General features: G+C 44.2%; 4 protein-coding genes across 19 annotated transcripts; 3 read left to right on the forward strand and 1 right to left on the reverse strand.

Annotated features, from left to right (window-relative positions):
* The first annotated feature begins 1,110 nt into the window (after nucleotides 1-1,110).
* MAP4K5 (mitogen-activated protein kinase kinase kinase kinase 5) lies at nucleotides 1,111-72,175 on the forward strand. Of its 5 annotated transcripts, none has more exons than XM_072866233.1 (33): nucleotides 1,111-1,325; nucleotides 1,623-1,890; nucleotides 22,326-22,383; nucleotides 35,937-36,027; nucleotides 37,208-37,272; nucleotides 38,452-38,507; nucleotides 39,734-39,781; nucleotides 39,876-39,918; nucleotides 41,650-41,722; nucleotides 42,664-42,795; nucleotides 43,307-43,369; nucleotides 44,697-44,778; nucleotides 45,417-45,533; nucleotides 45,894-45,972; nucleotides 47,033-47,091; nucleotides 48,130-48,194; nucleotides 50,993-51,037; nucleotides 51,724-51,793; nucleotides 52,257-52,467; nucleotides 53,241-53,338; nucleotides 53,441-53,482; nucleotides 54,093-54,177; nucleotides 54,268-54,347; nucleotides 58,118-58,178; nucleotides 59,226-59,340; nucleotides 59,475-59,533; nucleotides 60,900-61,003; nucleotides 61,392-61,569; nucleotides 62,554-62,622; nucleotides 63,334-63,426; nucleotides 65,520-65,590; nucleotides 66,332-66,387; nucleotides 68,879-72,175. In XM_072866233.1, the coding sequence occupies exons 2-33, from the start codon at nucleotides 1,783-1,785 to the stop codon at nucleotides 68,964-68,966; spliced, it is 2,664 nt and encodes an 887-aa protein (XP_072722334.1). In that variant the 5' UTR covers nucleotides 1,111-1,325; nucleotides 1,623-1,782; the 3' UTR covers nucleotides 68,967-72,175. The 5 variants fall into 5 exon arrangements, with proteins under 5 accessions (XP_072722334.1, XP_072722333.1, XP_072722335.1 ...); XM_072866232.1 differs by having other exon boundaries at nucleotides 1,678-1,890; XM_072866234.1 differs by having other exon boundaries at nucleotides 1,678-1,890; nucleotides 51,751-51,793.
* A 1,429-nt stretch (nucleotides 72,176-73,604) lies between these two features.
* On the forward strand, nucleotides 73,605-92,462 carry CDKL1 (cyclin dependent kinase like 1). Of its 3 annotated transcripts, none has more exons than XM_072865341.1 (9): nucleotides 73,605-73,922; nucleotides 80,371-80,492; nucleotides 82,887-82,959; nucleotides 85,251-85,341; nucleotides 86,090-86,290; nucleotides 88,942-89,024; nucleotides 89,550-89,606; nucleotides 90,259-90,414; nucleotides 91,358-92,462. In XM_072865341.1, exons 1-9 carry the CDS (start codon nucleotides 73,755-73,757, stop codon nucleotides 91,463-91,465), a joined length of 1,059 nt encoding a protein of 352 aa, XP_072721442.1. In that variant the 5' UTR covers nucleotides 73,605-73,754; the 3' UTR covers nucleotides 91,466-92,462. The 3 variants fall into 3 exon arrangements, with proteins under 3 accessions (XP_072721442.1, XP_072721444.1, XP_072721445.1); XM_072865343.1 differs by having other exon boundaries at nucleotides 91,806-92,462; XM_072865344.1 differs by having other exon boundaries at nucleotides 88,942-88,997.
* On the reverse strand, nucleotides 90,793-98,407 carry DMAC2L (distal membrane arm assembly component 2 like). Of its 9 annotated transcripts, none has more exons than XR_012043092.1 (6): nucleotides 97,999-98,278; nucleotides 97,565-97,674; nucleotides 96,243-96,451; nucleotides 95,217-95,388; nucleotides 92,794-93,985; nucleotides 90,793-91,172 (listed from the first exon to the last, which is right to left on the reverse strand). XR_012043092.1 is itself a non-coding variant. In XM_072865354.1 (6 exons), the coding sequence occupies exons 2-5, from the start codon at nucleotides 97,669-97,671 to the stop codon at nucleotides 93,871-93,873; spliced, it is 603 nt and encodes a 200-aa protein (XP_072721455.1). In that variant the 5' UTR covers nucleotides 97,672-97,674; nucleotides 97,999-98,278; the 3' UTR covers nucleotides 90,798-91,172; nucleotides 93,859-93,870. The 9 variants fall into 9 exon arrangements, 8 of the variants coding, with proteins under 8 accessions (XP_072721455.1, XP_072721454.1, XP_072721456.1 ...); XM_072865354.1 differs by having other exon boundaries at nucleotides 90,798-91,172; nucleotides 93,859-93,985; XM_072865353.1 differs by lacking the exon at nucleotides 90,793-91,172 and having other exon boundaries at nucleotides 92,479-93,005; nucleotides 93,859-93,985.
* Nucleotides 98,021-114,890, forward strand: L2HGDH (L-2-hydroxyglutarate dehydrogenase). Of its 2 annotated transcripts, XM_072865340.1 has the most exons (11): nucleotides 98,021-98,141; nucleotides 98,411-98,526; nucleotides 100,396-100,547; nucleotides 103,069-103,200; nucleotides 105,442-105,604; nucleotides 106,319-106,353; nucleotides 107,910-108,077; nucleotides 109,966-110,123; nucleotides 111,353-111,484; nucleotides 112,164-112,255; nucleotides 112,460-112,613. In XM_072865340.1, the coding sequence occupies exons 1-11, from the start codon at nucleotides 98,059-98,061 to the stop codon at nucleotides 112,474-112,476; spliced, it is 1,248 nt and encodes a 415-aa protein (XP_072721441.1). In that variant the 5' UTR covers nucleotides 98,021-98,058; the 3' UTR covers nucleotides 112,477-112,613. The 2 variants fall into 2 exon arrangements, with proteins under 2 accessions (XP_072721441.1, XP_072721440.1); XM_072865339.1 differs by lacking the exon at nucleotides 112,164-112,255 and having other exon boundaries at nucleotides 98,023-98,141; nucleotides 112,460-114,890.
* The last annotated feature ends 1,202 nt before the right edge of the window (nucleotides 114,891-116,092 follow it).

The following is a 116,092-nucleotide window of genomic DNA, read 5'->3' on the forward strand; positions in this document are numbered from 1 at the left end:
GCTGTGATAACCCCTACCAGGATGTACACGAAGGAACAGCTTTGGTGTCAAAGATGGAAAGCTCAAGCTGGTGTTTGGCAGAAGCATACATATGGATATAAATATATCTAATATATAGGTGGTGTAGGCAAGCTGGGAGCTTTCCTCCTGCCTCAAACCAAGGGGCACAGGCCAAAATCCATGCCTGCCCCCACGCTTGTCTCTCCACAGGAAAGACATGGAGCTGTTGGAGCGGGTCCAGAGGCGGCCACAAAAATGATCCGAGGGCTGGAGCACCTCTGCTGTGAGGCCAGGCTGAGAGTTGGGGCTGTTCAGGCTGGAGAAGAGAAGGCTGCGGGGAGACCTTACAGCAGCCTGCCAGGACTTAAAGGGGGCTCATAAGAAAGATGGGGACGGACTTCAGCAGGGCCTGTAGGGATAGGCCAAGGGGTAATGGTTTTAAACTAAAAGAGGGGAGATTCAGACTAGATTTAAGGAAGACATTGTTTATGCTGAGGGTGGTGAGGCGCTGGCCCAGGTTGCCCAGCGAGGTGGGAGATGCCCCATCCCTGGAAACATTCCAGGTCCGGCTGGACGGGGCTCTGAGCGACCTGATCTGGTTGAAGATGTCCCTGCTCATGGCAGGGGCTTGGACTTGGTGACCTGTAAAGGTCCCTTCCGACCCAAACCATTCTGTGATTCTATGAGCTCCGTGACGTGGCGGCCCAGGCTCACCCCTGCTAGCGGAGGGTCACGGTGGGCACCTCCAGGGCAGGCAGTGGGGCTTCGGCCCCGCCAGGGCCACCGGAACCCCGGCTCTGCCTCACCGGGCACAGCGAACCCCGCCGCGGGGAGCACCCGCGCCACCTCCCCGCTCAGCCCGGCCCGGCGGGCAGAGCCGCGGGGCCCCTGGCGCCCGGGCCGCGCGGCCTTGGGGCCCGGCCCGGGCCGCCGCCGGCTGAGGGCCGCCGGGAGGGCGGCGGAAGGCCGCGGGCGGCGCAGCCCCCCGGCAGCAGCCATCATGACACAGGTTTTACTCAGGCCGAGGGGCGGCCCGGGCCCGCGGCCGGCGCGGGGCGGGGGGAGGAAGGCGGGCAGGAGGGAGGGGAGGGAAGGGGAGGGAAGGGCCGGGCCGCGGCGGTGCCGTCGGCCGCGCCGTGGCGCTGCGGCGTCGCGGAGGCCCGCTGCCGTCCCGTCCCGACCCGACCCGTCCCGGCTCGGCTCGGCCGGGCGGTGCGTGCGTGGGGGCCGGGGCTGCGGCGGGCAGCGGGGCCGCGGCGAGAGGAGGAGGAGGAGGCGGCGGCGGCGCTCCCTCTCCGGCAGGACAAAGGGCTGTGGGCGCGCAGGTAGGAGCCGGCCCGGCCTTGCTGCGGGCCTGGCTGCGGGCGGGCTGGCGGCTGCCCCGGCCGGCGGCGGGCGGGCCGCGGCGCCTCCTCAGCGCCGGCGGGACTGGACCTCCCTTCCCTTCCCTCCGCTCCCTCCCTCCCCGCAGCGGCCGGGGCGGTTGCTGCCCGCCGGGTTCGGCGCTTCCCCGTTGCCCCGGGGAGCCCCGGGCGCTGCCGCGGGCTGCGGAGGGCGCTGCCCCCGCCGCCGGGCCGCCAACGGCCGCGGCAACCGCCGGCTGCCTGCCTTTGTCTCGGCAGCCGCGGCCCAGAGCCCGCCCCGGGAGCCCCCCTCAGCAGGCGCTTTCCGCCGCAGGAGCCATGGGCCGGCTGCCGCGCTAGGAGCATCCCCGGCCGGAGGGGCGAGGAGGAAGGCGGCCGCTGCTCCCCTTCCCCCGGCGGGGGCCGCGCGGGGCTGGAGATGGAGCCGGCGGCGCGGCCGAGCGGGGATATCCTGAGGCGGAACCCGCAGCAGGACTACGAGCTGATCCAGCGGGTGGGCAGCGGCACCTACGGCGATGTCTACAAGGTGAGCGGCGTGGGGGGCCGCGGCGGGCTCTGCTGCGGGGCTTCTCCTCACGGCGCGGCCGGGCTGAGGGCGTCAAGGGGCCGGCTGGGACGGAGCGGCTCCTGAAAAACCTGCGGGCTCGGGGCACCTCTGGCAAAGCGTGAGGTTTCCCTCCCCGTCTAACGCTTTGGTTTAAAAGGGTTGACTTCTGCTTGCAGCGTTGGAGAAGGGTCCGCCTTAACGGGCCCCTCACTGATTTCTTAGAGGTTTGAATGGGTGAACATCCATTCAAACGCGGGCGATACTTTCCGCGTTACTGCTAAAGAAGGTAGAGGATACCTAGTTGCTGTACCTGTTTCCAGAACGCATCAGTTAAAGCACCTGATTAAAAGGGTGCAAGTTTATCCCTGAGGTTAATAATAGCACGCAAAAGGCAGAAGCAGATTAAAGCTTTTCAGAAGCTGGGACGGAGTTATGGCTTGCCGTAGAGTTAGCGCTGCAAATCCAGCAGATGCTCTTGAAACGGTGCGTATCGATGCTCACATCGCCAGAACCACGGCCATGGGAAACAGAAGGCGTAGGCATGGCACGTTCTTCGCTGTGTGCTTCTCTGGGAGATACGAGCCCCTTCCCCAAACGTCAGGGATGCTCAGCAGCTTTAAGGGTTGGGTTGCTTATAAAGAAAGCCTTAAAGTTTTTGGCCTGTCTTTGGCAATCTGCATTTTCAGCTGCATGGGAAGAGTGGCTGTAATGTTTTACTTTGTAATGCTGTTGAGTGTCTTTAAAATAGACCTGACACAACCAACCGAACAAGAAAAGGTGTGTTACTCTGCCACATGAAAGGCAGCGGTAATTGCTCGTGCTGGGGGAGGGCTAATGTTCAAATTGAAGTTTTATAGATGGATCTTGTTCCCACCACCTCTTTGAAACGGTTACTTATGGCCTCTGGGAGTTATTTTTAAAAGTTTTCATGGTGCATATTTACCTTCCTTTTTTCTTTTTTTTTCTTTTTTTTTCTCCTAGAGTGCTGTGCACAGATCAGTCAACTTCTTTGCTAGGGAATCGAGCACTAAATCCTTTAAAAGGACATTTCAGGTTTCATAAATCTGAAACTCAGCATACCTTGAGCTGGTTTGTTCGGGTATGCCTGCATAGTACAGGGCAGCATGGCGAGAAATAACTAGTTGTGTGGCAGAGAAGTACTTTTGTGTCATCTCTTTGCTCCTTGTGGAAAAAAAAATATTCTGCTTCTCATTATCCTGGTAATTAGTGGAGAGCTGTGCTGACATGTCATACAGCTTCCGGTTCCGGAGCTGATTTGAATGCATGGCTCTGCTCTGTGCCATGTAAACATATCCCCTTTAAATAAAAAACCCACAACCCTCCCCCCCACCCCATTCTTTGGGTTATGAAAAATGTGCCTTCGATTCCTGAAACAGTTCCAGATAGGAATAAACCCAAACCTTCTCATAGTGCAACCTGGCAAATTTAAATCAAAGTCTTTGGCAGTATTTTTAGACGTTGTTATGAGTCTAAAACAAGTGTAAAGAGTTTAAAGTAGTTCGAGAGCCTACATTTGTTTCTAGGTCATTGGTTTGCTCTTGGCTTTTATAAAGCCCTGTGACAGGGAGGAACCGTATCAAGGGAACGCTGAATCAGATGGCACTGGCTGTTACGACAAATATGCAAAGCAAACTTATTTTTTAAAGTCATTGATGTTGCATTAATTTTAAAAGTAACTTAAGGTAAACCTTTTTTCTTGAAAGGACTTAACATATAAACATTGTACTTTTATTTTCCTTAGTCCATGGTAAGTGTCCTTTTAGGACAGATGGCACATCTTGTGCTTGCTGAGGGCTGTCAGTAGTGTTTATAAAATGCATTTCTTGGTGAATATCTGATTGTTGTTCTGTTGCAGAGCTCGGGCAAGGCTTGCTAGAGAGCGCTCTTAAATTAAAATGGAATTTTCCTCTCACCTCTTCAAGTGGTTTCTCTGCTCCATCACTACTAATGAGTCACCAGCCTCGCCAGCACAGTTGTTTTTAGGATGTCTAAATGAGACAGCCTTTCTGGTTGTGGGAGATCTGCTTCTTCCTCAGATGCTTTTCGGTGGTGGTGGTTCATGCCTCGAATTCTTCTTGGGGCATTTGGTAGCTTTTAGAGTAATTAGTTCTTTTTTGGATGTTGAAGGCAGAGGTTAAACAAATATTTGTGTTCACTATTAGGTTACAGAAGAATATTTAAGACCTTTCTAAAAATCTCCTACCCACTTTGCTTTTCATTACCACTATGGAAGCTTAAAACTGAAATGTGTTTTCTTAGTGTTGGTGGGGTTTTTTTCTCTTGTCTGTCACATGGCACACAATGGTTGATTGTAGAGTTGCTCATAAGTACTGGATTGTTGATGTTGGTTTAATATTTTTTTTTTTCCCCAAAATGCATTTCAGTGTGGGGGAGAAACCGTCCGTAAATAAACTATTTTCTTATCTATTCACAGCGTGTGTAAGTAGATCCAAGTTTGGGTCTACCAGTCTTGGAAGTACGCTTTCCATTACAATCCTAATGCGTTAGTTGTCTCATCTGTGTTGGGAAAGCTTTTATTTCTTTTTAATAGAGGATATTGCTGTTACGCCAGTTCTTCTCCATTGGAATAATTTATCTCTCAAAGCATTGTATCGAGCTATCTCAAATTGCTGACTTCTGAAAGAGGCTGTAATAACGAAGATTGAGTACTCACTGGAACTTAATAATACGCTGACAATATTGGTTTTGTCCCCACTTTCTGTCAAATGGTTAGTATCCTCAGCATCGCATCCCGTAACACCGCAAAGGTGAGGTCTACAAGAGTGAGGTTTTAATTTGGCTTTCCTGGCAAGATTTCTGTTTGCCCTCCTTGGTCATATACATGAAAGTCTCAAAGCAGTATTTAAAAATGATGTAAGTTTGTTGATGTATCTGCATGGTCGTGCTGAAATAGACTTTGTGTGTGTGTGGTTAATGCAGAAACATCCAGTTGACCAGTGTCTTAGGGCAGAAAATTAAAAAAGCGGCTAGAAACTGTAAATGGAATTTAATCTCCAGCACTAGGAAGCGGTCCGTCAGATCCTATCCCAGGTAAGCTCCCATCATGTGGTTAGATCCCAGGTCTCGATGAGTTTTCATGGGTGCCAGCATGACCTGTCAGTGAACCTGCAGCTTTTCAGTGGGGCCTTGTAGTCTAATTTGTATAAGGCCAGTTTTGATAACAAGTTCACATCATCAGCTCCGTAAGCACGTGGTTCTGTGGTCCATGATATTTTCTGGAAGTACTTGGAATAGTGTAAGACTGGCCTGTTTTGGTTAGCTTGCGGGACTTGGTTGCATCAGAACATCAAGTCATCTGGTTATATGTACTTGTAGATGTTGGTGTCCTGAGGGGACTTAGAAAACAGGCGCTGCATTAGGGTGATAATTTACTTTAGCTCTTTCTTACTGGGATTTCCTGCATGGATTTTTTATTTGACTATTTATTAATGACTCAGAATAGGTTTGGTGGAGAGATTTAGGGGAAAGAATACCTTGGGTCGTGGTGAGAGACGTGGGGTCACCACCCCTTGCACATGAAAAGGAATTTAAAGTCTTCTACACGTGTGAGTGCCTTCACCCTCAGCCTGTTGACTCCACTGGGGAACAAAAAACTTCCACTCACTACTACCTCCCCTGTCTCCTTCTCCCCCAACTACACAGGGCTTGGCTTTTTGTGGTTTTTAATGCAAGTGCCCCAAACGGAGTTTTAACTAATCTTCGATTTTGGAGAAGGGGAACAAAGAGATGATTTATGTAGACTCTCTTTTTGAATGCTCTTGTTTGGCAGCTGAGCTGAAAGATGATGCATTTGCTCAGCCCAGCACCCTCTGCAGGCTGCCTTTGCGGGATGAATAGCTGGATGTCTCTCCTCACTGAGAGGCGATGATCAAATATGATCTTGTGCAACAGTTCTAAAGCTGTCTTGTTTTGGTTTTTCCAAGCAGGATTGTGAACAGTGCTACAGTAGCTTTCTTTAAAAGTAAGCACAGGGGGAGAGAAATGTACCGAATTAGTAGCAGAAACTATCTGTAAGCAAGAGATGCATTTTTATTAAATAGCATGGAAATTTCATTCCTTCTTGAGTCACCTGCTCAGTCTCTCTTATTCTCTTGGGAGTTTTTTTTTTTAAATCTCCTACACCATTAACTTAGAAGAAACCTGTACTGGTTTGCCACTGATGACTGCTGCAGGAAAATAGTGAGCAATGAAATTGGATCGTGGCAGACAGAGACTCTTTTGCTCAAATATGGTTTAAAAAAAAAAAAGTCTTTTTTTTAAAGGTTGCCATAAAAGTGGGACTCTGTCCAGTTTGAGTCAAGTTTCAGCCCTGCTTGTGTGGTCAGTGCTTTATTCTCAGAGCTCCGGAGTATAATTCCTGGTGCACTCAAAGGCTGTTGAGATCCTGTATTTGATGTTTTGAAAATAATTCTTAATGTCAGTCTAATTTCACAGATCATGAGAACTTACCGGTTAAAGTGTTCTACTACTTCAAGTCAACAGGTTAAGAATGGAGTATTAAGGCTTTGTTTTAATACCAGAGTACAGTTATGGCTATGTCAGTTTTTAATGACATACTCCCAACTTTATACGAATATGTTTTGGCAGCTGCAGACCAGTTGGATTGGCCATCCCTGATTCAGCACTTCTGACCCTGGTGAATATACGTTGCTTACACGTATAAATTACCATAAAACATCTGTCACATCGGGGGATTCCACTCTTCTTCTCCAGATCAAAGCCTTCTGGTTAGCAGTGTTTGCTGTAGCCATGCCTGAACTCTGCGTACTCTTGTTTTTCCATACGAAGGGTGTTTAGAATGGCATCGAACCAGCGCTGTTGAGTTTCTTCTTGTTGCTGTGGAGTTTCTCTTCTGGGAAATTGCTCACTTTTCTTTTAGGATGCAGTCAGTAGGATATATATAGCTGAGCACCGAGATGCTCAGTGGCTTATAGACACCCTCTGTTAGGATATTCAGGAGTTGGGGGGAAGCCCTTGCGTTTCCATTTGTAATCTTGGTAAGTTTTTTTTTCTTATTAAGCATTTGATCTTCGTTGTGGAACATTCAAAGCTGTTTGGCTTTAAGTATTACCTCCTATTGCTCATGTTTTCTGTTGATGGTAGGTTATGTGGTGGGAATAGAGTGTTTCTCCCTATGTCTGTTTCTCCCTGTCTTTTACTTTGAAAAGCAGGTAGGCTCTGAAATCTTAAAAATAAGGCCTGATTTCTTTTCCAGCTCTTTTAAAGAGAGTTGTCCTCCTGGGTTGGGTCCTCAGAGGAGCCAAAGAAAGAGTGGTAGCAACTTTTCAGTGTGCTGCCATCAGCTAGTGCCAAGGCTGTACCCAGCGTCTCTTAAGCCAAGGAGGAACTGCGAGTCTGTTCTGTTGAGTTTAATGTCCTGTTGGGACCAGCCTTGTCTCTGATGTAGTCTTCAGTTGTGATATTACTGCCTAGTACTCGTCCTTCATGAGACATTCTGCTGGGTAGATGATTATGTTGTTCCTCATTTATTCGTGGTACAATCAGCGAGGGAGGCTGAGGCGTCCTGCGGACTTGCACAGGAAGGAGTTAACCAGAGCATGTTCTTTTGTTCCCTGCATGTTGCACACGTTTTTGGAGACCAGTCTCAAACACGGGAGGTGCTTTATAAGCTGTGCCTTTTCTGCCTTGCACCCCAGAGCTCCATTTCAACGTGAGATATCCATTCAGAGGAAGTGAATAGTGCAGTTCATGCACCCCCTTTGAAACACACGCACTACCCACCCTCCCCAACAGGAGAGGAAATCTCTGAGAAGGAAGAACAGATCAAAGATCAGAACATTTGCATACCAGTATCTACTTCATCTTTGTCCCCAGAAGATGCAATGGTCATTTTCATTGCCAACGTGTTTGGATAACTTAATGCATCCAAGATTTATAGCATGAGGTGTCTGAGTGATTCCTAGTTCCCATCAGCAGAGGTGCGTGGTAGAAGTACGCAGATCATCCATGTCAGAGAGAATAGCTCTTCCTGTCAGCAAGGCCGTAACGCAGTTTGCCAGCATATTTCGCTGACACCAGCAACTGTCCATCCGCTCTGCAGCTGGAAAAACAAATATGCTTGCTACCTTTATTCATGTTTGGCACCTGGCTTCTTGGTTATGGCTGTGAATGAAATGAAGAGGCAGCATCAACCCAAGGTGATTCCATTTGAGAACAATGCGAAATGGGTAGGTCTCCGTATTCATAAAAGTTGTTCATCAACTCAGGGCAACCTCAGTGCCTTGCATTTTAGATTGCCAAGACTTTCTCACACTTTGCCGTTTTGTTAGGGTTTCAGATTTTATATTTCTTCAAGAACTTAGAATAGTTCTTTCCTGATTTCTGAAGGATTCCTAGCAGTTAGAGCATTCAGCAAGGTTTGGTGGACGCAGCAGCCTTTGATTTGTGGTTTATGGCAGTTCTGGTGGTCCTGAGTGCATTCTGGGATTCCCATAAAAAGTCAATGAGAAGGGCAGGGTATTTTGTTCAAGATTTTGCATTTGTGATCTATAAAACCAGATGCTACCTTGCTTTTAATGGGAGTAGGTAAATAAGGCCAACCTGACGCTGACAGTAGTTGAAAAATAGCAAAAGGCAATTTATTCCACCAGGCCTTGCCCGAATCTCCTTGCAGAGTGTACCTATGGAAGAGGTATTGCAGAAGATCACTTATCTGAACTTCCCATTTGGCCTCACCAAGTAGAGTAATCTTTCTGACAGGTTAACTCAATCTGTCTAATTATAGCGAAGGGGTTTCTGTATTATGTACCACCACGTTTTTCTCCAAGCTGTGGCTTGCTAGACTGGAGAGCGTGTTTACACAGGCAGCACCATACAGCGTTATTTATCGTGCACCTTCCACCCCCTTTCCCTTGTCTCGTTTAGGGAATCTGTTCAAGGGTGGCTTGTCTGAAAAATTGGAGTCCCTTCTGTTTATCAAAATAGCAGAGGGGCTCCACAGAGAGTGAAACAGCTTTTAACTCCGTACCCACCTAACCAGCTCCACAAAATCAGTATCTTCATCTGCCGGGTAATATTTAGCCTATTGGCATCATTTTGAGACCCAGACCTGCCTCCGTCGGACACAGGACAGCATGTTCCTCTCCGCTGTGTCAAGAGGTAGTCAGATTATGGGACTAGTGCATTTAGCATCGCAGATCTCGCGAAGCTGCTCACTTTTGAGACTGCGGGACGCTAAGATATGGTTTGAGCAGGCACCGGTCAGTACATGAAGAGCAGGCAGTAAAAATTCTGAAATTTGTTGCAGCAGAGGGAGAATAAGAAGTGCCAAGGCTTTTGTTCGAAAGCCTTAGCCTCTTCCAGTACTTCTCCCTAGTCTGTTATCCTGTGGGTTGCTATACGGGTTTCTCCTGACTTCTCTGCTCCTGAAGATAGTAAAAAGATCGTGCAAGATGCAGTCAGGGATATCCCTCGGAGCTTTGAGCTGACCCGCAGTCCTGGTGGCCAGAACTGCTGCATTTACTGAACTGATCCCTCAAAACGGCATCTTTAATGCCATGTTTGATATTTTGGTATGTTGGAATTACTCTTCTCCCAAGTCTATTTTTGTGTCTTCCGCATGAATATAGTGTATAGAAGGTTCATGTTTTCATAGAGATGAGGAAGATTTGGCTGGACGTTTCCAGAAAGCTGAATGAAACATATTGTCAGGTTAGTGTGAACAGCTGGATTTGTAGCCTGTTGAAATGTGAATTTTGAGACATTCCAGAAAGGCAGGTGCTGTTTATCTTCAGAGAGTGAAGAGGTCATTGCAGGGGGACTCTGTTGGCTTACTGGTAAGAAGTCGTTCTTGAGCTTTCTTTGTGTAGCTCTTTCCTGTGCAGCATCAAAGGCTTCATTTCTTCGTACGTTTAATGTGATGGTCCACCCCAAGAAGCTGTATTCTTGTTCTCTTCCCAGCTGTGTGTATGGCTGTTGCTGATCGTTGCTATTGGAGCAATATAGAATTGTGTTGCGTTTGCCTTAACTTGCTGTTTAATGTACAGACATGCAAGGTAATAGTTGAATTATAATCATTAGACTCCCAAAGATGTTTGGGAAATTTAGTCATTAATCTTGAGGGAAGAGAAGTGGTAAAGTCCGTTGCACAGGCACGGAAAGGTAAACACGGTAGGTAGAAAGAATAAAGGTGCGGCCATGCCATCTTTTATAGATGTACTTTGTCTTGATAAAACTTAAAGAATTCAAATTTGACAGGAAGCAATGCCTGATGAGTGTTCATTGCTCTCCCGTGACTAAGAGCTTCAGGTATTTGTGCTGTATTTACAACGGGTTTGAAAACAGCAGCAGCTGAAATTTTTCTTCTGATGCACTTGGTCTACGGTGGGGTAAGGGAGAATATTTGACGTATCACTTGCAGGTATTCACAGTTGTATTGTCTGTCAGAGGGAGGTTGTTAATTTAAATATCATGATAGATTCTCTTAAACAGCTGAGATCCCTTTTCATTTAAGACTGGTTTTGTGAAAGAAGCATTGCCATTTTAAATGCCCCCTGCCTTAAGAGGACTATTTCCATTGCAGGGGAGAGGCAACTGAACTACGCTCAGCTACGTGGACATCGCTTTTGTAGCGTTAGCAGCTCACGAGGGCTGAGGGTTTCTGAGGCTGGATGGAGTGTATCTGCATAGTCAGAATTGCCTTCACCAATCTGGGTCAGTAATTGGACAGGATAAGCAGTTTCTGATAATGTTCTTTCGTTTTGTGTCAGGCATGTCTGCGTTTAAAGCACTGTTTGAGTTCCAATCCTCTGCTTCTTGGTTAATTGTGAAGAGGCATGACTGATGTTTTGATTAACACGGTGCCTTTAAAACTTTGCCAAGCAGTTCCTGTCTAGAGAGTCTGTTTTTAAATTTGGCTCACAATATCAAACTGGGGACAGAGGGAGTTAAGAGGATGGGTGGGAAGATGTTGAGAACGTTTTGTATCTGCCATCACTTCACCAGTCACGACCGACCGCCTGTTTAGGGTACATGAAGATGAATTTTTCTTTTTTCTCATTCTGTGTGTTGAGGTTTGTCTAAATCCTGCACTGGGATGTCTCGAGTACGGACTGGCTGTGCTGACTTGGGCAGCAAAGTTAGCTTCCGTAGGGGTGGAATTCAAAAGGAGGAGGACAGGCAGGCAGAGAGGAACAAGGCAAGGTGGAAGATGTCCTCTAGTATGGTAAAATTGAAAAGAAATTTTTAATTTCTTTAAAATTCCAGTTTACAGCAAATTAGGCCTGATTATTTATGTTATAATTTCTGTAGCATGCATATTATTTGAGCAGCATATTTTTGGTCCATATTTTAAAGAAAGTTGAACCAGTGAAGCGAGGAAGTCACTGGCCAAGTGCTTGAAACCAGACTACTGAAGTGAAACCGGTGTTTGACATCTGTAGACTAACCTGTAGAAAAAATTTGTTTCTTCTTTTCAAGTTACATCATTTAAATGAGTGGATCAGTCAAAACTGAGAAAACAAAAAAAGAAAAATCAAAAAACTTTCTTTTCTCTCCTCCATTCTGGCTGAAAATAAGATGTGAGAGGATAAGATAGCTGTAAAGTCGTGAAAGATATCATCTGTGATGAAATGGCGGCATATTTCCTCTCTTAATCAGCGTAAGTGCAAAGCATACTTTACACTTAACCTTTCTCACGTATCTAGCACATTTAAAAGTTCTAATTTTCCTCATTAAAAAACTTACTAAAAATGTAATTTCTGTTTATTTCAACAGAATTCCAGGCTGTGGTTTTGAATTGCCTACTGAATTAGAAATATGACTGACCACTATTTCATCATTATAAGATATAAAATTAAGATTGTAAATAAATGTTGGGTTTCATTCTAGTAGAAACAACGGAACAGTGGTACTGTCCCAGTAGTCAGAAAGCAGCAAGCACACTGTAGTATGTATACACATGTACACAAATGACATTGAGAGGAAATTGTTATAAAATGAGAGGAAATTGTTATGTCTTGCCCATCTTCCACCCCAAGAAGGTGACAATTGATATAGTACAGGTGCAAACCAAAGCTTAATCTTAGGGCAGAAGAAGAATCTCACTGCTCCTATTTTAAACTAATTTTCTTTTAACGTCTTCGATTTACACAGCTGCTTTTTTATTCTTTCTTTCTATTCTGGTCGCTGTTTTATTTAACACCACCACCACCAAAGAACAAAACGCCCAGCCCTATTTTCTTTATGAAGACAACTTTATGGTTTGTCCTTTTAGTTTTGTAACTGTTAGTCCATCTCTGAGGAAGTGAAATTTAAGGAGGCAGTTACTGAACAGCTTTGTTGAAGTTAGATTTTTCTACTTAAATCTACATTTTTCACCTGCACCTCTCTAGATTCTCTCAAATAAATTACAGTAAGGAAAAGGAGTCGATATGTACCCTGTGTTTGGAAGGCTTGGTGCTGCAGAAGAGCCTGCGTGTGACGTGAAAAGCTGGAGGGATTTGCCCAAACACTCTCTAGTTAAAAACGAGCTTGCACGCACGGCTCAGTTGCAGCATGAAGTACTGCAGTTCTAGGCAAAATAGCTTCAATAAAACAAACAAAAACCCCAGCAAAATCCATACATTTGGATATTTTGTTCTGACTAATCTGGAAGTATGTCCAAAAGTATTTCTGGTGTTTTAGGAAGTTGCATGCAGATAGTGATGGTATAAGAGTTGCAATCTCTGAATTGCAGTTTCTTCTCCGCTTTAGAATGCCAACAGCGGTTCCTCAGTTCTCCCTTCTGAAGAGACACATCTTGCTGTGTATTAGCTCACGGTTACAGTGCAAAGCAGTAAAAAAATTCCTTTGGTGTCAAAAAAGTAAAATGATGGTCTTAAAATTCTTTAATGCAGCATGAGTGGCTTAGTTTAAAAAAAAAAAAAAAAGGCAAGCCATTGCCTTTTCCTTCAGAAACTTCTTTTTCCGCCCTGCCTAGAAAGCCAGATTCCTTGTTATGATGGGAAAGCACAGTCCAGTGCTTTGGACCCCAGCCATGGCTTTCCTGCATGACTATGACCTACTGCTTAGTGGTTCTATCCTTGTTATGTACAAATAATCACAAGTTCGTCATAGCTTCCCTGAAATAAAAAAATGTTGGTGCCTACCATGTGAGTTCCTTATGCGTGGGGTGGGGTTAATGGTGCTGTCTTGACTTGGTGGATGTTGGGAGACTGAGGGCTGTGCCTGATCGACTCACTGATTTTTCTTTTCAGTCGAAAGGAGAGACATAGATGCTTTGCTTCAAATATTTTGGTTGATGCATCTCTTAGTTCTTTCATCTCTAACGAATAAATAAATTCCCCTGCAGCTGATAAAATGTATAATCTTTTAATGTTACTTGAATTCGTACTCCATAATACTGTGGGGTTTTTCCTGTGTCGTGGTCTATACATTCAACATAGGAATAAAATAAAATTGTTTTACATTTATTCTTCCCATCTTCTAGTGAATAAACCTTTTTAAAATCCATCTCAGTTTGTAGTTTAATAGTATGTTTGAAGGTATCTTTTTTTTCTTTTTTCTTTCTTTCCCCTATTTTATACCCTGGCCAGTAAAGCTGTTAGATATCTGCTCAGTTTTAAGTATACTAGCAGCTTCATGGGCATTCTTTGATTTGTGTGATCTTACGTTAAAAAATGTCTATTATTCCTCAAGAAAGTGAGCTATTTCTAGTAGCCTTTCAAACGATCTAATGCACATAGTTGTAACCTGAAAAGGTACTTTTTTGTTTTGGTTCTTGCCAGCGGTCTGCTCCAACTGAGTCAAAATTGGGCTCTTTTTTTTTTTTTTTTCCTCATGTGGTATTTGTTTGTATCTTTTGTGTTGCATTAGTTGCTAAATAGTACTTTTGTGGTCAGGGTCTGTTTATAGCCTGAACTTTTCAATTTTTGGAAGGATCATGCCAAATATTTTGCAAATGATGACCTGCCAAGAAAATTTCATAGGAGAATAACCAACCTCTACTTGGAAGCATATTGCTGACTTCTTTTGTTTTTTTTCCCTAAATAAATGCTGTGAAGATGTGCATTGATCTTTGCTTTGTTATTATTGTTATCCTTATTGCCGTAGGTCTTTGTCCTTCAGTAGTTATTGCTAGGAATGAGAATTAAATGTTTTAGTGGCCACCGAGATCTGTAGCAGAACTGTAAAGCCACTTCGCTTATACAAATCCTTCGTCAGGTTTTCTGTGCTGGAATAAAAGGAGTTGGCCTAACATCATTAATGAGCTTTTAATCACTTATTGCTTGAGTTAATTGGCCTTGAGTAAGAAAGCATCTGAAGTCTGTGAGTGAAAGGTAGGTTCCCCTCCTCCCAGTTTTCTCGGCAAGAGATATACTATCTAAATTTCACCAGTAAAAGTAAATACATTTAAGCCTTATTTGCATTATAGCTGTGCTTAGGAGTGCCAGTCGCAGATCTTACTGCACTGGGTTTCAGGTTTTAATGTAGAATTTATTTAAACCCTGGTACGTTTTAATGTAGAATTTATTTAAACTCTGGCACTTTTGTGCATTCTGGGTTCTGCTCCTTCAGTAAGGGAAACTGCAAGTGCTGTGAATGTGGAAATAGGGAGTGACAGCTGTGAAGTTTGCCTCCTGCTTTGTACTGACGCGTGTTCCTCGTCTGAAGGGCGAGGAGTGGCAATGTCCATCTGGAGAGCACCCACAAAATCAATATTTGTCTTTGTACAGTATTCAGCTCTGATATCCAGAGCAACGGCTCTCTTAGTAGTGCCGTTGCAGTATAAAGTAGCTGACACAAGAAATTCAGAAATACATATAAAAAGTAAAGTTAGCGTGTGAATCTTTATTTTTGGTTTATCCCGAAAAGTAGTAACAGCGATGGTTGTAAGAGATGGTTCTCTCTTAGTGTATTGCATCTGTAAAGTCTCTGTTAGGGAAATGGTTTCTGAAAGCCTCTGTGCCCTTCGCTATAAAGGAGCCTGGTACTGCTCTCCATCTGGGAAATCCAGCTGGAAGGTTGCGGAGTGAACAATTGCCTCCGGGTGTTTCTGCCTCCTAAAAGAGCAAGAGCCCTGAAAATTAGAAATTGCTGTTAGGTGTCTTTTTGCAGCAGCAAAGACTAGCTGGACATCTGCTTCACATGTGAGCTGCCCTGGCACACCTTGGGTGGTGAGCGGAGCGTTGTGAGGACTCAGGGTGGGAGAGGCAGTTGTTCCTGTCTGGCACAAATCTCAGCCCATTCAGTAAGATTTGCACTCATGTGTGACAGAGTCCCACTTTTTTTTTTTTGTAAGCTATCCTCTTTTGTTCCTCCTTCTACGTTTTTAATCCATCCATTGACCTTCCTGCATGAAGAAGAAAAATGTGTTCAGCATCTGTTACAGAGATGCTCTCAGCACTGAGCAGGGGGGCCTTTATTCAGTCCAGTACGCTGTTTAGGTTTTCTCAGGATGGGGATGTGGGGAGTTTTGGGAACGTTTTTCTTGTTTTGTTTTCTATAAAAGAAAAGAAAAAACCCCACAAAACTCTGCAGTAATTGCACCTGTGTGGGTTTGGTACATGTATCCATGAGAAGGTAAGATACAGGGGAATGCAGGAAAAAACCCTTTTGCTCTCTTTGCAGGGTGCTGCTCGGGTGAGCGTTTCAGGAGATCGTTTTCAGCGGTGAGCCATCAGAACTGGCCTCTCTGCTTGGGTTAACCTTCACCTGCAAATTTTCAAGGATTTGTTTTCTCAGCGCTTTCAGAGAGTTTGATCTCTTTTACAACAGTGCTTTCCTAATGTTGTACGGGAGTGCAAAAGGTTGCGGTATCCTTCTGAAGGATAGCAATTCTAGGCTTACACAGTGGGGATTAACTCTTATTGCTTTTAAGCTGGGTTTTCTGAGAAGCTTTCCGGTTATGTATTGACTTTTAATGAATACCCAGCTCTACAGTCTGGGTGTTAAACTCCGCCGGTAAAGAGATGGTGTTTCAGAAGTACAAGCCTCTCCTTTCTGTTCATTAATATCCAGCGTTGCTGTTCTTTGCTTTAGCTGCCTAATAGTTTTTCAGCTCTATTTGCAGAGCATTTTTTAAAACCGACAGACTTATTTATGTAAATCATAAAGAGTAAGCAAAATTGTATAGTTAATTATGATAAACACTAGGAATGCTTATTTGAGCTTCTGCATTGGGACATAATTCAAATTCTGTTACAGACCAGCAGGTTGCCATCCACCAAGATCGAATTCTTCTCTAACACATCAGTTGCTGCTTATTTGAGGGATAAAGGGTAAACCAGCAGATCAGAAACCTAATCCAGTCTGGCAGTTCCTGTCAGATTTCTTAATATTGCATCTTGGGTACTGATTTTTATGGATGTTTGTGTGTTCACAAAAAACCCCAAGCAAATGATGAACCCCCCCAAAGTTACTGTTGTGTTAGAGTTACCGAGGCCCCCTGAGGACTTGCTGTCCTTCATGGCAGGTCTCTCTGTTGAGGTGCGGGACCTCAGGATCCTGGAGTTGCTCTTGAGGGCTTCTCCTTGTGTGCTGGGAACAGCAGGGAGGAATCACGGGTTTCATCTTGAGAAATAAGTTCTTCCTTTGTAGAAATGTCTCATCTCTACATGTGATCAGTTTGAGCGTAGGATAAAAAAGTTGAAATGGGTTTGCATACAAGAATGTGGCATGTTCATGGCAGCATCTGTATTGTATGGGAGAGGGATACTACACCAAGTAGTGAAACCCAAATCCTCGTGCAGAAAAGCTCATGGCTGAAGTGCTGCTGAAAGGTCTGGTGGTTGTGCCAAGCTGTGGCAGTTGCTTGCTGAAGTTTTGCTCCGCAGATGGGCTGATTGTGGTGGCATCTTCAGGACCCTATCTTCTTTTTCAAGGTCTCTGTCCTCCTGCCTTCTGGTACATATATGCAGTAGTCTTGGTTTGTTCAGGTATCCTGCTCTTTTTTATGCCCCTGATGCCTGTAATGTTTTGGATGCTCTTTTTTTAATCACAACTAAAATACTTACTGTGCTTCCTGCATGTAAGAAAGGAGTCTGTTTTCATGGATTTAGAGCAGCCCAGGTGAGAGACATTTCTTTCGGCCACCTTAGTTGGCTGAGAGCTCTAGGTAGTGGTAGATGTGAATTCAGAGACCTAGGTAGGTGAATTCAAGGGTCTGTTTGATGCTGTGAGATATGAAAAGAACGATGCAGCATAATGGGAATTTCAAAACCGCATAGAGCAGGTTAAGAGTTATAAAGTGTAAGAGGTCAGAAACTACAGAGCGGATGAGAAACTTCTATTTCAGTCACTGGGCGGGAGGTCAGGGTACCTTTTGAAGGTATATGCAGTAACTGAGGAGAAGCAGGCAGCACTTGAGACAGCACAATGTCATGGTCACTGATGAGTGAAGCTTGGCAAGGAATGAATAAGATGGGGATGCATGGCAGGGTTGCCACAGGAGCTGCAATTATGATTAGATTAAATGAAGACACGGTCAAACAAACGGCTCTTCTGGTGAATTGGGGTGTTGATCCAAGGCTGGAGATCAGACAACTATGTTGGGGCGAGGAGGGGATTTCACCATGGAAATTGAAAATACTAATTTGGAGGCTGTGAGAGTGATATTGCTGTCTGCATCTTCCCCTTCTCTTCCTCAGTGTTGAAGGAGAAGGTGGCTGGACAAGGAGACTGAGCACATAAACTTGCATTCAGATGTCCAAGTGAAATGATTCTCCAGTTCTTGTCCATCTCACACAGCTTAGTACTGTGGACTCCCTGGGGTGGAATTGTCTGGCTTGCGCTCTTAAAAATAAATAAAACAAAACTGCAGAGCGCATAACCGGTTCTGAAACCAGTTTTCTGTGTTATTTCTGGTCATTAGCTACAGAAAGTGTCCTACCCAAAATGTGTTTTCTCGTGTGCATTGTTTGGGTGTGCGGTGGAAAGCATCGTACACAGGGATTGCCACGGGTGTCACGTTGGGTTCCACTGTCCCATGACAGCTTTTTGATGCAGTTCTGAGAAGAACGTTAAGTCTCATTGGGAAAACCCGATGATTTTTTTGTGTGTAATATCATAAAACTCTCCCAACTTCCCAAAACCCCAGTCCTGCTAATAGTCCACCTCTCATTTTTAAGCGCGGTGTTGGGACATGCCACTGATGTTGTACCTAGGTTGGAAGAACGTGTGTTGCTCCTGGATTGACAGCCTAACGCTCTGTCTGCAGCTAGTCCTTGTCGCAGAAGGCACCGTGGATCCCGATTCAGTTGCTGGGGGAGTGCATCAGGAAAGTGTCACCATTTGCTTGCTCAGCTCTTAACCAATTTCTGAAGCATCTGCTGTTTGAGACAGGACCATGGGTTTAAAGGAATAAAGGAACCTTTAATCTGCTCTGGTACAGCTGTGTGTATGCTTGAGGGAATCTGGGTTGTGTTGGCTGGTGCTGAAATAACGCTGGGGAAAAAAGTGTAATGATCATTGTGCTGTCACGTTAAACTAGTGACAAGTAATCCCCTAGGTTGCTACGACTATGCGATGGGATATTCAGAAAAAGGTGTACTTGTGTTTTGTTTTATTTTGAACACAGACTCTGTGTGATGTTCTGTAGTATTAGTATTTAGCTGCTAAAATATTCTGGAAGAGCTGTGCTCAGTGGGGTGCTGTCACTCATCCTATAGCAGGCTGTAGGACAGCTGAAGAAGAGGTGACTAAAAGACTATTACCTAGCTCTTCTTTCCCAGTAAATATACTCTGTAGATGACACTGAGGAAAATAAATTTGACTGTGTGGCTCACCTCATTCAAATATACCCTTGTTCTGGACCCATTCTTGTGTAGGTCAAGTTTTCTGTTGGAGCTTTGCAATCCTTCTGCCAAAATCCTATAGTTTTAATTTTCATTCTGAGTAATGTAGAACATAATTTTCAGTTTTGAGTCTCATTAAATAAAATTAAGATCAATACTAACAGCTAGCAAAAGCTCTGTCTTTCTCTTGGGGAAAGTCTTGCAGCAAGTCCCCTGATCTGTTGGGGAAGTTGGGCTCCACTTCTGTCACGTGGGAACTGGACCACGTTGCTGGTGGGCGTGTGGACTCAGCTTTAGTCTTTTAGCCTTCAGGGTCAAGATGAGTTCTTAGGAGACTTCCTTACATATTGAAGGAATCAAGGCCAGCAAAATTAAAGACAATAAGAAACCTAACAGGTTTTGTCTTCCATTACACTGAAATATTAGAAATATTGGAATTCAGAAGAGATCATCAAAGTTCATGATATATATGTCATCTTTATGTGATAAATGCATATAAATGATAACTTGCTGTGTCAATAATAGCTCATGAGATACGGAACAGCAGCTATACTTGTTAATTGGCAGGTCTGGATTACTTGACATGCAGGGGAGAAGAGCTTCCCTGGCCTCTGGTTGGTTTCAGCTAATTTTGAATTAAGACTTGAAATACTGAGGAAATTTCAGGGGATGGGAAGGAGGCAGATATTTTGCTGTCAGGCTTTAAAAAGGTAAGTAAGATGACTAGGAGAACTATAATTTCTTAGCTTTACTTCAATTCCCCCACCTCCAGTGAAGAAGTATATCAATAACACAAATAGATCATTAATTATTCACATCAGGCAGATTATGGAGAACTTACATTTTTGTCAAATATCATTTGTAGTAAAATTTCAGGTTTGATTCACAAAGCCAGCAATGTTGATGTAGTGCATTCCTGTCTGTGACTTCCTTGATACTATGCAGTCCTTTTTCAAAAAGTAGAACGATGCAAACTGTAGTCACCCATAGGAAATGAGTTGAGAATTTCTTTAACTAACATCTCTCAAAATGATTTGAGGAATCCTTATTTGACAGTTTTCATATCTAGGTGTGTACCGTGGAGAACCAGTTTTTAGCCCTGGCCGCCTTCCATTTTTAATGATGTGCAAGATAACAGTAATTAATTATTGATCAAGTTTTCAGCTGACAGAAAGGTATGGAAGAGAAAAGCTTAAAAAAACCAAGAGTGACAGCAGAGAGAGATGTGTGTGCCCCTGTAAAGCTGGTGCAATCCAAGATGAAAGAACAAAAGCCATCAGTCGATTTTGTGGGCAGGTGACGTCTCTTGGGAAGCAGTTTGGGTAATTTGCTGCATGCTTGCAATACGACTGTCTAGGCTGAAGATCTAATACAGCTCCTGTATCTGTGAGCATGCAAAAAAGGACGTTGAGTATCAGGGAATACTCAGCATTTTTGCCCTTGCTGCTGGCACAATAGGAGTTAAGTAGCATGTGTGGTCCTGGTGTCATCAACTCAAGAATGTGTTCGGTTGGAAGATTAAACTGTAGGACCAGAAAACCGGTCTTAGGGCAAGTGGCTCAGATAACTTAATGTGTTTAGTTCATAAATACCAACCCGTTGGAGAGCTTTCCGTTCCAGCAGACAAAGTTCTATGGTTGAAACCCGAAACAGTCCACGTCCAGGCTATAGATTATATGCGAAAATTTAATGGTAGTATTGGATAGCGGCGGGACACAATTTGGTGAAGCTCTATGGCCTATCATGTGTGAGAGCTGAGAGCCAGTAATTGCAGTCATCTCCTCTGTCCTGAACCTTCGAGCCCCTGCCAAGCAGTCTGCGTACCAAAGACCTTTGGCAGACTACATCCATTCCTTCAGGCTTCAGCGTAACAGTAGCAGTGGCAGTTATTGCTTATATGGAAAAGGAATATCTGTAAGGAATATGATCTTTTTTGTACTTCAGAAATGAAGCTGATCTTCTGGAAACCGTGCAGTCTCCTTTATGTGAACAGCTTAGCTGCTTGTGGATAGAAGCATGGATAGCGGAGGTTCCCTGGCTTCACCAAGACAGAGCGTGTGCTTGGTCTCTTACGGGAACATCTGTGTTTCATAATGGTATTGTTAGGTGTAACAGTACCAGAGAAGTCCCAGTCCTTTGTCCATGCTTGGATGCATGCTCTTTCTGGATGTTGAAGGGTACCAATGATTTTGTTGTGGTCTAAAAACACCTCCGGTAGGAAGGTACTTTTAAGAAGTGGTAAAGGTTTCCTTTGTGGTTAGCAGATAACTATCTGTTCCTGTGTTCAGTGATTTGGTCTGTTGGCTTCAGATGTTTGGTTCTGTTGTACAGTTGTTCACGTTCTCTTTGACTTCGGTTGAGTCATATTTGTGTCCTTGGCATGCATTTTGACACCCATCTCTTGGCTGAGCACTACAGGACTTTGAAAGGCCAGTTCTTGTTGGTTGTGGGTTTATTCCCCTGGCTGGAAAGCCTTTCCCAATTTGGAAGCTTGACTAAGTGTTGACAAAACTGAGGGGTTCATCTTTCAAGTTCTTGCTTTACCTGTTGTTAAATTAAGACTTCTTCTTGTCCATACACAAGAGAAGAGTGTTTTGTTCTGTAGTGGCTTCCTTCAGTTCAGTCCACAGGGACAAATTTGCTTTGTGTCCTCATCTTAAGTAACTGCCCAAATCCATTTCTCCTAACCCGGTTTTCCTTCGATTTTCTATAATCTACCTCTTCACCAGATTTCGTATGTTCAGAAGACTCTGCATGTTTGGTAGGGTAAGAATGAAACCGTTGGGTTTAGACTCCTGTAACTTTTGGATGATCAGCAAAAGGGGAATGCCACAGTGCCTAATTGGATCAAGTTGTGTGTCAAAAATAATATAGTTTAGCTCTGGTGACGGTGCCCGAGTGATTTAGAGCTCATTTTACTAGAGTTAAAAGTGTTAATGAAATCCCCTCTTAAAGCTTTCTATATCTGAGGTTCCTGTAACATTTTCCTCCGGCACTGAATTCTCAGTGTGAAGTTTACAGTGAACCTGGAGAGGGCAGTTCTGTAAAGGCTTAATTGGAGCTCCCTACCCTGTCGTCTTCTCGAGGGTGGTGGGGATCGCTCGCCTCTGTCAGGGTCTGCTGGAAGTTTGTTTTCAGAGTTAAGTTGTTCGCAGGGAGCTGTGACTCGGTCGTGCTCCATCTTCCCCTCCATCTATCAGTTCCACTTTCCGAGCACGCTGAGGTTTAGCACCACGAAATGGGTGGCTGAGCACTGCACGCTCCATGCCCTGACAGTCTGTGTTGCAGCACAGTGCTTTTGTACCACCCCAGCGAGCACGGATGGCAGAAACTTCTCAGTTTCAACAACCCTTAAAAATGGTGTTTGAGAGGCGTGAACTCTCATTTGCTGGCGGATAGCTGGGGTTTTTTAAAGTCTCGAAAGGAACTGCCGGTAATACTTCACAACTCCAACTAGGTTGATGCTGTGCTAATACCAAAACCAGGTAATCCTCACCCAGGTTGCTCTCAGCTCATTGCATTGTGCCATATTTGTAACACATATCTGTTCACAGTTTGTAAGACTGTGTGAGATGCCTTTGCAGTGTAATTAAATATGTCTTAACTCTCTTATTTCAGGCTAGAAATCTTCATACAGGAGAACTGGCTGCTGTAAAAATAATCAAGTTAGAGCCTGGTAAGTTTTACATTCTTTTCTGTATTTTTGAATTGCATTTTCATTTTTTCCATATGTTTATTTTCACACGGCTGTGAAGCTCCAGACAAAAGAAGTGTTTGGGGTTTTTTGTAGTTTCTGCTGGTAGATTACAGGAAGCACTGCAGGATGTACCGTGACTTTTGGCTATGTCCTGCTCACTATTTCCTTGTTTGTTCTTATCTGCCTTATCGATTGTTGCATAAAAAGATGTTGCAGTTACCGTGTGTTGGTAGTACAAAGAGAAGATTAAGGACAGATGGTAAATTGTGAGCTCTGAGAGAGTAGGGAGCTGGTAGGCTGTGTGAGTTGAAAGGAGGAAGGGACCAGGCAATGCTGCTAGTGCCCCACCAAAGGTGCACTGGGAAGAACAGAGCCCTGTGCTTTTTAATGTGTCGTCTTTTTTCTAACCTGTGCTGAGGGAGGAGGGTGGCTTGTACTGTCATTTCCCTATGCATTTTCTGCCACTCCTCCTAAGAGCAGGAGATGCAGGAGAAGCTCACTTGCTGCCCAAGAGATTTGCTGAGCTGAAGCCTAATCTGAGTCCTGCACAGAGAGTTGAAAGCAGAAATTGTGTCCTGCGTGGAAATGAGGAGCTTTTTATCTCCTCAGTCACAACTCAGTCCCACCTGAGGATGTTGTATTTGTTCGAAGAAGTAATCTCTCATTACTTGGTCACTGGCATACCTGTCAAATCCCTCCTTAGCATAGTCCTCTTCTGTGTGTCTCTGCCATGTTGGTCTCTCTGTGGTTGTGGTTTGCCTGAACTGCTGTGCTGTGTCTGTTCGGGGTCCTGGCTCTGGCACAGGGGCTGAGAGAGGCTCCTCCTGTGAATGTGTGCTTGCCCCATGCTCGTGGACTGACACCTGTAGCCTGCGAAGCAATTAAGGGACAATTAAGAAAGTAGTAGAGTTTATGGAGATACAGTGAGATAGCTTCCATGACTGGAGTGCTGCAGGGAATAAACACAAACTCTTTAGGCAGGAAAAATGGAGGAAAATCTGGAAGGACGCATGACATAGGAGAGGCTGGCAGAACTGAGTGGTTTTTAGTCTGGGGACAAGAAGGCTGAGGAGGGATCTAACCACTGTCCTCCATGGCGGGTTAGCAGAGGAGCTGGAGCCAGGCTCTCGTCAGGAGTGCCCAGCGAAGGGGTGAGAGCCAGCCGGCACAGCCTGCACCAAGGGAGAGTCCAGCTGGATGTGGGGAAAATTCTTCACGAGGAGGGTGTTTGTGCTCTGGGGCAGGGCCCAGGGAGGTGGTGGGATCTCCATCCTTGAGGATTTTCTGAAGCTGACTGGGCAAGGCCTTGAGCAACATGACCTGACTCTGGGGTTAGCCCTGCTTGGAGCAGAAGGCTGGACCAGAGATCTCTGGAGGTCCCTGCCAACCTGTCTTCTGTGATTCGAGGTTTTGATGACCAGCACTGAAATGTCTCCAGTCCCTGAACACCAGCATCTCTTCATGACTGTATGTGTTAAAAGACTGTAATTTTGATGGGGAGCTCACAGTGTCAATACATTGCTAGCAAGTGAGGTGGATGTGCTATTTTCCTCTTTCTTGCTTAGGAAAATACGTTGTCTCATTTGCTTGGTTCTGTTCGGTCAGTCGGGTTGAGAGGCATCATGGGTTCTTACACAAAGGGTTTGCTGATGTCTGTAGGTCCTTGGTAAGCGGAAAGGCCGCCCTCTCTTCTCCCGCTCTCTCCAAATGTGCATCCCTGAGGAGCTGAGCCCTGAGAGTTGCCTCTGCCCATCCTCCTGTTGTGTTTTGTAGTTCCTCCAGCTTTCTGTTAAATCCGAGCTAGCAGAATGGTGCTTCACAGCTTACCCAAGACATCTGACCAGCTCCTCTCCCATTGAGGACTCTACGACCAGTGGTATATATAGTGATCGGAAAGTCAGTCTTAGAAACCAAATGTTTTAAAATTTTTATTTTAGCCATATGAATAAAGATTCAGAGAAGACTTTTTAAATAGCAGTAAGTATGTTCATTTTTCATAAAAGTTTAGTATTGTCCAGCTGAATTCTAGGCCAGCTAAATTTTTCCGACACGTCGGTTACCCTTGAATAATAATTTTCAAACCTTTGACAGGAGAATCAATGCTTAATGCGTGTGCCTCACCCCATATTTCTTAGTTGTGAAATCCCAGATCAAAACTTTGAGGGAAGAGTGATAATGTCTTTACAGTTGGGGTTTTTTTTGTCTTCCAAAAAATCCTTGATGTTTGTTAAGGTAAGAATCTTGCATGGAATCTCTCAATATTTTTTTTTTTTCCTATTTCAGCCATTTTGAAATGCTCAAGCAACTATGCATGAATTTGAGTTAGCTCACCAAAGTAGTTTTTACCAAAATAAAAGTGGAGCGTGGGGGAAAAGGGCTGGGAACGTTTCTAAAATGGAGTACTTTGGTGGCTTCACCCCACCCCTTGTTTTCTTCCTCTCAAGCTAGAATATCAGGGAGACTGAAGTGCCAGTTATAAAGTGGGAGAGGAAGACAGCGGGAGTCCCCGTCTGTTACGTGGCTGGAGAATATAGGGGAAGAGGAGTTCAGACCCATCTTTGTCTTATTTACAATGAAGACAGGCAGTTGCGTCTCCCTCCTCACAGGATGTTGCTATAAGGCATTCCAAGGTGGTTTTAAAGATTTCTGCTGAAACTTTTCATATACTTTTAGTATAAATTAAGCATGAATTGATTTAGACAGCACACGAGAGTGACTCTGTTGCCTGGTGTTCAGGGTGATGGCTAGTCTCTTTTGTAAAATGATCGTGGAAGAATTAGTTCAGGGTTTCCCACATCCAATTAAAGTATGTTGTCCTCTGGACTGCTTGATGTAAGATTTCCCATGAACCTAGCTGTTCATTTCTGAGTGATTTTTTTAAATTATTTTTTTAACAGTTAAAAGTTTCTGAAATCTGAACATTTTTTTCAGTTGGAAAAATTCGAAAAATTCCAGTAAGTAAATGAAAAGAAAGGCTCAGCTTGATTCTTTAGCTTTTCTTTTCCTTCTTTCTTGAAGTTTCCACTGAAGTGTACCAGCTCAGGTAAGCAAGCAAAGAGCAGCCAGGCTGTGCTGGTGGTACCGCTGCTTCCGTGGCAGCTCTCGTTCTCTAGAGTCGGTGAGGTCTTCTGCAAATCCAGCTTCAGGCACAGCACACGGTTCAGATGTCAGTGGCTGTGGTGCAGGCCCTTTACATAAATGTCTTGAATTTCTGAACCTGCCTATTTGCACCAGAGTTAATGATCGTATGACCTAGAGAGTGGTGGTCAGCGGGCAAAACCTCGGGCATGGCCTTGACTCCCACCAGTGTGACCTCTACAAGCCATTTTGACTCCTTCAGTGGTCCTTTCAGTCCTCAGCTGTTTGATCTCATTAGGTGGTAACCTCTTTGGAGCAGAACTGCCTATTGCCCTCTGATTATTTAACACAGTGCCCAGTGTGGGTTTTCTTCTTGTTTGGGGATTGCTTTTATGAACTGAAAGGCGGTACACAGCAATGGGCAGGATAGTTCTCTTGGCCCTGCGTGCTTCATCCACTCCCCATGGTACTGCGTCCCTTGTACCAGGGTGTGTATTTAGGTGAAAGCAGATGAGGGGACTGAGCTGGCAGTGGGTACAGCGAACGGATGGCAGGCTCCGAGCAACAAGGAAATGTGGTTTTCTCTGCAAGAGCTGTGAAACTCCTCATTGTATTAACCTGTGTTCACATAGGTGGAAAAAGCAACTGTACAAATTTATGTGAGAGAAAAATACATGAAAGACTATTAAATACAAAGATCCCATCTATGACTGAGAGGTTTTTCTGAGCCATAAATCTCTGGAGGTGGGGAGGGTGTTTGGGGGAAGCATCCCTGTGTGGTCTGTTTTTAAATACTTCCTTGGCATCCTCTGTTGGAGACGGGATGCAGGACTGAAGGGCCCCATACCTGACTCAGTGCAGGGTTAACTTTTAATTCTGGTTGGTTCTGCAATCCACTTCACTGTGCAGCCAAAGAGATGTTTTTGAAGGCTGAAGGTGGAAGAAGCGTGGAGAGGCTCAGGGGAGAAGCTACAACCACTGCTTTTGGGTGACTGTGACCACCAACCTTGCCTTAGCGAACCAGGGCTGGTTTTACGTACGTGGATTGCAGCAGTAAGACTAATTAGGCAATGTTAAACACTGTGGAAGCCACAGCAGGCATCCTTCAGCCCCTGCTTGGCAGCATGTGAAATGCTGTGGCCAGTGTTTGGGGCTGTGGTCCCGGGGAGAGGGAACTGCCGCTGGGTTTTATCTCCCAGCAGGTCTCCGATGGGGCAGAGCAATGCTTTAATGACAGAAAAAGGATGGTATTAACCTATTGCTAATGGAGCGAGAGGCTTTCTCAAGGGTTCACATTGCTGCACCTGATCCCCGTGAAGTAGGTCTGTTTTTATGGTGAATTTGAAGAACTGCTTTGAAAACTGAACTGAAGCAGAGGCCGAATCCTCTGCTGTTAGAGCTGAGGGAAGAGCAGGAACCGACGGAGGCCGAGCAGCTCCTACCTTTGCTCGGTGCTGCTAAACCACTACAGTGAAAAGTGCAAGGCTCTGGCCCAAAGTCACCACTACTGAGAACCCCATTTTAATTAGCACTGATGACCACATCTTACATATTCCATTATGTTGTTGGTCTGACTTGCCACAGGAAAGCGGTTTCTTCTAGGTTGTTTTGGTTTTGTTTTTTAATCCGTCTTCTAAACGTTGCCAACCTGATCTCCATCCATCGCATGTACACCCACAGCCTCTCGGCAGAGATCTTGTTGGGGGTTTGTTTTGTTTTTAAGGAGGGTTCACAGCATTTGTTTACTTACTTATTTTTAGTTCTCTGGGATGTCTGCTGCCTCTGGAGGGTGGCTGGGCTGGGCACCAGCTTACTGTCTTTGCAGGAAGGCATGGCAGTTCAAAATCTTCCAGATTAAAAAAAAAAAAAAAAAATCAGCTGATCCCTGCTTCAATGTTCTGACTAATTTTAAGGGTTTTGAATAGCTTTGTAGGACTTGCAGAGCACCATCAATTCCTGGACCAGGCCAGTGTCAGAAGCTGTTGCAGCTAGCTTTGGCGGTCCCCCGGGGAGGGCAGCCCCTGCGAGCACCAGCACGAGCTCCTGTCAGACCGTAGGGCACAGCTATAAGAAGACTGGTAATGAATTTTGTAAGTTTGTCACTAGAGAAATAGGCTTGTGAGTTACAGACAGCATCTTCTGGAGCGGAGCAGGAGGTGGCTCATAGATAGGAATTAATTAGCGGATGGAAAAATAAGAGCTCCAAACTCAGCACTCGGTTAATACATAGACGGGGGAGTTGGGAGCAGAAGACAAAAGACTCTGAAGTGAAGAGTGCCCCAGAGGAGGTGAGGAATGCGTTGAATTAAAGCTGCAAGAAACTGCACACAATAAGATGGCAGTATTTTGGGAGACCTAGCAAAACTGCTGAAATGGCGGGCGGGGATGAACTGTGGTTTGTTTGTGTTACTCCCTCATCTGCTGCAGGTAGCGAGGGAGTTGGTAGGCGAAGAGACTCCAACTTGCAGCCGAGACCCCAACATGAATACATATTTTATTTCATCTGCTATTACCTTCCTTTGTCTGTTCTCCAGACAAAAGAAATAAGCTCTCTACTTAAAAGGTTACTGCCATTAATTTATTTGAATTTTTGGGCAGTACATTAGATCTGCTACCACAGTTACTTAAGCTGTGCTGCTAAAATCAAAATAGACAGTGTTTTTCACTTTTTTTTGGCATAGACTTTGGAGAGCATTAGGCAGAAGTATTATGGCACGCTAATGACATTTCCCAGCATCCACTGAGTACAAATGCTTCAAATAATTTGGGAGCCAATTTTATTTCAGAAACTAATCCAACTGTACTCAGCAGCGTAGAAGCCAAAACCATCTGAAACACTAAAGCCACTTCCTTCTATGGGTTTAGCAGATGAATTGAGAGGGGAGTCAATACAAAGAGGTAACTATTTGCCAGTGTAGTTCTCTGCCATAGAACTTTCTTCCTAGGAAGATGTAATAAAATATTTAAAAGTTTACTGATGTCTGTTGTAAATACTGCTGTAATGATAAATGGTGCCCTCGGAGACCTTTGACACTCGGAGGGCTGGCGGTAATCTGTCGTGCTCTGTGCCTTTTGCAAGGTTGCAGAGCAATCTCATTGCTGGTTTTTGTTTGGCCCAATGTTTGTGTTTTCTGTGTGAGATCCCTGTAAAGGCCAGAAGTAGCCAGTTACCTATTTCAGGCTGGATCTTAAACTGGAGGTAGAACTGTTCAAGGGGTTTTGTACAAGGGAAAAGAATCATCCAAAGGTGAGATGTGCTGTGCTCGGTACATTCAAAGCCAGGTCTGGTTTGTTACGTTTGTTTTCTATCTCATGGTTCAGGTGCGGAGGTTCGTATTCCGTGTAGGAACACAGCCGTGCGGCTGAGTCAGGCTGCGATGGGGGTTTGTCCTCTCTGGATCACGACTGCAGCACAGCAGAGCTGCACTGTCAGTCCAGGGCGTTTTGGGGACTGAAGAAGGGTACTGCAGCAATGCAGCCTTATTCTTTGTATAATAAATTCCCTAGAGATGCTTTGAGCTATGGAGAAGAACAAGCCTGAGGCTTATTTAAACTAAGCCTGCAGGGGTTGAACTGTTGTTGGCAGCGCCTGGGGTTGAAATACGAAAATAACTTCAGTGCCGCTTACACCTTCACTGCCTTGTGTTGTGTAACCTGGCCAGGCTTGGGATCATGTCCTTTGTACATGGCGGTTTAAATAGGCGCAGGTTTTATGCGCTGAACAGCGGCTGGTCAGACACTGCCGAAAGACCTTGCTTCTGATTCCTGTGCTCCTTTGCTGGCTGCTGCCTCCCGTGGCATCGGGCTGGCATCACCATAGCCTGGCATCACCAACACCATTTTATTGGGAGAGTTGGGCGTGCAGCTCATTACACCGCTGCTGCATCTGTCTAGGAGTTACCCAGGGCTGAACACCTGAGCTTCCAAGTGTGCCGGAGCCGTTAAAGCCTGGACATCGCCTTGTGCCGTGCCGTGTCCTGAGTGGTACTGCCGCAGACTCGCACAGCTGCTCAGCCTGCCTGGGGAGCCTACGCAAAGCAAAACAGAGGCAGCGTGGTCTTCAATGTAGAGTGCCCAGCATTTTGATTAAATTTAACTTATTGAAATTTAACTTTAACTTTTTTTGATTAAATTTAACTTCTGGTCTAATTTTACTTTGCATGCTTATAATGCATTTATAATCTGCTATTCTTCTTTCAGAAATGTGTGTATCCAGCGTGGGTGAGCTCATGTTTCCATGTAGCGTAAGCTTTCACTTACAACACAGAACTTCTTGGATGAAGAAGGCCAGCAGAAGGGGTTGTGGTGGGGGAAGGAGGTATTATGAGTAGGAAAGAAGCTGAAAGATCACACATTTTAGTTGGAAGGTGGCACTTGGGTTGAAGGCAGGTTGCAAAGGGGTGGATTAGGAGGACACGTCGTTTGATAAAATACATGAAGAAAAATAGCAATAGTGAGATGGCAGTGGTGAGAAGGGAGAGTAAAGATGGGATCGTGACAGGCAGAGATGCACAACAGTAAGTAGATAAGGCAAGGAGAGCGGAAAAGAGATGAAAGGGTTAAGGAATAGGAATATAGATTATATGTTGACATGGCTGCTCGTAAATAGGATCCAAGCAGGGCAGAAGAGAACATACACGGGGAAATTTTTTCTGGTGTTTCTGGTGTCACTCCAAATGCTTGTGTGCTACTTACTGCAGAGCTCGTGCTTCTGTGGCAGCGCGTTGCCATCGGTAATATTTTATATCGGTGGAGAGATAATCAGTACCATCGGTGGTTAGCAGTTGCAGCTAGCTGCCTGGCAGTAAAATTTGCTGGTGGAAACATCATTGTTTCCAAATAGCTGTTTCCTGCTTGGAATCAAGTTTCTGAGCTTCAAGTTTGGGGAATTTAAATTCTTTCTGTCAGACTGCAGGTTTCCTTGAATCCTGAGAAAAGAGGTATGGATAAAACAGCTCGGATGCTTGAATGCAGTTTAAATTATTCCCCTTCTTAAAGATGTGAAACTTTAAAAGGATTGTTCTCAGTTTTCAAAATGGTCGGTAAAGAGCAGTGCAGGTCTGCAGGGTGGTGAAGAAAGCAGGAGTTTTGTATGTGTCAGAGCTACGCGATGGGATACTACAGTAATGCCTTGCATCCTCTCCACCTCCCCAGAAATATTTTGGGGCTGTCATTCAGTTGTATTGCGTGTCAAGCTATCTAAATGGGGATTGGAAACTGTCTCGGGAGTTAAACTTAGTGAGGATAGAGGGGAAAGACTGGCAGCAAAACTCCAGTCTAAGAAAAAAACCTGTCTTTTGGGAAAGCCATCCCTTTCGTCAGCAGAGACTGAACCCTCAAGAGGTTCAGGAAAGTGGTTTGGAGTGAGTGATTGAGAACTGGGGAGCATGGGGGTGTCTGGAAGTCAACGCAGAGGAGCTGATGACCTGTGGGTATTGCTGGGCTGTGGAGTTTGTATACTGGGGTGAATGGTTTCTGCAAAGTTGTCACTCCTGTGGGGCTTTCTCTCCTTGTTCGGGAACTCAGGTTGTTGAAATAAAAAACGTTTGAGGAATGGTTGCAGCAGAGGCAATGGTTACTTCTGCTAACTCAGGAGGCGGGCGTCTCTTGGGGCAAGTTGTACGAACACAGTGAGAGCATTTGGGCTCATCAGTAATGGTGTGACCCTTCTCTTCATCCTTCAGCGTCCCGTGCAGCAGTGTCCACCCGGTCCTGTTGCTAAACAGCATCTTGCTTCTAAATAACAAATGTTAATTAAAGTGTTAAAAATCACAGGTTTGCAAAGTATCTACAGTCAAGCTCCCCAGAGAGGCTTGGCGGGTAGGCTTTGGAGTGCACGTCACGCCTCCTGCCAGGCAGCCTGACGTGTCCGTCTGGCGTGTTGGGGCCTGTGAGGACTGCATGTTGAGGGCACTGGCTCAGGGCAGGCGTGCTGGCACGCTGGCTGGCACCTTGAAGGTCTGGCCCTTTAATAAGTCCTTCTGTCCCACCCTTTGGTGACACCATGAATGTCTCCAAATGCCGTCAGTTCCCTCCTCCCAGTTGTGTGGGAGCCCTGGACGCTGCCTGTCCCTCCCTCCCTCTGTTCCTGCACAGCATCAGCCCTGTGATGCAGCACCGAAGTAATGCAGAATAAACCAATTTAAAACAGTAACTATGAATTTCTCCTCTGAGGAGCCTTTTGGACACTAAAGCGATTCAGAGCTGACCCAGGAGGAGTTGTGAGAAGTGGCCCTGGGTCTTTTTGCAGGATGGGACCACTCAAAGCAGTCAGTGGAGCACATGAAAATATGACCAGGAGTAAACTTGCTTAAAAACCATCAAGGTCAGGCATGCTCAGAAGACCTAATAGCGCTGTGTGATAGGCACTAGAGCCATCAGAGCCTTCCCGTGCTGCAGTTGGGTACGTGGATCCGGCACACACACATACTCTCCATCTAGGGCAACTTGGCAGGACATCTATACATGCCAGTTCCACGCAGGTGAGAAGTAGCGTCTGCAAGTAGAATAATTCACAAGTGTTAATGGGCTGTCAGTTTTCTCAATGATCTCCCATTTAAACATGGATTTATCATGAGTTTACTAGGCCTTACCTTGCTTAGCTTCTGAAATCTGATCGGTTCGCATCACATGATGATACGACTGCAAGTTTCAGCAGTCTCCTCCCTGCCAGCTGTGCTGGAGAACAAGCAGCTGGTTGTGCCAAGCAGAGCAGCCTCGACCGCGGGCAGTGATCGGAGGAGAATATTCCATTGTAACGCTCTGTTGTGTGCCGTGTGTCTCGCTGCAGAGGTAAAATTACATAATAGTAGCAAGCTGCAGTGACTCACCACGCTGCTCGTGTGATTTACGGCAGCTCCCTAAACGGCTTTTTTGCTCGGCATGCCACATAAGCCATAATTGCAAACATGTGAGTAGACAAAAAGTACATTTTTCCGATTCCGTGTTATTTAGCATCAAGCAATCTCTGATGACTAAAACAGATGAAAATCTCTTTGTATGGATATATTGTCACCTTTGATCTAATTCTTTTTATCTCGCTGTCTCCCTCTTGATGAAGTATTTTCTACAAATTCTTTGTCTTACTGTCTTTTTTTTTTTTTTGTGCTATCCAAGGATATTTAATTTTTGCCCTATTCCAGTGTCTCTTGCCAAGATTAATACTCCAGCTGCCTGGAAACTCTGAATTCCTTTGTTTTGAATTCATTCTTGTCGTCTTTGAACGACTATACATCTTCTCTCCTATCTCTGTGTCTAATCTTTCAGAATCATTTTCTACATATTTTAGCCAAACTTTTCTCATGGATACTTCTCTTCTTTCCATCTGTTTGCTACTTTTCTATCAGCTCCCTGTCTGTATTCAGCCTGCACCCCCCTTTCCTCTTCCAGATCCTTTTTTTTTCCTAGGTAACCGCATTTGTAGGTAAGAGAAGACTCTGTTGGTCTTCAAGAAATAGGTAGGTAGCCCCATTTCTTGCGTAGATTCTTCATTTATTAATTGCAAATCAAGAGGTCACCTTTTCTGTCTCCCTCTGCTACAGGCAGGACCAGCCTGAGTCACTCCTGATGGGTACTTGTTCAGTGTTTTCTTCTTTTTTTTTTTTTTTTTTCAGTGGTGGGAAATTTCACAGCTTCCCATCCCTTCGAGTTCAGTGTTGCGATGTTACCCCGGTAGGAAAAGCTTTTCATCTGTACAGGGAATGTGGGTTAAGGCAATTTAAGCCCATTGCTAATTGTCCTATCATAAAACTGGAGAACGGATTATCCCTTCTTCCCCCTTCACTGATATCTTTTATGTGCATGAAGGTTATCTTTTCTACTGTCAGTCTTTTTCTAGCCCAAATCACCATATTTCCCTCAATTTTTCCCCATCAGTCACGGTTCCTAGAACTGACATTCCTGTTGCTCTAGGCAGCCCAGTTGATGTGCTATCGCTGGGCAATTCCGGCTGCTGCCGACAAGTTTTTGCTGTTACGGGAAAGCTGCTTAAGCGTGATTTTCACATGTGACAGTAGCTACCTGTTCTGAAATGCTGCTTCTGACATCTCAAAGATGGCTTGATTTGAAGATGGCAGCTTAAGAAGAGAGCATGGGTATTTGGCATTCGATACTCTGAACTCGTGGACAGCTAGTAGCGTTCGAGAAAGGCAGTACCTTCTGTGGTGTGGGGTGGGAGGCTTGTGCCTTCAGACTTGCTTAGATTGGACTTCCTTGAAAAAATTCTGCAGTTTTAAAATGCTCCAGTTGGTTATCTGTGAGCATTCAACAATTTCCCTCAGGAACTTTGTCAGAGAAATGGGAAGAATGAATCCCTCTGATTCAAACTCAGAAATCCTTTGTTCTTAGTAATCATTTATAGGCAGGGTGCATGAATTCAGGCAAAGTTGTAGCTGAAAGGTAACCCATACAGCAAGGAAGCACAGTGTGAAATCTGTGCTAAATTTATGGAAATCGTGTTGCCTTTTCTTTTTTTCATTATTAAAAAAAATACTACTTATATTTAAAAAAAGACTCTTGACATTTGAAACTCTTCTACTAATGTTTTCCTGCCCTGGTGAAGTGTTTCTCCGTACAATTCAACTTCAAGAAGCCCTTGAAGATTTACTGAAATCAGTCAGGGTTGTGTTCATAAGAGTGTGTTCCTTTCTACCTTTGTATTTTGTAGTTATTTTCTTAAGTAAAAGTCTAGTAGTCATTGAAATGTAAAGGTTGTGATCATTTGGAAATCGTTATAGCAAATTGGCACTTCTTTTGCTCCACTACGTACTGGTGTATGTCTGGAGAGCCGGGGTTTCCAAAGGGATGGTAAATGCCGTGGGGCTGTACATCAGTACTGGCTGCTGTGGGTCCTGCGGGCACCAGTGACACCGTCGCTCAGGGAAGTTGCTTCAAAGCCCAGCAAATAAAACCATCTGTTTTGAAAGAGGTTATTAAAAATATTAGCTATGCTGTTACTTGTTAAATAAACACGTGAAGAATCCAAAGAGAATTTACAGCAGTACTTGAGACCTCTTGGACTTGTCAAAAATCATATAAATTAAGGGGAGCAGTACAAAGCAGTACATGTTTTCTGGGTTGCGTGTCCCTGACTGATGGTAGGGGATAGCTTTTACTAGTGAAACTTTAAACAAAAATAAACATACAAAGCAATTTGTTCCTTGAGAGAACACGGTAGCTACCATACTGTCTGGAGCAGCATTTTACCTAAAACCTAAAATCTTTATGTAAATTCTAGTCTTTCATGTCTTGCAACTTGTTACAGAAGTTTTGTTCATGCCAGAAGAAGAACAAAGGTAGCGATGTATACATATGGATGGTCACAAAGCAGGCACACGTCTAGGATGGCTTAATAGGCTGATTTTTGCGATGTTGCTCTTCAGAGGGAGGCTGGCGGCCGTGCTGATGTTGTTTGATACGTCGCTGCTGCTCAGGCCGATCCTCTGGAGCCAGCTGATGCGTGCCTCCGTGGGAGCCCCAGCGCTGGGCTGGGTGTAAGCCTGCCCTGAGCTTCAGGGAGCAGAGCTGCCGGGTTTGAGCTCGAGATTCTGGGGAGAATGTCCTCTGTTTGGAAATTCTCTCAATGGGATTTAATAAAAGTATACCAGTGTTTTCCCTAGCTCTCAGATATTTCAGTGCGCTTCATTGCATCTATAAAGTAATTGTTTTTTTTTTAAATTTATGACAGCTTTTATCCTTTTAAATTAGAGGCAGAAACATGCGAGGCTATTGCTCTCGCCATAATCTATTTTTCAGTAATTTTTTTTTTTTGCAAAGGATATTTAGGATGTGCAAATGTGCTTATGTAGCTGTCCTCATCCACAAACGCGCTCATAACAAGGCAGTCTGTGTTGAGGACTCTGTGCTTCTCTTCTGAGTCAGCGGTGGCTGAGTGGGCGTGCAGGCCATATGCTCTAGCAGAGTCGTTTTGAAATGAAATACTTTTAATAAAGAGCCTACGGTATGTGATCTCTTCTTGTTTCAGGCAGGGGACTCTGGAATTAGTTTGCAGCGATTTTTCCTTCTGTCGCCGGGCCCCTGTGCTGCAAGCACCGTGTCCCCGTGGGGCTGACGGCTACAGCGGGGCTGCTCCGGCGTTTTCTCATGTGCTCCCATCCTACCGCGGGATCCCTTTGCTTCCTTTTCAAAGCACTCTCGGGGCGTGCTGAGCTGTCTTAGCTGATGGATCGTGTTCAGGCCACCAGGCCAGCCCTTCTCTGTTGATCTTCAAGAAGTATTGGTGTCTCATGCAAAGCCTGTAATAAAGGACGGAAAGTGGAAGGGTGCTGTCTGCAGATAACTCTTGCTGAACAGGCTGGTGTGCTGGAAAGCCCTTGTGAAGGGCTTAGCAATTATCCAGGTCCATAGCTTGTTTTTGTGAGTTATGTGGGTACCTTCGGATCTCTTTGAACGTTCGGTTGGGTGTGATGTAACCGTGGCTGCTTCCTGTTTTTCAGGAGATGACTTTTCATTGATACAGCAAGAAATATATATGGTTAAAGAATGCAAACATTGCAACATAGTCGCCTATTTTGGGAGCTATCTCAGGTAAACCCCACTTTTTATACCTGCATTTCTGCTGGTTCTTTCCTAAGACAATGCTCAGTCTGGTTTAGTACTTAATATCCTCTCTCAGTGTTCTTCTCTAGGTTGAATTCCCGTTGGTTCCCAGTTGGCTTTAAAAAAAAAAAAAAAAAGAAAAGAAAAGTGACTAATACTTTGTTTTCTCTGCTGGCCAAAAAGCTGGAATATTTTTATCACTAGGAACAGAAAGAAACTTCTCCCCTAGAGACTCTTACAACATATCCAATCCTACTCACTTGCGGGGCAGATTTTAAAAGTTTATCAATTCTAATATAAAACGAGCTCACTATTTATCTAGAGTAGAGTTGGTTTTAGATATTTTATTTAATGGTAGTCTTGTGTGCTAGAGAAGTATAGCCAGTGAGTTGTAAGAGCAAAACACTAAATCTGATCTGCTGGTAATAACATTTTTCATAATCCTGGTGTAACAGATGCGACGTACTGAGAGGCAGAAACAAGGTGATGCCAGCTGGCTGCATCTTCAAGTGCACACGTTAAATGTTATACAGAAAGCTGGGGAATATTTTCCATTTCTGTGGAACTCTTGCCATTTATCAATTGGCTCTGTGGGAATATATATCACCACTTCGCCTGTTTGGTCTTTTTCTACGAGGCTTCATCTTTAGATTTCTTGGAGGGCTGCATTTTTTAAGTAACCTGCACAGCCCAAATGGACTTCAAATGGGACAAAATGGCTAAATTTCCAAACCCCCAGTACCCTTTTTGGAGGCCGTGAAAATTTTTTAGGTATAAATTAGGTAATTTCAATTTAACACACTAAACTCGCAGTATCAATCTTATCTAATGTAATCTTGCTGATAGCAGATAAACCTCAGGTGTTTCTTCTGCATGTTCTTTATTGCAGTGAGGAGGTCAAAGTTAAAGCAACACCTTTTAGGTCTGGTAACTTTTAAAGGCTTCTCAGTGAGTTTGGCATAAAATTTTCATTTTGATAGGTGAGAATTTATGTTGAGATTATTAATAACATGTAAAACGTGTAAGTGCTAGTCATGTATCAGAATGTGTATTTTTAACAAAGAGTGATCAAGACCAACAGAAAATACTTTAAATCATCATTATTAACTGTGTTCTATATACAGATCAATCAGCTTCTGATGCCTGTGTTTTAACTTTCTTTTGATAGCCGTGAGAAGCTGTGGATATGCATGGAATACTGCGGTGGGGGATCCCTCCAAGACATTTACCATGGTACTTTGAAGCTCATTTTAACATTTGTACCTTTTGGAAGCTTTCTGCAAAGAAGAAAAATAAATAATAAGCAAACTAACGGGGAATGGTTGGTACTGGCCGGGCACTGCATGTGTTTTTTTTCTTAGGGCATGAACAGTAGTTTTTAGCTACAGTCAACAGACTTTGTGAAGAGCACTTCTCAAATATGGGGAGCGTCATTTTGGGCTAATACGCTGTCATTCTAGGGTGGAACATACTTTGTTTTTTAATCATCACCCTGTTTATTTTTCTCCATGATGCTTAGGGGACTGACCCAAAGAGCTTGAGTTATTCCAGTGGAGAGCTCTTCAGTAGCTGCAGTTGCTGTACACTGGGAGCTCGCCTGTGTCTTGGCTTCTCTCGGCCCATGTCTCCGAGTGCCACGTGCAGAAGCAGGTTATCTGCTTTCTGAAAGGGTGGAAAAAAGACCCCTAAAAATGTTCACAACCAGAAATCACGCTAATTGGATATGGAGACTGTACGTGGTGTGAGGAAGCAGTTTTTACTGGGAAATCTCTACGTTTGATCTTTAAAGGGTAGAAATGAGTTGTTATTCTTGCTCCTGTGCAGTGCTGTACCACTCTTTTATTGTTATTTTCCCCTCTGAGGTTTCATCTAGAGTTGTTGATTCTGCAGAAGGATTTATTGGAGTTGTTGGAAAAGTGGTCTGGGGACTTGCTCTGCCTTTAAGTGATAACATGGAGTTTTCCAATACCAGAGCTCTTTCGGCTTTATTTTTCAGCCAGTTAGCACAAATAGCTTTAAAACAATTCCAAGTCTCATAGGCCTCTAGTATAGAACACTGCCATTTCTGATATTAAAAAATTAGCAGAAGTCACTTGTATTGTTTTTTACCTTCCTCGGAATACAGATATTACTATACTACAAAGTCACTTGTGAAATGATAATTAGGTTTCTGTCAAAACAGGTTTTCTTCTTGCTGTGGGTATTGTCTTCTGTTATTGTGTTGGGTTTTTTTTACAGAAAGCCTTTCTGTAAACAAGCAAACAAACCCCTCTTTTCAGCTCAATGTAAAATACAGTTCGTGTAAAATCGGTCTTTAACTTTTGCATGGAGATACCACTTTTTGGCTGCTTCACAATGTTATTTATGTGTTGTATATTATAGACTTACACACTTCTTAATCTTTGTTTTCAGTAACAGGACCTCTGTCAGAGTTGCAAATTGCATATGTATGCAGAGAAACTTTACAGGTACTGTCCTGCTGCAGGTATACGATAAAGTGTTTGCTCCATGTAGAGAAAATAGATACAGAAGACGATTTTAGAAAGCGCTGCAGTACCATCACTTACACTTGTAAGCATTAAGAATCCAGCTGAAACCAATTAACCAGGGTTAATCTGGGAGTTTCCGTATTGTAAATAAAAATTAGCAAGAAACTCCAGTAACGTAGTGCAAATACTTGCTTAAAATAATTGTCAGAGCAGTGCTGCTTCTGTGCTGTAATTTGCAAAGGAGTTTACGCAAGGGTAGATGTCTCTGTGGATCCCACTGCAGGACCAAAATACCGAACCTCAGCCCTGCTCCCGTTTCTTCGGTGAGCCTGTTGGTTTCAGAGAAACTGTGGAAGACAGATCTGCGCAGGTTGTGACCACAGTGTTATCTGGGCTATTTTCATCCATTGTTCTATCATGGTGATTCACTGCAGCAGTTGTTTAGGACAAATTTTTTAATCTCCTTGCAGAAAACAGCTAATACCTAGTAAGCAAGGGTAAGTGGCTGGGTAATGGAGGAAAAAAAAAAGGCACATTTTAAATTGCCTGCTTGATCTGTGGCAGTAAATTCTAATAATTTGTAGAGGAAAAATACTGCGACCAGATGACTAAAATTCTCTTTCATGTTGTGATTGCTAATGACTAGAAATACAAGATAAGATGATGCAGGCAGCTTGTTTCTTAAAGGAACTTTTCTTTCCCTGCTCTGTGTATCCATGAATAATTACGTGAGAGAATCACGGGGATGCACACCTTTCCCTGAAGCCGTGGCTGAACTGGTCGCTGCCAGAGGCAGGGGTGTAGACCCGTGAACTATCTCTTCTGATCTCTTCTTACTGCAGCAACTCGTATTGCTGGAAGGGCAGCTTAAAGGCTAAACACCTGCTAGTTGAAACCTTCAGGACTTCAAAAATATAGTTAATTTTAGTAAAGGGAATAGGTGATGTATCTTGAGGTTTGTTTTGAAAAGACACATATATCTGTGTAAAACGTTACACCGTGACTGGTTTAAACGAGTCTTCACGTGTATTGGCTGGAGCTGGGAGAGATGAGGAACAGAACCCAGCGTACCTCTTAGCTGCAAATCTCAAATTTCTCCACTTTCAAATAAAATACGTTGAGTAATTTAAATTTATTAAATGGGCCTGGCTTTGTAGTATGTTAACAAATGGCAAAATGACGCGTTGTGTCTCTCTTATTTCCAGGGTCTTGCTTATTTGCATATGAAGGGCAAAATGCATAGAGATATAAAGGTAACTTGGAACTTTGAGAAACTTGTCTTAAACTTTCTAGTGCAGAAAAATATTCCTGATAAAGATTTTTAACTTTCTATTTATTATGTTTTAGGGTGCAAATATTCTACTAACAGACCATGGAGATGTCAAATTAGGTAAGTTGCCTGAATTTAATAATAAGACAGCAAATGGGAATGTTTTAATTTGGTCAATCAAAAGCTACAGTACCAGCTGGGATACTTTGATTTAGCAAGTTGCCTTTTACTTTTATCATTCCATTAAGACAAAAAAATAACCAGAATGTAGAGATGATGCCTCCCAAGAAGAATATTCAGCTTTTGCAAGGCTTCGTTTTGTGTTGAACAGCGCATGCACAGCAGAGATTGAGCTTGCTACAAATGATAAAGTGTAACACAGCAGATCTCCTGTATTGTTGCGGTCAATTTTATTAGATACTGTTCTCAGTGGCATGAACGTTTTTATGTTGCACTGTAGGATGTTCTAATTCTTCTTTGGGGCAATAGTTGACAACAGAAAATGTGTATCCACGGGCTTGTGTACGTATGAGGTGGGAAGTTTTGCATTCTCTCAAGAAGTTACAGATAATTTCTTTTTTCAACGAGCAAGCCTTGAAGCCTCCCAGGTCTCCCTGGAATTTGCCAGGTTGGGGTTCCCTGGATATCAATGTGTTTGTTCCTAGCCAGAATGGCAGTTTTCCCTCGGAGCCTCCAAGGATCCACTGTGTGAGACAGCGTCTCCTGAGCCTGGCAGCCTGTGGAAAAGCGGGGTCCGATCCTGGCTGCCTCTGTAGCCCAGTGTATGACGTTGGGCATTTCCACGCAGGTGGAGAAGAGGAAACTCTCCTGCTTTGCAAGCGCTCTGAGGTCTGCAGATGAAAACTCAGATGAGATCTGTATGACTGGCTTCCTCCAGTGACATTTTGCATTTAGCACAGCACAAACAGGCTTGTTACCTGAGTGCGCTGCCTTCAAAACCCCTGGCTGCTTGTCTGATGCCTCGCTTCAGCGAAGTCTCCATGTAGTTAGGGCTCTGCAGGAAGTAGGGGGCAGACGTCCTGGGAGAAGGAATGGGATGCTCATCATCTTACCGTGCCTGGTGTTGGAGTCAGGGCGGTTGTGCGTTAGCTGCATCGCTGCCCTTCAGAAAAGCTGTGTGGTTCAACACGTGTACTCCTCCGTGGTGAACCAGGAGTGCTGTGCTAGGAAAGTATGGCTTTTTAAAGAAGGAAAAAAAAAAAAGAGTAAAACCTTGAAACTGAGAGGAGATTCCACTAACTGCATTAAACTTGGGTTACGCACTGATACCTTCCTTTTGCCTGCTAAGCTAGTTAGATTTCCCCACAATTATCCTCCAGCTATCATACTACACGTGCAATAAAAATAAAAAGGACATAAATGATTTTTGGCTCTGCAAGACCGCCTGATTATCTGCAGCTCTGAGAGGAGGGATTATTGTCCCCTAGACAGTCTCCAGAAATGAGAACAGATGGCCCCCCACAGTTCCTCCATAAGTAACACAGAAATAGTACCGTTTCCAAAGCATGATGCTATTTTTCCTCTTGAATATTAAATTGAATACCCACTAAATTTTGTGCGGTTGCTTGGTTGCTGTATTGTGAGATGGAAAAATAGCTAGGAGAGGAACAGGATCATGAGTGAGCTGTATATAGAAACTAAACTTTTCAATTTGAAGTCATGTCAATGAAGACATTAGCTGATCTCATTATTAATCTTTAACTGTTGAAGCTTAATGAATTATTAATTTACATGAGAAACGTGATTGTTCTTTCATAATATGATACTTCCTAGAGTAGAATTGGGGTCTTAAAATGAGATTTCTAAGTCTATGATAATTTTATTTTCCAGCTGACTTTGGTGTAGCAGCAAAAATAACAGCCACCATTGCGAAGAGGAAATCATTTATTGGTACCCCTTACTGGTAATAAACTACTTGGATTGCTATGATTGTATGCAAAGCTTAGTCTGTATTTATGCCAAGAATTCTAAAATACACGGACTGAAGTATACATGCATATTTTTAAATACATATAGCAATTGCATGAATTTTTCCTTTCTTCCAAGTAAAATGCCCGAAGGGTAAAAGTCTGGGAAGCCCTGACTGTAGCTGTAACACAAGCTACCTGATATTTGAGGCAGGATTGCTGTTGTTTCCCCCAAGTTTATTAGTGCAGAACATTCTCCCCTTTTTCTGCATACCCAATGGTCATTCAGGTTCTCAGTAGCTTCTTACACTTTTAGTGAATAAATCAAACAACGTCTTTTCGATTTCTGTGCAGAAAGAATTGTTAAGAACAACAGATTTTAAACTACCTTTTAATTGTCTCTACTGATTAATGTCTGTACAAGACAGCATTTCATATGCAAATATATCATTGTAAATCTTGAGCTGGATTATATATGCAAATTTAACTGCTGTTGGTTTCTGGCATTACTGTGATGCAGTTGTGATGCCTAGGGCGGTATTCTTGGTATAGACGGAACATGTACGTACAGCTTAATCCAGACAATGGCTTTTAATTGTTCACTGTCCTCTTTATCCTGTTGGAGAAGGAGGACTGAGGGCAGGAAGATTATCTGGTCGTTAAAGCATTTCACCAGGAATCATGAGACAGGTTCTATTCCTAGCGCCGCTGTCCAGCCCATGACCTCGGGCAACGCACGTCACCCCTGTGTGCTTCTCCGCTCCCCTAATGCCGGGTGAGGGGGTGAGGGGAGGGGGACGTCAGACTTTTCCCTGACTTACGCTCTTTGGGGGGGGGTTCTGCTCTAGGGTTATGTGACGTGCTTTGTGCCTCCCGCGCTCGGGCACTGTTCAGAAGCGGCTGGTGCTCTCATTGAATGATGCCTTTGCTTTTAAAGGATGGCCCCAGAAGTTGCAGCGGTGGAGAAGAACGGTGGATATAACCAGCTCTGTGATATCTGGGCAGTTGGCATAACAGCGATTGAACTTGCAGAGCTTCAGCCGCCCATGTTTGATCTTCACCCGATGAGGTCTGCTGGCTGGGGATCTTGCTTATCTCCAGGATCCCCTTCGGTCCCAGTAGATAGAGTTTAACCTTCTCCATAGCTCAGGCCTAGAAACTCACACTAGGATTCCTTCATCAAACATCTACTTTCTGCGTGAGCTGTGTCTGTTTTTAAGACATCAGTCTGAAGCTACTGACTTAAATTTAGAATTAAAATTATCATTGAAATTTTTAATTTTTAAAAAAACCAACTTTGTAGTGTCAACAGCAACTGCGAATAAGAACAGGTGTAGTAAATCACTAGAGAAGCTGTAGCCTTACGTTTAACAGGATTATGCATGGCAATAAAAAGATCTTATTTAAAGATAAGAAAATCAACAGCTTTACTTTGTCTGTCCTCTAACACAGTATAGCCTATACTCCAGTTTCACCAGTATGATTCTTACCGTGAAGTATTAATTTGAAGTGTCTAGATATTGGAATGGAATTAATTTATTTTTTACCATATAATAACATTATTCTTTCTTTACCTTTAGGGCTTTGTTTTTAATGTCAAAAAGTAATTTTCAACCGCCAAAGCTAAAGGAAAAAGCAAAATGGTAGGTTAAACCCTCTCCTTTGTTCAATATTTTGCAGATAATGTGAAAATAGTACTTGTCATTATTGAAGAAGGGAGGCAGTTAAAAATAGTGTGTGCTAGTTTTCAACTTGGCACTTGAGAAGTGATTTTGCTTACAGGAAGCTTCACTGAGAAACAGCTAGTTGTTTTTTATAGGTGTCTGAAGGCAAACGAGAGAGGGTTAAGGTCCAGAAGCAGGCATTTTCTGACGTGGCAGAAAACCAGCAGTAAGGGACAGGACAGCCCTACCTATGCAAATTTATCCCTGCCAGTGATCGAGAGGGAAATGAAACGTCCCTTCTTGGATCCTCTTTGTATGTTCTAGGAAGAAGAATTTTTATCCTTTCCCCTTAATTCCTATTATAGGGTATTTGCCACTGTCAGTGGGACAGGTAATCATTTAATCCTTTCATTATTTCTTTAACCTGTGATACCTTCCTAGTGCCTGCAAGATTTTGTACCACACTTACTAACATTTTATTTATGAGACTCAAAACAATTCTGGTATGCAGGATTTTTTGCTGCTGCTGCTGCTGTACAGTCTTTTTACCTTGAGGTGTTTGGGTGGGCAGATGTGTGCTAGACAAAGGGAGAAAACACTTCTAAGTGCATGTTTCCTGTATTGAAACTGCTCAGTGTAACCCCAGCCAATGCACTTCACTTCTCCAGTGTCACCTTCTCAGATGCGAAGGCTAGAAGAGGAAATGTGTTTTGTAACGAGGTTTGACTTGGGCTAATATTGTCTCCAGGGAGGCATACTAACACAAATGCAATTGTGAGAAAAATGCTTGAAAAATTGTAGGTCCAGTCATAACATCAAGTCACAATTCAGATCTAAAAAGAGGTGATACGACAGAGTCACCTAAGGTGTTCTGAAAATAGCAACAAAGCATTTTTAAAGAGTAAGTTGAGTCTCTGTTGAGACCTTTGTGTTTTATTTTCCCACCTGTACCCAAGAACAGTGAAATTTGTAGGTTTACCTAGACTTTGAGGGTTTACTGGGTACATAATTCACAATTTTTATTTCCAATACCGAATTCCGTAACAATTGAAACTGGAAAATGTTGAAATAGCACCATACGTGTTTGGTTTGTTTTCTGTACCAAAACATTTTCCATGCAAGTTCCATGAATCGAATGGGTTTTTTCCTATTTTGTTAACTTGGAAATGTAATTATTCAAACCTGAGATGAGGTACCTGGACGACATTCTAATTTAGCACACCCTTTTGTAATCTGTTTTGTAACTGTGTTAACATCAAAAATATCTTCTTGAAAAATTAAACATAAACCCTCATTTTTCTTTAAGGTCATCAACATTCCATAATTTTGTCAAAATAGCACTTACAAAAAATCCAAAGAAGAGACCGACAGCAGACAGACTCCTTTCTGTAAGTGACTTGGAACATTTAGTGACATCAGTAAGAGATCTCTGGCTTCAAAGTGAGCAGCAGATCAATAGGAAACCAAACTGGAACAATTTTCTTTCTCTGATCTTAAAACATGGGTGGTGCAATCTGAAGGAGAGAGATATTGGTCAGCTGCAGGAAGTAGCAAGATTTTGTTCAGTATCAAGATTTTTATACGATTTGTGGTAGGAACAATTACAGAAATTTGCTTCGTGTGCTGTCTTCAGCCTTGTCCTTTGTGCAAGTGGGTGTCTCAGCCTCTTAGATACAGCTGCGCAGACGCCGACCCTTCCTGTCACCCAAAGAGAAAACTGATGTATTTAGCAGTTTTTCATATATCTGTTTCTGCCTTCCTAAACTCGAGTGAACTACTCATGTAAAAAATGAAGTTAAGGTGTAATTGTTTGATTCAGAGTTTAATTTCAATTCACAAGTGGCCAAAAGCATGGTGTTCCTATTCTTATGGAGGGGTTAGAAAGTCTAGCCATTAAGGCATCTATAAAGAAATACCCAAGCCCCCAGAAAGCAGCCGAAATTCAGTAACGTTCTATATTGGATGTTTGTTGATGAAAGTAACGTATCAGTTGCATCTTATAACTTGTTCTTTTCTGTGGTTCTAGCATAGCTTTGTAGGGCAGCCTGGTCTTTCAAGATCTTTAGCAGTTGAGCTGTTGGACAAAGTTAATAATCCTGACAACCATACACACTACAGTGAAGTCGATGATGATGATTTTGAGGTGAGAACATCTTTTGTTTTCTGTCTTTAGGTAAAACTGCGGTTTAAACACCTTGCTTTGCTGTGGGAATGTAAGATTGCAGCTTGACAGGGGCACTGCCCCAACATTTTTAGAGCTCCATTTTTAGAGTTACCATGCACGAGAAGCCAGGAAATATCGCCACGGTGCTTGTCACACTTATGCTGTGGGTGTATAGAAGGACCCTGTGCACAGGTTGTGCAAGGCTAGGAGAAAGGCGGTGCATGTTGCAGTGTGTGACTGCCACAGCTATTCCTTTCTCCTTGTTGGTTTGATTGTTGATTGAGATCCACCAGAAAGCCACGCGACTTTTCTCAGCTTTTCTGTTTGTAACCCTTGCAGCCTCACTCTGTTATCCGCCATACAATTCGTTCTACGAACAGGAACATTAGGGCAGAAAGAACGGCATCGGAGATAAACTGTAAGTTTCTGATGTGCTTTGCCCATTTTGTGGTGTTGGTTTGCTCCTACCGATGGAGGATGTCGGTGCCATTCTTTTGCTGTGTACTCTGGAAAGTCTCTTCCGCTGTTGGCACATTGGAGAAACAAAACCAGAAGAAACAGCACATACACATGAATCTTCAATAATAGTTTTCCAAAACCAAAATTAAAACTTGCATATTTTTCTGCTGTTTCATTCCATCTCGTTGCTGCATCGTAATGTTTATGTGGAAACCTCGCGTGACCAGCATAGCCTTTCAGCTCTCTGACTTCTGTCAGACCATGCAGCCTTACTTAAAACAGCAAAACCACTAATAACCTGCAAACATCAAAAAATGAGAATGAGTTGATAATTAGGAAGGCATCTTTTCACATGAGTACATTGGGTGTCATGCTGTGATGAGAAAATATAGAAAAAATGTAGCATTTTGTGTTTGGCTGCACATTGTTTCAAGTTCGTAAGTGAAACCTTTTCTTGACCCTGATGGCGCTCTTGTGACTGCAATAGCTGTCCTGACCAGGGTGTGTGCTAACATCATGCATTTTCTTTTACTATAACCTTTTCTTTTCTTTTAAAAACAATATTAATACAGTACTCAGTTGGATTTAAGTTGAAATTTTGAGGGTAGGAATGATCTTTCCCACGTCTGGTCAAACGTCTTTTGGAGTGTAAATGCTATCTGCTCCTTTGCATCACATACATCACACTTTTAGGAAGGTTGCTGTTAAAAAGCCTCTTTCTTCTCTTTCACATGCATTAAATGTAACATGTGGTTATATAGTTACATTTTAGTGTACTTTCATATAATGACTTGGTATTTACTTTTGGTCTGCTTCTTTCCTGTGGGTTTCGTATCTGCAAATGTAAGCATTTAGACAATAACGCAGATATTTAAGTGATGGTCATATTTTATAGGCAAGTTAAGTGTTGTGTACGTAATATTTAGATCTGTTACAACATGCGTTTCACTGTAGTAAGCATTGAAAGGGCACTAGTATAATGTTGTATGTATTAAATTTGAAAATGTCATGTTTTGTAGTTGACAAGCTGCAGTTTGAGCCCCCTCTACGGAAAGAAACAGAAGCTCGGGATGAAATGGTAAGGACAAGTTTGTTTTTTCTTTCATTTATTAAAATCATAGTGTCTTCATTGTTTTGTGGTTCAGCTGTAAGGAATACGTCTCTGAAGTATAAAGTCATGAGAAGACCACTCTTGGTCCCCAGGCAATTGCCACATTTTTAAGAAAATGAATCGCCCTCCATGCTTTGTGCGGAGAGTCATGCTCTGATGAAAAAACTGATATGTGCCTATTAATTTGATAACGTGAAGAGGCCGTTCTGCATTTGAGTCCCTGATCTTCCCATCATCAGGCTTTATTTGCTGCTCGTTTCTTGGAAGGCCGCCAGCTCGCATGCAGCCAGTTTTGCCCCCTGTGAGCTGCTGCTGTTTGTTCCAGCCCTCAGCAGTTTACTGCAGATCAGCTAATTAACGTTATTTGGGATTAGGATGTGCCTGTGTACACAAGGGCTCCGTTTTTAATAAGTGTTGGGAATAGCCACAGCTGCTGTTAGTTTTGATTCAGAGACATCAGTGCTCAGCACTCCAGAAAAATCCCATTCCTGTTTTTTACAGCTGTACTCCAGTTTACCAGGTAGGTATGAGTTCATCTTTTTTTGAATGTGACTGATGAGATCTGTACATGTCGTTACTGTCGAGGTCCCCTCAGTGCCATGTCTAGTGACAGGAATGCTCCCAGCCTCTGCTGATGGCATCTCATACGAGTTTGGAGGTGGCTACACTATGTTCTCTTGCTGGAAGAGTGTCTTGGAAGTGCCCTGAGTGGAAAATACGAGTTTTTACCATAAATTTTTGCTTTCCTGTTACTTATTGCCACTTGATACTGGTATTATACCATTTCCAGGTGCTGCTTTTAAGTCTGAGTCTAAGAAGATGATAGCTTTTCAATAGTTGCTTTCAAATCAGATTGTAAAACGTTATTTCACTTTAGAATTTTATTTGACTGCTTATGGGTCATTCTGCAGGGCTTGGGAATTCCCCAGGCCTCTTCATGTGCTGTCGATAAGGTACTTCAAGTTTGACAGGGGGGAAAAAACCTGAAAATTTCTGCATCTTCAGGTTGTGGCAGCTGGCACTGACTTTGCTTCGCATTGGAATCCTTTTGTTGATGGTGGAAGCAGCAAGTAAGTACAGAGCTTAAAAACTTCTTTTATTTCTGTGACTTAATATGAAAATACACTCTGAAAGAAAAATTGAGCTATGGTGGAAAATCAAACCATAAGCCCTAATCCACTTTAGTGTTCATAAAGTTAAGGGAGATTTTACCCAGTATGCAGTCCTCCTCCTGCAGTTGGTTGGTCATTCATTCTCTTGGGGAATGGGTTTTAATCCCTTTTAACCACGAACAGTAGTTTGTTTTAAATCTGTTGTAGCTCCCCAGTGGTAGATGGCAAGTGAAATATAAATGTATGGCCAGCATGCTGAAATAACGCAGCCAGAGTCAATTTTCCGAAGCAAAGCTGGTAACCTTGCAGGGGCTGAGTTCAGGATCCTGCGCTGGCCTTGCACTTCTCTTCTGCACCGTGGCTGTGGTTGTGACATCCTGTGGCAAAGCACAGTCACAGCCCTGGAGGCGGGTCCTTGCAAGAAAGGGAAGGAGAAACCACTTCTGAAGATTTAGTTTTACCAAGTTCAGTCCGACGGCACGACTGCTTCTGCTGTGGGGGTCTGATCAGTGTAATCTGTAACACGGTCAGGCGGTGTTCTGGGGTGAAACGTCTTAGGTAAAGATACGCTACAATTGGTCTCCCCTGGGATAAAGCAGGCCTGAGTAAGGGAGCACAACTCTGTCCAAGTTAGGATTGAATTTATTAGGTATGTGGCTTCCTTTTGCTGCAAAATACTGGATTCTGCCTTTAAAGGGAATCTTTGAATTTGCGGTGAAGTATATTGAAGTTCAGTAATACTGACTGATGCACATATGTAGGGAAAGATGGTATTTCGGCTGAAATAATTGCTCTGCTAAAAGAGCCTGTTTCCCATCTTTATTTGGAACTGAGTAGCAGGCAGTGAATTTCTGTGGCTTTTTTGCAGATAAAGTCTTGCATAAGCTGTCAGCTGACATTACAGCCCCCTGGAAAGCTGACCGTGTCACGGAGGTTGCCAGCGTTTGGGTCTTTTTAAGTTCAAACTATTTTTCTCTTCTGACTCTCATTGTAGTAAAAGTTTGGGGTGGCTCTCTAGGCCTTGCCTTTCCCTGTCCAGTAATGACAGCGACTGCTTTCCTTCCTCTCTCGGTTTGTTTGTGTGACCCTGATGAGCTGCAGATTGAAAGCCTTTCTTGTGAGTGCTGGCTTTTCTGCGGACAGCTGGAATCTGCCGGCTCGAGGAGCAGGGAGGGGGGGAAGCTCCTCCCAGCAAAGCAACTTAGGGATTTGATTCTGTTTCTGTAGCGTTATTAAGATTGTCTATACCAGGCTGTATTAAAAGCAGAATGAACGTAGCCGTAGCAAACGTTGCTAGGGCTATAAATCAGTAAATAGATACAGATTTAGTATTGCAAGGAGGACAGGCATAAGGTTTCGGGATGGTGAGTCCGTGCTGCTTACTTGGAAACCACTTCCAGTTTAAAAAGATAAACAGGAAACGCATAGCTCCTCTGTCCCAGCAATTCTGAGTAATACCAGGGATGTACAGGGAGGATGTGTGCTGGGGGGTCCCTGCTTTTCATGCCCTTCGGCTTTCATCAGAGTGAATGGTGATTGATACCTTCGACTTGGGAGTTGCTTGACTGGAAAGGGGAATACTAGAATGTGTACCTGATGGTTGAACTTATTTATTGTTTTTTCTCATCCTTATTGTAGCATTTTAAAATCACTTTTTTCAACATTTTCTGTATTATGGAGGTGGTTTTTGTTGATGGTTGGACTTCTAAAAATTTTTTAGTAGTTCCCGTTGGCAACTGTTTGCTGCTTTCCCTTCAGACGTAACTTGCAGGGAAATTTTACATTAATCCAAAGTTGGCTGGCTTAGTTTTTGTTTCAGGCTGGCTTAGTTTTTGTATCATACGCTTTTGTTTTCCTGTTCATTACCCCTGTGGTCATTCCTCAGTGGGTGACGTGGTGCGCTGTGGAACGTGGAAGGGGGTGTGAGTTGGTGGGGTACGGGGGTGTCTGGTCCGCAGGCAGAGACTTGGACTGCACCAGGCTGCTGCAGGCTGCAGCAGCCCGTCCCTGGTTGAACACCGAGACAGCCAGCTTCTGAACCGCCTCTTCCACCTCGCGATTGCTAAGTGCGGAAGCCGAGACTTCGCAGTATCACAACAGCATACTAAGGAATGCTTTTTATTGGGTTTAGATTTATGGCTTAGATTTTTATAGATTCAGTGCAGTTTAATTTTTTTTTTGTGAAGACACAGCTTGAAAATTGCCATTTTGCAAAATTTTATCAGTTTTTGTTTGTTTCGGGATTAGATTTCAGTGCTGCTTTGATCCTCTAGTCACAATTTCTTTTTTTGACCCTGGGGTGTCTTTGAAACAAAAATTCCCACTGTAATGGGAAACAGTCTGTGTCTTTAGCGTATAACACTAAAGGAGGAAACTTCCCTTTGTAAAGGCTTTTCTCCATTTGTCTCCCAGTAACTTCCTCCATTCTCATCTTTTTTTTCTTCTTCTTCTTCTTTTTATATTGTACTGTTATTAGGCATTTCAACAATATTTAAAATACCAGGTAGGGAAATGAAAGATGAGCTGATGGTATCTGGTATGGAAGAGAGCTTCAGTGATTATTGGGGGGTGAGAGAAGGAAAGGAAAGGACTGTACTAAATGAAAGAGGGCTTAATGCAGTGAATAAGGGAGAAATGCTTTGTTTTGGAAAGGGCTGGGACATGCTTGTTATGCAACTAAATGACGTCACCGATCGGTTTAGTTGCACGTGTCAACCCTAGAGCGGAGCTCTTAATTTTATAAACATTTTACCTAGGGGACTGCTTACAAAATTTGGCGATGGGAGTGAAGATGTTGAAGAGTGAGTGGACCTCCTTCGTGTACAGTTGTGTTTACTCCGTGCGGCTCTCGCTAAAGCAGGCAGCGTTCTGGCAAAACCTCTTCCCTTAAAATGCTGCAGGCGGCTTTGCCACTCATAAATAAGTGAGGGCTGGTTGTGCTCAAAGGTCTAATGCATGCTTGACTGTTTATCTGATCGTCAGGAGAATGTCCGCAAAGCAATGCTTTCTTCCCTTGCTCTCCTTCCTGAGGTTATCTTAGAGTGCATATGGAAGTGCCTAATACTTTAAAGCAGATTTTGTGTTGATTAATCCATCAATCATGAGCCAGGCCTGGCAGTGACAGGACGTACAGATATTCCTGCAGAGCTCTGGTGGGGTATGTGCAGCTCCTCCGGTGCCCAAATGTTTGTCTGATCCAGAGCGAAAGCTGCAAACTGCACCGAACTAGTCCCTGAACATATATTTATTTGCTAATTTCAAATACCCTTCACCACAGAATGCTCTATAACATTGGCATTTATGAAAGAACATGAGTTTATCAACAAACAACAATTCTAACAAGATTAACGTGCTTTTTTCCCACTCTTGGACTTCTAGTTTAACCCTGTTCGTGCAAAGCTGTGATCCATCTTTCCTATGCGTCTAGCTCGTCTTATTTGCAGTCTGTGTTCTCAAGTAATTCTGTTTATGGTGTTGGTTTAACTAGGATGACTACTGCACCTTTTCTTTGTAGATCAACACTAAAGCGAGCAGGGCCACCTCCGCTGCCTCCTAAGGTAAGAGATGGCGTTCCTTAAGAGTTTTAGACAGCAAATCCCACTTGCGCAGCCTCAGCAGCGCTTCTGTCTGATGTCTCAGTAGGTTATAAATTGTGTTAAATACCATTTGCTAGCAGACTTCGTGCAGCTTCATATTTTATGCTGACTTGCAGTCTGTACGGTCTCGACCTCTGGGGACTCCTGGCCTTGTACTCTGCCCTAGACAAAGTGACTTGTAGGTATTTTCCCTCTAAAGAGAGCATGCTGCGTGGGATGTCCTCTTGTTCAGCATTCTGCCTGCTGCTGTGATTTTCCATCAGAGAAAGAATACCTCTTTGGTTATTCTGCTGTCCGATGTCTTTTTTCAAAGGCTGATATTTTTTCCTGTGTAGAAGCAGTCTGACTTGAGTTAAACTTGTCTGAAGTTTATGCTTCCAGGTGCCATTCCCCAGGTAATCGTCACCTCTTTTGTTTGTTGCAGCCGAGAATAAACAGTTATCCTGAGGAAAACCTTCCAGATGATGAGAAATGTCAGACAATAAAACATTTCCCAGACTCGCAGAACAGAGCCCCACCAGCTCACAGGAGACAGAGTATCCCTGTTTGTGGGCCTCAGACTGATTCTTCCCCCGTTGGTATGACCAGCAGCATCAGTAGCCCTGGATTGCTCACAGCTAGATACAGCGACTTAGGTAAATGCATTGCATTTCCTAAAGGTGACTCGCATCCTGTAAAAAGGAAATCAGTTCTAGAGTCAGCTATTTTCAGTAGATAATTTTTTTTAATACAAGCCTATCACGAGGTGCAGCTTTCCTTTTTACATGTGTGCTGGTTCTTATTAGAAGGAGAGGTTTAGGTTGGATATTAGGAAAAATTTCTTCACCGAAAGGGTTGTCCAGCATTGGAACAGGCTGCCCAGGGAAGGGGTTGAGTCGCCATCCCTGGAGGTATTTAAAAGCCGTTTGGCTGAGGTGCTTAGGGACATGGTGTAGTGGTGGGCTTGGCAGTGTTAGGTTTACAGTTGGACTCGATGATCTTAAAGGTCTTTTCCAACCTAAATGATTCTGTGATTAGAGCCATGATCCATGGTGGAAATGTTCTTCCCAAAACAAGGACACTCAGCCAGTCAATACCATTCCTGTGTTGCCTGCAGGAATAGCAGAAAAACGACGAATGTGCAGGGAGGGTCATCGGCGAGGACCTTGCCACGGCTTTATTCTCTGTTGTGTTTGGCCTGCGGACTGTTTGGATAATGGAAAGCCTTTATTACTGCGTAGCTTAGCACGCAGAAGAGTGGCCAGCTGTCCTGGGAAGGGTTCAGCTACCTGAGATGTGTACATGGAAGTTTCAGAGCTCACTTCTCCACTCCTGCTAGACACAGGGGAGAAGAGAGAATAGGGCAACAAAATATTTTCTATTTCGCTGTGTCAAGTGAGCGACAAAATGTGTCTGGGCTTCTTTTCAGGAAATGGGGATGGCATGCTGAAACTCATTGAAGAAAATGCAGAAGGGTCTGGACAAATCCCTCAACTGCCACGTAAAAAAGAGAAAAGAGATTTTCCTGTGAGTATTGTGACTCTCAGTCTGATTTCACTGTCATGTTAGCTAGCTAGTTTTATGTCAGTGCGTGGGAGGTTATTTTATGATCTATCTTTCTTCCCACAGAAGCCAGCAATCAATGGTTTACCACCAACACCGAAGGTGCTGGTAAGAAATCTCATTTGCAGTAGGAGTTTTTGGAAGCCTGCTGTCATGGCATCTCTCTAGTGTCACAAGGTTTATGCTAGAATAAGCCACCGGCTCATTTGGGGTGATTTCCTGCATCTCATAGCCAATTACTTTTCGTGTACTGAATCCACAATATTTGTTTCCTTTTCTTAAAACTTCCTTTCACCGTTCAGTCTGCTCTGAATGGTGTACCATTTACTCCGCTTAGTAAAGAGAAAAGGAGGAGAGGTGGTGGTGATGCGAGAGGGTGTTGTTATGCCAACATTTCTGCTTGTTTTCCCTTCATATGCCATTTATATAAGCACTCAATATTGTTCTTACCCAGTAGGTACTTAAAATTGTTCATATCAGTCTGATCCCTCTCTGCGTTGTCTTAACGTATATGAAGTCTATGAAAAGGTTTGGAAGGCTGCATTGTAGCTGTTGGGGAAGATAAAAATGTTTTTTGCATCACAGCATATTAGAGTAAGTTTGTGTCTGAACAAAGAGAGCAGCAGTGTGTACAGGTGTGGACTAAGTGGCCAAGTGCCAGAAGAGAAACACTTTATACTGTAAACTTGTTTCAGGTTTCAGTTTTGGTGTCTTTCAGATGGGAGCGTGTTTTTCCAAAGTCTTTGATGGTTGTCCTTTGAAGATTAATTGTGCAACATCGTGGATACATCCAGATACTAAAGGTAAAGTTATTTTAGGTTTGTATTTTAAACCTGCCTGTTGCCAAAGTGGTAATGAGCTTGTGAAATAATCAATTTCTCTTAAATTTTTAGATCAGTACATTATCTTTGGCACGGAAGAAGGTATCTATACTTTGAATTTGAATGAACTTCACGAAGCAACAATGGAACAGGTGATTTTTGGTGTATCGAACACAGAGAATAGATTTGGAGATATTATGAAGCGAGCAAGTTTGATATTCAAGGGGGTAGATGGGATGCCAGGCTTTGTAGCATAAACTGATTCACATCAAAGGAAGCAATGGAAGTCTGAAAATTAATAGTTCCCCTACCTACCTGAATTTTTTGTTGCTGCTTATGTAACGTTGCTTTCAAAGGAGTTCTCTACTAAAACATCTTTCTTCTCCTTGGAGGCAACTGATCACCTGCCCTTTCTCTCTCCGTTTTATCTCCACTAGATGGCATATTGCTTCTCCACTGGTTGCTACCAAAGCCCTCAACCATTTAATTTAGCTGGCATTGTTATCACCAATAAATATGCGTTTGCTTCTGTTTTCTTGGGCTCTCTAACCCTTTCCAAAGCCACTTCATACAGTCATGGTGTATGAATTTGCTTTTTTAGAATCAGGAGTAGCAGAGTATTCTTGGAAGGGAAGAGTTGGCAGATGCTGATAGTGAGATTTATACCTGTAGGTTTCTAAAGCAGTTCACAAAGGCACTTGGCCTCTAAAGAGCGTTAAATTCAGTCGAGACACAGCACAGGTCAGAAAGCAGAGGTGGCAGGGTGGGTGTACGTGTGAGTAATAGTGAGAGAAAGATATTTCACAGAAAGGGCACTGCACAGAGATCTGTGCTTAAGAGGAGGAAGTCCTCTGTTTCTGGGAGCATCATGCTAGGGGCCAAAATTTGAGAGGGGCAAAAGAAAAGGGGAAGGGGCTCAGCAAGGTCACGGCGGGGGTAGTTTGGCACAGACAAAATTGAGAGAAGATTATAAAGGGCTTGATGGTGAGAATTGGGAATTTGAATTCAATACAATTAGAAGATCCTGTCAAGTTAAGAGAGCTGAGGATGCACCTGAATGCAATAGGATAGAGTTGAATATGAAGTTGCTGATCTTTTTGTAGCCTCAGTAGACACTGGGGAACAACTACTTACTTTTATAATAAATTTCTAAAAATTGTGGTGGCAGCTGTTGGAGACCCCCTGGCCTTCTTACCTCAATTTTCTCTTTACTGTGTTAGTCAAAGTAATCTCTTTCCTTGTACATTTTCCTAAATTATTTCATGTAACAGACTTCTCTGGACTCGTCCACATGCTTTTTTAATCCTCTTGAAAGGTTAGATAGACCAGTGGTAGGTAGACAGAACTTACTAGTGTCTACTACTGACAGTCAGTGCATCCCAAAATAAAAGTTTCCTTTTCTGTGAGAGCATCCTCAGTTTGGAGAGGTCAAGTGCGATCCACTACAAACCCTAGAGGCTTTACGACTGTGTTTCTGCCGTGCCACTTGTTTCCTTATTTGCATTTATTTATTTCATGATTTCTCCCTACCAAATGAACATTTTTAACTGTTTCTCTAGCTTCTAATTCTGATTGCATCTTCCAAAGTGCTTGCTGTCTCTCCAAGGCTAATATCTCCCAATTTCGGAAGTATACTTCTGTTGCATTGTTAGTTTTCCAGTGAAAATACTGAACAGAACCAGACCCAAAGAAGACACTATATATCTACAGGCTGCTTTTTCTTTCTATTAAATAGCAAATTGCTGATAGATACTCTGTTTTTATGTCCAACCAGTTGTATGTTTTCTTTCTGCAATTTCTTCTACCCCATATTTTCTTACGTTGCACATGGAAATGGCATGCAGGACACGGTCCTTCACGTATGTTTCACATCTTACTGTTTCACTGCCCCCAGCACGGCGGTTATGCTGTTATTTCCTAAAGAAGGAAAATCAGATGTTCAGACGCAGCCTGTTCTGCAGAAGTCTGCGCTAGCCGCTCTTGTTACCCCTTGGTAATTAAAAAGTATGTGGCTTGTTCCTGTGCTACTCCGGATATTCAGTCAGTCAGTCAGACTATTTTGCAATTCCCACCGCTCTTTTTATTTGGCATAGGTACTGTGTTTGTCCTTCTTGAGGTCCTTGTTCGTCCTTCATCAGTTCTTGAAGGTAATCATTACTGAGACCTTGAGGTTTGAGCCAGTTCTTAAGTACTGTAAAGTAAACTTCATTGGCACCTGCTGACATGAGTATATCTAGTTGCAATAGTGTGTAACGTGTTCTTTTTCTGCTTCCAGCACAAGTTTCTACCCCAGTGCTATTAACTGTGTTAAGTGTGTAGTCTTTCTTCCCTGTCAAGCAGTGGGCCGAACCTTTTTTTTTTTTTTTCCCCCAGTTACCACATTTATCAACTTCTCTTATATTGGTAATTAATGTCCATCTTAACCTTTCTTATGTTTCTTCCTTCAGGCTTATCTTGTGATTGCCTCTTTGTCCTTAGCATTGTGTCCTTGTTTCAGTTTTCCATATTATGTATTGGCGATACTTAAGGCATGGGGGGGAAAGAAGAAATATTTACCCCTCTTGGCATGGCTTGGAGACGGTTCATAGGGAACAGCTATTCCCCTTCTCTTCCAGTGGAGCCATTAAATGAAGCTAGTGGAGCCAAATTAAAAACAAAGAGTGGGTAACTGGCCCCTGGGACTTTTTGCCATGGGGAGTTACAAAATGCTAGGAGTTATGAGTTCAGAGGGGAGGCTGGACAAATTTATGGAGGACAAATCCATTGAAGCTCACTAAATGCATAGAGCCCATATCTGATTCAGCAGGTTTCTGAGCTGAAGACCTTGGTGCCTGGCAGAGCATTAGGTGCAGTATTATATACATTTTTTTTCCATGTTTTCACCATTTTTAGGAGAAATTGTGTCACTTTATGGTGACTGTTGGAAACAGATATTAGGTTAGATGGACGTTTGCTTGAACCAGTAAAATCATTCTTTTGTAGAGCCTTGATTCAAGCATCTTCTGCTGTGTTTTGCAGCAGCTTCCCTCAGGGGACCAGTCTGCTGTTGTCTTTTTTAATAGTCTCCTTTGTCTTTTTTAATAGTCTCCTTTAGAAACGGCTTAATGCTTTGAACTCCTTTTTTTATTGGCAATTTTTTCTTGAGGGAGGACCTTACCTATGAATACTGTTCAATAAATTTGGTCTTGTCTGTCTTTTTTTTAACAAAATCCTTGTCCTTATTCTGTTGTCCTGATTCCTTCTTTTTTTGAGACTCCCGAATGCTGTCATTTGCCTTCACTTTTATCAAAATTCCCTTCAGGTTGTCAAGAGGTTCTTCTTAACTTTAAAATCTTCTCAGATCTAGACTAGCTGCCCCATGAGTAACTTCTTCTCTCTGAAACAAAAATAAGTCCCAACGCCTTCCATGAGCTGTCTGTTTACAAAGCAGCATGCTAACACAAGTAGCCAGGCAGGTAAGTCCCACAAAATTCAGGATTTTGTGGTAATTCAAGTTGCTTAGAAAATACTAATGCCTTTTTTCCCCCTCTTCTGACTTTTGTGGGGTTTAGTAGGTTTCTGTAATAAAGTTATCTTTCTTTCTCCGGCTGTCATTCCTGAGCAAGCTATGTTTTCCTATATATGGTATTCCAGTTCTGCCAGTTGTCCCACTTTGGCTCTGTGCTGCTGATTAAAAAATAAAGAAAAATTGAATTTTGAAAGTTTCAGGGGTAGAAGAGGGAAGGAATGAGAACTATTTCAGGCAGATAAAAGGGCTAAGCAAGGGTCCAAAGAGTGAATTAAAGGGGAGACTGTAGTTGTGGCTGGGACTTTCTCCAGTGTCGATCCCTGCAGGAATGGTGGCAGAGGTGGAGCAGGCAGAGAAAACCAGAGTCGGAAATTCCCGGATGTTTCTATTAATGGAATTATTTTCTTTCTTCAGTTGTTTCCCCGAAAGTGCACCTGGCTGTATGTTATCAATAACACCTTAATGTCCTTGTCAGGTATGTATAAATAGAGGGAAAATTAATAAAATTATAGATAAAGAGAAACATTTACAGTCATAATTCAGTACAATGTACTTTGATTGTACTGAAGTAGAAAACTCTGCGTTGTTTCTGGTGTTTGTCTAGGAGGCTTTGCTTCAGGAGAGTTTTAATGTGAAAGACTTTCAGAGATAGAACTGGATGTTTACCAGTAGTAGAGCCAGTTGTCTGCAGTGTCCCACCATGGGTTTTTTATTTATTTGTTTTTAGTTAGTTTGGAAAAGCTCAGCACTTGGTATTTGTCAAACAAGAGCTGCCTCTGCCGAGGCTGCAGTTTGACTGAGAATCTAAAGACCTCTTCTTTGGTCCCTGAGCTAGGAGAGTCAGAATATGGGTGGCTTTCATGTGTCAGAACAAAATTAGGAGAGGATTAACATAGGTGCATTATCAAAATGTAGATGCAGCGTTTGATCATTCTGTGTATTGTAGCCTGGCAGCGTCTTTGGTATGAACCGGATTCAGAAAATAAATCCACCCTAAACCAAACCCACTCTCAATTTAAAGGAGAATGAGGTGGCTGTGAAATACTCTTAATCCAGAAGATTGATTCTTGAAAAAAATATGTTTTTCAGCAGTTGTCGTGGAATAGGACATTCTAGGTAGGAAAGAGCGGCACTGTGGCATGCAGACTCATTGTAGGACTGTGCTTTTAAACATGCAGGATTTTGTGTAACACCACTTGTACTGATTTATAGATAAAGAAGATGTCCTGGTGTAATTAATTGTTGGTATATAATTACAGCCTTCTAGAAATATGTACATAAAACTAACTTTCAGAGCTGCTTTAGTGTTACCGAAATGAACTTTGAGTTGAATGCCATGTCTTCTCTATATGCATTATTATTGTTGTCTTGTTTTATTTTTCTTCATAACTGGACTTGAAATATCTGACGGACGTGCTCCCTTTCTCTAGAAGGTAATTTTCTATACATACATTTTTCTAAAATGTGCGGTTCTCTGCTGGAGGCATGGGTGCGATATCAGTTGTGCTTTTCTCTCTTACAGGGAAAACATTCCAGCTCTACTCCCATAACTTAATAGCTTTGTTTGAACAAGCCAAAAAAACAGGATTAGCTGCTCACATTCAAACCCATAGGTTTCCTGACAAAATACTACCAAGGTACAAATCTTTCACTTACAGACTATTATTAACAAGTGAAAATTCCCATAAATACTGTTTGGGCTGTTGAATTGGTAGCATGAAGGGCCTTCGGCATCTCTTGTTGATGCCTTTTTTTATAATTGTTATTTCAGGAAGTTTGCCTTAACGACAAAGATCCCCGATACAAAAGGATGCCACAAATGCTGTATAGGTGAGTAGGCGTTCCGTTTTGCACTTCTTTTCCTGGCCTTTGTCGTGGGGCATGGCATGTCTCAAACTCATTTCTTTTTAATAAACTTGTAGTTAGTTCATTGTTCAGAAAACAGTATGACTACATTATTTCTTAATGCTGGTGCATAGCTTTCCTTTTAATTAACGTGGGCATCTTTATGCTCTTCAGTGGAAAAGCATTTTTCATATGAGCTCTTAACCTAGAAATCTTGCTGTCTAGAGCAAGATCCAAAGGGAAACCCTGGAGAAGGCCAGCAGCACACAGCTGACGGGTGTTGCACACTCTCTTTGAGAGCTGCTGAAGCTCTCGGTGAATAAGTCGATGTTTGGGATCACTGGCTTCACCCGAGCCAACTAGTTACTGTGACCCGCAGACTGCCTGCGAGTGTAACGCTTGTTACGGAATCCCAGACTTGTGGCACGTGCACAAATACCCTTTCTGCTTTGTCAGTTTGGCTCAAGCTTTGACCTAGATCCAACTAGGATCTAGGTCAAAGAATATTGAAAAGAATTTCAAAGAATACTTGAAAACAATATTTTTCCACAAAGAAAAGGCTGGACATAAATAAAAATTATGTCACCCTGGGGAGGAGTGAAGCCATCGCTTAAGTTCTAAGTGCCCAGAAAAGAGTTAAAGCTCGTGGAGTTACAGATTTGTCTTTGGCTTCACTGAGTTTCAGAAAGGCTTGGGCTTTCTACAGAATACATGTCCTTTCAAAAACTGGCCCTAGTGCTGTGTGAAATTGTAGCTTTACACTCTTGAAAATGCTTAAGCAGAGTATAAAGTACCTAGTTTCAAACTTGGATATCCTCTTTAGCTCATATAAAGTGTCTACAGTAGGCGTATTTACAACTGATTCCTGAAGTCAGGCTGGTCTTGTATCCAACTGAGCTTAAAAAAAACAAACCCCAAACCCTTCATCATATTATTTCATTAGCTGCCAAAGCTCACAAGAAGTTATGGGACATCTTCACTGCTTGGGAATTTTTTTTATTTAAATCGCAACTTGACCTGGACCTTTCAATCCCTCTGCTCACACAGCCCCAGGAAGAAGGTGTTATGGCTTTTCTGGCTACTCAGCGTGTGGCCTCTTTACTGGGACTCAAAGAATGCTAGTGGTTATTAATTATAAGTATAATTGAATTTGTCTGGAATGTAGCACATATTAATCACTGTGGATATTTGAATGGCAAGACAGAAGGCCATTATCCGTGTGAAACTGCTACTATTTCTTAAATTATTTGTAAAGATAGCTGCAGGGTATTTTTTCAAGTATGCATTGAACTTCCTGGACTTAAAACTTCTTTTTTTCCCCTGTTTTTTTTTGTCTGTTTATTTTATATAGTGCGAAATCCATACACAGGACATAAATACCTGTGTGGTGCATTGCAGTCTGGAATTGTTCTACTACAGTGGTATGAGCCAATGCAGAAATTCATGTTAATAAAGGTAAGTATTTCACTTTAGTTTAGAACATTTAATCATTATACATTTGTTGAAATAACCTTTCCAGAATTTGTAATGGAAAGTACATCCCAGGCTAGTCCCGTCTGTGGGTTCTGAGCACTTGAAAATCTGGCTTGACGCATTTTGACTAAGAAAATCTTGTGACTGCAGTCAGTCAAGTGTTGGATCAAGCCCAGTACCAGCAATAACAGACTAGCATATACCTCTGCGCAACATAATGTTGCTCACAGCTTATGCTGTCTTAAAAAAGCACTCTCAGTAGCAGTGAAAAATTCTTCTGTATCTTTTATACTTTGTGCATGTTATTTTAGGCTTCTTATTTCCAAGGTAAAAGGAAACTTTACAAATGCCTTATTATGTTTTTTTCCAGCACTTTGATTTTCCTTTGCCAAGCCCTTTGAATGTGTTTGAAATGCTAGTGATACCAGAGCAGGAGTACCCGATGGTCTGCGTAGCTATCAGTAAGGGTACTGAACCAAATCAGGTAGTTCAGTTCGAGACAATCAACTTGAACTCTGCTTCTTCATGGTTTACAGAAATCGGTGCAGGTAAGACTGTTGGTCCATCTTGCGGCCGTTTCATTCTCTGGTAACTGTTGATAGCCCTTCTTCAGAAGTCATTTGGAAACCCTTTAGGCTAGGCAAAATGATGCCGCTTCTCTACCAAAAGCATTACTGAAGCTGATCCCAGGTTCTTCTTGTGATGACCTTCCAACTTCAGTATAAACTATCTTTCTTAAAAGACTTCATTTTTAGACACATCTTTTATTTTATAAATTTCCTTAAATAGTAATGCAGACCCTGCTGATTGGGTTCTCATTTGTGGTTGCATACTTTTTCCTGGGGTCAGGCTCACTCCTCTTTCCCCTTCTTTCCTGTGGAAAGACACATAAACGCATTCTCGTCTGTCCTCCAGCCCTTGGGGGAGGCTTGTCGTCTTCAGCTGGCTATTAATAAGTAGAAGATTCTGTTTTATCTTCAAAAGCTAGTTGATATCTTGCAGATGCTTTTCTCTGCTGGCTCTGTTGGATATGCTTTTTTACATTTAAATACCGCTTTTTAGCAGCTGTACCAATAACTTCATTAATAAAAACTAGAAAAACTATTGCTATCTAGCTTAATATCAGCACAATAATCTTTCCAGATGTGGATTTATGGGAAAAGAACATTTCTTTAGGAGCAAAGATTCCCTTGATGATTCCTTTTGTTCATTATCATGCCTCTTCATGAAGGAAGCTGACTTGTTGTGCTGAACTGTAACATAAAATGTATTTTATGCCAATAAACAGTAGTGCTTTCACATTAAATACATGCTTTGAACTGATGGGTTTGTCCTTAGGCCCTGTACTCCTCCCAGAACATTCTGGGATCATACAGCCTTAAAAAAATGGAAGAGAGTAACAAGTATCGTAGCTTGCAGAAGGCTCGTAGCATACTGAAAAGGCTGTAGCAGTTGGTGAGAGGTTGAGGGGAGGGGAGGCTGAGATCAGTCTTACGATGTGATATAAAATAATCTGTTTTCTTTTTCACAAGGCAATCAGCAGTTAGATGCCATTCATGTAACGCAGCTGGAAAGAGACACTGTCCTGGTCTGCCTGGACAGTAAGTAACATGTCTCTGTTGGGCAACTTACAACACCTTGTGCAAAACTTGTTTTGCCACAGTTGTTGATTTTAACTCTACCACAAGTTAATTTTTCTCCCTTCATTACTCATTTGTGTTGTAATATTTCCTAGCAGATATAGTTCAGAGAAGTGGGTTTTCATTTTGACTCTTGTGATTCCACTTTCCCTCTTCATGTGTGTATCATTCTTGTTTCTTTTCAAAATGAAGTGGAATGCAGCATTACAGGTCAGAATTCAAATATATGCCAACCGGAAATTTTCAAAATTTACTGGGGAAAAGTGACATTTGCCTGTTGCAAATGCTAGCAGGACAAATAGCTAACGCTCCATCGTACACAGTAATTATAACCATAACTCTCATGCATCAGAGGTTAATACCTCAATGGGAACTTTGCAATGACTTAGTCTGCCTAAATTTCCAAGCTTTGTTGAATTCGCATTTCTGCACTGTTTGTTATTTGCAGAATGGCTGTCAGCAAAGTCTCAAAACATACAAAGTGTCTAAGAAGGTTTTCTATGTTTATTTTGAGAGAAGGATGCTCTTGGATTCATTTTAGGCAAATACTGTAGATGTTAGGTTTGGGCATTTCTTTGCGCCTGAAAGATGAAATTAGTATTTCATACTTAAAGCCGTCAGTAATCCTTTTCAGCAGTGGGTTTTAATACTTGTTTTTCTGTTTTTCTTGAGAATTTGTGAAAATTGTGAATTTACAAGGGAAATTGAAGTCAAGCAAGAAATTGGCCTCCGAGTTGAGCTTTGATTTCTGCATTGAGTCAGTGGGTAAGTGATTTGCTTCTCTATTGTCTCTCAAGGACTAAGAATTTAGAGGGATGAGTGTTGAAGGGTTTTTAATAATCTAGACTGGTCTAGTGCACCCAGTGGGGCCTGACACTAAAATTGCATGTGTCAGCATATTGTGAGCTGTCTCTTTGTCTCCACTGGCATGCTGCAGAAAGTAAGGCAGTTGCCAGATAGTGTCTCAAATCTGTGGGTGTTTCCATCTGGTGTCATTTCTGTTTTATAAGTAAGATGCATCATGATCTGGTTGAAAAAAAGGCTGACTAGTTTCTGGTCATTTCCATAGTACTGAGAAAAAGCTTTGGGGAGGAAAAAATGTTTTAGTAATACATAATTTTGTGTTAGTCTTCTAAAAGCTAAGATTTTATTTAAAGTGGTAGCACATCCATTTTTTAACAGTCAGGGTAATAGTATTTGAATCTAATTCTTAGAGGACAGGCTGCTGTCTTTAGACTACTAGAGGACAGCAGCCATGCTTCTAAAACTTGAATTGCAATTGTCAAGCAAGTATTTCTGCTGTAATAAGCTCTCAGAAGTATCTAATTAACATAAGTTTAATAATTCTGTAGCTCAGAAACTGAACTTCTTTCTGGAATCAAAATCAGTAAAGACACAACTTGGTTTTGTTAGCAGTTCTGTACAACTCGCATTTCTGGGTTCCTCAGGCATCTTCCCTTTAGAAGAAGATTCTTGACATAGGTATTTTGTATTTTAACAGCAGTTGGTAAAGCAGTGCACATTCTTTTATACAGCATCTCTATTTAGATATGTCAGACCTGTCCTGAAGGAAGATATTTTTAATCAAGCCTGTGATTTTTTCCCTAAATTCTGACATGTTCTAATTAACCGCTGTACTCGTATCATACAATATCTCCTGCTGACGCATGCATACCGTGACTCGACCATTGCCTTTTCCTTGAACTCTGAAGGAATTCATAGACAGAAGCATTTATCCTGAAGTTTGCACTTACCAGCTGACATTGAATAATGTGAGCGGTTCTTTACACTCCAAGTGGTCTCTTGGGAATTCAGGGTATTAAACAACTCTTCATTCTCTGATTGCAGGGTGGAGTGGGGAGTAGCAGGTGAAGATTAGTCTAAGGCTGGTGTGACAAACATTGCTCTTTGGATTCTGCTGAATGCCTTTGTTCTGTGTATTTAAGACATGGCTAATACTGAGCAGATACAAAATGTGACTTGAAGGATTAGTAAAGGAAAACAAGTAGGATTTGGAAAAATAAAACACGGTGTAAGATATGTTTCTGTAGCACTGCTTAAAGAACACCAGGCTCTTCATCCATTATTTTCAGCAGTCTGGCTAATTACATCATTCAGAGCTGGTAGGCTTCTGTGTTCTCTCTTTGGCCCTGAATGGAAGGCTCCTCCCATTTTTCATACTCAGGTCTATTTTGAAGTAAATATAATAACTCAAATGATCTGTAATTTCCAGCAACCCACAGTGTTTTGGTTGGCAGGAATTTTATACACTTCCTGGTGCTTTCTCCAGAATCATTAGGAAAACAAAGATCCAGAGAATAGAAGTGAAAGGGAGAAAAGGAAAAACCAGAGATGCCTATCTTGTCCTGGCAAACAGGGAATGTCTGAGTGGTATGTTTTGAATAGCACTTCAGAAAGTAATGTGTGTCTCGGATCCAAATAGTCATTTCAGTCCAGTTTTTCTACAGTGATTGTGGAGTTTGGTGGTTCTACCAGTAGTCCAAGTCTCGCCACGTACTTTTTCCACACGCTTCCCGTTATCACTGTTGGTGAGAAACCCGGGTTCCTCTGGTTCACATAAGCCATGCTCGGGTCTGATTTTCACAGAATCACAGAATCGTATAGGTTGGAAAAGACCTTTAAGATCATCGAGTCCAACCGTAAACCTGACACTGCCAAGCCCACCACTACACCATGTCCCTAAGCACCTCAGCCAAACGGCTTTTAAATACCTCCAGGGATGGCGACTCAACCACTTCCCTGGGCAGCCTGTTCCAATGCTTGACAACCCTTTCGGTGAAGTAAAATTTCCTAATATCCAAATATTTTGTGTTTGATTTTGTGTTTCTCCTTTGCAGTGTGCCTTCAAGACAGTGTGCTGGCCTTCTGGAAACATGGCATGCAGGGCAAAAGCTTTAAGTCAGATGAAGTAAGTAATCTCCCAGTCTCTCCAGGTTTAATTTCTTCCTGTTCCCTATTTACCACTTGATCCTTTGGCCCCTCCAGCTGCTTCCCTAGTGATACTGCTTGTGCTCCATGTTGTCATTGCTTCAGCTCTCTGGTTGCTTTCTCTGACTTGCCTGTATACCTTCTCTTGGTAAAGCTCACACACATGCTTTAGCCAGCTCTGTTTCCAAGGTTATCAGTCAGAGACTCCTGAACGGGTTCTGCCCAGAGCCAGTACAGATGTGGTGTAAGCAGCATTTGGGCTTCTTGGCTCTTGGATAAAAAGCTCAAGTTGGCAGCATCCCTTTTTTTAAAAAAAAAAAAAGGCACTTGTTTTGTTTGTTTGTTTTAAAGTGTCCCTTTAAAAAAAGAGTCCGTTTTCCAAAAAGAACACTGTCCTTTCTGATGGCATCCTCTGTGAAAATGCAGGGAAGGCTAGTCAGTCTCTGCTGACAAAGGTTTGATCAACATACTGCCTCTGTGCCACCAAGTCATCTAGACTGATAACAGTCTACAATACAAAAATTATTTAAAATAAGTTGTATTTGATGAAATTTAAAGCTCTTTTTTGCTTAACATCAATTTATCTGATTCAGTCCTGTAATTTGCACTAAATTGTATTTGAATTTAAGAGACTGATTTTTTTTTTTTTCCCCTTCCAACTCAAACCAATAAATTTCATTTTGCTACTGAAATGGACCTAAACGTCTCCATTTTTCTACAGGTTACTCAAGAGATATCAGATGAAACCAGGGTTTTCCGCTTACTAGGATCAGACAGGTAATCACCTTGAAGAAACATAAACCATTCATTTTATTTAAACCAGCTTTCTGGCTTCCAGCCCACCACAGATCTATCTGTAGGCAGTCCTGGGGGAGGCACTAACGCTGTTTCTGCCTTCAATAGCCAAAAATTTAATTAGTGATTTCATCTGCGTCCAGAATTATTACTAAGAGCCCCTGTGGCCTCCCCCACTTTCCGCTGCAGAGATGGAAGTGTGAACACAAACACAAGCGTATAGAAATGCAGCGTGAGGAGATAAGCCGCAGGGAGAGATGAGAGCTGCCTTTGGCATGTGGTAAGCAGGGTGCCCAGTGCACTTCTGGAAAAGCCTGCCTCTGGCTTGGATTTTCCTGGTGAACTGGTGAATTACCTTGGCAGGTAGTTACTTAAAAAGAACCTTCGCTGCTCTGGACCTTGAGGTCTGGAAATAGCAGAGCAAACTAGATCGCGTACAGGTTTTAATGCACAGTGGTCTAAATTCACCTGTTCCCCATAACACCCAGATGATTCCTTTCAGCTACAGAGGCTGGGAAGAGCTGCAGCTGCCTCCAGGTTTGAAACCTTAGCAGAAGCTGCCCCAGTCTCTGGATTTGGACATGAGTACTTGCGGTTTTTCAGATAGCTAGAGTGCTAAATGCAGAGGTAGGTAGTAACGAGTCAAGAAATTGGTTCTACTCCCTGATCTTCTGCTCCCTCACTTGGCCTTTGGGAAGCCTGGCTCTGACTCACTTTCTGGAAGTAATCCATAATTTTGTGCACTTACATTCTTGGATCCCCTGTCCAGAAAGAGAGTGAGAGCACGCTAGCTCTTTTGAAGAGGAGGGGTAGCCTATACAAGAAACTGCTGAAGTCTTTGCTTTGCACCGGGGTCACCGAGGACCCACTGTACTCGATCACTGCGGTTGGAATTGAGGATCCCTGCCGCTGCTGACTCTGAGATCTCAAAAATACAAACACAGCGCAACCTCTGACAACGCATACTCTGCCTTTTCTGTCTGTTACCCCATTGTGCAGACAGGCAGGGGTAATTTCCTTCCCTGTCACTCCCAGCAGAGCAGGGGGCATTTTATTGCAAGAATGAGCTTTCGCTAAGGTCCGCTGCGGTACAGATGCCATGTGTATTAGTCCAGGTACGCGCTGTGCCACCATCAGTGAATCTTTCCTGCGTACTGGAATTGGTACCTTTAAACGGCTCGTATTTCTGTGTTGGGCTGGTGAACACAGGAGCATCCTAAACAGAGGGATGGGAAGCAACGTCTCATCTCGTCCAGCTTGCACTTTTATAGAAGACATGCATATCTGAGTAACAACTTAGCACAAAGCACTTCTTGGGGTTGGAGGTAAGGTTGAAGTCCCTCTGCTGCATGCAGTTTTGCAGAGAAGCCATTTTCTTCCATTCTGATCTCATCGAACTGCCAAATCCTCTGTTTTTTTATTTTTCCATCTCTGTACAAACGGAGCAGGAGTCTTTTCTACCATTCAGGTGAATGAGATGCGGTAGCACCTTTTTGGCTTGGATCACTTGAGAACTACTGAGCTGCAGCAGTGAAGATCAGGGACAGAGGCTGTTAAGAGTGAGGCTTGCTTTGAAAACTCTTTGAGGAATGTGACATGGGAGGGGAGTGTGTGCAATGCTAACCCTGAGACAGGCTCCCTTTGAGAAGTCTAACTCGGAGTTCAAGTGGCACATTTGGCTTAGTTGATACACAGGAAGTAAGCAGAAAGCAGAGAGAAGTTTAATCGTAAAAATGACAGGATATTGTCCTAGTGCAGAGAAATGCAGGAGCTAAGCAGTTGGAAGGGAGAGGGGAGGTCAAAGGCCCAGCCATATCAGCTGCTGAGATGATTGTCGAGGTTCAGCATGGGACAGCTGTGTAGAAGACAGCGGTCAGCGTGCCAAGACAGGGGAGACGGGTTTTCCAGAGGAGCCTGCAGGAACATGATCCAGCAGGACGAAGGCCGAGATGGGGTTGAGTGTTCCCTATGAAGCCATCGGCTGATAAATATTTAGAAGGGAGGAGATCTGTTTAGGTTAGTGGCTGATGCTTATCACAAGATGTAGGAGGTATACATGTATTCGGGCTGCAGATGATAGCAGCTTTGTGTCTCCTCGCAACCCTCTGGCTCTGAGGTAACTTCCCAGTAGAAGCAGAGGACACGGCTTATTTCAAGGTGGAGGATGTCAGTTTGGAAGAGGTTTGTAACATGTTCCATGTGCCTGTGGTTGAGAAGGGCAGATTCTGGTTCAAGAAGCTGCTTCTAGTCCTCTGTTCCTTGTATATTCCACTTCAGTGTGTTTAGCAGAAGCGATGCTGGAAGATGAGGTAACTGATTTAAAGAATAAAATACCCAAGATATTTAGGAGAACCGATGTCCCTCCAATCTGTAGAAACCTGTGAGCAACAAGTTTGTTCCTCCTCGGTAGTTACACCATGTGCTTCCTATTATGCCACTAACCGTTTTGGATTCTCTTTGTGTTTGATTGCAGAGTGGTAGTGTTAGAAAGCAGGCCAACAGAAAATCCGACTGCACACAGCAACCTCTACATCTTGGCTGGACATGAGAATAGTTACTAAGCAACAGTAACCTAACGCAAATAACCGAGTGAATTTGCCACACGAGGACCGAAGAAGCATTAGGAAACTCAGTACAAGCGGGACTGTGACTTACTGTTTCTTTTCTTGACACCTAAATGATGTTGGTTTAGGGTGGAAATCAATACATTTTTGCAGCTGGGAACAGCTGGTTCTGTCTCTTGCCACTGTGTGGTTGGTTATATCGAGTTTGCTTAATAAAAGCTATGAGGTAAATAGCCCTTTACTCATTAGTTGCAGGGAAACAGAGCCTTTAAAAAAATGTTTTGCGGTAAAGGTGCCATAACTGTTAAATATTTTACTTCCCTTGGATTTTCCTTATATTCTGTAGATACAGATATAGTGCTGGCTGTTTCCCTGTTTTATACTGAGTCTTATTCTTAATAAAAAAGATTTGTGTAGGAAGTGAACGTATCTGCAAAGCTTTTTGGTTTTAAATCTGCCATTCAGTATGGCTTTGTATAATAGACTATTTAATCCTTATTTATTAATCTGCTGCTAGAATGGTGTAATGTATCTAACTTTTAGCAAAGGAAGGTTGCAGAGCAGCTTACAATTTTTTTTACAATTGTATAAAGATTTGATTATTCTTTTTTCTTGTAGGGATGTAGTGCATTATGGAGGGGTATGTTACAATGTTGGTCGATCTTGTAAAAATGCAGTTTTGTACAACAAAGTATTTTGTATTGATTTTTTTTTTTGCCTGCAGAATTGCCATAAAAGGGATTTTCTTCTTTACTACTAGATGTAGGGTGTGTGTACACAAAATATAATACGATATCAGACATGTTGCTACTGGGTGGGTGTGTACAATATACGTATGTGTGTGTGTGCATGTGCGCATGTGTGTTAAGTTGACCGGCAGTGTGTATTTTTTATATATATATATTTATATATATATAAAAATGTACAAAATATATATGCTTTATTTTCATAAATTAGGGATAAGCCTTGTGACGTGAAAGGGAAATTGTACCTGGTCATCATCCTTAATGAATGAAAGTATCATGTATCAGGCTGCCCATGACGTATAGTTTATTTATACTATTCCAGAGGGGAGCCTCCAGCGCTAACTGAGCGTACGAGCTTTTGTGTTCGTACTGCCATCCAGCTGGTGTCAGTCGTTTGGAAACGGCTATTTCCCCAGCTGTGTAGTATAAATAAATATGATAAGAACCAGTATTCTATATTAAAGCTTTCGATCACCTTCTCCCTTTCCCTATTTTGTCACCTGCATTTTTCTTTCTCTCTTTATTTCTCCATTAAAGATTCACACCGGTTCCTTTTGTCTTCCTCATTAATTACAATTCTTGAGGTACCGTTAGATATAAATATAGACCGACTACAGGATAGCATCTGGTTTTACTACCTCACATTAACCTGCTAGCTTTGATGTCCCTAGGCAGATACGGTAGCAGTTGATAAACATTGGAATGGAGGGGTTTTAAATGAAGTCCTGCAGCATGCTGCTGCCTATGCGGCGTCTGTGATCTGCTACCCTAGGAAGGACAGGTTAGAAGCTTCCCACGTCATTTTAATAAAGCCATAAAGGTAAGTGTGTTCCAACGGCTTGGCCTGTCTGAGGGCTCTGCTGACGCGGCGGAGCCGGAGTGGTTTGATCTTTAACTCGCAACCTGAGGAACAGGGCGCTGGGTTGTCTGCTTCGGCATCAGGCTGCGCGATTCATAATTTAACATTGACGGAATTAGCTCGGCACACGTGATGACTCAGTAACGTCTCTTTGTTACTAGGTACAGCAGGAGTTTTATGTTGTTCTGAAGGTCTGGAAGGAAAAATAGACTTGCACATAATTTAGCATTTTATCCACTTAGTGTTGTCATTCAAAACTAATTCTTGTTATTGCCTCGATATTTAAATCAAGTCAAGCTTTTCAGTTCTGAAACTGTATCACAGTTTAATAAATAGTAAGTGTACAGATAAAAATCAGTTCACATCAGCTGTAATCAGATCAGCAGTATTAAAAGAGGGACATGTAATTTTTGTGTTTTAAAGAAATCGAGTTCTCTAGAACTGAAATTACTTCTCCATAGGTAACAGTGATTGGTGATTAACCTCAAATGGTGTAACTCCTAGTCTACAAAGACTTGAGAACAAAAATGAAGGCAAAGTGAAGCACCAGGTGTAGATGTTGTAGAGCAAATGCTTTCACTTAACTTACCTCATTCACTGCAAACATAATTTTGGCATCATTTTTGAAAACACTTAAAGAAGATCTCTAAAAGACTAGAGAAATATGTAAATAAAATATGAATATTTATGGAGAGTAACTGGAGTAAATAACTCTTAGGTCATGACACTTTCATGCAAAAGTAATGAACTGAAAGTATTTTTCTTTGAATGACATGACTGGTGATTTGCTGAATCATAAAAAAATGAATCTAGGAAAGTCCTCATTTAATCAAACCTTTTTTAGCTGTTAAAGCATTTCTAATGGCATATTCTGAAGTGCTTCGTCTGGTCCGGTTTTATACGCAGTGGCATTTTTGGCATGATCTGCAAGAAACTGTTTCCTAGTGTAAAACCTCACTCGTTAACTCTTAGCAGAGTGTAGCACAACAGATTTGCATGTTTCATAGCTGAACCGGGCAGCCTCGGTGACTCCGACTAGTATAATTTGTATTTGTTAGACTGTTTAAGTTAGTCTGGTGGTGTCTGTATCTTTGTTTTTGTGACATTTCAACCAGGGTTGAGAGCCTAGTGTGTGGTTTGGGAGTTTATAAAGCAAAAGCTTGCTCGCCCCCTCATTGCTCTTTTGACAGATACCAAAGCATTAGTTACGTGATGCACGAGGTTCACGTATTCAACTTGAAAGCCTTAAAACAGGCTCCCAGCGCTCTTTGAAGTCCAAACAGTATTTGAAGAGCAGCCTGTAGATTAGTCTGTTTTGATTTCCTAACCAAATTCAGTGTAACTGAAAAATACAACTGTAATTGTGATGGCATCTCCTTAAAAGATGAAAGGTACAACGCATCAGTGAGCCACTGTGTCTCTGAACAAAAAGGACAAGACTGGGAGACTTTCTGAAATGTGCTTTTTACCTTGTTTAGTCATTAGATTGTAACTGAGACTCTAACTGCACTTGTTCCAGTTTGTGTAACTAGGCTTCGTTCTACGTACATTTCTGTTGCAGTTCATTTCAGTCTATGCCAAATAAACTATGCTTTACTTGATACCTAGATGTGGTGTGGTGGACTTGCTGGGAACAATACGTTATCAGACATACCTTGAAGGAAGGAAGCTGGTCTCCAGGTTTTATGGCCGTCGGTGGGAAGGGCCTGACCCAGGGCTGGCCGCTCTTCTCGACCCTACAGACGGCACAGGGAGGCACAGGCCATCTCCCCCATAGAGCGGATCGACTGGAGGAAAGGGAGCTCTGGGGGTAGCGCAGAAATGAGAAATCAGAATAGCAGTGGCAAGCTCTTTCCAGCTTCGTGCTGCCCAGCACTCTGCTCCAGCACAGCCCTGCTGCCAGTCGCCGGGAGTCACCACGGAACCGGGGGTGAGTTGTCTGGCTTGAAAACCAAGGGCTGGCTACCTCGTGCCTGGTTCATGGGGCAGAGCAAGGTGGCTGGTGGGCTCTAGAGGAGGGTTGCTTAGAATAAGAAAACATGGACAGGAGCGTTTGACAGTCCACCCTGGGCACAGCTCAGTCGCAGCAGGATCTAGAGCAGTTTATACAAGCCTTGCCCTCGCACGCTGGCTGTCTGCGTGCTGCCCTTGGTCCCTCTGTACTCCACATCTTCAGGGACGTGCTGAGGTAGAGAGAAAAGGGGGGTTGTGAATGCACCTTTGGACAACACAATCACCAGTTACTGGTAAATAAATCCAGATGAATATTCCTCCTCTGCAGAAGATTGTTCCCACTGTAGGTGCATCGCAGCATCAGCCTGTGTGTGTAAGGGATTGCCACCGTAAAAGGCCACCTGCGTTAGGGTGTGAGGAAACGGCTAAGGAGCCACGGACCTAAATGGGTGCATAAGGAAAGATGATGCGAAGGTAAGAGATGGAAACGTTCATTGAAAGGTGGAAGCTCATCAGGTGGCAGACACTCGAAGTGCTTGAACTGTACGAGGGGGAGACGTCCCAGGGAAATGCAACATCTCCCAGGCCCCGCGCCGACGCTGGGGCAGGGGCACTCGAAGCCATGCCCGTGCCTGGGCGCCCCAAACACCTCTCACCCTGCGCAGGCACCATGGCCTCCTCGGGGAACGGCCTCCCCTCCTCTCCCCTGCTGCTGGCTGGAGGCCGTGCCCGGGGTGCCGGAGGAAAGGGCTGTGGGTGCTGGTTGAAGCCTGCCGACCCTGGGAGAGGCGTTCCCTCTTCCTCTCAACCCTGTGGGGAAATCGAGGGAAAACCAGAGACTCCCATGGAAAAGCAGAGCGCTGGGGCGGGGTAAAGCCCTCCGGCGCAGGGAAGGCTCGGCGCCCCCGGGGGTGCGTGTGGCCCCGTGAGAGGCCATGGGGACCCCCCTGCATCACCGGGGACCGCCCCGGCTGGTTTTGGGGTCCCCAGGGGCGGCTCCTCCTCCTCCGCCCCGGCGAGAGGCGCCTCGCAAAGGCCGTCCCCCGCCGGTGGGACCCCCCCGAGGGCCCGCCCCGGCCCCGCCGGAGCCGCGGCGAGGCGGCGGAGCGCGGGCGGGGCCGCTCCCCGCGCCGCGGGGGTAACGGCGGGCCGGGGCTGCCGCTGCCGCGCTCTGAGGCGAGGGAGCAGCGCCGGGGCGGCCCCGCCGCCGCCGCCCGGCCCGGCGCCATGGAGCGGTACGAGAAGCTGGGCAAGGTCGGGGAGGGCTCCTACGGCGTCGTCTTCAAGTGCCGCAACAAGGACACGGGCCAGATCGTGGCCGTTAAGAAGTTCCTGGAGTCCGAGGAGGACCCGGTGATCAAGAAGATCGCCATGCGGGAGATCCGCATGCTGAAGGTGGGCGGCGGGCGGGCGCCCGGCCCCGCGGGCTCTCCGCGCCCCTCCCTCACCCGCCGCCTCGGGGCCGCCCGGGGCGGGTGGGCTCCGCCGCGAACGGCGCCGCGAACGGCCCCGCTCCCAGCGCAGCTGCTGTGGCGCCTGCGGGCTGCGCCCCGCCATTGCGAGCCCGGCGCCGCGGCCGGGGGGCCTGGGGAGCCCTGAGGGAGCTGCCAGGGGAGGGGGCGGGAGGGCAGCCGTGAGGAGACAGGGCGTCGTGAAGGGAGAAGCGAGGAGACGGGGAGTAGTGAGGAGATGGGGCGTCGTGAGGAGACAGGGCGTCATGAGGGGAGAAGCAAGGAGACGGGGAGTAGTGAGGAGATGGTGCGTCGTGAGGGGAAAGCGAGGAGACGGGGTGTTGTGAGGAGATGGGGCGTCGTGAGGAGACAGGGTGTCATGAGGGGAGAAGCGAGGAGATGGGGCATAGTGAGGAGATGGGGCGTCGTGAGGGGAAAGCAAAGAGATGGGGCATTGTGAGGAGACAGGGCGTCATGAGGGGAGAAGCGAGGAGACGGGGAGTAGTGAGGAGATGGGGCGTTGTGAGGGGAAAGCGAGGAGACAGGGTGTTGTGAGGAGATGGGGCGTCATGAGGAGACAGGGCGTCATGAGGGGAGAAGCGAGGAGACAGGGTGTTGTGAGGAGATGGAGCGTCATGAGGAGACAGGGCGTCATGAGGGGAGAAGTGAGGAGACGGGGCGTGAGGCAGCAGTATGTGAGGTGCCCAAGTCAGTCAGTTTCTCTGGGAGAAAGCCAGTGCTGGCAAAAGTCCGACCTGTTTGGCCAGGGACGGACATGCCTTGGGACGGAGGTGATCCTCCGCAGCCCTGTCTGTCAGACATCAAAGAGGGTCGGTGTAGGTGGGAGCTGAGACCTGGCAAAGAGCAAGCTGCAGGATGCCTGTAGATTTCTTCTGCATGGGCAGAGCCATCACTGTGCCCTTTAGAGAGGGACTGATCCAGTCTCTGTCCTGCCGGGGAGTCAGCGATGTGCTGGCCGATACAGACACAGCTCTGCCCTTAGCGTGCAGTTGGCACCGTGTCTAACGGGTCTAACAGGCCAGCCGGCAGCAGACCCCTCTGCGTCCAGGAGATTCCCCCCAGAGACGAGGACTGTTGGAGCTGGTGTAAAGCACGTGAGCCAAAAGTGATCCTAGATAGCATGAGGTGGGGGACAGCTGTGGGGCGCAGCTCTCCTAGCTCCCTGCTTTATCATCTGCCCCAGCTCCTCCTTCAAATGCCTTTTCTGAGCCCCTGGTTGTGGGGGATCAGCAGTGCCAGAGCCTGATGTGCAGGTGGGATTGAGCCATGTATTGAATGCCGGGGGCTGTATGGGCTCAGTGGTATTCACACGTGGAAGCAACTGCAGAACCGGCACCTGTGAACCATGGCAGCACCTTGTCTTTGCTGATCCTTTCTTCTGTGTGAGAGCTCATCCTCACATAGCAATGAGTCACTCATTCAGCCTCTGTGTTTATTTTCCTGATGAAATAAAAGCACAGGAACATTTGCAGTGAGTCACACCCCAGGTCCATCAAGCATGCAGAAATGAGGAGAAACCCAGGAGACAGAGGGAGAGGATGGGGTAAGGTTTCCTTTCACACACCCAGCTTCTGGGCAAAGTTTCTAGAGCCAGAGGTTGTACCCATTGCTTCGTGCTTAGCAGACACCCATAGGCTGTTGGGAGTTTGTCCCATCTCTTTTTGAACCAGTGTATTCATTTGGTCTCCATAGTATCCTGAGGCAGTGAGTGCCACGACTTTAGGAATGTGTTGTGTGAAAAAAATATTTCCTTTTATTTGTTATAAACTTAGTGCTGGGTGATGGCATACAGTACCCTCAGTTGTGCAGTACAGGAAGCGGAGAGAGTTGTTCCCTTTTCGCTTTCTCCAGGGTACTCATGATTTTATACACCTCCATCATCTCCCCGTCTTCAGCTTTCTCTTTTCCGTGCAGAAGAGCCATAGCTTTAAAACACTGAACTGATTAAAGAACCATAGTAACAGCATATTAGCTTATAAATTTTAAAATAATTACTTCCGATAGGACTCCTTTTTGCAAGAAACATGCCGTTCAGACTAGACAACAATGCATTCTTGTAGACAGACAGTGATTTAAGATTTTGGAGTGAACAAAACCCTACAGAAATCCACTGAGAAAGAGGTTCCATTTTATTTAGAACTTCTTTCCCCAAATTCATAGTCCCTTGGTCTCTGATTTCTGCGTGACGTCGTTCCCAGACTTCACTGCCTCTTGGTGTTTGTGTAGCAGCAGTCGATACTCATTGTATTTGCTTGCTGGGAACCAAGTAACTTTCAGCTTTGCAATTAAGTGCAAAATTTCAGCAGGTTGTGGTATTTCTGATATTTTCTTTCCCCAGATCTCTTTTGTGCCATCAACTTGTCTTTTATTGAGCATTTATTTATAAATAAATGGTGTAAATGTTATTGTCAAAGGAATAGGAAACCCTGATTCTCTGCCCGCTGCAGAAGGAGGCAGAATAAGCCTGACTGGCATCCTAGTAGAGCCATCATCTAGGGAAAAAGCATATTTATTTTTTCAGTTAGATTTTGGGGAGAAGCAGCCTAAGTTTTTCTCCGATCTGAAGCAAACAGATGATATGTAGCTGTATCGTTTTAGTAAACAATGCTGGAGATGTATTAAGATTTAAATGATATTTAAGATCTGAAAAGGCAAATGATCACTGCAGAAGTCACTTGTAATGCAGATGATAAATGCATCAGCCTTAAGGGTCCAAAGCCTTCAGGGACCATCAGCCTTAAGGGTCCAAAGCCACTGCCGCTAGCCACGGCAGGATCTGTGTCAGGGCGCTGTTGATTTTAACAAGTGCAGACCTGCTTGCCTATCTTTTCAACTTTTTCTCTGTAAATAGTAACAGTTTGTTTGTTTGTTTGTTGAGGTATTTCCTGGCTTAGGCAACAACTAAGTGTTTGTCGAAGATGTAGTGAGATTGTGTTTCATCAGTAAAAAATGTAGGGCCTGATAAATTATTATTCTGCACAGTAAACCCCTTGTAGACAAAGGGCTTTATATGGCCAGGAGCCATGGGAGGTGGGGTGCAAGAGCGGGGCGGTATGCAGAGTCTTTAAACACCCTGTGTGATCCCGATTCCATAAGAAAGGCTGGAAATACCTGAAACCAGAGCAAGTCTCTGTGTAAACCCCATCCGTGGCTGTGGAAACCTGTGCCTGCTGTTTCCAGAAGGGTGTTGTCTCCCCAGCCTTCATGTGGAGGCTGACACAGTTCTTAGCTCTGACACTGCAAAGATGAGAGAAAAATGCAATGCAAGGCAGTGTTCATATACAAAACAGAGAATACTCCCTATTGTCTTAGCATGGGAGCATTTATAACTTTGGGGAAAAGCCCATGCAGGACATCTGACCTGTGTGCAGAAGGCGACACAGGGCCTTGTCACCCAAGCAGGGGCCCATCCCAGTGCTGCCAGCAATCGGCCACCAGCAGCACTGATAGACTTAGAAACTGCTCTCTGAAACGCTGCACCGCCAGACTGGGACATTGTTAGGGTCACTGGCAGATTTATGGTGGCTTTGTGTGCACGTCTGTCTGCACAACAGACATTGTCCCAGTGAACCCGACTGCCCGGAGAGCCCCGACTGACCGTGGAGACTGGCTGTGAGCAAGGGACGGGGAGATGCCATGGCAAGACTGCTCCCAGGGGACGCTCTCCAGGCCTCGTACAGGCAGGTTAACCCACTCTTGTGTGCACCAGAGCTTGTTCACACAGCTGTGTCCCCTTGCAGCATCCCCAGCTCAGCTAGACCTTGTGCTTCCAAGCCCAAGCTCTCTCCCTCCAGAAACCCCAGCTCCACAGACACATGAGGGTGGCCAGAACACAGAGCCTCGGCAGACTGTCCCCCAGGCACCGCCTGCTCCTGTGAAGGTCACTCCTGAAGGCTGACTCGTACAAACAACCTGTAACTGCCAGAGGTTTTCCAGAGATCTCCTGTTATTGTTGATTCGCTTTCTTCTTGCTTTACAATCAGTTGGCAATTATTTTGTCCTCACCTGCCTCTGAAAGTGGAATCTAAGCACTGCAGAGATTGTCTCGTCTGCCTCCTTCCCGCTGGCAGGCTTGTGCCCGGCAGTTTGTCCATACTGGCAGGTAGATCTGCTGAGAGCAACAGGGGAATCAGGCGCCTGTTACCCAGCGTAGTTGCTGGAGGCCCAGCTTGCTCTCAGATATCTCCATTATCACTGATCTCTGACAACATAATACACCAACACACTGAGTGCATGGAAAGGAAAGGATCCGCTTTGCACAGTCTATCAGGAGCTGCTTGACTGGTGAGGGAAGGGGCCGTATCAGAGCCACAGCTGTCTGAATTTTGTGGTGGAGTCTGAACTGGTAGAGTGGGCTTTGTTTGATGTGCAGGTGGCAAGTAGGTACTTTGCTCTGTATGCTTAACAGGGTAGGTGGCATGGTATGCACAACTCCTGGGAGAATTGCTGTCATTGCTGGGATTTTCAGCAGTCTTGCAGGCTGTTCTCTGTACCTGATCATCTCTTGCAAAGTGGATAAGAAAATGACGAGAATGGAGATGCTACTAGATAAATACCAAGCTTGAGAGGTGTCACAAGCCTCCTCCCTTTGTGGTTTAATGCTTCCACTAGCAGCCCTGCCATGGGAACTGAGGGGTGTGCAGGGAAAGTCTGCCCGTTATGCGAAGTCAGGAGACATGGCCAGGGCAGAGAGGGTTACGCTGGCAGTTAGCCTCTGCTGACACTGTCGGCTACCTTGTGCTAGACAGGGAAGGCGCTTGGCATACAAATACTCACCATAGGGGACTGAGGAAGTGGTCAGAAGATCTTGGTTGTAACCGGGGTTTGATCCAGATGGGTACGAAGGTCTTTGATGCTGGCAGATGGTTTACATAGTGTGGGCAGGATTGAAGGAACAAGACATGTATGTGGTAAGAGATACTGTTTAGAAAGATCAGCTCCTTGCTGCCTGTTTGCAGGACTGGAATAGCCACCTTCTGCACACTAACGGGGACCCTGTGTGTTGGCATATGGGCTCTGTATAGTTTGGGTTCAGTATAGTGTCCCTCAGAGGCAGTGAGCTCCCTGGAAGGCCTCTCTTTACAAGGAGCTTTTACAGTGACATGCTTGAATAAAATTACATTTTGCAAAGGGTCCCACAGTGTGCCCATAGGAGCACTGAAATGGCCCCTGCCACGTCCCTCCTACTCGTGACCGGCTGGCAATGAGGTATGGTGGGGTCTTCTACTGAACTGCTCTTTTACTCAAGCTCACTGGTTAACCCCAGGATTCAAGTCATGGATTTCAGTGATCCTTCACCTTGGGGTTAACTGGGTGCTTCCCCAAACAGCTGCATTCCGCAGTTGAGGCCCCTTACAGTTTTCTCTAGTCTTGACTCTCCGCTTCCTTCTCCTTTGCAGGCTTTTCCAGATGGCTTAGAGGCACATTAGAAGATGGGGTTAGCGTAACTCCTAGGCAATGCCCTTTCCAGCCTCCTTGCTTAGAAATGTGTTTGTTCTAAAGCCTTGGTCAGGCAAAGCCCTCGTGGATACAGGTCCCTGCAAGCAGAGGGGATGGTGCCATGAGTCATCTGAAAAGAAATAACATTCCTGAGTTGGGTCTGGCTTTCCTTTGTTTCCTTCTCTCAACACTGTGTTGTGCCCTTTGGTTCAAGCCCTCTCCCAGCCCTCCCTCAAAATAAGGGCAAAAGAATGGGAAATGAGAAGCTCCAGTAATGTCCACCCTCACCTCTTGCAAGGTGGATTTGAATAACCCTGCTGTGCTCGGGCCTTGTGTCTGGTAAGAAGCTGTCTGAGCTCCCCACGAGAGGAAGCCTTGGTCTGAGCACACAAAGTGGATTGAGAGGAAGAGGAAGAAGCAGGAATAAAAATCCTCCTAATTAACCCATCCAGATTCTGACAATAAGCTGGTGAAGCTGAAACCACATGCTTTACTTATGCTTATCAGAGGAGCTCTTGGTTTCTCTTAAATGTGTGTTTGCCTGCTACAGGCTCTTACTGTGTGTGATTTCTCAAGCTGTTCTCCAGGGAGAACTGCTTTTCATTGTGGTGCAGTCAAAGGCTGGATACGTACAATGAAAGGCGCTGCTGGAATAGCTGTGGGCACCGTGATGAATTCTTTATCTATGAGCATCTTTTCTAAGAGGCACTCACTGAAGCCAAGCTGACTCGTTGCCTGCCCACGGTCAGTTCCTAAAATAACTACACCCCAGGCGGAGCTGTAGCTGAGCTGCTTCTTCACGTCGTGCTGTGCTTGTATAAAAGGTTTCAGCTTCAGGAATTGAGACCCTTGTAGGCAAAAGCACTGTCCGCCCCATCTTTACCCCACTCCCCTGTGCGGTAACTAACCAGGCTATCCACTCTGTGTTACAGCAACTGAAACACCCCAACCTGGTGAACCTGCTGGAAGTGTTCAGGAGGAAGCGGAAGCTGCATCTGGTCTTCGAATACTGCGACCACACAGTTCTCCATGAGCTGGACAAGCACCCCCGGGGGTGAGTGGCCTGTCTCTCACTGGGAGCTTTGAGCGAAGGAGTCCGGGGGTGTCCATGTCGTTGCTGCTCTGCAGAGTTTTCAGAGGAATTTCATTAATTACAGGAGAGGTTTCTCAGCCCAGGACTTTCCCAGTGCCCAGGACGTGCTCTGTTACTGTGGTTTAGCAATGACGTCCAAAAGAATTGCGTATGAGCCTGTGTGTGCTCCTGCACAGTGCTGCTCACCAAGGAGACTGGAGCGCTAAGCCTGAGTGTTTGGGTGATCTTTGCCTGGCTCGGCAGCAGCAAACCCGAGTGGCTTGGGAGCATCTTGTGTCTCACTGAGAAGAGGTTAGGGCTGCTGGGGGATGCGGGTAGGTGAGCTGGGGGCACGCAGCCCTCCTTCCTGCTGCTCCCCCGTGTGTTGCACATCACTGTGGGAGGCTGTGCAGACCCAGGCTGTGGGCACTGGGGCAATGTCATTGAGCACCCAAATATACAGTCTGTAGTGATGTCACTGATGACCTGTATGACAGACCAGTGACTTCTAGCCATGCTGCTGCGCTGAGGAGTATGTGTTGGTTGGCAGGAGTTACCAGGAGCAGTGCCTGCACCTCTCTGCACAGCCTCAGTGAACTCCCAGGTCAGATACCCTCTTCTTTAAACAGGTGCTTGCACAAAGTGTGAGCTACACGGGCAGAAGGAACATTCTCCAGGACAGGGTTTGTTCTTTTGACACGTTATAAATGACACTCCCACTAAGTACATTGTTCCTAATTATTCACAGTCACTTGGTGCTGTGGAAATGCTAAGCAGAAGTTCATAAATCATTTTACAGGGCTGGAGCTAAATGAATTGCCTGCAGGAGACTAATTGGGGGTTGAGTAAACAAGAGCCTGTTATTCTCTTTCTCCCTGATGTGGAGCTCTAGAAGGAGAATGAAGCATGCCGATAGCAAATGGCTTTGTGAGCTGGGGAGCAGCTTTCACCCCAGTTTGAACCTGTTCACCTGGAATCTGAAGAGAGGACAGATAACCCTCTTTGAAGAAAATACTTCACATTTGCTTTCTATTCATCAGAACAACTCCAGTGTGAACGAACATGTAACGCCTGGTTGCATACTTTGCTTTTGATCTTTGCTATGGCAGATGGTCAAGTCTTTTGTGGTCAGGATTAAGATGGGTGGGCACACGCCTCTCTGCGCCATGTTTCCAGGTCATTTGACCAACTTCATCCCCTTGTCAGGCTGTCAGTGCGGCACTCTCATCATTCTAGGATGTTTCTGCAAGGAAACTCTAGCATTGCAACAGCAGTGTCAGCACAAGACCTTCAGTGCTGACAGCAGAAAGTGCCTTAAAGAAAAAGCCAGGCTTCCTGCATATTGTTTTGGTTTAGTTTTTGGGTTTTTTTCTTTTTCTTTATGATGAATCAGAAGCTTTTCAGCATTAAACACATGAAATAAAATTGGATTTCAGCTTGAAAGTGCCAAGATCGTCACCTCTGCCTTTCCTGGGGTTGTTGAAGACCATTACAGACAGCCAAGGAAGTTTAAGAACTGTTGCACAGTAACTGAAAGACAGGAGAGGAGGCTGGATCTTTAACAGAGAGTTTCTTTCTCTGAAGTGTTTGCCAGCCATTGGAGGGAAGTAGAAGAGATGCAAACCAAAGTAGCGCTTTATAGTCTTGTAGGAACATCCTTTCCCATCCCATTTTGGGGACAATCAATGACATGACAGCATTGCAAGTCAGAGCATGCATCTATACCATGGATACTCCATCACCTCCAACTCTCTGAGTGGTTGCAGAGGCAGAAATGCCTGCTGGTATTTCAGGAGGATTGCCAGGAAGCGTGGATACTAAGCACAGCCACAAGACAGGATTTGACACAGACTTGCACACACTGATGTGTGGTCACCAGTTGGCAGGCCTCATGCTGGCTGTGACTGAGTGGTACCAGACACGCTGGCATGCTCCTAGCTGCCATAAACCCTTGTATCTTGTTGCGTTGACTGGATCTGGAAGCAGTGTTGATGTTCCCTTTGATGTTCCTGCGATGCTTGAAGGGTAACCTCACAGGAGAGCATTGCTTTCTGCAGGGAGGTGCAGGCAGAGTTCAGCCTCAGCTCTGAAATATGGGAAGAGGTGCAAAGAGCCTCCACCATCAGCAGCCCAGTGTGACTGGTTCCCTGCAGTGGAAGATCAATGAACTGAGGGTTATTATGTATTTCTTGTAACTTATTTATAGCAAGAAAATGCACCTAGTGTTTTTTCTCTGAGTTTTCTGACTTGGTCCCTGATGCTTTTGCTCAGAGATCCCTGTACAATGTTAGCACTCAAAGGCCTCCTCTTCCTTTTTCCTGTAATAGTAAAGTTATTTTTAATGGCCAAAATCAAAATGTGCTTTTTTTAAAACAGGGTGCCTGAGCATCTAGTGAAGAGCATAACCTGGCAGACCCTCCAGGCTGTGAACTTCTGCCATAAACACAATGTAAGTCCCCTAAACAGCACTAACGCTTGCTGTACCATGGCTTTGGAGAAGGAGATTCTGTTGCCATTTTCCTGATTATGGAGCTTGCATGGGACAAAGTCAGATTAAATTTCCTGTTTTCAATAGGAAACATATGTCTGAAATATTAGTGTATACTCAACAACAGTTGCATTTACTATCACACAGGCCCCTTGGGTTTGCTGTCAAGGAATGATTTGCACTAATGACCTTAGGCAAGCTTCCAGGCTGAACAGGAATATGTCTTTGTATGTTCCCTATGCCATGCATTAGAACTGATGTTTAGAAAACTGGCTTAATGTCTAATCAGCTGAGACCTGAGCAAACTGCTACTGATTTCCCAGAAAGTCCTTCTGTTGATAGTCATAGGCATTGAATCATGTCACCAGTTAAAAGGTTTCAAAAATTAGACTATAAAAATTAGACTATAAAAATTAGACAGTAAACCAGTTTTACAACCCCTCCTCTGCTTTCTGGAGGGAAATGTGCATGGCAAATATTTTGTAGAAAGCAGTGGGGACACTTTAAGAAGCAGGGAAGGAAAGGAGCCTTTTGGAGAAGTTATTTAGGCAAACTTAGCTGTAATTGTCTTTGTTTTTGTTTATCTGCCAATATTTGAGATTTAAGAGTCGGGCAGGAGATCACTCTGGAATGGGTGTTTTGTCTTTGCTGGGAGAATTATGTCCAGTTGAGGCACAGGAACTTGGCCATAGGTCTGTCCTGCTTCCAGGATTTGTTGTTTTTCTTCTTTTTGCTGTTCCCCCACTCAATCTGAAAGATTTAATGGAGTTTTAAAGCCAAGGGAACAATGAGATGCTGCAGTCTGACCTGCTGCAGATCAGAGGTAATGAGGTTTTATGCATCTGCCCTTTTTGGAACTCCATGACACTAGTTTAACATTTCAGTCCTCAGGAGGAGACACAATAATTTACCACCAGCTTAGCCAGGAAAAGTCCAAAGTGTTTGTGCTGAGGTGATGGTAGGGCAGGGACAACATGAGCTAGACCCTGGTGATTTCAGTAGAGCACACCTTTCACACATAGGCAGATGAAATGAAGGTCTCTGCTAGTTTGATCAGCAGAAACTCTTTCCCAAGCCCAAATTCAATTGTTGTGACCCTTCAGCAGGCAAGGTGACTTCTCAAGAATCACAGAATTGCTGATGTTGGAAGGGACCTCTGGAGATCATCTAGTCCAGCCCTCCCACTCAAGCTGGGTCAGCTAGAGCAGGCCCCTCAGAAACATTTCCAGTCAGGGTTTGAATATCTCCAAGGATGGAGGTTCTACAGACTCTCTGGGCAACCTGTTTGGGTGTTTGGCCACCCTCACAGTAAAAAAATAAATGCTTACATTTAAATGGAATTTCCTCTGTGTTCAATTTGTTCCCATTGCCTCTTGTCCTTTCACTTGACACCACTGAGGAGAGCCTGGCTCGGTCTTCTTTACTTCTTCCCATCAGGTATTTATACACATTGATAAGATCTCCCCTGAGCCTTTTCCAGGTTGAATGATGGTCCCAGCTCCCTCATCCTCTCCTTGGATGTCAGATACCCCAATCCCTTAATCATTTTAGTAGCCCTTCACTGGAGTCACTTCAGTATGCCCACGTCTTCCTTCTGCTGAGGATCCCAAAGCTGGATGCAGAACTCTGGATGTGTCTCACCTGTCCTGAGTAGAGGGAATACCAGGCATGCTCTGGCATCTACAAGGATAGATAAAGTCCCACATCTAAACCATAGCCTTCATCTCGTCTGTGAGCTTTGCCAGCAAAATCATTTGCTTGTCGACTAGATTATCAGTAATTAGATTATCTGATCCCAGAGGACCTACACACCCCTCATTAGGATCTCCCCACATAGTCATGAAACCGAGTCCCTTATTAGGAGTGTGTTATGCATAGCCGTATCGAGTGAGTTGCATTTGCAGAGAGCCAGGTTAACAACAATCCTTGCTGTGCAAACCTCGCTCCTCCTGCTAGCAGATTCCCAGCTGGTTCTGGGGAGCTGACTCGGTCTTGTCCAAGTGATACAGAGCTATGCAGCTGAAGCTGGGAGCCTGCACAGTGTCTGGTCCCAAAGGTGGGGTATAGGCGGGGTAATTGTCCTGCCCAGCAGGATGTGGCTTTAGCTGCTGTTAAGAAATCCTTTCATCTTCTCTTTCAGGAGGAATGATTGCCTGGCACAATGTGCAAGGGGTAGTGGCTGAATTAAGAGGTTCTTTATCTGAGGGCCAGGTTAAATACTTGCTTCTAACCTTGTTTTTTTCTGTTTCCAGTGCATCCACCGAGATGTAAAGCCAGAAAACATCCTGATAACAAAGCACTCAGTCATCAAACTTTGTGACTTCGGATTTGCTCGCATACTGAGTGAGTGCCGACTTGCTACTTACACTGATTGTTAACATGTGAAAGCTCAAATGAAGTGCAGGATCAGGCTTTCAAACACCAGTACAGACTCACTTGTCTTTGTCTGATGCACATGTAAATCATCCTATGTAAAGGCTGGCGTGTTTTCACAGAGAAGCTCTGTGAAAGGCTGGGTAGTCATCCCCAAACCAGCTTAAAGGGAGCTAGCCCAGACACCGCGATGCCAAGCGCCTCTGTAAACCAACTCCGTCTGAGCTCCCTGCTGGTGCAGCGGAGCTGCTGGTGGTGCTGGCGCTGGTAGATGGAAGTGGGCCTTAGAGCTGCCCAGCCGTTGCTTATGCAATGCTGGAGACACAGCTGGAGTTCCCTGGCAGGAGGAGCCCCTCTGGCAGAAGGCGCTGTCTCTGCAAGCAATGGCTTCACATTTTCCATTGTAAATAAACCCCCTAATCTGTTTTTTTTTAGCTCTTGTTCAGACAAATCACGTGGGCTTTGAGAACTGACCACTGGCTGGTGCAAGGCCCTGCTGTGGAGCTCTGCATATTTTCATTTGGAGAAAAATATGGTCTTGATTTTTGCCAAATCTTAAGTGTTTCCAAAGTTGGGTTCTGCTAGTGACTCATCCTGTTACTGTAGCTATTGCCTGCCCAGGAGGTGCCCCAACATGTGTAGCAACTGATGGCGGCTCATCTGCATCGTTCTGATCCCACATTCCTGTTTGTTTCTCTCCTTGCTGATCCCATCCTAGCTGGTCCAAGTGATTATTACACAGACTATGTGGCTACCAGATGGTACCGCTCTCCAGAGTTACTTGTGGGAGACACCCAGTACGGCCCTCCCGTGGACGTGTGGGCGATAGGCTGTGTCTTTGCAGAGCTGCTATCTGGGGTGCCCCTGTGGCCTGGCAAGTCTGATGTCGACCAGCTGTACCTCATCCGGAGAACCCTGGGTAAGTGTCCCCTCTGCACCGGTCAGAGCCCCGGTCTTCCTGATGCCTTTGGCAGGACTAGAGCTTGTCCAGGAGGAGTTTCCTCTGTGGTGGGAATCAGGATTAGCCAGGAGGTGAATTTACCCAGTGGATCTCTCCCTTTGATAGGTGCTGGCTTTATTTGAGGTGTTGCTGTCCTTGAAAGGGAGCTGGCTTTTCCTGGCATGACTCAGACATGCACATCTTGTTAGGAGATTGTGTAGTTGGAGTAGCAGATGCTGCTTCAGGTCCTGGCAGGATTTGGGGAAATGAAGTTGGCATCCATGTGGGTGGTGACTGTTCTTCAGAAAAAGCTCTGTGGGGTAGAATTGGTTCCAACTTGTATGAGCCAGCAGTGCCAGGCTGTGGCTAAAAGGCTCAGCGTAAGGGCCTTTACGGACAGGGCCGCGTAAGCAGGATCATTGCCTACAAACTGCCCGAAACCGTTCTTCCACTCTCTTTAGCAGTGGTGGCCTCTGGGAAGCTGGGTCTGGTGCTGGGCAGTTTAAGAAAGATGTGGGATGTGTTAGGTGACCGCTGGATGCCCCTCCTGGTCCTTTGGGGTGGGTCTGTGACTTTCCAGGGTGTGGGGAGCACAGGGCCAGTCCCGCAGGAGGCACAGAAATGCCTGCCTGTGCTGCTGTCCTTTCCACATCTTTATACATGCGATGCCTGTATCAGAAAGGACCCGGAATGCTTTGCGTAAAGGTTTGAAAGATCCAGGTGTTTTTCAGGGTTTGGTACCAGCCATTGGTCCTTGCTTCTAGATAACGAATAGCTGGATTTAGTTCATCACAGCTTTGGAGGTCTCGTAAACATTGCAGGTGCCTGTTGATGGCTGTGTGCTTGGGAAAGAGCGTGAACACTTAAGTTCGACTGTTCCACCTGTTTGTCTTTATTCACCAAGGAGTTTTAGGAGCCACTCCGGATTTGGAACAGAGGTTAAATAAAAGAGCCATTATCCGTGTAACATTTAAATTGCTCCAGTCTCATTGATTCTATTTGATGTTAGTGTGTAACATCTGATTTCTTGAGTGGAAAGGAACAAACCCCCACTTTTAATTGAAATTTGTTGGAATGAACCAAGAATTGTAATTTTTACTGAGCAGTTTATAAAACTATAAAGATGACTAGTGGCTTTAAACAGATAAGCTCCTTAGCTAGAAAGATAGTTCAACGTCGATCGCTTCATCCTCCAGAGCACATTTCTGCCAGTGTTAGGTAAGTTACAATTCATTTGTAATGGTAGAGTTTCAGCCAGAAGAAACTCCCTTTTGATCCAGGTGATGGACTGAGGCGGTGTTTACAGAGACAAGCTCCTTGGTCAAAGCTGTGTAATTATGGCGGTTTGGCTGTTGTACCGGCTCTTTTGTTATGGATTTGATTTTAACATTTTGCTTGCTCTGAGCTGCTCTAAGCTTCAAAAAGGGCCATGAAGCTGCCTTGGGGAAAAGCTACAGCATGTTCCTGTTGGTGCTGCATTTCAGCTCTTTTCTATACAACAGCCTCAGGAGTGTACAAAAAGAATTTCACCCAGTATGAGTTAAATTTTAATGAAGCTGGAACACTTGTGGTTAGCCTGTCCCCTTCCAGCAGTCAGAGAAGACACGACTGTTTATGCAGACAGGCTGCCTCTTGGGAGCCCTTTTCCTTTGAAAATGCTGAAATCCAGCATTAGTGTGGAGAGCAGGCCAGCAGAGCCCTGCTCGCCCTCCCTCAAACGGAGCATACCACCAAAGCGTGCCCACGCTGCTGTGCAGCCACCTCCAAAACAAACAGCGGCTCCTGCCAGTTACTCACCAGAGCCCAGGGCTGGCCCTTCGTGTCTGATGTGAGCAGGGGAGTGAGCTGCTGATCTGATCTTGCTTAACACCTTGGGAAGGATCCCTGGCTGAAGCTCAGTGCTGGGGCACGGCTGGAGTTTCAGACCCTGGTAGGTGTTTGCACAGCACCCTCTAGCTATGATGCTGAGACACATTCCCCCACTCACCGACACACAGATGGCGAGTTCGGCCAGTGCGCAGCGGAGGTACGGGTGCTGGCACAGAGCGGACGTGTTTGTGCGAGTTAGGGCCTTGCCCACCTCATTCCCTGGTGTTCTGCCGAGGGGTCTTTTTGCTAGTGCAAATCCAAATTTGCAGTTACCAAAATAGTGCAGTGATAGGATCTAGGCATTTGGCATGGGGAGATCTATAGAAACATGTATTTTTCAAGGCCTCCAGCTATAGTGGCCACAGTTCGTAAAAGCCACTCTGCTGCACAGCAGAGAAATTCAGAGCCTGGAAGATGCACAGCAGCTGAGTGCTCCTGCTCCAAAAACTGCCCCCACCAGCTGAATTTCTTTGAGCTATTTACAGCACGAGGCCCTGGGCAGCTGTGACTGCGGGCAGCTGGAGCTGCATGGCCCTGCCTTTCCTTCAGCACAGTCACAGGGCTGTGGGATCACTGACATCCTAGATGGACATTAGTTTTCACAAAAGAACATTTCATCGGCTCACTTGATGGTACTCCATCTCTTTAGATGTTCTCTCGGATGGTGTCAGCCTTGTTAGAGGGGATATAAGCTTGTTCAATGCAGGCACTGTAAAAAGAGCAAATTAATCTGACTTTGTTTTTTTTATTCTCGGTCAAAGGGGATCTTATTCCCAGGCACCAGCAAGTGTTCAGCACCAACCAGTTTTTCAGCGGGGTAAGAATTCCAGACCCGGAGAGCATGGTAAGAGCTTCCTCCAGGCTCACTTCCCCTCAGCCTAGCGCTAACCAGCAGTCTATCTGCAGCGCTAAGGAGACATGGTATTTGGACAGAGAAATGTTCCTGCTTCTTTTTACCCAGAGTACACGTGCTACCTGCTCTGGGAGTACGGCTGGAAAAGCCTCGCTTGCTCAGCTTGACCAGTCCTTTGCTGCGCAGAATTTTCTCCCTATCCAAAAGCTTTGCCCTCTCCTTTGCCGATGTACACTAGAATATTATTTGGAGGTGGCTGAACCCCTCCCATGATGTTTTAACTGCTACCCTGTGTAAAAGCAGTCAAACAAATGCTTAATCTCTGCTCCTTCCGGTGGCACAGCAGCCAACCTACCCATCCTCAGTAATGCCAGGCAGCTCCCCTCTAAGCACATGAAGTGACAGATGCATTTTGTGAGGTACAGTCACGTTGCTATGGAAAGCTGGTTCTCTGTACCCTGATGAATGAAAAGCTTGCTAATATGAGTACGCTCATTTTTTTTTTTTCCCCTCCAGGAGCCATTAGAAATGAAATTCCCTAATATTTCCTACTCTGCTTTAGCTGTTGTGAAGGTAAGAACATTACAGCTCGTGGAGGAGCTCTGCACTGAGACTTAGCAAGTGCAGTCTGTTTTGCGTATCAGCTGGTATCAAAATGGTTTAGGAGTTGGCTACTGAATTATCAGAGACTCATTGAAAAATAGAGCTGGAGGGGATTTGGAGAGGACTTTCAATCCACTCCTCTCTATTCCACTCATCTTTACCATGGAGATGGAAAACATATTCTTCCCTTATTAAGATGCAGTGAATGGAAACTGTGAGGATGGAGACGTTAAAAAGAAGGTGCAGCTGTGGATAGTACTAGCTCCACTAAACACTGGAACGACATGGCTAGTGCCACAGTAGATTCCCCTGTTTAAGAAAGTTGTTCTAGTCCAAATGAAAGTTACGGGCTTAACTGTTGTTTGAGGCTTGATGGTTTGCTACACCATACAATTGTAACTGTCCCTCTAGCTGCAGTTTCTATTACTGCCTTGTGCAATTGTTCAGTGTTAGCTGCTTTTCAAGCTTCATGCTGACTCTGGAAAGCCACTCTTAGAATCCATTAAAAAAACAGATTCACGCATGTTCTGTGCAAATACTCGTTGGCTGTAGTGAGTAGCTGGAACTGTGAAGACCTGTTTAATGGGTGTTTTGTGTGATCCTTTACTTCGTCTTTTCTAAGGGTTGCCTTCGTATGGACCCTGCAGAGAGGCAGACATGTGAGCAGCTGCTGCAGCAGCCCTATTTTGACAGCATTAGGGAGGCAGCCGATCTGGGGAAAGAACATGAAAAAACGGCTCGGAAACCAGCCAGGCCGACTCGGAAGCACATGCCAGGGGTAACATTTTCATAGTAGTATTTGACAGTCTGTGCCTAAGGAGGGGACTGGTTCTCTTTGTTTGGCTCCCAGGAGGTGGGCTCATGCTGGCAGTTATGGGTGAGAGAAAGAGCTCCTGCATTGGACCGATCTTAATTTTAGCCCGAGGAGAAAATGAACCTCCTGGCTAAAGAGTAACTCAGTACAAACTGAATTCTGCGTTGCCGCTCCGTTGAGTCACTGGGGATAAGCAGCACAGTGATGTGAAAGATGGGGTTTATCCAGGAATGTGCATTCCTGACAAAGAATAGCAGGACAGCTGAACAAACTGGACGGGCTTGCATGGCTGGTTTAATCGGGAGTTCTCTGGGATGTTTGGTGCTTTTGAATCCCAAATTATGGAGGTGGCAAAAATGCCCCGTTCCATTTGTAACTGCTGATGGGATGCGATCCCTTACTCAGTTCCAGACATTACACAATGCACTGGGTGGTTCTGCAACTGGAGCTGCCAAGCAAATGTCTCCCTGCCAGTTCAGTCTTTCCAGACTCCAGCCCAAGTCTCCAAATCCGGCCTCATGATGAGGGTCATTCAGCAGTTCGTTCTTCCTGTGAGCCACGTTCCCCATGACAGCTGTAACACTGAACTGGTAACACGCAGGGAAGTTGGAGGTGTAGGATGGAGAACTGCCACAGCACAGAAATTCCTGGATCAAACTGATTCGCCTCTTCCACTGCTATGCCGTAGGATATAACAGTAATATTTTTCTTGCCCTGGATGGCTGGAAGAAATACATTTAATGAGCTGGTCTGGTTGCAGTCCAGTTGTAGAACACCAGATCCATGACTCTCAGTTTGAGAAGTACAGGGTTACAGTCCAAATAGTTTTATAAACTGTTTTTGAAAAATGAAACACATGTTTTGTCCTCATTTCAAACAAATACACAGTATGTAACTTTTCCTTTAGTTCCAGCACCTGCCTCAGTTAACCAGTAGTAACGTTCTGCCAGCATTGGACAGCAAGAAGTACTGCTGCAAAACAAGGAAATCAAACTACCATTTCCCTAACATCTAACCGGATGGCAGATTAAAAGCTATTTATTGTTCGAAGTTCAAGTCAATCAGAATTTATAAAAGGAGGATACGTGGTGGAAAACTAAATGAATACATGTTATGACATATACAAAAGCGGTCTGTAATGTACACTGGGTCACTACTGGAAGGAAAGTGATGCAGAGAGAAAACTCCAAGCTCACGTTAGTCAGTGTTCTGCGTACAAAGGAAAATAACATTTGTTTTGCTTTAATTCATGATTGCATACTGGTTTGTGATGGTATACTGGTTCAGGATTGCTGCAACCCAGTGTTTACAGTGTGAATTTAACAACTCTTGCCTATCTATCGCCTGTATTTCAGACTTGGCAGAGGAACCGCAACTTTGCCAAACAAATCAGAGCCCCGCTGTGTCAAAACAGCACTGCTGCTTTAGACTGGGGCTAAGTCACTGATCCCGCAGGGAACTGTCAACGCATTGCCTGGGCAAGCAGAAGACAGATGGGTGTGTTTGTGGAGCCAAGCCTGAAGAGAGGCTACCTCGCTGCTCCAGTTCATTATAAACCTGCTGAAATAGCACCACTGTAGGGCTACATCTGTCTTAAGTACTGCATTTATAGCTCACAAAGTATTAAAAGTACTGGTAATGACTTAGACTTAATGGAAGGCTCAACAGGCACTGTTGAGAAGAACAGGAGAAGAACTGTTGAGGAGAAGAACCAGGAGAAGAACATTTTAGTAGTAAAATCTGTTGTTTCTTTAGCCTTTTCAGAGTTTCTCCTGCCTGTTTCTTCCTTGCATTATGAGGCTGGTTTTATTTGCTGTTTTATTTGGTTTTTGTCAGTAGTGAAATCACTTGCCTGTAGTGTTACAGAAATTGTTTCTATCATCAAAAGCAATTCATGACTATAATTTATAACATTGGCCAGACGCAGGCAGGAATTCTACCTGAGCATATGTATTAGAACGATCCTTGGGTTTTGTGTAACCTCAGGATGTAATATTGTGTTGATTTTGAATAAAAGAAATGTAGCTTGTTTCTCCAATTTACTGGATGTGTTTTACTGTATAAAGTTTTACTACTGAGCAAGGAACATCATCTTTCTACTTGAAACCTAGAGCAAAAATGTTTTCTTTTCCCAGTACTAGTCTGCGTTCAACAACAGTAAAGGTGATTTCGATGGGACAGATGCCATATCCTCACAGAGCGTGCCTGTCTACCTTTTATTTCGTATTACAATTTAATATATTTTAATCTTGTACGTTGCATCCATAGGTAGTTTTGGTTACACTCAGAAAGTTTTATGTTCCAGTACTTTCTGTATGGATATTCAACCATCTAATCCTGTACCTGTGCAAGGTACCGCCGCAGCCGTGCGCTGTCTGTGAGCAGTAGATGGCCCGGCAGTCAGCCCCTGGACACAGCCCTAGGCAGGGCAGGCTGGAGGGAACTTCATTTCTGGACACGGTTCCTGCCCACTCCGTGCTAGGAGATACCAAGAAGAATCAGCCCCACGATGCAGTTGTGCAAAATGTCATCCCTTCCGGTGCTGGCACCATTTCCTTCAGAGGCCAAGATGACAGTCGGGGGTAAGAAAGGAGACTCTCAGTTATGCAGAGGTAGTTGTGTCCGACACATTACTCTGAAATCCACTTTCTTGGAGTCGTCACCTACCGCCTTTCTCTCCCCTACCACCAAAGCTAGGAATTTGGCTAAAAATGCTATATTCTTCCTGAGGATGAATCATTCTCTTATTTAGCAGGAGTGATATGGATGCAACTAAAGAGGTACACAGAACTACTTTTTAGTCCCTGTCAGCATACAGCAAATGTGTGCAAGGGCATATCTTCTCCACAAACACAGCAACGTTCAGTTCCTCAGCTCAGTGCTTATGAGAAGGTTAGACTGCCTGTCTGTAGTTCTCTCCATTGAAAACAAAGGCCATGCGAGTCAAAGCGTGAAGAACAGAAAAAAGGCCCACGAGCTATTTTATTAAATCGTTACCTATTGTCTGGGCGAGGTTCTCAGAGCAAACAGCTCTCCTTCCCACAGCATCAACAACGTGTAGTAAAAGGGTACAGCGCTGCTGTTTCACAACACTGATGTTCTTCCCACTGTTGTTTTGCACAAGAATTTCTGTGCAATGAAATATTTGAAAACTTCTAATTGGTGTATTAACAGCTTCCTATAAAACCAGGAAAAAAATGACTGTGCCCAGAAGCCTACCTTCTCTGTTGTTGATTCACCATATAGTTTAAGCTTAATAAAGCTTAATTGCGTAAAAGACTGCATACAGCTTTTAAGGCTGCATTGCGAGAGCTGGGCCTATTTCCATACCTGGAAATACAGTAGCGTCTACAACTCAATTTATGCAACATATGGTAAATACTGTGAAATCAAATACATCTCAATTACATGCAGTTGTGTTCATTCTAAATCCAGCTCCAGCTCTAGGTTTGGCAGTGCCTGCTGAAGGATGTGAACAGTAGTTTCTTTCTCTCTTATTCCAGGAAGGTCACTCAGATACAAATATTCCAGGTTCCTATAAATATTTAAAAAGAAAAGTCAGCAACTGCTCTTTAACTGTTGACACAGAAATTAGACAAAGGATTATTCTACCATAGTTATTTTGAGTATTTTAAAAGGTTACTGGTTCTAACGGAAGTTTTTTTCTGAAGTGGCTGCTTAAAGTTTTTAGCTCACCCTAAGTTCAGTCCTTCTACACAGCTTAAAAAGAGATCCTGGACCCCCCACATCATGAAGCTTCCTTTATATTAAATAGTATTTAATAATTTCAATAGCGATTTAGTAAAAGTTATTTTAATGTAAATAATAGAGTCATATAGAAAGTCCCTTAATAATAACTTTCTGTAGGACGAAACCCAAGTCACCACATCACCCATTTGTAGATGTCTGTTAACTCCGTGTAATACTAACCAGTCCCGAGTTACTTTAAAGGTGCCGGTTCCGTAAAGCACCTACGGATGCGCTTCAGAGCTAGAGGTACACAGTATCCAACCCATGCTGCTTCCCATGCCTGAGCACTAGAAAACACGGCTCTGCCCTAAGACCTTTCAGGCTACAGGGAGCACGAGAGAACCCAGTGATAGGAAGCAGTGTGAGGTGTAGAAAGAGAATAAAAGTCACAGGACACCGTCAAAGCCTGCCCTGAAAAGGAACTGCAGCAGGGGGTCAGTAGAAACCAAGGGGATCATCAATTACTTCTTCTCAAGCAAAACCCACCTGGCGCGCCAACATGAACGGAAGCTGTGCGCGTACGCTGCTCTTGCAAAGGTTGGGTGTTGGCAGAGAGCACGTGTCCTGCTCTAATTTGTGCAGCAATCAACACTGTGTAAGTCGCTTCAAGTGTAGATGGGAGATGCTGCGCTCAACTCTGAAGGCAGGAGCGCAACTATGGAGTCACGTACTGCAGCGGATGATTCTGGCTTTCTCAGCTGCAGGCCTCAGTGCTACACAACTCCCTGACACCAGCCTCAAAAGGCTAATTAATAGGGGTATGTTAATCCACTTGTCTTTTCAGAGCTATCCACAACACTGTCTTCAGCAATGCTTGAAGAAACATTTCCTGCAGTGGCAGTGCCATCCCTCCCAGGCTGTCATTCAGGTCAGTCCCCAAACCCAGCCATCCCACAGCCCCACACGCGCCTGAAACAGCCCAGAAACATTCAGACTTTAGCCCTTCAGTCAACACAATCCCCAAACCGAGGGGTGGTAACAGCTAGGGAGCAAGAAGACCTCAGCAGCTCACGTACGTCAGCTTGTGAAGTGCAATTATGCCTTTATCTGTGACATTCCCACAGGAAATGATCTTCAGCTGGAGGAGACTCTTCTGTAGATTCTTCGTCTCGCTGAGCCTCTGCAGACACTCGTCCTGTATGTAAATACACTTCTGCAGCTTGATTTCTGTAACATGTTCAAGACCATCTGGAAAGACAAAAATGAGTACTTGCTTCAGAATACCAGGAACAACCCGTACTCGTTAAGTTCTCACTCGCCAATTTAGTAACTGCCTCCAAAACCAGGCAGCAACATGCTCCTCTATACAGTGAGGCTGTAACGCACAATGAAGCTCCAAAGTCCCTTTATGGGACTTCAAATATATGAAAACCCCAGGGTCTGCATCCTTTTGGTAATATTCTAAGAGCTTTGACACGGGCAAGTAACAAAAAAAGCTCTACAAGTTTGGGAGATTAACAATGACTCTGAATTAGGAACATAATAATGCAGGAAATTCCAGGTCCACTGCCAATAAAAAACCAAAATGGTCTGTTCCCCATTTGGTTTTTGTTATTTAAAGGAGATCTGAAACAATCTCTTTTTTATTTTGTAAGAAACTGAGAGCTTGCTGCTTTGTTTTTTGTTGTTGAAGGCATCATAAATGCCTGGAGAACAAGCAGTATTATGACTTCAGAGACACCAAAAACATCACTTGGTTTAGAAGAGAAAGAGTAGTAGCAAAGTAGTGCTTTTTGCTACCAACTACTTAACTATGAACTCAATGAAATAGCAAATCTTTGTCACGCTTCCTTAGTGCTACTGTCACTTTAGGTAAGGGCTGACGAAGTTCCCAATCTCTTTCTGCTTCACACCACACCTCCAGCAAAATCTTGGGAACTGCTGAATATTTGTAAAGCCATTTTAAGGAAAAAAAAAAAGATTTCAAAAGATTTCTTTATATCTTACTAAGGAACGAGACAATGACCCGGTTATTCATATTTTGATGCAACTGAAAGAACTAAGCCCATTCAGTATCATCTTTACACAGCTGTCTTCATTACCCAAATAGTCAAATCCTCTGTACATGATGCAAGAGTCAGTGGCATTAATTGCTTCTATCTTGTATTTCCCCAAGGGCCCCGTTGGGAGGCCGTTGTAGTCCTGCTGCCATTTCTGATAGCCTTGATAGCGCACCAGGGCACCACATCGCAACAGCCATTCTGAAGCTGCCCTGTCAGGGCCAACAGCTTGTATACGCTCGTAGTCCACTCTGCCAAGACAGAAAGAGCATTCACACGGTTTCTATAATGTGGCAGATGTATTGTCGTTACAATAATACTACCGCACAACAAATGTTTGGGTTTGTGCATGATAAGATGTCAGAAAAGTAAGGATATGATTTACTGGAAGTGGTTTACGTATAATTATTTGGATTGTGCTGGTTCTTAATCAGTCTGGCATCGGGTTTTTTTAAACTTGTTTTAAATGGCAGTTACTTTTGGTAAAAAAAGAAAGAATACAAATGCAACTCAACTTGGCATGTGTTAACCCTTCTAATTGATTGTTTCCTTCCATGTCTGTAAGGAGAGATAAAAAACGCCTTTACCCAGAGTAAGGCTTTACAACAATTGCAAATTTGTCCCACAAACATATTTTCATTATATAAAAACTGAACATTGCTGTCACGTGCATGTCATTCCTGGAGCCGCGTTCTCAACAATTACAGTATTTCAAAAAGACACACTTCAGCAATTAGTTAAAAACCCTGGATCCATTCAGTTAAAGGATATCTTAGCAATGCCAAAGACAGAAGCAGAGACCTGGAAGAGACTCCTGTCTGGTTAAGCTTCCCACCCCATTACAGCAATCAGCTACACCATGCAACCCTTTCCACAGAACTAGAAGACATAAGGCAAAACCATTCGCTGCTGGCAAAAGTTACGGGCAGGGATAGTTTCACAGAGAAAGGCTTTACCCTCCTAAAAGTAAACGTGAAACCCTTGTGTGGCTGAATCACATTGTAACGATGGGTTGGTTAGACGCTTTTCTGAGGAAGTAAAGGGGGCACGGTTGTGCTACTGGCTTAAATGCAGTCGGGGGTCAAAAGAAGACCGGCATTTAGGGAGGGAATCCACATTGCTGGCTTGCCACGCCACCTGGGCAGGGGAGCAAAGCGCACACCTTCCTCTGGAAGGCCACAGCTTAGTGACTGGGAACGGGTTAGGAACAACCGTTGCCGAGCACGCAATCGGGGGGAAAAGAAGAGCACCGATAATAGCAAATGTTCTCTCCAGCCCCGGGACTGAAAGCTCCCTGCTTCACAAACCGCACAGTGGGTACCTGGGACCCATGACTTGACTTGTGCACACCCGAGCACTCTTACTTGTTGAACACGGCATTCAGCCATCCCCAGAAGTGTCTGCAGGCGCCCGGCGGCGGCAGCTTGCCTAGGCTGCACACCGGCTGCACCAGCTTTCCCAACAGCATCATGTTCTTGAAGAAAAGGAGAAAGGGGAAACGGAGATGTTATTTGGAGTGTCAGCGCCAGCTCCTGAAGCAGCAGGACGGGCGGCCTGTAGCCGGCTTCCCCTCAAGGCCTAACCAGGTCTGTCAGCCCAGCAGGAACCACGGCTGCAGGGGGAGCCCCGGGGATCAGCGCCCTGAGGGGAGGCCCCACCGCCGCCTCTGGGCTCGCCGCGCCGCCGCCCTCCCGGGATCCCCTCCCGCCGGGCTGCCTCCAAGGCGTCAAGCAGGCTAACCCTACGCGGAGGCCGACCCGACCCGGCCCGGCCCGGCCCTCCACCGGCCGCCCCTCACCGCCGCCGCGGAGCGGGCGCGGAGGAGGAGCCCGGCCCGGTGTGTATCACCGCCCCCAAGATGGCGGCGGCAGCGCTGCTGCGGCAGCGGGTGAGCGGCGGCGGGGCCGCGGCGCCGTGGCAGGCCCAGCGCCGCCAGCGCAGGTGAGCCTGCGGGGCGGGAGCGGGGGCCGGCCCTGCGTGAGCCCCGCCGCCTCCTCCTCCTCGGCGGGGCCGCGTAGGGCCCTGCCCGCGCCCCCGCAGCCTTTCCCTCACGGCGGGAGGGCGGCCGCGGGACGGGACGGGACGGGACGGGACCCTCCCCTCCCCTCAGGGTCGGGGCGGGAGGCGGGCTGCCCCCCCCCGGGCAGAGAAGCGCGTCCCCGCCAGAAGGCTGTCGGGGTGAGCTTACGGCCCTGTCTGTCTCCGTGCAGCACTTTCGACGTGGCGGTGGTGGGCGCGGGAATCGTGGGGCTGGCCTCCGCCCGGGAGCTCGTCCGGCGGCACCCCTCGCTCGCCTTCGCCGTGCTGGAGAAGGAGAAGGAGCTAGGTATGGTGCTGGCGTGTCCCCCTCAGCCGTGTACTTGGGGTTACCTGGTGTCAGTCTGTCAGAAATCTCTCCTGAAGCACACTCTTGCCAAAACCTCAGTATTTCATGAACATACACGTAAGGGGAAGCTCAGTTTTTGGGTAGGCGAGCAGCCGTGGGAGAGCATCTGCCCTTGTCACCGCAGTGGGTGATGGATTCCCACCCCCGGGAAGAGCATCTTCCTTTCCAGGCACCTCCGGCTTTGTCCTGAGGTGGGATTTTTTCCTCCCTTCACCCAGGGACGCATCCTTCAGTGGAGAAGCAGAGTTGTCATCAGTCTGTGCTTCACTGCTGGGACTTCAAGTTAGGACTTCAAGTTAAGAAAGACTGAACATTGCCGCTTCATTGTTTGAAAGCGGCAGGTCTTACTGGCCTGGGGCTCCAGCGGCAGCAGGGATTTTGGGGAAAAGGACAAGGAGGGTGAACAACTCAAGGAGCAGTGGAGATTGCAAAGAGACGAGGGCAGGTCTGGTTTAGTGCTGCACAGAGCAGGAGGCAGAGAGGACGAGCTGAGAAATGGTGCCAGGACGGCTTTTTGGTGGGACGTGAGGAGAAGGGTGAACAGCAAACAGTGATGGCTGGTGGGTAGAGAGGGAGGGTTGGGAGGTAGAGCTGCTTAAAAATGTCTGGGAGCTGCTGGTCTGGGCAAAGTCTACACCTGTCTGTTAACTGCCAGAACTGTAAACCGCAATAATTTGCCTCATGTTTCTGGATATCCTTGTACACGGTGTGCAAGGTGCTGTCATGGCAGGTCGAAGGTAAAGAACTAACGCAGGGATAAGTGGGAAAATATCACTAGTTATTGACCCAGCATTAGCCAGAGTAAAATGGCACAGCTCCCAGTGTTGCCTGCTTACACAGGAAATCTTGGGGCACTCTGCGCCTGGGCATCTGTCCTGGCTTTGAAATATGAAAGAATGAGCCCTGTTGCTTCATTGAAGGCTTTTCTGGCTTGCTCAAGTATGAGCACAGGCTCATCATACACAGTCTTTTCACACCAAGTGCTTGTGCAGATATGTAGTCACTCGGGGTAGGCAGGAGCAACCCCAAGGGATCACATCAGTGGCTAACTCAAAATAAGACCTATGAGCCCAAGCTCTCGCTTTAAATAGCTCCATCAGCCAGGCTATGCATTGCTCTTGAGATGTTACATGTATGATATGAAGTGGCTTTTTATCCCCAAGATGGGATATACATGAAGTCCTTAACAGTTGTGTGAGTGCAAAGCAGGAATGACCTTTGGGAATCAATGTGTTAAGAGGGAGAACCTGCCTGAATTCCTTCAATAAAAATGTTTATGATATTTTTCACCTCTATTTTACTTAGTTACAAAGAGGAAATAGCAACCCAGTCCAGTTCACAAATACTTGGAAAGCCTATCAGGCCTGCCAGCACGTCCAAAGAAATTGAGGATTGCACAGACATTATGTTAGATGGGGCCTTTAAGGATGCCTTTCATTTTAAAAATTGAATTTCTTAAAATTAATTTTAACATGTAGAAGATTTTGATTGACTGGCCTGCAGTTGTAGCTCTTGGAGGAAAAACTTATTTATTTTTTTTTCTTTTTTTCTTTCCCCTGTTGATTCAACACATTGCAAGCTGTGATGGTTTATTATTAACTAGGTCTTGCTGTGTCAGTATTTTTCTAGCCTTTTGAGACTAAGGGAAGAATTGTTTGCTCTGCAGTTACCATATTTGAGCATCTCTTGTTATAATGCTGATTTAGGGCAGTACCTCAAATTGCTCACTCTTCTGACAGCTGAAGTAATTAAGGTATGAACCAATCATGGGAACATATATTTTAATAACGTGTTTTTCTTTCTATTTAGCTCATCACCAGAGTGGGCATAACAGTGGTGTAATTCACAGTGGAATTTACTACAAACCCGGATCTCTGAAAGCTAAGCTGTGTGTGCAGGGTGCAGCCCTCTGCTACGAGTACTGTGACCAGAAGGGAATACCATATAAGCAGTGTGGGAAGGTATGGGAACTGCTGTGTGTTCTTACTTTACCTTTGGAAACAGACTGTATAATGTATGTTACAATGTACAGTATAGGCCTGGTTGTGGTCTTTCTCCCAAGAGGTGAGTTTCTGCAACACTTACTACCTTAAGGGTGAACATGCCTTTTTGTTTCCTTCTTTCCAGCAACTCAAATCAGTTCCTTTTCTGAGCCTAAAAAATAATTCAGGTACCTGAAATAGCCCAGGTAACGGTGGAAGCCAGGCCCCATGGAGGGGCACTTGTGTAGAGCCACTAGCTCCAAGGAACACAAAGGCTCTAGGTATGTGCATGCCATACTTCTTGGCATATCAGGCTCTGAAAAGACACGGTGACTTGAAAACAGCTCCAGATGTGACCCAGCTACATGCATTTATGCCATGTTACATCCAGCTAACACAACCGGAAATGCTGAGGACAGAAGAGTGGCTGTACTGATTCAGCTTGGGGTCTGCTCCACCCTATATCCTGTTTCTGGAAGTGTCTATAAACAGAGGCCCAGGAAGGAATGAGAACAGGACAAGCAAATTATTAATTCTCCCAGCTTCCAATTATTTTCAGCTCAGGTTATTTTCAGCTCAGGTTATTTTCTGAGCCTGATCTGTTTTGTCTGTAGTGACTCTCAATGGCTTTGTCTTCCAAGTGTTTTTCAACCAAAAGCTTTTGCATCAGAGCATACTTTGAAGAGCAGCTCCAGAGATCAACAACCCACTGCATGAAGAGTTACATCATTTTGAAACTGGCTCCTACAAGCTTCATCTGATGGCCCCTAGCCCTTGTGTTGGAAGAGGTGGTGAACAGTTGATCTATGCTCGCACTCTCCAAGTTGCACATAATTTATGTCCCCTCTTTCCCCAAAGTCTTACTCTGCTCAGTCATTCCTCTTAGAGAAGGTTTTTCATGACTCTCTCCAGCCTGTCTTCATTCTCTGAACTGTTTCTAGTTTAGTGCATCTTTGATACGAGGTGAGGACCTCAACTGCGCACAGCATTCAAGGTGTGGTCAGACTCTGGATTTTTGCAGTGAAATAGTAGAGTTCTCTGTATGATCCTGTATCCTTTTCCCAGGTGTTCCTAACATTCAGTTTAGGGCTTTTCAGCTGTCACTAGGCATTAAGCTGATGTTTCCACAGGATCATCTATCCTAACCCTAAGATCTTGGTCCTGAGTGATAACTTTGAATGAGGATTCCACCATTTTATATGTGAGGCTAAGACTGCTTTTTCTCTGATCATCATTTCACATTTACCTGCATTGCATTTCATCTGCCATTTTTAGTCGCTTGTTCACCTCGGAAGGTCCCTCTGCAGTTCTTTACAGTCAGCTCCTGTCTGAACTGAACTTGAGTCACTTCAAACCATCATCTGACTTCCTCACCTCCCTGCCCCTTTCCAGGTTGCTCATAAACATCTTGGAGAGCATGAGCCTTTCTCTTAAAAGTGCAACGCAGACCCTATCTGATGTGACAAGCGCCGCTTCAAGGCCTCCTAGCTCAGCACCCGCTGAGAGCTGGGTGCAATTCTCTCCCAGCTCTGGGTGCAGAGCAGAGATCCCTGGATGTGGCAGTGTTGATGGGCCCTGCCCCAGTGCGGGTGGTGTTCGTCCTGGCCTGGCTGTGCACAGTGCTGCAGCGCTGGTCACAAGATGGCACTGTGGATTTGTGCAGCAATACACCTGAAGTTACAAGCCTGCTCTCAACTCGAAGCACCCAGACGTGTGATGCGCTCTGTAGGAGTCAGTTTGGGCTTGGGCAGGGCTAGCGCTGACCCAGCAGCATTGTTGGTCCTTTGCTGACACCGAATTTGTGTGCTTCTGCATCGCCTTCCCCAGCAGTGTTTATTCCAGGGAAGGTGATGTTGAGGCTTTGCAGCTAGTTTTACATAAAGCAGCCCCAGGCTTGGAGAACTTAGTGTATTCTCAATGCAAAGATGCCTGTGTTGCCAGATCTGAGCTAGGCCTGGGAGTGGTATGGGCTGCGCAAGCCTGGCACAGATAATTCATAGTCTGGATAAATCTCTTGTGATAGTTGTGAGCTAACTACATGGTTAAATGGAGTGAAGCTGGTACAATTCAGTTTAGATGCCATGTCAGAACATGTCCTTACTCTCTTATTGAGATTGTTTGAGATTTATAAATCTTGGGTGAAGTTCAGTTCTATTTTTGGAAGCATGCCAGTGGCTCTTTAAAATCATATTATCTTCTTTCACATTCAGATTTGTAGTCTCATAGTACTTTTAGTAAATATTATCCATTGATAGTAACTTAAACTACAGTTTACTATTTGTTTTTCACTCCCCTTAATATATTAGTGCTTTCTCAGTAGCAATAGGTATTTATAGAAACTTGTGCAACTAATGGCACAAAGCACATTTTTCCCCCCTTGAATTATAACTCACTGTTCACTCATTCACTATTGCTTGCTTGTTAGCTTGGGCCTGATGCCAAACCTGAACTGGCTTTGTACAGTTTGCTCACTGGTGTGCCTTGTTATCTTTTTCTGAAGCTAATTGTAGCCGTTGAACAAGATGAAATTCCAAGACTCAAAGCTCTATATGAAAGAGGGCTGCAGAACAACGTCCGAGGTCTGAAACTGATTGGAGCGAAAGAAATACAAGCGAAAGAACCCTTCTGCAGGGTAAGGGATTTGCTTATTTTTACTTGGCATGTAAGATCTCGGTTTCCCAGGTGATGTTATTTTTTAATTTAACATAAATATGTTTCTGGCCTTGAGGTAATTTGCATGGGTGACAAGTTCAAAAGAGCCTGAAAACCCAGAAGAAATGTAATTGTCAACAAAAATAAATGTATCCATTTATTGTTATTATTAAATGTATATTATTAAATGTATTTATTGTTATTATTAAATGTATCCATGTAGCTCAGCCCAATCCTTCATATGCATTTGCCATTACATACACGTCAGGCCAGGTCTAACGCAACATAAGGTGATCTTGCAGAATCTTTCTTGGTGACACTTACTTTCACCTCGGGTTTATCCCGCTCACCTGTTCTCACACTCTTGCTCGTCAGGTCGTAGGTCATTAATTCTCTGTGTGCTGAAGTCATAAAGAGCTGCTGCCGCACTAATTGCAAATGATGTGCTGGCTGTTTCATAAGGTCCAGCACTCACAAATTAGAGAGCAGGTAATCCATTTCACTTGCAGCCTACAAAAGGAATTGGAATTATTTGAGTCAAAGTAGGAGACTGGATAGTCCCTTAGTCCCTGGGCAGGGCTGAATTTATAGGCAAATGGGCAGAGCCTACAAGCTGTTCAAACTTCATTCTTTTCCCAGCTTTACACAGAGGTGTTCTCCCTGATGCTGAGGAACAAAAAACCAGTTCTCCCACCAATGACAATGTGTGATTTTTATTTATTTATTTTTTAATCTTTAATTTTTTTCCCCTTCTCCTTGCAGGTGTTACTTGTGTGTTTGTGTGGTTAATAGGCAGATTTTCCTTTGCCCAGGTTAGAGCTGCTATATCTGAGTTTATGCTGAGATGATTCTGCTCCTTCCCACTAGAATTATTTAACTTACAGTAAAGCTTGATAGTGCAGCAATGAAAATTCCTTCCCATCTGTAAGGGCGGATTTGGATTGAGCCAGTTTCAATCCAGTTGCTTCCTACACGTGATTGTTAGGTAGCACTGTGTTTATTTTCACAGCAGGAGAAATGCGAGTAATTTATGGAATACAGGTTTGTTGTTGTTTAGTATATCTTCGATTGAGAGGAAAATCTGGGTACAAATTCCCCATGCTGTTTCATCTGGCAGCTTGCTATTGGTGTAGCTGCATGACTGCTTATGAGTGGTTGTAGGGACAGACAAAAATTTTCTGGATAGGAATCTTTTTTTATCTTTTTTTCTCATAAACATTTTGTATCTGCTCCTTAAAACATTATTTGCATGTTCAAGATCCAGCTGAGCATTTACTTCTGCAAATGAGTAGATTCAGATGGGTTTTACTTCGTTTGCTTTGGTTTCCTGAGCTGAGTCCTTTCCTTGTAAGCAAAGGGAACTTGAATGGTGTTTATAAAACATTGCACTGTATATCAAGTGGGGAGGAAGGTTTGGTGTAAGATACAGTTTTACCGACCATTCTGGTTGTCTTGGGCATGTAAATGGCCCCTGCTATTGTAGTATCAGAGTGGCTGACAGTTTTTTAGTGTAGTTACACTTGCAGCATCTCTCTGAGATAAAGCAGTCCTACAATCCTTATTTTATAGCCAAACTAGGAAAATATTGTGATGCCATCTGGCATGATAAAAATTACGTGAGAAACCGAGCCTGTTATGTGAGAAACTGAGCCTTTTTGGTATAAAGATAGTAAAACATCTCTAAGAAACATTAAAAATTTTAACTGCACACTGGAGTTGAACCTTGCTTTCTGCTAGGACAAGTATAGGCGGTTGTCTAATTCAGAAGAGACTTTTCTCTGTGATGTGCAATGCAGTAAGTGTTGAGATGGTATCTTTTAGCCTCGCAGGAGGCATTGGCAACAGCCATACATCAGGTAGAACTCCCAAGCGCCCATTTGGAGGTGGAATTGCACAGTGCCTGGTGAAAAATTAGTACATATTAGCTGAAGCCAAGGTTAGGTAACCTGTTTTATCATTAAGCGCTCTGTCGAGAAGACTTGTTTATGCTGTAGATCACTTAATCCACTGTAAGTAGTTTTCACCATATTAGTTGTCAGCAAACACAAACACTGGAGCTGGCACATGGAGAGACTAGGAACAAGCAGCCAGGGATGGAGAGGACAGCGGTACTCCCTTCTCAATGGCAATGCACATTATTCCAGATGAAATATTATCGGTATTGAAGACCAAAGTCTGCATACAGCCTTCACTGTCCTTCTGCATCTTAATACTGTTTCAGGGTCTGATGGCCCTTGATTCTCCATATACCGGCATTGTGAATTATAAACAAGTGGCCCAGTCCTATGCTGAAGACTTCCAGGAAGCAGGTGGGACAATCCTGACTGATTTTGAAGTTACAAACATGGAGATGGCCAAAGAAAGTTCTTCAGAAAGTGAAGATGGTAAGGCAGTGTTTTGCCCGCCATTTACTACAGTCCTGCCAAAGATTTTGTTCAAAATACATTTGCTTTAACTGAAATCACATTTCTGAACCTTTCTGTCTCATAGGGAAGAGACAAAAGGCAAAATTATGTTAGAGTATTGAGCAAGCTCACTTTTTTTTTTCTCAGGCAGGTCACCCTTCAGCCTTTAATGAAGCTTTTAATGCTGATGGAAGAAAATGACAGTAAAAGAGACAAAGTAGATTGTTGTCTCCTATTAAAATCAGATTTAGCTGAATATTGCATGTGTATTCTTGTGATAGTGCGTTTTTTTTTATCCTGGAAGGCAGGTTGGATCAGTGCTGGTACACATAAATGTTATGTCCAGTTATGTCCAGCAATACCAGTTATGTTAACGGTAGTTGCTCCATAGCTTGGAGATTTTCCAGTGGAAGAACCCACTGGTTCTTCCAGTGGGTTCTGGAAGCGTTCTCAATAAAGAATGATTTAGAATCATTTTATCATCAGAAAGCCACAAGCTAATTTAGTAAAACAGGTGCAAGTCAGTTAATGCTGCACAGGAAATGTACTTGTTGTAACCTTTTCACCTTCAGGAGTCAATGTCTGGACTCTTCTTTGTGGGGGGGACACACACAAGTCGTGGCAAGTTGCTTGTTCAGCCAGCTTTCTGTTACATATTCTATTAATTCCTTCTCTTGTCTAATTCTATTACAGGACTGAAATACCCAGTCATTGTTAGGAACTCAAAGGTAAGAACTAAGTTGAAGATGTAATTGCTTAATAGGAAGCTATTTCTCCTTAGGAATTTTTGTTGAGTCCTGGTGGATTGATCAGCTCTCTAAAAAAAGTTAAAAAGCTGCTCTTCGGTAACATGATCACTGTCATCTGGGACTGCATTTATAAAACAATTGCGATCAGTTCTTAACAAAGCATATGAGCATGTTCAGATTTTACTGTGTACTGAGAATAATAATGAAAGTACAACTTTCTGCTGCCTGACATATGTTTGACTGTAAATGTCCCTTATCTTCTTTATTTGCACATTTTTTTGCTTGTTGTTTCCAAAGACTCCTTTTATGACTTATTAATTTGGTGAGAAACGCCTATTTTCATGTTTGCTTTTGGTCTTTGGCACCTATAAAAATGATAAGAAGGCATTGAGAATCATTTTATCATCAGAAAGCCACAAGCTAATTTAGTAAAACAGGTGCAAGTCAGTTAATGCTGCACAGGAAATGTAGTTGTAACCTTGTCACCTTCAGGAGTCAATGTCTGGACTCTTCTTGGGGGGGGGGGGGGGGGACAAAAAACCCAACCTCATTCCCCCCCACCCCCAATAGTTTTTAAAGTTAGTGCTGCTCCTTTCTTGTTTTATTTCTGCTCTTTCATTAAAAAGTAGCTTCCAGAATCTGTTAGATTCTCTCACCAAATACTGGTATTTTAAAAATTATCTTACTATTTTTATGGAAACATTTTTAGTTGAAGGAAAACCCCATAGTATTTGAAAACAAATACTGTGAGCTACATAGATAAGTAGATAATAGTTTGTGATTTCATTTATTTATTTAGATGGTAAGGTATTCAGACATTGAACAGCTCTCCATAACGGTGTGCTATGAACTTGCATAGCTTTCTGGATCAACTGCCGTTCAGTAGTATGCCCGCTCCCGGTGCGTGGGGTGAAATCTGTTAACAGCCTTGTTTAACCAAACGTATTGCGGCTGCTTGGCTACCCCACCTATCCCGCACCCGCTGGCAATGCACACCCGGCCGGGGAGCTGCGGGCTGGCCTGGCAGCAGGGCTTTGTAGGATGCGGAGATGAGGCAGTGCCTGGGGAGACTCTTGGTTTGCTGGAGGAGCGGTCTTTGACGCTGATGCGTTGGGCCTCTGCCCCGTACAATAAGCATGCCTGTGTAACGCACGAGGCTCTGTGTTCTGGGAATTGAACCTGAAGGTAGTCTGAGAATTGACGACATGTTTCTTTTTTAATTCTGTCTTTTTCTTCCCCTCCCCACCCCTTTTTTGTAAAGATCCTTCCAGTCCTACCTGCCCAATGAATTGCCATTTTAGGATGGGAATGAGACTCCATTGGGGGGCCCCAATGGGACTCCAGGGAATAGAGGAAAATATTATAAAGAATTAAATGAAACAATTAAATGTTTCTGCCTCCTTTTGAAAATATGGTTGCTTTTCTTTCTGGTCTTGACTCATTTTTTTTCAAGGCTTGTAGGTGATGGGTGGTTTTTTAGTAGATATGTTGAATTTTTGTGTGCTTTGGGTTTTGTTTTGGGTTTTTTTCCACAGGGTGAGGAAATCTACTGTCGGCACATTGTGGCCTGTGCAGGACTTTACTCAGACCGCCTGTCTGAGATCAGTGGCTGCAGCCCTGAACCTCGTATTGTACCCTTCCGTGGAGATTATTTGGTGCTAAAACCAGAAAAGTGCTATATGGTTAAAGGAAATATTTATCCGGTATGTACTCCCTTGTTTGTCTTTCACAGTGTACTCTAAAGAACTGCTAAAACTACAGAAATAAGGGCAGTATTACATGGTTATTTCTGTTAGACTGCAGGTAGTGATGCACAACATGTGGATGTAGATTCAGTTGCTTTCTGACAGGACAGCTTGTTTTTGTTAATTCTTGAGGAACAGGTAGAAGTACCACGTGGGAAATTATTGCCAGTCGGTTTTTTTTGTTTGTGTTCTTGTTTTTTTAATAGGGAAAGAATGAAACATTTAGCATGATAGCCATATGCCCACAAAAGCCTGGCTTCTTTCATTATGTTATAAAATCAATCTGTAGGCAGGATTCAGAAGTCAGTGAGGGACAACAGTAAATAATGAATTACTTAGACGTAGGGTTTAATCTTCTGTGCTAATACCCAAAGCTCGGATTTAGATATTTGCCCCTCAACCTCATCTTTGAATTAGCTTTACTTTGTATGACAAAAAATAGACATGGGAGGAAAAGGACAAGCTTTCTACTATCTATTATAGACAAATAGTGTGATGCAGAGGAGCAATTCCAGACAGAAAGTGAAGATAGCAAGCGAGAAGAGAGACTGTCTAGGGCAGCATTTTAGTTAATTCATGCAGTACGTTGAAATACCACCTTTCTGAATATGAACTTAGATTTGCCTGCTAAACACTGGAGCAGGTCGCCGTAGGGAAATTGTGGAACCCTGGGCATTGGATGTTTGTCTGACCTCTCCTCACCTGGGAATGATTCAGGATCCTGTCTTGGGATGGGAGGGAGGAACTGGCTGGGATGGGAGGGTACCTTCCAGCCTTGTTTCATGGCTGTGTAAGGATAGCTTATACCCTTTGAAATTTTTTGTTAATGGCCAAATATGGTAATAAGATTAGAAAATAGCACGACTCTTAGTGATATGTTACCAGAAATGTAACGTAGTTTGTGGAGTGGTTGCACTAAGCTTTGAAAGTATTAAAAGCAGATTTTTAACAGGAAGAACAGTGCACTGAATACAGAAAAGGAACATAATCTTGAAGCAATTTTTAGTCATAACAATACTGGTTTTTGAGAAATACCCAATACTTGCTTATTTTCAGACTATAACAGAGTCACCTCTGTAGCCACCTTTTCTAGACAGCTAAAGATCTTGAAGTGCCGGCTCATGAAGAGGTGTGCTTATTTAATGCTTGTATCTGCATATAGACAGCTTATTTCTGTTTCAGCCTTCACACACAATTACACTGTATTCCATTCGCAAACAAGAAAGAAACTGCAGATCCTTATTATTAGCATTAATCAGGCTTGCTAACTGCATGTTGTTTTGAGCAATACAGGAATGGTGAGGTTTTCCTAATATTTTATAACCTATTTTATTGCGGTGTAATTGCTATTGGTGAATAGCATTAGTGTGTCGTTGGTTTTGTTGTGGGTTGATTAATATCCTGAGAAATCATGTGTACTTTTTTTTTTTCTGTTGTTTCTTTTGCTTTTACCTAAGATGGAGTCTTCCTTGGCCCTGCTCTGTTCTTCAGTGTTTTAAATTAGTTACGTGCTGTAACTGCTCAATTAACAAGCAGAAAAACCAGTGCAGAAGCCAATTGTATGGTTATATGACTCAAATTTTGTTGTAGTGATTGGAAATAAAATAGCAAATTTACTTCCTTTTTCACTTGTTCATTTAAAAATAGTTATTGGGAGGACAACTCCTTTACTGTGTTTTGGTTTGTTTTATTCACTCTCTCATGCAATAAACTGTAAATGTCTGTATTTTCCTCCTCGCAAATGTTTTCCATGTTTCCTGGACGAGTGTGTTGACTTGAGTGGTTGCATGGCTGTTTCTCTCATCTGGTTTGTAACAGCTGTAATAACTGTTGTACCCTGCTTTAGGTTCCCAACCCTCGGTTCCCTTTTCTGGGATTTCATTTCACACCAAGAATGGATGGCAGCGTTTGGCTTGGTCCTAATGCAGTACTAGCCTTTAAGCGAGAGGGCTACAAATTGTTTGACTTCAGCACTGGAGACTTTTTAGATGCTGTAATGTACAGGTAATATCTTGTCTTTTTGTCTGCTGAACGCAGTTATTTAAACGTCAGCTTGAGACTCCATGGAAGCTAGTTCTTGTCAAAAAGCCTGCTTTTGCCAAGGTTTTGGTGTGCTTAAAGACAGTTGTGCTGATAAGGGTGGACTTCTCCAAGACACTTAACTTCATGTGATCTAATATTTGAATTTCCGTAAACTACCAAGACATGTCTCAGCTGGTCTGAGAATGTGGCTGCTCATCGGAAGGTACTGGTGAGCCATGTTGCTACTAGTGGAGCTCTTCCAGGATTGGTTTTGGTCCAATGCAGTGTAATATTTTAATCAATGTAGACAGTGTGATTAAAATACCTGCAGAGGATGCTTGTAAGAGAGAACACAGAATGGTCTGAATTGCTGTGTTAAACTTTATCAGACCATCAACATACATTTAAAAAATGCGCAAGTGCAAGGAAATTCGTTAAGGGCCACGAACACAGGCCGGAAAACTGTCTTAGAAAGCATGTCAGAGGAATTAGGAATCGTTGCTAAAATTGCAAACATAAATTAACAGAATATCTGTAGAAGTTGAGAGAAATCTTGCTTCCCTGTGAGGGGCTGGACAGACCATTACCAAGTGCTCAATTTTAGAAATTAGACTTGAAAAAGAATGTGAAAATATTGGGGAGGATCCAAGGAGAGGCTGAAAAACAGGTAAGGGAACTGGAAAATAGCTTCCTGACAAACAGCTCAACTTAATGCAGTTTATTAAAGTAAAGAGTTGAAAGCATCTTGATCATTGTCTATAGATTTTTATACTGGAAGACTTGAGGAAAGCAAAGCAAGCAAACAAGATTTGCAAAGACATAGCAAGATTAATTGACTGAAAGCTGAGGGGTTTAGGAGTGTGACGATCTTTGCAGAATGATTGTGGAAAAAAGCGTCAAGCGGCATGTCTGTCATCCCTCGTGCATGTGGGTTTTCAGTCTCTTGTCATTTGAATGGACCAGAGAAAAATCCTGGACATAGGAAGGACTGGAGTTCAGAGTTAATTCCCAAGGAAAGAATGTAAATGCAACACTACAGCTCTGTGAACAAGGTTTGTTGAAGCAGGGAAGGACAAACATATTTCTCAAGTAGAAAGCATGATCGGATTACTGATGTTGGGAAGGGGAACTTTTGCCATGTGGTTGCATTTGCTGCCTTCTTAGACAGTGTTAGTTTGACGTGCCTGCATTTATTCTTCTTCTCCCTGCAGTGGGTTATGGAAGCTTGCGCTGAGAAACTTGTCTTATGGACTGAGTGAAATGTACAGAGCATGTTTCCTTAGCGCACAGGTGAAGCAACTTCAGAAGTTCATCCCTGAGGTCACTGTCAATGATGTACTCAGGTAAAGAAAACTTTTCTTGTTAGTAACACCCAGTGGCTTGTTAAATCTCTTATTTTTAACAGTAGTAAATGTAGCATTAGCTTACTCCCTCCACCAAAATATGCTACCAAAGCATAGAAGCATTTAGATACTTTCTACAGGAAAGCTGTGAATATTGTGCTTGCTTGTGTATAGGCAAGTTTGATGAATATTTGTGTGACTTTCTACACTCTCCATAGGCTGAAATTCACAGTTGTGACATATTCATTAAAAAGAAAAAGTCTCTTTATCCTAGTGGCGCATTCAGTAGCCTGAACATAATCTGAGTTCACAAAGAACGCAAAACGCTAATGAAATTCAGAGAGTAAGCCAGACTGTGACTTGCTACTGAGTGAGTATTGACTTAGTTTAATAATCTCAATAAAATTGTATTCAGCTTCTTACTGTGTGGAGAGAGAAACTAATTGAAAGGAGTTTAGAAATGCTAAGGAACTGAAGAGACTTGTGAGGAAAGATGAGGCATTTAAGTACATGGAGGTGGGTTTAGCTGTCCAAACATTTGCAGGGAGAAAATCCAGAACAAGAAAAGCTCGAGCATGGTAAAAGGGAGTTATCCAGCTCAGGCAGTATACCATTGGCATGAAATTCATGTTTGACAAGGCTTGCTATTTCGAAACAAAGGGTTTCCTTTTTTGAAAAGACAGGGCATGTTTGTGTGTGTGTGGAGGAGAGTAACTTCACAGCCGGGAAAGAGAGAAGATCCTCTGCTTGGCTACCTGCCCTTGTTTTACGGTAACAACTGTGAGACACCTCCCACTCTGCCTCACAAGTGTTAAACTTCCCTGTGCTCCCCCAGAAGCCTGAGTGGGCTTTGACTCCACAGTCAGGAATTCCTTACTGTGTCCCTGGACACCTTCACAAGGTCAGAACAGAATTGATTTTCTGACTTCAGAAAACATTTTCTTTCTAATGGTGAGCTCCTCCTTTACTTCACAGGGGTCCATCCGGAGTGAGAGCTCAAGCATTGGACAGTGATGGAAATTTGGTAGATGACTTTGTATTCGATGGAGGCAGTGGAGATATTGGAAGCCGAATTCTTCACGTCAGAAACGCCCCTTCTCCTGCTGCTACCTCCTCCCTTGCCATCGCAAAAATGATTGCAGATGAAGTGAAGCGAAGATTTGAATTGTGAATGATTGACAGGTGTAGTGCACTTTGACCCCTCCTGTATGTGTAGCAGCTTGTCTGCATTGAATGAACTCTGCAGCCTTTAATGACAAAGATAAAACAGGCAACGTGTTGCTTACAAGACCAGCGCTGGTATAGCTGTGCAGTGCAAAGCCAGCATTTGAAATGTTTGTCTTTGCCAGCCCACAACTTCTCAGCTTCACAAATAAAGGCGATACAGTGCCTGGTAAGACCTGGTGCGGTACAGCCACCTGCAAGAAAGCAGCAGACAGCCCTGTCCACAGTAAAGGTTTGTTCCTGAGCAGGAGCAGCCTGCGGAGGGGCTGGTGCCAGGCGCAACGTGAGGGTCTCCCAGGACCGTAGTGGGCCCTGAGGTGGAGCAGGAAGAGCCTCTGTGGTAGGGTTGCCCACATGGACTTCCCGTGCCTGTGGTCTAAACGTTGCCTCCTCCTCGCACTCTGGAGAGGTGGTCGGTCCTCTGAAAAACCACAAGCATGGGGTGGTTCTCTGTGTGCTTTCTCTCTGACTCCATTTAAATGGGAGTCTGCAGTCCCCTAGCTTACATTAAAGTAATGGAGATAGAAGGATAAGCCCTGCTTAAGGGTTCTGCTGATATGGAATTAAGGGCTTTATCAGAGACTGAAAACAATATTCAGAGCCTTCTACTTGAATGTAGAGTATTTCAGAGAAAAATAAGCCTAACAAGGGATTACCCAATCCAAGTCAATTTAGATGTGCAATTCAGATACACTGTCTATCTGATCGCTGTCTATTTTTTTATAGAGCTGAAATTAAAATGTATACATAAACAGTCATTTTTCATTTAACTTAAATCTGGGAAGTCAGCACTGATCAGAAACTACTTCAGTGGTTTTGGGTTTTGGTTTTTCTTTTGCTTTGAATACTGGTAATGCAAAAGGAGCTTATCTTTGTACAGCATGTTGAGCAATCCAGTGGAAATGGTCTTTGTAAAAGCAAATGTGAAGGGAGGGAAGCTACAGAAACCTGTCGTAATTGAGTCATGCTGCATACTGCTTCCCTTGGAGCCCAAACAGCAATGAGTCAGGAAGGCTTCCTATTTCCCACATGGCTGGCAAGAGGGGAGCTTAGAAAGTGCTGGTTACTCTTCTGAACTCTTCCTGATATTTGAAGTTTTATCAAAGGTGCGCCTGGAAGAGGGTCTGTGTGGAGAACGTGCTTTAGACTATAGAAAGATGTTAAACAAGTTTGGTACTAAGCGAACTGAGTATCTCGGTGTGTTCTGCATAATTGCTACAAAAAAGAATTATGTGGCCCCAGGGACAAAGTACTTGAGAATACTTTTAAAGCAGATGTTCACAGGATGTTGGGTAATACAGATAATTGTGGGTAGTTTGCTACCAGGCAATTTGCCATAGTCTTTTTTTTTTTTTTCCAAGTTACTTTCTGTACTCCTCTGACATGCACAAGGGAGTGTGTTAGCACAGGAGGTCAGGTGTGCTAGCTGATGTTTTTACTGTACAGAGCTGAGCTGCTTTTGAGAGAGAAAGGGCTTAACCTGGCTTCCCCCCCCCCCGACATCTACTTTACTGGAAAAGTGACTCCCATATAAGGGCAACCTGGAAATTCAAATAATTAGCCCTTCAAAGAAAACCTTTGGTCATTATTCTTAGCCCCAATAGCACTCAGATATTCCAAATGGTAAAATGCCATACGGCTGCATAAAAGTTCTGTCTTCACAATGGAACAATCATATCTTCACTCCCTGCCAGAAGTGTTGCCTATCAACAGTAAATACTACAAAAGGATTGCAAAAACAACTTCCTCCCACACTAGGTGTGGCCCTGACATGTATTAACAGAATAAAGAACATTAAAACTTAAAGCAGTCATATACTATGGTGAATCTTAAGTCAGCACATTTAACTGTGCAGCCTGCTGTGCTTTTTACTCTCAGGAGGTGATTACTTTGGGGTAGAGTTTAACTGAAGCCTTTAAATTATGAATCTTTATGTAGCATTCTGTGAAATATTTATATTTTTAGAGATAAAGTTATAAACTTTTTTTAAAGGAGTAACTTCCGAGAATTATGACAATGGGGTTTCATACATAGATCTGTTTGCCCACGAAGGGTGAAAGTGTATGAATGTATTTTCTAAAAGTGTCTTAATTCACTTGGATGGCTTAATAACTGTGCCTTTCTCTATTACGATTAAAATAGTGTGGTGGTGTGGTTTTTTTTTTAATTGCTGTAAGGTCTGTGTATTTCTCCCGACTTACAGAAAAGTTTCACTGCTATTTGCTAATTCTCATCTGAATTAGGCAGGATATAGCTCTATATAATAGGAATTACTTTATTTGGGGGGGGGACAGACACATGACCAAACTTGCCTTCCTAAAGTACCTGTATCTTATCTGTGCTTATCACGCTTCACAGCTTTTTCTCACACAGCTATGTATGCAGTGGACAGAACTAGTCTTAAGCCTGATCTGGACCTGTAATGGCATGTGGAATGGTAATTCTTGAAATTCTGCATAAATGCCTTAGGACAGCTTTGGACAAACACAATTTATTCCCCCAAAGGGTCCCATAAGGTCAGTTCTAAACTCTGGGAAGAGTATGGCATATTATATCTTTTTCAAAATGTTGCAAAGAAGTGATCTGGTGCCACATGTCATGGCTTACCGGATGGCTGCTCTTGGGAAAATGAGCTCCTCTAGGGCACTTCGTTGCGTCCAGTCACTGCTGCTGCACCTTGGAGCAGTTCAGGCTGTCTGGAGAACAGAGGAATGTCACATCCTGAAGAACACAGGTGTTTTGGGGCTGCGGAGATGGGAATAAAGCACTGGGTAAGGAGCTCACCCAAGCTGGAACATGTGCTTCCAGACCAGGCATCCTGGCTGGCCGAACTGCAGGCTCGTGGATCTCACCACGGTTACCCTGAAGTTGCACTCAGGATTACCTTTTTCTTTGGGTTTGACGAACAAGTGTTTTCCTACAGAAATAAATATTTTGCTGGAAACCTCCCAGGCTGTTCTGATGTGGCAGGAAGGTTAAGACCACAGAGCACAAGGAGCTGTCGCTGCCTCGGCAAGCGCCTGTCTCCTCCAGGAAATCTGTCATAACAAAGGATCACACTCTTGCTGACAGAAAGGCCCTTTTTTTCTGATTTGATTTATCCACTCACTTTGTAGACAAGTCTTTAAGGGGTGGGGGGGTGTATAAGGCGTGAGATTTGAATACAATGCCATCAGAAGGGAAATGAAGGAAAGTTTGGCTGGAGCGGTTGTTCAGGGGGTGGAGGGAACAGTGTCAGCCAGCGTTCTGTGGAGTAGGGAGGAAAGCTGCCGCTAGATAGGGAGAAAAACAGCCTCCAGGTAGGGAGGCTGCTGTTGGCTTGGGCACCGAGCACCGTGCCACAGCTGCTGCTGGTGCCTTCTCCCAGGACGATGGTTCTGGTTG

The sequence above is a fragment of the Ciconia boyciana genome, chromosome 6 (genome assembly GCF_034638445.1).
Source record: "Ciconia boyciana chromosome 6, ASM3463844v1, whole genome shotgun sequence".
In the NCBI taxonomy this organism is placed as follows: Eukaryota; Metazoa; Chordata; class Aves; order Ciconiiformes; family Ciconiidae; genus Ciconia; species Ciconia boyciana.

Bases quoted from the DNA above. Each gene is read 5' to 3' on its own strand.
- L2HGDH (XM_072865339.1), top strand. From the start codon at position 98,059: ATGGCGGCGGCAGCGCTGCTGCGGCAGCGGGTGAGCGGCGGCGGGGCC. The intron at 98,527-100,395 runs GTATGGTGCTGG...CTTTCTATTTAG, and splicing joins GGAGAAGGAGAAGGAGCTAG to CTCATCACCAGAGTGGGCAT. The intron at 111,485-112,459 runs GTAAAGAAAACT...TTTACTTCACAG, and splicing joins ACTGTCAATGATGTACTCAG to GGGTCCATCCGGAGTGAGAG.
- MAP4K5 (XM_072866233.1), top strand. From the start codon at position 1,783: ATGGAGCCGGCGGCGCGGCCGAGCGGGGATATCCTGAGGCGGAACCCG. The intron at 22,384-35,936 runs GTAAGTTTTACA...CCTGTTTTTCAG, and splicing joins AATAATCAAGTTAGAGCCTG to GAGATGACTTTTCATTGATA. The intron at 45,973-47,032 runs GTAAGTTTCTGA...CATGTTTTGTAG, and splicing joins AACGGCATCGGAGATAAACT to TTGACAAGCTGCAGTTTGAG.
- CDKL1 (XM_072865341.1), top strand. From the start codon at position 73,755: ATGGAGCGGTACGAGAAGCTGGGCAAGGTCGGGGAGGGCTCCTACGGC. The intron at 73,923-80,370 runs GTGGGCGGCGGG...TCTGTGTTACAG, and splicing joins GGGAGATCCGCATGCTGAAG to CAACTGAAACACCCCAACCT. The intron at 85,342-86,089 runs GTGAGTGCCGAC...ATCCCATCCTAG, and splicing joins CGGATTTGCTCGCATACTGA to CTGGTCCAAGTGATTATTAC.
- DMAC2L (XM_072865354.1), bottom strand. From the start codon at position 97,671: ATGATGCTGTTGGGAAAGCTGGTGCAGCCGGTGTGCAGCCTAGGCAAG. The intron at 96,452-97,564 runs GTAAGAGTGCTC...CTGTCTTGGCAG, and splicing joins CTGAATGCCGTGTTCAACAA to AGTGGACTACGAGCGTATAC. The intron at 95,389-96,242 runs GTAATGAAGACA...TTGTCTTTCCAG, and splicing joins CAGAGGATTTGACTATTTGG to ATGGTCTTGAACATGTTACA.